The sequence below is a fragment of the Myotis daubentonii genome, chromosome 3 (assembly GCF_963259705.1).
Source record: "Myotis daubentonii chromosome 3, mMyoDau2.1, whole genome shotgun sequence".
Taxonomy (NCBI): domain Eukaryota; kingdom Metazoa; phylum Chordata; class Mammalia; order Chiroptera; family Vespertilionidae; genus Myotis; species Myotis daubentonii.
Window position 1 is genome coordinate 100896536 of NC_081842.1, and position 144179 is coordinate 101040714.

Below are 144179 nucleotides of genomic sequence, written 5' to 3' on the forward strand. Positions count from 1 at the left end.
AGACAACAGCAAAAAAGCCCAAGGAAAGTAGAAATAAGGAAATAATAAAGATCAGAGCAGAAATAAATGACATAGAGACTAAAAAACCAGTACAAAAGATCAGTAAATCTAAGACCTGGTTCTTTGAAAAGGTAAAAAGACTGATGAACACCTAGTCAGACTCATCAAGAAGGAAAGAGAGAGGACCCAAATAAATACAATCAGAAATGAAAGAGGCAATATAACAATGGACACCACAAAAATACAAAAGATTATAAGCAACTAGAGGCCTAGTGCACAAAATTGTGCACCAGTGGGGTCCCTCGGCCTGGTCTGCAGGATCGGGCCAAAACCAGCTCTCCAACATTCCCCGAGGGGTCCTGGATTGAGAGAGGGTGCAGGCCAGGCCAAGGGACCCCACTGGTGCATGATCGGGGGTGGGGAAGGACATGGATGGTTGCCAGCCTGGGTGGGACCATGGAGAGCTCCAGGGCATGGCCAGCCCACCTCTCTCAGTCCCGATTGGCCAGACCCCATCAGTAAGCTAATCTACCAGTTGGAGCATTTGCCCCGGGTGGTCAATGCATGTCATAGCAACTGGTCGACCGGTAGACTGTCTGCCCCTTGGTGGTCAGTGGACGTTAGAGCAACCAGTTGAGCAGCCTTAGCATATAGGATACTATGAACAACTATAGGCCAACAAACTGGACAACCTGGACAAAATGGACAAATTCCTAGAAACATACAATCTTCCAAGACTCAATTAGGAAGAATCAGAAAACCTGAGTAGGCTGATAGCAACTGATGACATTTAATCAGTAATTAAAAAACTTCCAGCAAACAAAAGTCCTGGAACAGATGGATTTACAGTAGAATTTTACCAAACATTCAAGAAGATCTAACAACTAACCTCCTCAAATTATTCCAAAAATTCAAGAGGAAGGAACAATTTCAAGCTCTTTTTACAAAGCCAGTCTGATTCTAATTACAAAACCAGATAAAGGCACTACACAGAAAGAAAACTACAGGGTAATATCTCTGATGAACACAGATGCTAAGATTCCCCCCAAAATGTTAGCAAATCGGATCCAGCAATATATTTAAAAGATCATACACCAAAATCAAGTGGGATTTATTTCAGGGATGCAAAGCTGGTACAACTTGCCAATCAAAAAATGTGGTATATCGCATAAACAAATCTATAATAATAAAAGCATAATATGCTAATTAGACCAGACAGTTGAAGGACCTCCAGATGTCCAAAAGCCAGGGCTGTGAGGGCCGAAGCAAGCCACCATGCCTGCAAGGGCCAAGCCCCTTGCACAAATTTCATGCATCTGGCCTCCAGTTGAAAGATAAAAACCCCATGATCATGTCAATAGAAGTAGAAAAAAACATTCAACAAAATGCAGCATCTTTTTATGTTTTAAAAATATATGTTTATTGATTTCAGAGAGGAAGGGAGATGGAGAGAGAGATAGAAACATCAATGATGAGAGAGAATCATTAATCGGCTGCCTCCTGCACATCCCGCACTGGGGACTGAACCTGCAACCCAGGCAATGTCCTTGACAGAATTGAACTCATGACCCTTCAGTCCACAGGCTGATGCTCTATCCACTGAGCCAAGCTGGCTAGGGTGATGCAACACCTTTTTAAATAAAAACTTTCAGTAAAGTGGGAATAGAGAGATCATACCTCAACATAATAAAGGCCTTAAATGAGAATCCTACATCCGACATAGTACCCAATGGGCAAAAACTAAAAGCAATTCCCTTAAGCACAGGAAAAAGACAAGGATGCTCACTTTCACCACTCTTATTCAACATAGCACTGGAAGACGTAGCCTCAGCAATCAGACAAGAGATAAAAGGCATTCAAATTGAAAAGTAGGAAGTAAAATTGTCATTATTTGCAGATGACATGATATTGTACATAGAAAACCATAAAGACTCCACCAAGAAACTACTAGACTTAATAAAGAAATTCTGCAAGGTAGCAGGATACAAAATCAACATCCACAAATTGATGGCATTTTTGTACACCAATAATGAACACTTAGAGAGAGAAACTAAAAAAGCAATCCCATTTACCATTGTAACAACAAAAAAATAAGATTCCTAGGAATAAACTTAATCAAGGAGGTAAAAAGACCTATACTTGGAAAACTATAGGACATTAAAAAAGAAAAGAAAAAAGAAATAAGGGAAGATATGAACAAATGGAAAATTATACCATGTTCATGGATTGGAAGAATTAACATATTAAAATGTCTATACTACTCAAAGTAATCTAGAGATTCAATGCAATCCCTATTAAAACACCAAAGGCATACTTCACAGAGCAAGAACAAATACTCCTAAAATTTATATGGAACTATAAAAGACCCTAAATAGCTGCAGCAATCTTCAGAAAGAAGAATGAAGTAGGAGGGATCACAATACCAGATATCAAACTATATTACAAAGCCATTGTAACCAAAACAGCCTGGTACTGGCATAAGAACAGGCATATAGACCAATGGATCAGAACAGAGAGCCCATAAATTGACCCACACCATCACAGTCAATTAATATTTGGAGGCAAGAATATACAATAGATTCAAGACAGCCTCTTCAACAAATGGTGTTGGGTGAAGTGAACAGACACATGCAAAACCTGAAACTAGACTACCAACTTACACCATACACAAGAATAAACTCAAGATGGATAAAAAAACTTAAAAATGTAAGGCATGAAACCATAAAAGTCTTAGAGGAGAACAAGGCAGTAAAATCTCAGACATTTCATATAGCAATCTGTTTACAGAAACATCTCCTAGGGAAGACAAAGGAGCTAAGTGGGATTACCTCAAAATAAAAAGCTTCTGCACAGCTAAAGAAGCCACCAACAAAATGAAAAGAGAGCCCACTGCATAGGAATGCAACTGATAAGGGGTTAATTTCCAAAATATATAAAGTACTCATACAACTCAACAAAAGGAAGACAAAAAAAATCTATAAAATGGCCAGAAGATCTGAATAGACATTTCTCCAAAAAGGACATAAAAATGGCCAAGAGACACATGAAAAAAATGCTCAAAGTCACTTATCATCAGAGAAATGACAATTAAAACCACAATGGGATATCACCTCACACCTGTCAGAATAGCTATCATCAACAAATCAACAAACAACAAATGCTGGGGTGTATGTGGGAAAAAGGGAACACTAGTTCACTGCTGCTGGGAATGCAGATTGGTGTAGTCATTATGGAAAACAGTTTGGAGTTTCCTCAAAAAATTAAAACTGGAACTTCCTTTTGACCCAGCGTTCCCACTTCTGGGAATATATCCTAAAAACCCCAATATTCCAATCAGAAAGAATCTGCACACCACTATATTCATAGCAGTATTATTTAGAATAACTGAGATTTGGAAACAACCCAAGTGTCCATCAGTAAATAAATGGATAAAAAACCTGTGGGACATTTACACAATAGAATACTATGCAGCTGTAAAAAAAGAGGGATATCTTAACCTTTGGGACATCACAGATGGACCTGGAAAATATTATGCTAAGTTAAATAAGCCAACCTGAAAAAAATATAACATGATCTCACTTATTTGTGGAATCTAATGAGCAGAATGAATTGACCAACACAATAAGGCCAGACGCATGGAGGCATGGAACAGACTGACATACATCAATGTGGGGTTGGAGGGACAAGAAGAGATAAATCAAAGAACTTATATACATATATGCACAACCCATAGACATGGGCAACAGGATGGTGAAGACATGGGTGGATGGGTAGGGCCTGGGAAGATGGGGGTAAAGGAAGGGGGCAGAAGGGAAGATGTCTGTAATATTATCAATAGTAAAAAGTTTATTTAAAAAAACACCCAGACTCAACCACATTATAAAGTTCTACTTGGTTTATAGCGTTTTCTCTGGAGATGTAAAGCAACCATTTTACTCCATTAATGCCTATAAGTGTTCAATAACCTTATTCTATAAAAATAATAATTATAATTGCTACCATATTTTCTATACTGGTGATACACCAGCCCCTGTCCTGGGCACTTTATATATAATACCTCAATTCTTACAAATGTCATTCAAAAATGTTATTATCCTCAAATTATAGAAATGGAAATGGAGGCTTAAAGAAGTTACATTTGCCCAGGGTCACAGCTCAGCAAGCTATATTCTGTGTTCTTCCTACCATGCCTTGCTGACTGCTTGCTGCATTATAAAACTCACAACTTCAACACCATAGCATTTGCCTTTTTAGAAGATCACAGCTTTGCGTTTCTGAAAACCACATAAAAATAGCCTATTAAGTAAGGAGAAGTAATAACACAGTATTACACAATAGTTATACAAATGAATAACAAACTCTAGTTCAGAAAGAAAGTTTAGTATATAATATATACATTTGAAATAAATGGTAAAAATTTTTCTCATTTTAAGGTTAGCAAGGGCAACCAACTTGTGGAATGGTCATAGGGCATATGCATGTTGGTAAAGGGACCATATAACATTTTCCAAAACAGTACGTTTTTGCAAGTGAAAAGGAATAATCACCAGGCAGATGGAGGGACTGCATGCTGAGACTGAGGCTGTCCTGGTAAACGGGAATGTGTGGCCATCCTGTGCACATAAAGTCGAATTGGCGAATGAGAGAAACAGAGCTGAGACTAACCTAAACTCTTTGTGCTTTTACTCTAAGGCTTAAATGAAGTAATGGTGCATACCTTATAGAATTTTTCCATCTGCAAGAGGTATGCAAAATGAGGGTTAGAAAAGTTTTTCCAATGCTATTTGTGTTTAACAAATTGCTCCCTTGTTAGAATGATCTTACATAATAAATTAATTTTGAAAACAAAAAACAAAAAACAAAAAAACCCTCCTAAACTGGTTATAAACTGTCCCACATTAGAAAAGAAATGGAAGGACTTATTCCACCATATATGTCTTTCCTCAATCAGACTACACTGTTCTTCAATCAGATATTTAAAACATTCCATAAAGTACAAAAATATGGCTGTAGAACAGCAAACATACCATATGAAAAATAAATTTGCAAATACTAAATATTTTTGCATTGTGTTAAAATAATTTACATAACTCTAAAACTAATAAAATTGAGTTTACTATCCAATAGATGGAATTTTATATCATGTTTGTTATCAGCTAAATAATTCATTATTCCATTTTATATACACACTCTATAATTAACTTACTAACTCAGTGGTAAGATGCTGTTAATCAGTTCATTTCCACAAGTCCAATCCCCACCCCCAGAAAAGGTACAAAATGTATGTGAGTAGAAGAGCAAAAGGTTAGGCATTTAATATGAAGGAATTTTTGATCAGAGGAGAAAGCAGCTGGTTGAGGTTCTCTCCCCCTCCAACTGGAGATGGCAGATTGCATTGTGATTAGTGATACCTGTTTCCTACTAGCCTTTTCCTGAAGCAGGCAAAGCATGAAGTTGGCTATAGAAGTATTCTTGACATTTTGTTGTACTTTCCTTTAAAAACCACCTTCTTGTAAAGCCAGATATTATTTTTAGTCATGGTGTGCCTATTTTTAAAAAAACAATTCAGAGGCTAAGTTTGCCTGCAGGTAATAGGAAACTATTTTACAAGGGGAAAGAGAGGATTATATTTTCAGTAATTTGGAAACAGTCTATTTTGGTATACTCATAAATGTAATAAAAATTTTAAAAGATTCACCTGAAACTTGCAGTTTTCAATACTATTTTATTATTAGAATCATATTACATGCAATCATTGGTATCTCGGTATGAGTACCACAGATAGCTTCACTCTTTATTCCTTTGTGTCTTCTCCACTCTTGCTTGATCTACCGCTTCCTTGGAAACTGTATTTATTTATTTTCTTCTTTCCACATGTCAGAGTTGGAATGGATTTTTAAAAAATCTGGTTCAACTTCGTCACTTTATAGATGAGACTTTGATGTCCATCAGGGGAAGTGGCTTTTTCAAATCACACAGCTTGCCCTGGTTGGGTAGTTCAGTTGGATAGAGTGTCTTTTCTATATGCCAAGGTTGTGAGTTCCATCCACAGTCAGGGCACATAAAGAATCAACCAATGAATGCATAAATACTAGTAAGTGGAACAAGAAATCATTCTCTCTCTCTCTCTCTCTCTCTCTCTCTCTCTCTCTCTCTCTCTCTCCCTCCTTTTCTCTCCCCATTCCCCTCTGTCTCTCAAAAAGAAAAAAAATCACACAGCTTGAAAGTGGCAGAGCGGAAACTAAGGTATGGTACTTTATTATGGCAACCCTACAGCAAACTCATACAAAAGAATAGCAACACTATAGCTAATTAATACAGACAATAAAGATAATAAATTTCTTTTCACAACATTGATTCTAGTCTTTATTTTACTGTTCATGAAGCTATGGCCCCAGAAAGAGAGGTAACCTTTCTAGGTAGTTACAATAAAGGTAGACCAAGTTTCCAAACTCGCAGATCAAGTAATCATGTTCCAGTGCCCCATGATATGTCTCATATACAAAGGCCCAAACACAAAAGCATCCCGTAGAAATCCTTGGTCGCAGGAGGTAGACACTTTAGAAACTTCCTTTACTATTTATGATTTGGTATAATACATGATTGTTTCTTATGTTTCTGCATCCATTTAATGAATATATTTATGTGATGGACTTTTGCAGAGCTCCAACCATGTGTTAGGCACTCTTACACACTTTAAAGTTTTATAGATAACCCTAACCCACTATTGCACTTATCACTTCTATCACCTATTGGATTGTCAAACTCAAATATGCATTAATGTATGCTTATGTCTAGCACACTTAAATTTTAATAGCATGCATCAAAAATTCCACATCACAACAGTAACTCATTATTAAAGAGAAGTAGTGGTATAAGGGAAAATGCACTAAAATTGCTATAAAAAAAAGATTTGGGTCCTTCATTGTTAAATTCTGACATTTAATCAAATCATGTCACCAAACATAAGAGCTATACACTTGATTAGAATTTAGGGACTGGATAATGTTTAGTACAGACTGATGGGGAAAAAGCATCATTAAGAAAAAACCCAACACAGAACTAAGTATTAGAATAAAACTCTTAATTTTAACTTTTCTATTTATTGGCTTTGACTGTTACAAACCACTTGGCCTCTCTGTGCTTCCTTTATCTACAGCATGAGAAAATGTGACTCATCATTTAATATTGCTTCTAGTTCTAACATGATTGAGATTTGAAAAAGTAAATATAATTTCAAGCCATGATCTATTTAATCCAGGGGGTGGGGTTATGTCTGGCCTGTGGACCATATAAGGCTCAAGAAATCATTTGGTTTGGCCCTGCCAATCATTAGGGGTGAGCTAATTAAATGTTTGACCAAATATAGCAGTGTAATTTTTAAATTGATAATTTTGTATGGCTGGCGAATTATGTTATAAATATCCAATGGCTCTTGGCAGAAAAAGGTTCCCCATCCCTGATAATCAATAGTTGCCTTACACAAATGATAGCTCACAAGATACTGAGCTGTTTTGACACCCAGTTTACATGAATTTTAAAACAATATATGTGCTTTGTCCTTAGTACACATAACAAAATGCAGGAGCAGAAGTCCTGTGTTGTATGTGTGGTAGGAGGAGCATATGATATATGTATCCCTATAGAAACAAAGAACATGCATTCATATCATCAAAGCCTTTATCACTTTAATTCCTTAATGTGTGATCTTCATTTCTTAATCATTGAAACCAGACATCTGTTGCCAGCAGACATGATGGTATAGTGTTTTTAGGCTTATGTCAATCAAATGTCTGTATATCAGCTTTGACCATGGACATTTCATTTTTCCAACAGAGAGGTTGGAATTAATGAGAAGGTAATGGGCTGTTGCAATCCTCAAGAACTAGGTTGTAAAGTTTCAGCTATTTAGGAAATTTCTATAGGATCAAGGGTATTCCTTGATCTCTCAAAGTACTAGAGATTGCAAAGGCACTTGCCTGAAGAGAGTTGATATGGTGGTCAAGGATAAAACCTGAAGAATACTTCTGTAGGCCTCATGCCATGTTCATGAAGCTGAAGGGAGCCAGAACCCTCACCTGACTAGTCAGCATCCTTAACCCTGAGGAAAATTCCTGTTTCAGGACAGGCAAGACTTGCTTATCTAGTCCTGAAGGTCGCCTGCCTATCTTTATTCATTAGGAGAGATTCCTTATAATAACTTTGGAACAGAGGTCTTCAATGTTTAGAGTGCTATAGAATTACATATTATTTTTCTCATTGAAATAATATTAATTATGCAATTTTCTTTATCAACATCAGTGTAGGTGCCTTCACAACAGATGCTTTAAGAAGCTGTTTATGTGCTTTTGTATCAAGTTATGTTGAAGTCTCCTTTTCTAGTCTGCTTTTAACAAAATATTAAAGTATCTCTTTATTTATTATTTTAACAATCATCTCTTTACCAATTAATCTGAGCCAGGCAGTATGCAAAATGCTGGGAACACAATGCCTTCTAGAAAACTTCCAAGAGTCAAACAGAGAAGTAGAATACACTCAAGTGGGACAGAAATAGCTCAATCTACCATTGTGTCCAGCTTGGGTAATAGTGTCAGATGAGTCTAGTGAACTAGTCTAGTCTAGTGACTAGGTGATAGAGAAAAGTAAGTGGGGCAGAGGCCAAATGGGCAAAGAGAAAGAAGATTTAAGAGAGACCATTCTTCTCTAATTCTGCCTGCTTCTATAATTCTGGTTCTCCTTTAGGGGCAACTTCCTTTACAAATTGTGTCTTTTGGAGACAATTTTGTTTCTAAAGTCTTACTAGGAAAAAAGCTGATAAGAGCCTCGAGATAATGGTAACTCAATTTCTATGCTGTATTCTTGCCTCATCACCACTGCTGAGTGAAATTTCTCCATGGCTTAGAAAGTAATCATCTCTCTTTGAAAGAACATTAAAAACTCATCCATCAAAGTTCATGAGAAAGCAAATCTTTGGACCTAGGGAAGATAAAATGAGAGTGGAATTTGAGCAAAAACAAGCAGAAGTAGGAGTGTGTCTTGAAGTCTAGCTAGTTTTCTAATACCATTTTATTGATACTTGAAGTATCTCTGTCTCTTAATCTAATATTGTTAGCACAAATCTTCATGCATGCTTTTTCTCAATATAAAATTTGAAAATGAACTTATGACATAGCTCTACAAGTACCTTTGTTACTTACTCTTACTCTAAAGTAGTTGTTTCTTGGCTAGACTCTCATAACTCTTGATGGGTACTTCTGTTACAATACTTATGGTCCCAGATTAACACAAGAACTAATAAACTCCTCAAAGGTGAAGAATGAGTTTTATTTGAATGATCATTTCTAGAACCTAGAAAGCACCTGTCCTGTGAAAACTGTTCAATAAATGTTCAGTAGACAAATGAATAAACAGTAGGAACCAAAATAAATAGATTTTGATAATTCTTAAAATTGATGTTATTGATAAACTAATTTCATTAATAATCTGAATATTTATTTCCAAGAAACAGAAAATTAACTAATCATAAAATTTATTTAATTACTTCATGTGTGAATTTGATAAGGGTATAGAAAAAGTATATAATGTATAGTGACACTAGAGATAAATTTTATGTAATGTAAAATACTTGAATAGCATTTGCATTTTTTTTTCATTTAAAGGTAATACCCTGGATACATCCATGCTTAAGATTTTCTTCATTAGATTTCAAAATTCCTGAACTTCCTTTGCAATTCCTCCCCCCTCTCGCCTCACCTCTTACACAGTATAGCCACAAACAAATATCCAAATGCATTTATGTAATGAAAAGGTACGAAACGTCCTAATTAGTGCTGAGTTTCAATTTGGACTATTTCAAACATCTTACTAGCAATAACCTTGAGGTGTCAATGAGTGTGTTATTAAAAGGGAGGTCTCATCCAAAAATATAATTTGGGCACTTGGAAAGTCATAATATCTGATCAGCAGTGTGTTTCTTAATTGAAATTAATAAAAAAGCAGCATTATCACAAGTCATCAGGCTTTCTAGTTAGGATACTTAAGTATCTTAAGACAGATGATTTATTCAACTATTTGGAGCTTCTCCAGAAGAGCTAGACCATAAATAAAACAAAAAAAGAGAACAGCAAGACTGGAGAAATCACAGTACACTGTAGGAACTGGGAAGGGGTTACATTTCCCCCACCTTGAATATAGCAGCTCTAATGCATTCGGTGCAGTTACACTTTGACAAATAACACTGATTCTATGCAGGTCATTTCCATATCTTCCCAAGGACACTCTCAAAAGCCTTTTGAGGGAACCCATCTTATATTCTAATTTCTCCGGTGACCTAGAGAGAGAACTGTGTTTTGTGTATTATTGTGAACTGCCTTAAGAAAAGCCATCTTCTGTTTGAAATCACAGCAATTAATGAAAGAACATTTTCTTTCTCTTTCCGGCTAAAAGATGAAATGTTTATCTTTTGTACATACAATCCCTAATTTGTCTTACCTTTATTTTACCTATACCAATAAAAATGTTTACACAACAGGTTTGCAAGAAGTGATACCATTTTTGTTAATTTATATGGGCCTTATATATTGAGGCTTAAAGTTAAAGGCACCCCCCCAAAAAAAACCAAAAAGCAAACAAAAAAAACCCCACATTTTTTTTGACTGGAGGAAAAACTCCAATAATTTTTACTGTAAAATGTTCATCAAGCTAAATGAGTTTCAGTTATGTTCAGAATGAGGGCAGAAAATAATTCCACTACAGAGAAATTTAGTTTGCCTGAAATGCTAAGAGCAGCCCCTGCTGGTTACTGTCATATAATTTTATGAAAGGTAAATTTTAATGAAAAATGTTGAAGTAATAGAGCAGAATGTACTGGAGAGTTCTTTCTTTTTCAATAATGCATGCTATCTCCTTTGACACCTTTTCAACTTGTTACCTAAAGTGTTTGCCACAATCACATATAAAGTTCTATCTGAATCTTAAAGTTCCGTTTCTTTGAAGTAATCATTTAAAAAAATAACCACTCACTTGACAGAAATATAGCTCAAATCAGCTTCGTCTGCCCCACCCCCCTCCCGCAAAAGAAAACCCAACTCATTGGTTATAAGGGGACTACTAAGGAAGCATTATTGTGGGTATAGATTTATAGTTTGAATTAAAGTACAATGTTACTGCCCAGCTGGTTGAACATCATCCCATGCACCAGGTTAAATTCCCAGTCAGAGTACATGCCAGGGTTGTAGGCTTGATCCACAGCAGGGGGTGTGCAGGAGGCAGCTGATTGATGCTTCTCTTTCATTGATGTTTCTATCTCTCTCCCTCTCCCTTCCTCTCTCTGAAATCAGTCAAAAACATATTTAAAAGGAAAAAAAAAGATATGGGCCCTAGCCAATGTGGCTCTGTGGTTATAATGTCAACCTGTGCACAGAAGGGTCTTGGGTTCAACTATCCATCAAGGGCACATATCTAAGTTGCTGGTTTCCTCTGAGGCCTGTTTGAGGCCCGTGTGGAAGACAACCAATCCATGTGGATGTGTCTCTCTCACCTCTCTCTCTCTCTCTCTCTCTCTCTCTCTCTCTCTCTTTCCCTCTCCCTCTCTAAAAATCAAAGGAAAAAATATTCTGCAGTGAGGATTAACAACAAAAAAGTAAAACTTTACTGAATCATACATTATTAGATCATTATTTTTTAAATGTCAAATAGAGGCATATTAAAAATAACAAAATCTATAATAATAAAAGTGTAATATGCTAATTAGACCAGATGTCCTTCTGGACGTCCTTCCAGGTGACCTTCCAGATGAAGCCACTGCTGCAAGGGCCGAGGCGGCTGCCATAGCTGTGGGAGCTGAGGCAGCCGTGGCGATGGTGGAGGCCAAGCCCCTTGCACAAATTTCGTGCATCTGGCCTCCAGTAGCATATAAGCTTCCAATTATGGCTCTATAAGTGAAACAGGACATAAACAAACATTGATTTAAATAACTTAAGAATTATATTCTTTCTTGCTCTCACCACCATTTTTTCTTAGAGATAAAGGGAAAATAATAACAAAATGAATTATAAGAGACTGAAATAATTCTGTGCTTTTTATTTTTTCTCTCCTCCCTTGATTTGTTCTCCCAAATAGGTTGAACTAACTCCTTGAACACAATTTGCATAAAATGATTCTAAGTCTCTAAAGCAGGCTACTAAATGTCCCTTAATTGCAGTCTTGACCTAACAGCTCCTCATCCTTAGACACCTTAGAACATTCAAGATCGATCCAGGGAAAACATGTCTCACTGCTAACTGTCCTGGCCACATCCCCAGGGCCAAGCCCATATCCAGTGACTGCCAATCACCCACAGCCTCAATATTAGCTTTTTGATGCTCCACCTTTGTCTACAAGATAAGTCCAATCATCTTTCCATGGAACGTAGTTTGGCCTACACATGGCCATCAATACTTGTACGCCTAGTAATATATATTCTTTTTTTGTTAGTTTTGAATTCTGCTTTATTAATTTAAATTTTAAACAAGTAAAAAGCCTAAGTGGTTACATAGAAAGATGGAATTTTAGTAACACATTTATTTCCATCTCCTTGCTCACTCTGGGCCTTCTGCCTGAAATACCCATCCTCTACTTCCCTTATGGATAAATTCTACTCAAGTCAGAATTTTTGAAGGTATGTTTATTTCATCCACTATGCTATGAACAACTGAGGGCAGGGACAGCAAAATATATGTTCTGATATTTTCTATTTATTCTCTCTTAGTCTATCCAATTTTGTTTTAAAATAAACTTATTACATGACACATTAGTAAGTTGCAAATTGAAGTTTAATAATAATAACATTGAATCTCATCTATTTAAACTGTGATTTAAGTAGATTCTAATGTACAATTTTATTGTAGCTGTATGCATAAAATGGGAAAAGAAAAGAAACATTTCCATTTCTTTTTTTCTTTTTCAATAGATAATTTTTAAGAGCAGAAACAGTTTCACAGTAAAATTAAGTGGAAAAAAAAAGAGATTACCCATTAAATCATTTACCCTCACACATGCATAGCCTTCCCCATTATCAACACCCCCTTCCAGAGTTGTATATTTGTTACAATTGATGAACCTTCATTGACATATCATAATCATAATAATCCATAGTTTGCATTAGGGTTCATATTTCATATTGCACATTCTATGGGTTTGGCACAATCTGTGAGGACATTTGTCCACCATTATAGTATCATACAGAGCAGTTTCACTATCTTTTTTGTTTTTATAAAGATACTAGAGGCCCAGTGCATGAAATTTGTATGTGTGTTGGGGGGAGGACGTGTGTCCCTCAGCCCAGCCTGCACCTTCTCCAATCTGGGACCCACAGGGATTGAGCCTAAACAGGCACTCAGACATCCCTCTCACAATCCAGGACTGCTAGCTCACAACCACGCGCCTGCCTGCCTGATTGCCCTTAACCTCTTCTGCCTGCCAGCCTGTTCACACCCTAACCACTCCCCTGCCAGCCTGATCGATGCCAAACTGCTCCCCATCCAGCCTGATTTCCCCCATGTGCCCTCCCTTGCAGACATGGTCACCCCCAACTGCCCTCCCTTGCAGCCTGGTTGCTCCCAACTGCCCTCCCCTGCAGGCCATCTTGTGTGTTGGAGTGATGGTCAATTTGCACATTACCTCTTTATTATATTGGACTAGAGACCCAGTGCATGAAATTTGTGCAGAGGGGGGGGTGTATTTCTCAGCCTGGCCTGCACCCTCTCTAATCTGAGACCCCTCAGGGATCCCTGTGGGATCGGGCCTAAACCAGCAGTTGGACATCCCTCTCGCAAACTGGGACTGCTGGTTCCTAACTGCTCACCTGCCTGCCTGATTGCCCCTAATCACTTTGCCTGCTGGCCTGTTCACTCCCAATTGCACCCCCCCTGCTTGTCTGCTTGCCCCCAACTGTCCCCCTGCCCACCTGCTCACCCCTACCTGCACTCCCCACCAGCCTGCTCACCCCCAACTGCCCCCACCCCCGCTGGCCAGCTCACCCCCAACTGTCTGCCCCACTGGCCTGATCACCCACACCTGCCCTCCCCTCTTGGCCCCTAACTGCTGCCTCTACCTCAGCCCCACCACCATGGCTTTGTCCAGAAGAACGTCTGGAAGGTCTCCTGGAAGGTCTCCCAGTCTAATTAGCATATTACCCTGTTATTAGTATAGATAGAGGCCTGGTGCATGGGTGGGGGCTGGCTGATTTTCCCTGAAGGGTGACCGGGAGTAGAGTGGGGGTTCCCTTGTGGGCAGGGTGGCCTGGGCGAGGGGTCTGTGGTGGTTTGCAGGCCATCCATGTCCCCATTGGGATAGGGGTCTCCAGTGGGGACGGTGCCAGCCTGGGCGAGGGGCTGGGCAGTTTGTAGGCCAGCTACACCCCCATAGGGTAGGAGGTCTCCGCTGGGGTGCCTAGCCAGCCTGGGTGAGGGGCTGATGGCTGTTTGCAAGCTGGCCACACCCCCAGCAGGGACCCTCACCCCAATGCTGGTGTAGCCAGCCTGGGTGAGGGGCTGAGGGCCATTTGCAGACCCCTCCCTTGGTAGCTGGCCCGGCCAACCCAAGCCTCCCACCATCTCTGGCTAGCTCTGTGGCTGCCACCATCTTTATCCCACTAATTTGCATATTCCATCCTGATCAGCTGTGGGGTGTCATGGAGGTATGGTCAATTTGAATATCTATCTAGTATTAGTGTAGATTATTCCAAATAATACATAATATCAACAATTAAAGTTAACACCTATTAACATAGTTTATATTATTGTTGTTTTTGGATCTCTCTATTGTGCATACCCAAATTTTATAAAACATGTATTATAGCATACACTTTATATACTTTTGAAATTTAACAATATAGTACACTATATACCTCATTAAATATTCTACTATATTCATTTTTTAAAAAACATAAATATTTCATTGTGTGAAAGATAAGTAAAAATATATTTAACTAGCATTATGGAATTTGATTTCCAGTTTTTTTTCAATGTTACAAAGCACCATTTGATGAATATTCTTTTAGATTTATATATGTATATTTTTATGCTCTCCTTCAAACAAATTCTTAAAATGAGAATCACTTAGTTGAAAGCTATTGACATTTTAAACACTTTTTATGTGTATTTTTAAAGTGTCCTTTAAAAAGTTGTAAAAATGTATAGCCCTATGAATATAATTTCTTATAACATTAATACTGAAACAATACAAATAAATACCAAAAATAAATAAATGTAACAAATACATTTTTAAAATAACTTAAAATGTACACACTTGTTATAATTTGTCTTACATTACTAGTAATATTGAAATATTTCTATATTAATAATTATAGTAATCTATATTTTATCATTCTTTTTTATAATTTGTATTTTTTAATTACAGTTGATATACAGTATTATATTAGTTTCAGGTGTATAACCTGATAATTAGACATTTATATAACTTATGAAGTGATCACTCCAATAAATCTAGTGCCCTAGAGATCTAAGATGGTGACATAGGTAAATGCCTGTACTCACTGCCTTCCACAACCACATCAAAATTACAACTAAAATACAGAACAACAATCATCCAGAACTGCTGGAAAGCTGGCTAAATGGAAGTACTACAACTAGAGAAGTAAAGATGAAAGCACACTAAGGCTGGTAGGAGGTGTGGAGGCGTGCAACAGGCTGGTCCGGCACCCGGGTGTGCTGCTTTTTTAATCAGGAGGGAGATCTCTTTGGAGGCTGCCTGGAGGAGCGAGGGGTCCCAGACCCACACCAGACACCCAGCCCAGGGACCCAGAGCTGGGGAAAGAAGTTCCTATGGGCAATAAGAACTATGGACTGTGAAAACCAATGTAGATTGGGGCTGAGTGACACACAGGCTGCTGGAGACCCAACTGCTCCTCTTGAGTCTGCAGGCTGACGCTCTATCCATTGAGCCAAACGGGTTAGGGCCCCCCAACTGCTCCTCTTAAAGGCCAGCACCATGAACTGAATTTACAAACTCCTGCTGGCTCTGAGCTCCAGTGCAGGGTGAGGCTCTGGGGAACCCAGACACATATGGGGAGAAACTGGACTATCTGGAATTGGGGCAGGAACTTAGGGACGGCTTTCTTCCAGACAGAGGTGCTCCCATTGTTCCTGTGCTGGGATCTCCCTGGTGCAGGGCTGACTAGCAGCCATTTCTGTTTACTCTGCCCTGGTGATTCCCTGAGGCCCTGCCCCAACCAATTTACAACCCCACCCAAGCTGTGCACAGCAGCTTTTTTTTTTTTATCTTCCAATGTTTTTATTTATTTATTTTTTATTGCTAAAAGTATTACAAAGGGTATTACATATGTGTCCTTCCCCCTTCCCCCCGCCTTTGACAGTCCCCTGGCCTCCCCTACCCCCCAGTGTCTTATGTCCATTGGTTATGCTTATATGCATGCATACAAGTCCTTCGGTTGATCTCTTACCCCCCTCCCTCCTGCCCCCCAACCCTCCCCGGCCTTCCTGCTGCAGTTTGACAACCTGTTTGAGGCAGCTCTGCCTCTGTATCTATTATTGTTCAAAAGTTTATAATGGTCTCTATTATCCATGAATGAGTGAGATCATGTGGTATTTTTTCTTCATTGACTGGCTTATTTCACTTAGCATAATGTTCTCCAGCTCCATCCATGCCGTTGCAAATGGTAAGAGTTCCTTCTTTTTTTACAGCAGCATAGTATTCCATCATGTAGATGTACCACTGCACAGCAGCTTTTGCATATGAATAGCCTGTCCTTTCTCAGGCTAAAAACCTGCCAAACAAGCTGCAGCTGAGTCAGGGAGCCCCAAACCTATCAATAAAAGCCCCAAGTTCCAACACAAGCACCAGCCTGCCTTGCTTCACAGCTGGGCCTCGTCTGGGCACTTCTAAACCCGATACAAAGAGGAGGAATCCCCAGATCTCTCTGTAGCTCCTGTTGTATGGCCCCAGGCAGTGGCTGACTTTGCACCTCCCTGGAGACTCAGAGCCAGTATACCTAGTGGTCAATGTGAGACCATACCAGATTACAATTTTCACATCCATAAGCAACACACTCAAGAGGTAGGCTCAGTGAACACCAAAACCCCACTGAAGCAACTCTTGCTCCAGAAGGGTGTATCCTAGACAGAAGCTCTCCCACTGTAGTTTCAGCTGGTCCCCACAGCCAATTGGCCTGGAGGTCAATTTCTCCCAGTGACACCAACAGCAGTCCAGGCTCAACTACAACAAGACTGTGCACACAGCCCACAAAGGAGTGAACCACGAGTGTCCACCTCAGGTGATTGGGGAGGCTGAGCCTCTTGGCCTTATAGGACACCTACTACACAGGCCATTCTATCAACTCAAGAAGACTTAGCAGCTACCCAATACATAAAAACAAACATAGGGAAGCAGCCAAAATGCAAAGACAAATAAACATGTCACAAATGGAAGAGAGCAAACTACTGGATATAGAGTTCAAATCCACAGTTATAAGGTTACTCAAGAATATTCTAGAAACCTCCAAGGAACTTAGTGAGACCTTCAAGGATTTTAGTGAGAATGCCAAAAAAAAAAAAAAAAAAAAAAAAACAAACCAGAAAAGGATTAGTCAGAAATTAAGCATATACTGACTGAAATAAATAATAATATACAGGATTTCAACAATAAACTAGAAGATCCTGAGAATCAAATCAATGATTTGAAATACAAGGAAGCAAAAAACACCCAACCAGAATAGCGAAAAGAAAAAAGAAACCAAAAATATAAAGATAGTAAGGAACCTCTGGAACAACTTCAAGCTTACCAACATCCGAATTATGGGGTTGCTAGAGGAAGAGAGAGAGAGCAAGATACTAAAAACCTCTTTGAAGAAATAATGACAGAAAACTTCCCCTACCTGGTGAAAGAATTAGACTCACAAGTCCAGGAAGCACAGAGAATGCCAAACAAGAGTAACCCAAAGAAGACCACACCAAGACACATATCATTAAAATGCCTAGGGCAAAAGACAAAGAGAGAATCTTAAAAGCAGCAAGAGAAAAACACTTAGTTACCTACAAGGGAGTGCCCATAGAACTGTCAGCTGATTTCTCAACAGAAACAATGCAGGTCAGAAGGGAGTGGCAAGAAATATTCAAAGTGATGAATAGCAAGAACCTACAACCAGATTACTCTATCCAGCAAAGCTATCATTTAGAATGAAAGGTCAGATAAAGAGCTTCACAGACAAGAAAAAGCTAAAGGAGTTCAGGACCAGCAAACCAATATTATATGAAATGCTGAAGGGTATTCTTTAAGAAGAAGAAGAAGAAGAAAAAGCTAAAGATAAAAAATATGAACAACAAAGTGGCAACAAATACATAGCTATCAACAATTGAATCTAAAAATCAAATGAATAAAAAATCTGATGAACAGAATAAACTGGTGAATAGAATAGGATCAGGGGCATGGAAATGGAACAGACTGACGATTCTCAGAGGGAAGGGGGTAGGGTGTAGGAAGAGATTAGACAAAGATCTTATATGCATGCGTGCATTACCTATGGACACAGACAATAGGGTGGTGAGGTCCTGGGGTGGGGTGGGAACTGGGTGGAGGGGAGCTATGGCCGGGGGGAGGGACATCTGTAATAATCTCAACAATAAAGATTAATTTAAAAAAATCTAGTGCCTATCTGACATCATATATAGTTATTACAATATTATTAACTATAGTCCCTATATTATACTTTATACCCCCATAACTATTCTGTAATTTCCAATTTGTACTTCTAAATCCCTTTACTTCTTTTACCCATCTCCCCAACTTCTTTCCCATCTAGAAACTGTCAAAATGTTCTCTTTATCTGTTAGTCTATTTCTGTTCTGCTTGTTTTCTTTGTGTGTGTTTTTTTTAGGCTCCACATATTAATGAAATTATATGACATTTATCTTTCTTTGTCTGATTTATTTCACTCAGCACAATATTCTCTAGGTTTACCATGTTGTTGCAGATGAAAAGATTTCATTCTTTTTTATATTCCATCTTATATATGCACAATTCTTTTTAATGTATTCATCTACTGATGGACACTTAGGTCGTTTCCATATCTTGGCTATTGTAAATATTGCTGCAATAAGTATATGGATACATATTTCTTCTTGATTTAGTGTTTTGGGTTTCTACAGATAAGTACCCAAAGTGGAGTTTCTGGGACATTCTTTGTCTTTTGTTATAGCCTTTTTTTTTTTAAAGTCTATTTTGTCTGGTATAAGTATTGCTGCTCCAGTGTTTTTGTTTTGTTTTGTTTCCATTTTCATGAAATATCATTTCCATTTCTTTGCTTTTAGTCTGATTGTGTCTTACAATATGGGTGAGTCTCTTTCAGTCAGCAAATGTAGAAGCCTTGTTTTATTATCCATTAAATCACTGATGCCTTTGGATTGGAGGATTTAATCCATTTGCATTTAGAGTAATCATTGATAGATATGTATTTAATACCATTTTATTAGTAGTATTTTTATCTCTGTATAAGGTGCAAGGCCAGCCACCTGCCTGGAACTACATGGCATAGTTATAGAGGGATCTGCAGATGGCTGCTATTTGTGCAAGGTTTAGAGGTACCCAGAAGAGGCCAAGCTTCAAGCCAATGCTAGCTGCCCCTAGTATCAGATCTGTGGCCACTTAGCAAGAACAATGGGCTATGCAGATGTTGCTTGTTAGAGGGATTTTAGGAAAGTCTTTAGCATGAGCCAAGAGAGGTCATTTGTGTGGAAAAGTCACTGGAAACAGTTTGGATGGGCTCACATGTTGGGTGAGTGGGGGTCTCAGGGTGGGATGAACAGTATGAGCCAGGTTGGTGGAATCTCAGATATGGCACCTCCCTGCTGGCTTTGTTGGGGATAGCTCAATAAAGAAACAATTGCCTACACCAGCACTTCTCTCTGGGAGAAAACCGTCCCTCCAGCCCTTGTCCTTATGTCAAACAATTTATTTCCTCCCCATATGTACTTGGTGCCTTTACATCTGCTGCCACAGCACTGTAGCTCAGAGCCGGTGAGTCTGAGTCAATCCATGCATTGGCTCTTTAAGAGGAATGACTGGGACTTCAGAAGCCCTTTATCTCACTCAGCCACAATTCCTTCTGTTTCCACAGCCACAAGTTATGAGGACTTCTCTTGCAGGCAATGGAATACTGGATGGGAGAGCCTGTGTGGTCTGGGACTACTGGCTCCTCAGGGGGACTATCCACAGCTGAGATATCCCTCCTGATTTTCATCTGACACATGTAGGTGTAGAACCACCCCATTCAGTGTCTTTGCCCCTCCTACAAGTCTTGATGTGGCTTCTTCTTTGTAATCTTAGTTGAAGGACTTCTGTTCATCTATACTTCAGGTGGTTCTGAATTGTTGTTTTGTAGTTTAGTTGTAATTTTGATGTGGTGAGGGAGGATGCAAGTACTATGTTTATCTATATCACCATCTTGACTGGAATGCATGTTGCTCCTACTTTTAATGTTGTAACCATATTTTTATTGACTTTAAAACGTTTTATATGATAAGCATGTTATATGTTAAAAATAAATACACAATCTTGTTAAAAATATATTTTTTATTTTTTATGTAGAAGGTAAATCAAGTAATATTTTCCTTTGTGATTTTTAGCTTTAGTTTTATGCTTAGAAATAACTTGATCAGAGGAGAAACCAAGATGACGGCATAGGTAAACACTGGAAATTGCTGCTTCACACAACCACTTCAAAAATACAACTAAAAGACAAAACAGACATCATCCAGAACCACAGGAAGGCTGGCTTAGTGGAAATTCTACAATTAGAATGAAAGAGAAAAGCACACTGAGACTCAGAGGAGGTGCGGAAGTAAAGTGCAGAGGTACAGAGGCGCATGCGGAAAGGGCTGGCAACTGAGGATGCTGTTTTCTTTTTCAATCAGGAGGGAGTCACAAGCTCCTGACAGACCCAACTCCAGTTCTGGGCGAGTCTCTGGGGACCCAGACTCATGTGGGGAGAAACTGGACTGTCTGGCACTGGGTGGAACTCGAGGGTGGCTTTCTCTCAGAGGTGCTTGCAGCAATTACCTCGGGACACTGAGACACGGGGCCTCTTAGGGCAGGACTGAGGATCAGCCATAGCTGTTTGCCCCACCCTGTTGATTCCCTGAGACCCCGCCCCACCCAAGCTGAGCACAGAGGCTTTTGCATATGAATGGCCTGGCCCTTTGCAATCTAAAATTACCTAACAAACTGCAGCTGGGTCAGAGAGACCCAGAACTTCCAAAAGAAGGCCCAAGGCCCCACAGCAGCTTGCATTGCTTCACAGCTGGGCCTCATCTGGGCACCTCCAAATCCCAAACAAAGAAGAGGATTCTGTAGATCTCTCTGTAGCTCCTGCTGGGTAGCCTCAGGCAGAGGCTAAATTAGTACCTTCTTAGAGATCCAAGAGCCTGTGTACCCAGTGGTCAGAGTGGGACCATCCAGATTACAACTCCTTATATCCATAAGGGACACACTCAGAGGGCAGACTCAGTGAGCACCAAAGTCCCAATGAAGCAATTCTTGCCCCATAAGGGTGTCTCCAGCACAGAAGTTCTCCCATTGTAGATACAGCTGCTTCTCACAGCCAATTGTCCTGAAGGTCAATTCCTCTCAGTAATACCAACTACAATCATGGCTTAACTATAACAAGACTGTAAACACAGACCACAAATGGGTGCACCAAGAGTGTCCACCTCAGATAATTGGGGAGGCTGAGCCACTGGGCCCTATAGGACACCTAGCAAACAAAGCCACTCTATCAACACAGGAAAGCAGCGAAATTGCAGAGACAAATAAACAGGTCACAAATGACAGAAATGGAGGAAAGCAAACTACTGGATATAGAGCTCAAAACCACGGTTATAAGGTTTTTCAATAATTTTTAAGAAACTGTCGATAAATTTAGTAAGGTCCTCAATAAATCTAGTGAGATCCTTGAGGATATGAAAAAGGACCAACTAGAAATTAAGCATACACTGACTGAAATAAAGAATATTATACAGAGATCCAACAGCAGACTAGAGAATCGCAAGAATCAAGTCAAAGATTTGAAGTACGAAGAAGTAAAAAACACCCAACCAGAAAAGAAAAAAGAATCCAAAAATATGAAGATAGTGTAAGGAGCCACTGGCACAACTTCAAGCATACTAACATCCGAATTATGGCGGTGCCAGAAGAAGAGAGAGAGCAAGATATTGAAAACCTATTTGAAGAAATAATGACAGAAAACTTCTCCTACCTGGTGAAAGAAATAGACTTACCAGTCCAGGAAGCTCAGAGAACCCCAAACAAAAGGAATCCAAAGAGGACCACACCAAGACACATCATAATTAAAATGCCAAGAGCAAAAGACAAAGAGAGAATCTTAAAAGCAGCAAGAGAAAAACAGTTAGTTACCTTATAGGGAGTACCCATACAATTGTCAGCTGATTTCTCAACAGAAATTATGCAGGCCAGAAGGGAGCGGCAAGAAATATTCAAAGTGATGAATAGCAAGAACCTATAACCAAGATTACTTTACCCAGCAAAGCTATCATTTAGAATTGAAGGTCAGATAAAGAGCTTCACAGATAAGAAAAAGCTAAAGGAGTTCATCACCACCAAACCAGTATTATATGAAATGCTGAAAGGTATTCTTTAAGAAGAGGAAGAAGAAGAAAAAGGTAAAGATAAAAATTATGAACAACAAATACATATCTATCAACAAGTGAATCTAAAAATCAAGTGAATAAAAAATCTGATGAACAGAATAAACTGGTGAATATAATGGAATCCGGGGCATAGAAAGGGAGTGGACTGACAATTCTCGGGGGGAAAGGGGTGTGGGGGTTCAGGAAGAGATTGGACAAAAATTGTACACCTATGGATGAGGACAGTGGGGTGGGGGTAAGGGCAGAGGGTGGAGTGGGAACTGGGTGGAGGAGGAACCAGGTGGAGGGGAGCTATGGGGGGAAAAAAGAGGAACAACTCTAATAATCTGAACAATAAAGATTTAAAAAAATGAAAAAAATAAATAACTTGATCAACATCAATCGTAATCATCACCTATATTTTTATCTACTATTTTGGATTCTTTATTTTTATACAAATAATTTTTAATTCATATTACTTAGCAATAAAGCCACTGGAGTGAGAAAGAGACAAAAAAATCAATATCTTGACCTTTAATTTTAGGAACTTCTCTTATTTTCCTAATAAACTTTAGAGTAAATATGCTTCCATATTAAATTTATATAGATTGAAGGGTATCCCAGGTTTCAAAAATTTAAAATGTGGCTAAATATCAGTCAAGATGCTATACAATGACCTCTTAGCAGCCTATGTAAACAGAGTTTAAGACATCTTGTTGTGATCATTAATTCTCTCCTGTTTTCAAATGGAACAAGGTTTCCTAAGCAACCCCCTAAATCTATAGAATGCTTTTCATTCTCCCATCCAAAAATCAATTAAATTGAATTGACACCTTGGTTAAATTAAAACCTGGAAACTACTTTCAACGGAGAAAATATATGTTTAATTTATTTAAACTACATATAAAGGTATTTAAGTATTCCAATTGCATACACACATTTTTAAAATGAACATTGATATGCTATTTATACAAGATATTGTCTAGGACTGAAATTATATTTTCTGTAATACTTAAAAGTTGCTAATTTTTAATTATGTTTTAGAAAGTTTCTTTGATAGTAAACCTATAATAGCAGAGATTAATTATAAAGGGCAATATTCAAAGAAATAAAATCTGTGATCATTTTTATTTAAAATGTTTAACAAAATTTAAATTTTGTATGTAATCATTAGCTATTCAAATTCACCTATTCATGAAAAGATGTAAAGGTAGTTTTCTCTAAGTCATAATATTAACACATATTCCATTTTCTTTTGCGATAACTGTGTTTTAGTAGGTTACAATTAAAAACATACCTTTAAAATGCTATGAAAGCTAGATATAGATATCAGTAAGAAAAAAATACATGCTCAAACAGTGCCATATTTAAGAAAAATAAACCTTCAGGAAACTTCTTGTAAGTTTCCTCAGTGTCACTAATACTATAATATAAAATTATTCCTTACACAATTCTGCATATTATTTCATTGCTCAAATAAATGAGCAGGTGTTGGTTTTTACATATATTCCTAGATAAAAACAAGCAAATATTTTAAGCTGGACCCAACAAATATTTGAGTTCCTCAGAGGTGGTATGGGAATATGCAGAAAATGCAGGGAAGACTTACGGAAATTTAATAATTGCTGTCACATATATAAAAGAACTAGAAGCCTGGTGCATGAAATTCATGCATGGGGGGAGGGGGTGTCATTCAGCCTGGTTTGCACCCTCTCACCATCTTGGACCCCTCGGGGGATGTCCGACTGCCGGTTAGGCCCAATACCTGTGGGCCTTATAATGTTATATGGAGTCATAAAAAGAATGTCATTGGCATTCTCTCAACAACCTCTCAGCACCCTGAAAAATAAAATGTGGACATTCAAAACAAGAAAATACAATCATGAGTTGCAAAATGATATTTTGACCAAGGATAGTCCACACGTATGACCTTGCTGTACCATATTGCCTAGGTGTGTAGTAGGTATACCACCAGGTTTATGTCAGTATGCACTATTATGTTCGGACAACGATAAAATTGCCTAATGAGGCATTTCTCAGAATGTACCCTCATCATTAAGTAGTACATCACTCTAAGAAACATGTTATTCTAACCTGTAATCCTTAAATTCCAAAATTCTTCCTCCACAAATCATTGTTTCTTACAAAGTTATTTAATCTTGATGCCTAAGCAGTCATGCTATGAACAAAAAATTTAAAACTAGAGAAAAGTTTATGCTCTTATAAGTAAATAAAAATATAATACCTGATCAGTTCTATTATAGTCAATATCAGACACGATTTCTGGCAAGGGAATTTTTCCTTATGGTCAAAAACGTATAGAGTTTATTAGGGACATAAATATTTTAAATCTGGGCATGTACAATTAAAACGTTTGGAAGTCACATTAGCTGCTTTCATTAATTATGACTTAATCATTCAGTTAAACATATTTAATTTATTTTAGTTTCTCTTAAAAATTAAAAATTTCTCTCTGAATTTGAGTTATTAAATGCATTTGGAAACAGTAAAAAAGGTATTGTACCAAAGTGCATTTTAGTTAGTTCCTTAATTATTTTAGCTTATAAACTAAATCTCAATCAAAGTCATGAGATTAGGAATGTCCTACAGAGAAGAATTGGCTAAATAGAACCAGCTAGAAATTATTATAACAAATACCCAAGCATTTATAAAATATTAGAATGAAGCCATTGGTTTTTCAACTGTTTGAGTGTTCAAAGGGTTATTACATCCTCAGAATGACTAGGATAAGATAAGGCAAGAATATTGATAAAATATAGATTCTATAAACATCCAAAACAGAATAATCCTTTTTTGTCCATACAATTACCAAGTTACCTTTTTAAAAAATTTGGAATTATTAAAGTAAAATGTAATTCAAAAAATTTATATAACAGTTTTGGAATCTCATGTGATTGATATTAAACTTAATGTTTGCAACAAGTTGGTATTTTTAGAAAGCAGTATATTTTAGTTTTTCTAAAAGCCCTGATAATTTAGTTCTCAAAGATTTTCCTATAAAAGGTAACCTAGAAATATAAGTAAAATAAAAATGTCACTGTCATAGCAATTAACAGCCATTAGTCATGAAAGTCAAAGCTCTTTATAAATGTAAATATGTTTCACTCTTCCAGGTCAGGAAATAAAGCAACTAAAGATTAAATCAGGGTAAGTGAATTCAAAGCATTGGTCAAGCTCTTAAAACAAAGGTCAAAGTGAACATTTCCTCAATTTTATTGAAGTCTCTGGGGTATGAGTTATATCTATCAGAGAATATTTATGTCAGAAGAGAGGATAAGGACACATAACAGATAGACCACAAACTTCTTTCCATATATGATAGAAAAGGCAATAATTTACTTTGTTCTCAAATTCTTGCACTCATCAACACTCTGAGTTATAATTTGAGATTTTTCTCATTGAGTACGTTTTCTCCCTTTTATGTTATTGAATTTGCAGCAATGTATCTTCTTTTGCATCTTTTATGATTCAAATCAATAAAGCCACACAAAACTCCAAGCAAACTGACTTCAAGTCAGAGACTGCATTGATTTAATTATAAAGTTGCTCCTCAACAATAATCTTCCTTATGCTATTGCTATTGTTTGGAATACAATTTTGGATAGGCATAAAGATCCACAACAATGTTTGTTTTGTTTTTTTAATTTTGGAATGGAAGACTTAAATTATATTTTCCTTATGTGCTAACAAGGGCCTTACTAATAAAAATTATTTTGGTAGGAAAAGAATTTAAAATGGGAATTTTATTCAGTTTTACATAAAGTGTATTGTTCTAGCAATAAGACTTAGAATTAGGAGCACGCTTTATTTAAGGTATTATTTCAAGATCAATGTCAGAGGGTTTGAGAAAGAACTTCTGGATTCTATCTATTTTTTAAGCAGTGAACACAAAGACAATAAAGTTGAACTGTTGAGAAGGCTAAAAATGGCTAATTCCAATGTAACCCTGATATTTGGGGGCTAGCAATTGGAATCCATGCTAGGAAGCTCAGTGTACATTTTTGATAACCTATAATTAAGTCATTACCTCCTTCCCAGAAACTGGTCTTGCAGAACCTGTTACGGAGGCCATAAAACTGTGAACAGCGCACTGCCCCGGAGGGAGGGTTATTAACGCTGGCGCCAGGCCAGACCATCAGATATGGCCTGGAGACCCCCAACACCTGGGGGCTAACTTGCAAGGCCCGCAAAAAGGACCGGAAGCATAATCCATATTTGCGGGACAAAGACCACAGGGAGATATAAAGGAGAAGCCCCCTGCATATTACTTTACTCAGATTTGGAAAGTTATTCCCTGAGTCCGCTGGCATAAATAAACAGCGTCACTCCTTTTCTCTAAAGCATTGCTTGTTTTTTCTTCGGTCTTCTGCAACACTGTTATTACATCCACAGTCTACCCATGACTTTTTCAGAACGTGATATTGCTGAAAAATACCCATTTGATGCCATGTCCAAATCTAGCTTTTGCACCACTTATTTCTTCTCCTTCATAGACAATCCTTCTCTAGAGAGTCATCTGCCTTCCTTCACCTCTCATTCACTCATCTACATCATTGTAGTATTCATTATCAGCATTCCAATTCAAACTGAGTTTAACAAGGTCATTAATGATCTGTATTTTACCGTAATTAAAGACCACTTTTCTCTCTTCACCTAGCTCAGTTGTTCTTATTGGGGACAATTTTGTCTCCTACTCATCAAAGAACAATGACTAATGGACAGAGCTCAGGGATGAAGCAGCAAACACAAAGTCAACAAAGTTGAACTTTTATTGCATCCACAGCCTACCCTTGCCTTTTTTCAGAATGTGATCTTGCTGAAAGATAGCCATTTGATGGCTACATGTCAGGCAGGGGTCTGTTAAAAATTCCACCATGGGTATGCTCCTTGGATTGGATTCTGAAGGGTGAGGCACATTTTGCCGAAGCCATGTTGACTACCTCCTGGTCATCAAGGTAAAATATTTATCATCTTCTCCTTGGTATTCCATTCCTTAGAAATCTACCGGATACCTCAATATACCTCCAATTCCACCAAATCCTTTCACAAACTTGGATCCTTCTTGTGACTTATCTGTGATAATTTCCAATGTAGCTTAATTTCCCGCCCTTACCATTTATTCCCTCGATGCCCTCTTCCACCTGCATCCATCTCCACACCCCACAATCACCACACTGTTCCCATGTCCATGAGTTTTCTCTCTTTTATTTTCTTTTATGCACACTCCCCCAACCCCCACAACATCCCTCTCCCCACCAGAGCTCAGGGAAACTTGGGTTCTCGTCTGTTATTAATATTTATGAACATTGTAGGCATTGTAGCACTTTAGTTAAATAAGCCTTTTTGAGCTCATCAAGAATCTCAACTGTCATTCAACATTTTGACTTGATTTTTGTTTCCTATGAGGACATGGATTATAAGACTCAAAAAACAACAAAAACACTTCCAAATGAAATTGAGAAAACCAGTCATTTGAACCATTCAGAACCAGCTCCTTAGAAAGCGTTCACATATGCACATCTGGGAATGCCCATAAAAGCCTGATGTGGTAGGTTGTAACAATGAAATATTACTATTCCTTTGTGCTTCACGTATTTTAGATTACCATGAACTGTCAACAACATAGAAAGGAATTAACAGTAAATTTTAAATTCTTACTGAGAATAGTAGTAAAAAGTAATGGTTTTACCTTAGACTTTATAAAAAATTTTTATGGATTCACTACACAAATTATATCTTTCAAGTTCAAATAAAATAGATTAAGTCATACCTTTTGGTAATGAAGCTACAAGAGAAGGTTTTCAAATGATTTTTGTTTGTTTGTTTGTTTTTTAATCCTCACTTGAGGATTCTTTTTCCATTTATTTTTAGAGAGAGTAGAAGGGTGTGAGGGAGGGGGGAGGAAGAGAGAGAGAGAAAGAGAGAGAGAGAGACAGAGAGAGAGAAACATTGATGTGAGACACATCAATTGGTTGCCTCCCACATGCAAATGGGGCCTGGGGTCAAACCTGCAACCCAGCTATGTGCCTTGATTAGGAATCGAACCTAAGGCCCTTTGGTGTATGGGCAGATGCTCTAATTACTGAGCAACACTGGCCAGCCACAATAAATCATTCTTTATTCCTAGTTTTCACTGACAGCACATTTTCATTATGTTAGTTAAAACAACATTATAATTTCTGAGTGATATAAACTCTAATAGATGGGATGCTGAAAAACTAAGAATCATGTCTTGCTGTGGGGAAATTGTTGAATTTCTTCATTTCTGTTGCAATATGGCCAGATAGTAGATGATCAATAATACATGTCAAATAAGTTAATGAATTGTACTCAAACTTCAAACACCAGCCATATGTTACATTTTCTATTAAGTCTTTACCTAACCCCATCTGCTCCTTCTTCTTTTTTTTTTTTTTTTTACCATTTTTATCTTTATTGATTAAGGTATTACATATGTGTCCTTATCCCCCCATTGCCCCCCACCCTCCTGCTCGTGCTCTCACCCCCCTAGTGTCTGTGTCCATTGGTTATGCTAATATGCATGCATACAGTCCTTTGGTTGCTCCTTTTTGATACAGAATCTCAATGAACTCATATAACATCACTCATTCTTCTTTCCTAAGAGTTGTTCACAAAGAATTAGATAAATTTATATGAATATCAGAAAGTGGTGTCTTTGCAAGCCTAGTCAACAGTGGAGTGAGACTACATTTCAGAGCTCTTCTTCCTATCTTCCTGGGTTTACAAGCCCAATGGGAGTAGGACTCAAATAGAGTAAGGAAGTCATGTCTAATAGGAGCATTCCCCCAACCGAAGTATGCAATGCCAGGAACAGAGAAAAGTTATATTAACTAACACTGTATTCCTTTGAGCTACCATTGAGAAAGAACTTTAACAAAATCATGCCATGGTCCAGAACTGAGGGTTTGAAGTAGAAAAGCAGGGTAAGGTTGCAATAATATACTCACCGTGATTTTCAAGTTAAAAAGCATAATACCTGTAGTCTTTTAGGAATTCTTAGACTCTTGCAACATCAATAAAAAGGAATTACCTGGAATATAGTACCTTTCCATTGGTATTAATGCAGTAAGCTTTCAATAAACTGGACACTGAACCCAAAATATTGCAGTAACATGATAACTGTAGCTCAGTGTCAAGGATGCTATGGCCTCCGGGGCAGGTGTGGATCGCTGTCTGCTTGCTCAGGTCACTCTCTTGCAGCATCTCCTCTTATCTCCTTCCTCTCCTTCCTTATGTATTCTGCCTCCCATTCCATTCCCTCCTCCTGCCCCTTATCCATGCTTAGGAAACTAACACCACATTGTTTTCCTCAGGGCTACCTTAATTTTCATTAAAATAGAAAAACAATCTAAGAAAATGCAGATTATTTCATTAAGTCATATTAATGAATATTTTAACCAACATATTTTATTCATATTTTGATTTTTCCACACTTAACCCTTTTTATCTTTATTGAAGACAAACTTTGATCTTTTCAAACCAGACTATGAAAATAAGTCAGATACCAGGTAATACACCTCTCAAGATTATAATAATGGAAATGTTTTAGAAATACTTATGTCCTCAGAAAAAAATTAGCCCATTTAGAATGTCTAAACATGAGTATTAACATGAAAAATAAGCCTCAAAATAAACCAAACATACTTGTTCTTTCCATTGCTTTAATTTGTGGCTTAAGTTTACGATAGTCATACAATTATGGCTGTATTATACCTCCACTGGCATAGATTGTCAGGATGATTTTGTTTTAATAAACTATAAATATTACAGAAATGAGGTGTCACAAAAGAGGAGAGAGTACTCCCATATTGCTTTCAGAGTCAATTTCTAAGATAATTTTTATTACTATATCCTAGAATTTGGCTATGTTTAAAAATAATCAGAAAATGTTGATAATTATTTTGCTTTTTTGTGGTGAGGAGACAGTTACTCTTATATTATAATCAGAATCCACTTACAGAGTTCAATCTGTTTATTAGGAACTGAAAACCCTTCTGGATAATGGGCAAAGTAATTTGCAAATCTCTGATAGGAAATGCTATGATTTTAGTAAAGGAAAGTCCATACTGATGAGCAAGACAGAAAACATCACTGAATCGTTAGAAGAGTCAACATTTACAATAATTATTTTTTAAAAATGTCTAAGTACCAAAAAAGAAAAAGAAAGGGAGAAGAGAGAGAAAAGAGGGACAAAAATAAAGGAGGAAAAAAAATATTATTTTGTATTGAATATAATACTTTTAACAATGCTACTCTGCTAACCAAAATTATTATTTTTTAAATGAAAGGGAAAATGTTTTTAACAAATGCCTTTTGGCCCGTTTCATAAGTAAATAATGAATTGCGCATAAGCATATTATACTGTTGAGTTACCATTTCATCTTCCATTTACAATTTAGAGAGAATATGAAAAAATTGTAGGTATCAGGGATGAACGTATAGACAAAGGTTTACCTTAAAGCCATTAACTGTTTTTCCAATATTTACTGGCCTCTAGGGGGACATAATGGAAATATATGCATTTCTAGCATCGTGGTTTTCAGTGAAAAGGGTACTTTATAGAACTGACAGAATGAAATAAAAGATACACCGACAGCCTGGCCAGCATGGCTCAGTGGTTGAGCATCACCTATGAACCAGGAGGTCATGGTTCCATTCCTGGTGTGGGCACATGCCGGGGCTCGATCCCCAGTGCAGGGTATGCAGGTGGCAACTGATCAATGATCTCTCTCATCATTGATGTTTCCATCCCCCCTCCCTCTCTAGAGTCAATAAAAATATGTTAAAAGAAAAGATACACCAACAGCAAAAGAAACCTCAATTTTTTGATTTGGTAATGTTTGAAAACAAATAAATAAGCAAGACTTGATAAGACACAATTTGCAATTGTATTCGATATAATAGAATTAACTTTAGGAAAGGATATAAATCAATGTTCAGTAAATTTAATACACTTACTTTAATTTTTAAATTAATCATAAACCAAGTCTTGTTTAATTTCCAAAACATGAAATGTATCAATCCTGGGGAACACTTATTTTTGGCACAGTAATAAAAGACACAGACACTTACTATGCTATTAGAAAAAAAAGAAAAATATTTACATAAAACTGATTAATTTTTAATATATTCTGGGTAGTAAGGGCCATGCCTACAATTAGGCAGATCGCTATTAGTGCCTGTTTCCAGCAATCACCATGTGTCTTTCAATTTTTATTTTTAGCTCATTACAGTCCAATAAATAATAAGGATCAATAAAAACTTATTGAATAGTTTAAAAAATAAATGTAAGTATACTGATTAGAAGAAATCAGCCAAATAAAGATGAAAATAGTAATTCAGAATAGCAGGTCAGAAATCGGTACTCTATATTTCCTTTTTTGTGTGTTAATCCTCACCTGAGTATATTTTTCCATTGATTTTTAAAGAGTGTGGAAGGGAAGGAGGAAGAGAGAGAGAGACAAAATTGATATGGGAGAGACACATCGATTGCTTGCCTCCCACATGCACACCTACTGGAGCAGGGAAAGAACCTGAAACCCAGGTACATGCCTTTGACTGGGAATCCAATCCATGACCCTGTGGTCTGCAGGCCGACGCTCTAACCACTGAGCAGAGCAAGCTGGGACAATGTTACCATTATGATGCTTTTGTCTTACCTTTGTCCCCTGCTTTTTGTGTCCCTTATATTTTCTTGATGTCTTTTTAGTATTACATCGTAGCCTAAAACTACCCAGACATGACCCCAGTTCTTCCAATTTCAATAACTTTATTCATAGAGTCTAGCATCTAAAATATCATGGATATAAAAATATACAGTACATTAAAAATACTGGCATTTTACATTCTTTCAGGCTATGAATATGTGGTATATACAATGTCAAAAAATATGTAATTCTGACATTATTTTACTTTTAAAATTACATATACCAAAGACATGCTCAAAGAATGAAATGACTCAATCATTGAGAATATACTGTATTTGTTCAAGTTACACATGCCAGTCATAAATAATACATTTTATAATAATCCGCATCTGAGCACCTTTACCATCAAAAACAAAAAGCAGCTGCAAGAGACACCCTTTGTTTCTGAATTAATAAAGAATTGTCTTTGGCTTAGGATTTCATTCATTCATTCACTCTTTGTCAGATATTTATGGAGAGCCAATTATTTCCTGTGATAGGAATGAGTCTCTTGCATATGAAAAAGGCATGGAAACCACTCTTGGGAAGTTTACAAACTTGGTGGGAATGGAAAGGGCTCATAAAATTATCTAAAATTTAGTGTCAGCAAAAATATGATTCATCATGAGTTTAGCTAAGCTATTGCATGGTATTGTTAACTCAGCATACTTTTTTTTTTTTTTTTAATCAGAAGGCTTGCAGGGACCTTAAATTGACACTAGCCCCTTATACAAACACAGGCCCTAGATAACAGCACAGAGTCATAGGCAAATGTAAGTTCCTGTCAAGATTCCCCAACAACCTCTGTGATCAATAGTTCTTTCCCAGCACCTGTATGCCTTATGTACCCCTTAGGTGAGATTCCACATGGGGCTAATAGAAACCCTTCTCTTTAGGTTTGAACTGACCACTCCTGCCTTAGTCTGGGAACTGCAAAGCACTCCATCCACAGACCCTGAGAAAGGCATATGCCCCGGGTCCTGCCTTTCTCTCTGCCTGCACTGTCTTGACCTCCCCAAGTGGCCTCAGAGCTGTGCCCTGTACCTCTTTTAGGACCTATGAATTGTGAGTAATAAACTTCTCTATTTCAATTTCTCTGGTTGTCTGTTGTAGAACTGGCTCACCATCTAGTACCCTGCCATCCACTTAACAAAAGTTAATTTAACAAAGTCATAACATAAGTCTATAAATTCAAAAAAGAGGAGATAGACGAAAGGGGAACCTAAGGCACACAGAAGAATATGGTAGCGCCACAAAGAATTTATTTATTTTAACAGAAATCTGAAGAATGAGGGGAAGCAGTGCAGTAAGCAAGTTAGAGAGAGCAAAGAGATAATATGATATCTAGAGAGGTTACAATCTGTATTTTTTAAATTTTTGAGAATTACTACTAATTAAATATTTCAGAAATATGAATGGTATGGTGAGTGAAAACGTCTGGACTGTAAAAGAGATTAACATCTTCCCCGGAGGTCAGAAGAGACCAAGACAATGTAACAGGTGTCTTGATTAAAAGATCAGCCTGGGAGCAGTGTGGAGAAGAATAAAAAGGAAAGAGAACCAAGTATTTAAATTTTCTGTGAGGTAATTTATTTTAATTAATTCAGGGAGATCACATTGATATTTGTGTCTGATATTAACTTTCATTGACACCCTAAGGATGGTTCATTAGTATTTGTAGGAACCCAATCTGGAACACACACTCCAGATGTACTTCATATATCACCTAATCTTTAGCAGAAGTTTAACTGACTAGCACAAAGGACTGAGATATTACTTGGATGACTGAGAAGATCTCCATTGGAGGGAATGAGAATGTGTAATATTCCACATACATGGCTGGCTGGCAAGATTGCACCAGCTCTTTGCTCCTCTGCATACTGTTCGAGAAACGGACAAGTCCAAGAACCTTCAGAGCAGTGCCCCAGGTCTAGAACCCCATTGAGGCTTGCTCTCCCGCTCCCTGGAGGAAGAGTCTCATTGTCTGAGAGAACACTGGCTGCTCCTGAAGCCATAGTATCACTGCCTTGGTGAAGGGGGTGGTTCTCATAAAAGTGCCTCGGGGGAGAGAAGAGGAGCTTGCCGAGTTTCCAGGACCATGTATGGATTTTGTTCTTGTTTACTAATAACTGTGCACAGCAGATTTTGGTCTGGTACCTGCGTGCATTGTAGCAGACAAGGGGGAGTTTTAAGAGACAAGAATAAGAGCCATTTCTTACCCCCTAGTCACAAAAAGTCACCAGTATTTACCAAAGAATGTGATAATTCCTGACAAAACAAAAATTTAGGACAGTTTGCAACAGAGGCTATTCTAGAAGGCCAGATCAAACATCATTTATGACTTAGCAAAGATAATGGCAATGGGTCCATAGAAGAATAAATGATTTAAAAAAGAGATATATTAAATAGAATCGGCAGAACTTGATGACAGACACTGTGTATGCAAATTTTAAAAAGTGAAAAGTTTCTATCAGTTACTTTAACAAGGGAGGAAAATATATTTTAAAAGAAAGGCCTTGGGGGAGCATTGTATTGCATTACTACCTTCCTGTGGGTGCTGTAATAAATTACCACCAACTTGGTGGTTAAAAACAACACAGAAATTCATTCTCTCACAATTCTGGAAGCTAGAAGTTTGAAATGAGTAGCATTGGGCTTATATCAGGTTTCAGCAAGGTTGCCTGCCTCCCAGAGGCTTTAAGGAAAACCCTGCTGATATTCCTTGACCTGCAACTAAACCATTCCTCCATGGTCACATTGCCTTCTCTTCTGTGTCTATCAAATCTTCCTCTACCTCACTATTGTCAGGACATTTAGATAATTCAAGGTAATCCTCCCATCTCAAGATCCAGGTTCCAGAGATTAGAATCTAATAATCTTAGAGTCCATTATTTAGCCTACTACCGATATTAATTTTAGCAGTTATTTTTATATGTCTTTATTGATTTAAGAGAGAGGAAGGGAAAGGGAGAAATATCAGTGATGAGAGATCATTGATCATCTGCCTCCTGCATGCCTCCTACAGAGGATCAAGCCAGCAACTGAGGCATGTGCCCTGATTTGGAATTGAACTGTGACCTCCTGGTTCATGGGTCGATGCTCAAACTTTGAATTACACTGGCTGGGCCAGACATTAATTTTAAATGACCATAAAATTGGAGTCTGCAGGTATGAGATAGAAAGCAGGGTCATTTACTGAGAGAAGATGATGCTGGTAAAACTGGATTCTTGGCATTCTAAATTTCTAAAGTAGCAGTTGGGGAGAATGGAGCAGAGAACCAAGTAGTTGCTGCATAGTCTTCTGAATAGAGGAGAAAGACAGTAGCGAATATGGTGGTGACAATAATACAATAAATGGAAGAAATGTTTTCCAGGCATCGTTGGATGGCTGGATATAGGAATCAAGATAACAAGAGGTTGGAATAATAAGCTACCGGAGTTTGTTGAGCATATGTTATTGAAAAAACAACAACTAGTAAACTAGGGGTCAGGAGTGTTGGTTAAAGCTGTTAAAGTCTTGGGTAATGGGAGTTCAGTTGGATGAAGTCAGGAGAATGCTGAAACATTTGAGAAAAGAGTTGATAATAGAGTTAATATGGGTGAAGTGATCAAAGTTTATTTTTAAAATAATAAAGAGACTTAGTCTTTAAAGGTGGAATGATTGATAATAGTGTCTATATGGTAATGGATGATTAGAGAGTCTGGGCGTTGAATATTATTGTTGAATAGAGTAAGAAAGTGAGTGGGTAATCATTCTCGAACTCTAATGTGTCTAAGCATTATCTGGGGAGCTTGTGAAAAATGCAGATTCCCTGATTCTACTTTTGATAATTTCTATCCTATAGGTCTGATGTGGAACTCTTAAATGTTCTCTTTAACCAAAACCATTTGGATGCAGGTGCAGGCATATAACACTGAAAGTGACCATTAAATGGTTAGAATTATAACTTAACATAAAGATTGTTGATAGTAACATGAAAACAAGATTTTGGATGAGAGAGTAAAAAGTATGTCAAGTAGTTATCAAGGGAGGGGAGTGATAAAAAGTCAATAAACAATAAAATAAATAACAATAGGGCTAAAAAGTATTCGGTGACATTGACAAAAAGGACAAAATGGTTTTCCATGAGGACAAAGTGGAATAGGCTAGCATTTACAATGGGGGCAAGAAGAAGGTAATTCCATCCCTGGGTGAAACAAAAATAAGACAATGTGTTGCCTCTACACAAAGGTCTTTTAAAAGAAATTTTATCTTCAAGAAAGAGTCAAGATTGAAATAAAATAAAGGAATAATCTTGTCACTTATGTATATGGATCCATCCCCCAAACATAGTGTCATTCATAGTTTATCTCTCACTTTTTGCACATAGAAAAAACACCTCACTAAATATTTTAAAGATAATATTTATTTTTTTATCTTCAAATGTGGCACTAAGTTGGTGTATCAAAACTTATTTTAATAGTATATTTCATTAAAAACAGTATTTTATAATACATACTCTTAAAAAATAATTCTGATAATAAAACATTATTTGTTTTTTCAATCAAATAGCAAAAGTTTATAATGCAAGAAATAATATATTGTCACACACCTATATTTATAAACTTATACCTTCAAAACTAATAATATTCAAAATTTAGTGTATATAATCAGAAGTAATAAAAATTTTTAAACTTATGTATTTTTGTTTTATTGAGATATAATTGATGTGATGTACTTCTCTAATAAAATATGTCTATATTTTCCCCATATTTCAGTCATAAAAAACAATAGGAATAACATACATGAGCAAAATATTTAGTTCAAATTTTCAAAGCATTCTGTCTAATGCCTATGGCAGCATTACTAACATTATGCAAAAGATAAAAGCAATACAAATGTCTATTAACCAATAAATAGATAACCAAAATATGGTATATTTATACAATGGAATACTATTCAGTAAAAAGGGAATAAAATACTGATTTATATGCTGTGATATGGATAAATCTTGAAAATATTTGCTGAGAGAAAGAAGCCATTCACCAAATTCCACATATCTTATGATTCCATTTTTAGGAAATGCCCAGAAGGGAAATCTATAAAGGCAGAAAGTAGATTAGCAGTTGCCAGGGGCCAGGCACTACTCTGAGGCTGTAGCAAAAGGAAATGGGTAGCGAATGCTAGTGGATACAAGGTGACTTGGGGGGAGAGGGGTGATATTCTAAAATTAGTTGATCAAAACCATTGAATTGCACACTTTAAACTGACTTACTATATGGTATGATAACTGTTTCTCAATAAAACTTTTAAAAATAAAAAGCTTTCGGTCTAAGTTCTCCCTCCACGATAACCTGTGGTCAATCCTATATAAAGGTTTCCAACATATTTCCTCCTATCCAATCCCTTCTGCTCTTTTGTTTTAAACTGGCTTACTCTTTCCTGCCTTGAATTTCTATGAACATTTCCAGAAGCACTGCTGGTAACAAGATCTATTCCATTCAAGTTGCACACCTGTCACTTAAATTTTACTTTTCCCATTATTTCATTTCTTCATGGCTGACAGTGGAATGACATCCTATACCTTCTATTTCCCTTGGTAATGACTATAACACACATTCTGGAACACAATTGCAAGTTCCTTATAAAATAAACCTCCAAAACCAATTATAATACACTGGGTGTCCCAAATCTTCTTCCCAAAGATCAAAGTCTGATTTCCCTGAATTGTTAGCATGATTGAAATCAAAACAGCCTGCTTCTAGCATTCAGTCTTATGATCCTGATGATAGAAAGAATAAATGTGGTAGAAAACAGCTGTACATTTTCAGGAATGATAAACTTCAGCTGGATTTTTTTTATTCTTGTATTATTTATTAATTATTTTTTTCCATATGAAAAACTGTAAGCCTACATAAAGTATATTCTTGTATTATTTATTAATTATTTTTTTCCATATGAAAAACAGGATTTTTTTTTTAAAACTAAAGTTTTGCATTTGAAGTTTCTCTCAGCAACTAAATTTAGACAGTCGCATATGATGCAGAAATGGGTTTTGAAGATGAAAGATGAAAAGTAGCACAACAGACTACTTGTCTGTTGGCCCAAGGAAGATGAAATAACCAAGTAAATAATGTAGGAAGTAATCAGATTCAAAGAATTGTGACATCAACTTAATAAACTGAAAACCATTTCTGGGGAGAAATATGTCATAATGATAATTCCTTACAATATGTTATGAAGACAATAAAATTTAACAGTCAAAAGATTCATCAGAAATATGGTACTTGATAATTAATGAGAAATAGTAGATTAAAACAAATTGAAATGTGTTTATTTTTTTTATTACAGAAACCCGGGTTATGTATAAAATATGAATCCTTCAAAAGTGAAGAATAATGTTTTATGCAAAAGTTGGAAAACTTTATAAAAATGTTACTTTAACTTTTCTGATAAAAGATTAGAGATTTTTTATATCAGATATCAAGTTGAAAATCTGGTTTGATTATTTTTTTGAAAGATGATCATTTGTACTAAATGGAAGATGTGAGCTGTCCTGTTTAATTATAAATAAGCACCTTGATTCATGTTGAGGGACTCAAACTGTTTTATGATTTATGCCAGAGTTTTGAAAATCCTGGGTTTTACTAAATATATATATAGAAACATCAATGAGAGAGAAACATCAATCAGCTGCATCCTGTATGCCCCCTCCTGGGGACTGAGTCCATAACCCGGGCCTGTACCCTGAATGGGAATTGAACTGGGGACATTGGTCCATGGGATGATGCTCAAGCCACTGAGTCACATGGGCCAGTCTCACTTCTTTAGGGAATGGTGGACTACCATTTAGTTTGGGCAGATTCTAGTAAAACTAATAGGCCAAGACTACAGCCATTCTACCTAGTGGATTTTATTCTTACTTCAGTTGAAATTTAAATCTTGGTGGTCAAAAATTAATATGTATAGGAGCTACCAAATATTTTATTAACATTTATTTTCTAAGAAGTTTCTATTTCAAAAGTTTGGGGTCATTAAGAGTAGTTTTATAATCCTGTGTTACTTTAAAAGACTATTGTCACCAAGATAAATATAAATATTAGAAATTTATCAAATTGAGAAAATTAAAGCCTTCTACTCTGTTCTCTCATAAGCACTTATTTATACTTCTAATAATGAACTTAACACATTGGTTTATCAATATATTCATATATATTTTTGTTAATTCTCACCTGAGAATATATTTTTCATTGATTTTTAGAGAGAGTGGAAGTGAAGAGGAGAGACAGAGAGAGAAACATCTATGTGAGACACATTGATTGGTTACCTCCTGCATGTATGTGGGATGGGGCCTGAAACCGAGATATAAGCCCTTGACTGGAATCGAACCCAAGACCCTTCAGTCTGCAGGCTGTCACTCTATTCAGTGAGCCAAACTGGCTAGGACTATCAATATATTTTTTAAAATATATGTTACCATGTAAATGTTAGTTACAAGATAATAGAAGCTGTCATCTATTTATTTTTGAGTCACAAGTTACTTGCATATCTTATTTCATTGGAAATGATAAATAATTGAATAATAAAATTATACAAATAACAAATATTTAGGTATAATTTAATTCCTTGGGAATATACTACAATGCTTCCAAATAAAAATAAAATTGTCATCGTATAGCTTCATAGCCTATCATATTTCCACATAGAAAACCAAATTTTATACTAAATTTATAATAAATTTATAACTGAAGCTTATATTGAATTTATGTTAAATATCTTTGTAAAACTTGGAAAAAAAAGGAATCTATTAACCAAGTGACATTCTATAGCACTGAACTAAACTGGAGACAGTGTTGGGAGCTGGAGAAGAGTCAGGATGAGCAGGAAGAGGCAGAGAAATAACAATTCCCACCCACTCAAAAGTGTCAAAATAGGGTGACATTTTTGAATTTTGGGTGACAGGAGTAGAAAGATTAAACCAATTTCAATAATATCAAATAATCACTGCAACAAAGTAATTATAAACCATGTAAAACCATGAGAAATATTGATTTCTCTAAACTTGTTTATATTCTAATATTTAAGTTAAAAATTCCATTTTGTTTTTGTACAGAGTAGAAATCAGAGTAGACTTTTTAAATTCTGTCTTGAGATAGTTTTTGTTATACTTGAAATAAAATACAACTGTCATGACAAAGTAATAAATATAAATATTATTATTACTTTATGGATTATTGCAAAAAGTTAACATATGTTTATATCTGTGACTAGAAAATGAAGTGGATTAAGAAATTATGTTAATTAAAGACTCCCCCACCTTCTTTTAAATAACTGGATTCTCTATTTGGGAGAAAGTCATTGACTTTACTACAGAAAGATTATCAGTAAATTTGTGCTGCTGACCCAATAGCCTAATCATTATTGTCAGGAAGTCAATTTGAGATCACAGGTCACAGCTTTAAATTCAAGTGTGACACAGGGAATTTAATCAATATATGTGTACACACAGAAAAGAAATGCTGCAGGCAAAGCTATTTTAGTAATATAGTTACTTAAACTGGCTGAAAATTATTCTGTAAAGGTGTTTAAGTGAAGATAATATTTTGTTTGAGTGAATTTTAAATTAACCTGTTTCATATAAGAAATTCTGCAAAGCTTATTATTATCAGGTCTAAGTACTTTGCATTTCAATTTTTGCCTTAAAGATTCCATTGAAATCACTTTCTTGAAGGTCACCAATAATCCCCTAATTGCTAAATCCAATGATCTATTTTTGGCTCATCTTTTTTGACATTACTTCATCATTTCATACCGCTCATGTCCCTTCTCTGTCACAGAATAAAGTGAATGTAAGTCTGTGTACCCTCTGCATATTCTTCACTGAGTGTTCTATTTTTGTCCTTTTGGAATCTTTTTTTAGCAGTAAATATAAGCATGAGCAAGGTAGAGTTCATGAAAAGTTAATTAGCAATTGTATTACTCAGGCATTAGGGATATCTCCTTTTCAAATGAACAATTATAGAGGATTTATAACAAAACTAAAAGGGAAACATACATATAGGTAATTCATTAAATCTGAGGTTGGCAAACTACTAGTATGTCTATGGCCCAAATCCAGTCTACTGCTTTTTTTTGTAACTAAAGTTGTATTTGATCACTAGTAGCCTGGTGCGCAAAATCTGTGCATATTAAAAAGGGAATTAATTAGCGGAGATATTTTAATATTGCTATTTGCCCTTTCTATATAATAGAAGTGTGAGAGATGAAATGAAATTAGTAAAATGTGTATAAAAATAATATATAAACTTATTAATAAATAAAGAGTAACAAAAGGATATAACAACAACAGAGGCATGATATAAAAACGACAAAAACATGATATGAAAACAACAAAAACATGGTATAAAAACAACAGTGATGCAAACAATGACTGATAAAGTGATTCAACTTATTCTAATATCTCCCTGTATGCCACATTAAGAGTAAAAACACTTTCAGAGTGCTTACTAATTTCTCTTGCGATGAAGTATTTAGAACTTTAACTATAACATCACATGCTCTTCAAACTCAAGAGAAAGCAACATATAACTGACCATGTGCAAAAACGGGTTCAGGTAGGAATATGCCTACTCTGTCTAGAGTTTGTCCTTGTGATTTATTAATAGTCATCACAAATGCTGGCATCACAGGAAACCATCATTGAATCAATTTAAATGTGAAGCCAGTGTCAGATGGGGACAAATTAATTCTTGGAATCAGAACAACCTCTCCCTCTGCAGATCCTGTTAATACTTCAGCTTCGATAATGTTAGGTCATAATCTTTTGATAATAAATCTGGTACCATTACAAAAACCCCATTTACTATTGAGATTTCTCAATAGCATGATGATTTCACCCACTTTCAATTTTAATTTATGACATGGCATTCCCAAAGAAGTAATACTATTAAGAAATTTGATGGGAAAATTTTCCTTTTCAGCATCATCTGTGGAATCAATGGAATCATCACTCAAATATGTGTGAAAATCTCCATCGAGTATATCCAAAATTTCTTCATTAAATTTTTGAACATGCTCATTTTTTGGACAAAGAATTGCACGTTTAGATATATTTTTAATATTATCTATAGATATAGTATTCCCAAAGGTAGCTTCAATAATAGATCCATTACAAATCATTTCACAGGGGATTTCAATAATATTCATTCCTAAATGAAAACTGCTATCAAGTTTGCCATCTCCAAGTTTTAGTAACCATCCATTTTAAGCAGAATCCTCTGATCTCATATTTGTTGTAAGAGACAACTTTCTGAAACATCCCCAAACATTGCAGTACTTTAAACTCATTTGTACTGTGGCCGATCACATAGCACATGGTACAATACTGAGACATTGTCGAAAATCTCCTTCAAGAAGGAGAACTTTCCCACCAAATACAACATTCAAATTTCTCTTAGTAATTTGTCTATGGCATTTATATCATGACTGGATGCCGTGGTGCGTTCATCAATAATGAGAAGTTGGGCCTTTTTAATAGTTTTAGCAACTTCACTCTTTATATTGAATCTAGAAATTGAAGTTTCATTTAATGGAATCAGTAATTTATATTGGGAATGAAAGGTGCTTCCACCGAGAAATAAATTTGCAACAATTCCTGTAGACGCTGTGGGTAAAACTGTACCACCACAACCTCTAATATAATGTATTAAAACTTTATACAGATATATAGGTGATTAGGATTCCTAGATGGCAGGCCCCTGAAAGCAAGCTGGCCACCATTCTGTGAGGAATGGGGCTCCCTCCTCCCTCCTGTCAGGGTCCGGGGTGCAGGTGAATGGGGTTCCTGGCTGGCAGGCCACTGACAGCAAGCTATCCAACAGCAGATTCTGTGAGAAATGGGGCTGCCTCCTCCCTACTGTCAAGGTCTGGTTTGAAGGCTGGACTCAGTACTTCCACACTCCCTTCCGAGGGCGGGTTCCTGCCTGAAACCTCGCTCTCTGGGAAACAGCTGGGGAAGGGCCCAGCTGTTTCCAAGACAACCCCTGCAGGACTGACTTCCTTCCACTTGGTCACGCTTCTGGACGTGATGTTACACCCAGGGTTTTTATATAAGTAGACTAGAGGCCCGGTGCACAAAATTCGTGCATTGGAGGGGGGTGTTCCTCAGCTCAGCTTTAACCCTCTCCAATCTGAGACCCCTTGGGAGATGTCTGACTGCCTGTTTAGGCCCGATCCCATTGTGATCAGGCCTAAACTGGCTGTCGGACATCCCTCTCACAATCCAGGAATGCTGGCTCCCAACCGCTCACCTGCTTGCCTGCCTAATTGCCCCTAACGTCTTCTGCCTGCCAGCCTGATCGATGCCTAACTGCTCCCCTGCTGGCCCGATCGCCCTCCAACTGCCCTCTTTTGCTGGTCCGATCAACTCTAGCTGCCATCCCCTGCAGGCCCAGTCGCCCCCAACTGCCCTCCCCTGCTGGCCTGGTTTCCCCTAACTGCCCTCCCCTGCCAGCCCATTTGCTCCTAACTGCCCTTCCCTGCAGGCCTGATTGTTCACAACTGCCCTCCCCTGCCATCCATCCTGTGGCAGCCATCTTGTGACCACATGGGGGTAGCCATCATGTGACCACATGGGGTGGCCATCTTGTGAGGGTGTGATGGTCAATTTGCATATTACCTCTTTATTATATAGGATAGCCATGCCCATTCAGTTAAATATTATCTATTGGCTGCTTTTTTGCTACAAAGGAAAAGTTGAGCAATTGCCATAAAGATCATATATCAGGCAAAGTCTGAAATATTTACTCTCTACCTTTAGGTAAAAAAAAAAGTTGACAGACCCCGTAGGTTAGAGAATTAATTAAGTGAACTGAAAAGGGAACCATCAATCTTTTTTTTTTCTTTAATAAAAAGAAAAGGTGTCTCTATTGAAAGCTTTATGTTAAGATGAGAAGATGATGTGGGACTAATTGCAGTCATAAGATTTTTCTAAAGATGTCTATTTTTTTAAAATATATTTTTATTGATTTCAGAGAAAGGAAAGGAGGGGGAGAAAGAGATAGAAACATCATTGATGAGAGAGAATCATTGATTCGCTACTTCCTGCATACCCCACACAGGGGATCAAGCCCACAACCCTGGAACCAGGCATGTTCCCTGACCAGGAATTGAACTGTTACCTCCTGGTTCATAGGTTGATGCTCAACCACTAAGCCATGCAGGCTGGGCATTAGAGATGCCTTTTTAGATATGACTTTCATTTTGGCATCTTCCCTCAAGACTAAATCTGTGGGCCCCGTATAACTGGTTACCTACAAGGATTCTCCAAGATGTCATGTCATTTCATCCACTGTTCCGGTTTCAAGAGTACACACAAGCAGGCGGGGCTCCATGTGGGGAAGGTGCCTTTTCTAGTACACCAGTCTCTGTTTGAGAGTCTGCATGTTGTGAGTAAGTTGATCTACTTTATTCCAAAGGAAAAGAACGCTAGAAACCTTGCTAAATGAAGTTTCTGCAAGACTTGTTGCCCCTAGTTTCTTCTTGAATTCCATTATACCTCTATTATCCATATAATAACCAACTCTCCCATATCCATACATTGTTTGGGCCAGTATAAGTGGGTTTGTCTCTCTTATAACCAAAAGGTACTTCCCCTGACACCAAGGAAACTGATAGCAGACTCTTGCATGGTGCACTTCATAAGAAAGAATATCATAAAAAATTTAAATAACCAAAGGAAAGCTTAGCACATTCATATTTGTCTTAGTAATCTTAGACAACAAACAACAGGCATTTATTTCTCCTAGTTCTGGAAGTCAGGAAGTACAAGATCAAGGTGCCCACAGATTAGGTTCTTGGTGAAGGTACTCTTCCTGACTTGTAGTCAACTTGCCTTCTCACTATGTCCTCATATTACCTTTCTTCGTTCAAGTTAAACTGTTCATGTTATTCAACAAAATAATATTTTTAGGTAGAATTTCTATGGTACATAAGTAAAACCCCATTAAAGATTTTAAGAGACCTTGATTTCATACTGATATCTAGCTTTCTGTTCATGTATACATAATTTTAACACATTTTAATAAACATATTAATTTATGTTAATTAATTATTTGAGATTTCTTTGAGTTGAGGTTATAAAACAAAGTTATCTGTATCTATAGAAGACTGGCAGAAACAGTATTTTTTAAATAATCTAATTTAATAATTCCTTTCATCCTATGGAACTGTATTCTTTTTATTCCTGAAAATATATTTGAAGACTTTTCATCAAGAATTAACATTCAAACATGTAAAATAATAGAATGGAGATGTAAAAGGATATATTTCAGTTATACATCTAACTAGCTTATGACCATGGACAATATTTAGAACCTAGAAGAAAGAGACTTACTAAGTGTTAAATGAAATGAGGTTATTTCAAAGGTCATTTCAAGCTATGACATTTCATGATTGATAGAAGACTTTCATTAGTGATCTAATCTGTAGATTCACTGTTCTCTAAAGCTTGTTATATAATTTCTTAATTGACATTATCAACAAAAAAATGTTACCATACTTTAGTCAATCTTTTCACAGTCGCTCAAGTCATAGCCATTTAATAATCCTATTTTGAGTCTCTAATTTAATGGAAAGATGAAGAGTTTTACTAGAATTCTGTATTTAAAGTGGTATTCCATGTATGAGCAGTCTTTAATATGCATAGTTCTGGAATGCACAGATTTGAGTTATCATGGCTTAGTTAAATAACTCCAGTCTCCCAACAAAATGGTCAACATCTCAGTTACCATGGTATAGTAGTTGTGAGTAAATTCATAAAATGCAAACTTCACTGCTAGCTCTTTAGCCCATAAGTCATGAAAGAAAGAAGTGCATCATAATTAATGATGATTTAGGTCACTTCTTCCAAGTCTGTCTGATTGGTCACTGTGCATCTGTTATTCAGGTCATACACAGACAGCAAGCTTGTAGTTGTGTTGACTCCTGATATCCCACTAATAAATCCAAGAGTCTTTTATAAATCTAGTTTGTTATTATTATAAGAATGTCATTTAAGTTTATCCTAAAAATAGAAGGCTTATACTAAGTTGAAACTTGTAACTAGAGCCTGAATAGTTCCTTTCCAATAAATTCTTGATAGAAGATTTTGATCAACAAAAAAAATGACCCATACCAGTCAGTACTGCTATTATCAAGAAAACAAAAGACAACAAATGTTGACAAGGATGAAGAGATTAGAACCATTTACACTATTGGTGGGAATACAAAATAATGCAATCATTATGGAAAACAGATTAGAGATTCCTCAAAAAATTAACAATAATGATACAACAATCTCACCTCCTGGTACATATTCAAAAAAGTTGAAATCAGGATATCAATGGGAATGCTAGCACCAGACATTAGCATTCCCATGTTCATTCGAACATTATTCATAATAGTCAAAAGGTGGAAAAACCTAAATGTTAATTGACAGATGAATGGATAAAGAAAATATGGTATATACATAACAGGGAATACTATTAAATCTTAAAAATGAAGGAAATTCTGTCATTTGCAACATCTATAAATCTTAAGGACATTATGGCCAAGTGTAATAAGCCAGTCACAGAAAGATAAATGCTGTATGATTCTACTCATGTGAGGTATCTAAAATAATTAAATTCATAGAAGCAAAGAATAGTATGGTGGTTGTCAGGGGTTGAGGAGAGGGAAAATGGGGGATTGTTGTGCAATGAGTATGAAGTTTCAGTTAAATGAGATGAATAAGCTCTAGAGATCTGTACAACAGTTTATAATAATGTATTATTATACACTAAAAATATGTTAAGATAATAGATCTCATGTTAAGTGTTTTTACCACAATAGTAAAATTTAAAAGTCAAAGTTTAGTAACAAATTGGAAAGTGATGATGCTGGAAGTGAAATTCAAATTGAACATAAATGGAGTTTGAGAAGCAATAGCTGTCTGTGCAAATGTTGACACTGCCTCTCTTCCGGAGACTCTATACATGCAGCCAGAGCTATTTTAGTGAAGGCAAACCTGCTGACATAATGAGGAGAGTGATTGTGAAGAAAGTGATGAAGATGTCCCAGAGGAAGCGATGCTGGCAAAATACTTCCCATTAAAGGAACTCTCACAGATATTTCATTACATTGAGAGCGCTGAATCCTAACCACTAGACTACCAGGGAACCTAGATATTTCATTACATTGAAAGCACAAAGAATAAATTGTTGGAAGCTGATCTGAACTTGGAAAGAATATGACAATTTACAAAGGCATATAAAGATGCCTGCTCTGCAGCATAACTTGTATAACAAGAAAAAGGCATAACTGTTTAAACTACCTGATCATTTTTCATAAAGTAATAAAGCACTTTAATTCTCAGTGCTTCTGATGTTTTAAATTACAAGATGTGCTAAATGAATATTAGTTTTACTATAATTTTAATTTCCCTGTTCATTTATGACAGACAGTAAGAGATTTTTTAATATTTTGACTAAAACTTTTAAGGGTCGTGAGACAATCATAATTTTTCTCAAGATTTTCACACAATTTCAGCTTGCATGGCCATTTTACAGTCAGGTATGATCTTTCAAGGTAAAGATTGCCTGTGTTAGTTTCAGTAAATTTTACTGACTAAATGCTGTAAGAAAAATTTTCAACACAAATACTGCATTATATGTTATTTGGGAGGTAGAAAGAGTTGAAGAGAACCTCTTACTACAGTTAATCCTTCGGTTGATATTCATATGACCTTTAACTTCTCTGTGCTCTGTCATAGATATTATCCATTTTAGAGGCATAGTGAGGTTTAAAAGTAAAATAGCAGAGATGGGCTCTAAAGGATTAAATAAGCTAATTATCATCTCAGTAAGAGTACCATTCTAAAGCTCAGGGTTCAAATGACTGGAACCCTGGTATCTGAAGCTTCACGTCACCTTCTGAGCTCTAGCGTGTCTTGGAGTCTGACTTTTCTCATTTCCTTACCCACATGTCTTATTTTTCTTTCCTCTTTCTTTCTTTCCTCCTTCCTTCCCTTGACTCTTTTCCACTAACTAGCCTTAGAATGGATCCATATCTTTATTTTTTTAAAAATTAACATATATTCTATTATTTGGCAAACTTTGATTCAACATCTATCATCACATGATACCTCTATTCAGAATCCTATATAATAAAAGGCTAATATGCAAATTGTCCTCTTGGGAGTTTGACTGACCAGGAGTTCATGCACTGACCACCAGGGAGCGGTGTGGAATGAAGGAAGGCCCCAGTGGGCAGCCATCAGCTGGGGAAGGAAGGCTCCTATCGGCCCTGCTCACCGGCCAGGCCTAGGGACCCTTTCCATGCACAAATTTCATGCACCGGGCCTCTAGTTTTTAATAATTTCCAATTCTGCTCTCTTTCTCTCTCACACACACAAACTAACAAAATAAATAACATCTCAGAATAAGTGTTTTTCCTTGTACATAACCCTCAGTTTATTTTTCCTCCTATGTTTTCATAGCACTGAAGTTATGCACATTAAATGAAACTCATTTCCCAGCATTAACGCTTCAATACTTAAAAAGTCTCCTGATACACAGGTTAAAAAGTTCTTAATTGCATACATCAGAGTTCAGTTCATCACAGTCTCAAATCCTATAAACATAATTGGTTTCTGGGAACATGCACAGTATTAATTTCAAAATAATTCACTATACATCTTGGCAAACAATTATGTTTTTAATTTGTTAATTGAAAGGAGAAAGACATGAAAAAATATAAATGTTGAAATACTAACTATAAATTCCATTAAAATGTTATGATATGTGGTCATATTCTGGAGAAAATACACCATTTATTTGCTAGTGCAATTTTAAGGAGGAGGGGCACTGTATGATAAATTGACGAAATATAAAGAAATTGGCTTAGAACAACTTGCATTTCATACTCTGATGTATGTAACTTTGAGCCTCTTTTTGTCTGAAGAATGAAAAGACAAACTTTAATAGCATCTAAAATCTTTTCTATTTCCAAATACATATGGTTCTCTGAACAACTTCTATAATTAATCATGCAAATATTTTTTCCCTCAACTCTCACACACTGGCTTTTTTGGACAATTTTTCAGCATGGAGTTTTAACAAAAGAAAGGGTATCTGTACCTCAAATAAATCTAAACCAAAATTATAAAGTAAAATGCTTCTAGTTAATTTTGTCTTTTTAATATACCTTATAGAAGAAACTGCCTTTAATATAAGATCTTCTTTAGGTTGTATTCTATTAGAGGAAATTGGACCAAAATTGATCTGGGTAGAGAAATTTATCATTACCTGCAGAAAATGGACAAAAAAATGTGATTAGGCTACACGTGCCCATCATAGCCTTTTTTGAAGAGCAAGCCTTGAACAAAAAGCCAGGATTCAATGAATCAATAACAGTAAAAGCAAAATTGGAGGGCTGTCAAATCAACTTAATTTCTCTCTTCTGAACTAGTGACATCCAATCTACCTGACCCACAATGCTAATAATCAAATTAGATTGCCTTTGACTCCTTTTACCCAGAGTCAAAACACAAATCTGACTGTAACATTTTATATACTCAACTCTGAAAAGCCACTAACATACCAATGTATACTCGAAATAAATGCTTGTTGAATTCTCAGGATGAGGCAGAGGACAAAATTATTTTTGATTATGCTCTTAAACTAAATGGAACAATTAAAATAATAGGTTGCATTCACCCATTCAAAAATATCTCAAACCTAAAGATATTTTCAAGCATCAGCATTAATATGGTGTATCCCTTTCAATGGCATTTCTTTTGCAAAAAGCAGGCATTTTTCATTCCATGCAGGTATGTAAGACCTAGATATAATTTTCCTTCAATTGGATCCTATTATTTTCCGTCTGGCCTCTAGGTATCTTTCTTATGGGTCCCCTTAGCAATTTATATAACACAGGCCTATTACACTGTGCAATAATGTCCTGTGTATAATAATTGAGAGGAATCATGACTCAGTATTCTTTCAAATGTAAATGTCCAGTACAATGATACTTATTGAGTGAATTAATGATTATAAAAGGATAATATTACAGATATGGCACATTCTAAAACTGTGGGCCTGTCTCTATAGAGATACAATTGGCCTTCAAGAAGAGTTATTTTTAATTCCTCTTTAAGAGGAGAATTTTTTTTCTTTGCAACTATTATAGGAGCTATCCATAGATCTGAGGCTTCATTACATCACATTGTCCAAAAGCAAGATTTCATTCCAGAAGATGGTCCAGATGCCCTCAGGGAAGCAGTTTCCAACATGGACTCTAGGAAGAGACGGGTGTCTTAGCGGATGCTACAGTGCGTGTCCTCACACGGTCAGAAGGAGCTCATCAAGGCTGTTGGAGCCCAGCCTGCCTTCGGGGATTAAGAAAATCAAAACAAAACAAAACAACACACACACACACACACACACACACACACACACACACACACACAGATGGTACTCAGCTAAAATTTTTCTTTCCCTGCAAATACACCTATATTTGTAAATATTTGAACAATTTTTCAGCTGGTGTTTCTCATGGAGTTTTACCAAAAGAAAGGATACCTGTGGTCAAAGATTCTAAATGAAGAGAGAAAGGATAAAGAGGTGAGTTAAACAACAAATGTCTAATAAGCCAACTTTCTTCATTTGAATAATTTGAAATGAGATTATAAAGCTATAACACTGTCAAATAGAGTCCAAAGTGTAAATTAAGCCAGAACAAAATATGAAAGAAGATAAGCAACATAAAAGGATGTGTAAAAGACAAAAGTAAAATGATAAAAAGAATAGGAGGGAAAGGAAGTTTTGGATAGCCAAATAGAACGACAGTGTTAGGAAGGAAAATAATTCCTTCTTTGAAAGCATTTCCAGAGCACCCAGCTTTAAAGTCAAGTAGTGCCCGAGGTCATTTTCCCTTTGCTTTTCTTCCTTTTCTTAGTCTTCCAGAATATGACACACTTTAAGGGACCTGAGGTCAGAAGTTACATTAACCAAGCTCTGTGACTCTAGAGGGGGCATTAGTTTAGCCATGTCTGGGAGGGAAAACATTCCCTACCCTTCTACATTCTCTTGCCTACTCTAATGATTAGACATGAGGCAGGTTAAGAGGAGAAAAACAAAGTTAATTTTATACATATGGAGGCCCCCTAGGTATGGGATCCCAGAACTGAACAAAGCAAGCTGTTTATATATCTTTTGGACAAAGAAACAACTATTTGTGAATATTTGACAAAACAAGGGGGGTTTTGCTTTGGGTAGCAAATTAATAAAGAAGTGACAAAGTTTGTTTATGCAGCTTCCTTGCCTTGCATTCCCCATCTCTGGTGATAAGGATACCTTCGCTCCTGCTGGCATACGGAGGGTATCTTTACATGGGAGACTTATTTCCAGCTTTGGGGGTGGACAACAAAGGAGGGTCAGAGTATTCTTGCACTGACTCTTTTTCAAAGGAACTTTAATTCAGAATAATCAATATGCCAAACTGGCATCTGTTGGGTCAACTGGCCCTGAGTCCGTAGAGCAGCAATATCCATAGTGTTGTTCATCCTGTATCCTTGGCTTTGGTGTGGAGAAATCCAAGGCCGAGCTCAGCACATCTTCAAGCACATAATTACATACAGAGCGATGGAAAGGGAAAGAGAGAGAGGAAGGTGGGAGCTAGCTACGCAGTTATGGAAAGTGAGTACCCGCGTTAGGAAGTGATCAGCACCTTGCAAAGTCCCGCCTTTAAAAGGCACCAGTGGTTCAGGGCTAGAAAATGATGTGTGTTGTGTTAATGGCTGTGTGTTTTAAATGAAACCTGGAAGCATATTTAAACATGAGCAGATGGGACAAAAAAGAAAACTGCATTATGGGGATTGCACTGTTGTGGCCAGGCATTGATCTAAAAAAAAAAAAGGCAGGGGTTAGGAGGAGATTTAATATCTAATCTGATCTTTTGTATAGACACACAGGTCTGACTTCACAGGGACCAAAGAAACCTGTTTATCGGGACGTCCAAATAAAAGAGAAGAACCTCTGGGTGTGGTGAAGGCTGGGAGAAGTCTGGTATAAGTTCAGGGAACTTCCCTTCTCTTAAACTAACCTCCAAGCAAAGATAACTGAAGAATAAAGCACTTTTCTCAGATGAAGAAAGCTTGTCCAGGAAAGCTGGTTTATTCAAGAAGCCCTGGGCAAGCAGCAGATCTGATCGGTAAAGGAAGCACCGTGGCTGCCCCTGCCAAGGGTTTGAAAAGACCTCAGTACAATAGCTGAGATGAAGCTGGCACCTGATAACAGCAACTGTTACCGTCTTTATTCCTTTTTTCTGAGTGGCTCAAATTGACAGCCTGGAAAGTGAGTGCTTAGCAAATTTGTTATGATTTATTTGTATTTAAATTTCTGTAGATGTCATTTGCGTCATGTAAGAGCTAGACTGATATCCTTAGGGATTTTATTCCTTTGTCACTAAAAAGATAAAAACTTGAAACTTTGGGGAAAGTTAATAATTACTTTCTATAAGAGAGCAAGCACTGGACATCAAAACAGTTATGGAACCCAGAATAAACTTTATTTTCATTATGAGTATAAAATATAAAATATTTTTTAAATGCATCCATTAATAACCAAAAAAAGAGTAGTGTTTTTTTTTTTTTCCTTTATGGGGAGGGAGGGTGAAGGGAAGAGGCATACATTCTGTAGCATATGGAGAGATAAATAAATGGCTTCCTCTCATGGTTAAAAATAATTCTGGAGTGGTCTCCACACAAGGATCCCAGAGACCTTGGAAGCATTGCAAATCCGCCAGGGCTTCTGGGGCAGATTTGATGACGTCAGTGCCCTTGAACATACCACTCTCAACTGGGCTTCATAACGGCCACTTCGTTTCGAGGAAAAACAGCTGCCACTACAGGTGTGCGGAAGCCAGCTCACACGGGCTTGGCTCCTGGGAGCTGACTGCACACCTTTCCCAGTCCCACCACGGGGCCATTGGGCTGTGCAGAAGGGAAGGGGTTTCATGGAAAGTTCCCTCTCAGACTAATCTGATCATAGATTCCTACTGGTGGGTAGTTGCACCCCAGACATAACTTTTCCAGTAAAAGTTTAATCTTTGTCTTAAGCAAGCCCACCTTTTAAATAAACATCACCACCCTCAAGAGAACACATCGTCTTGTTAGCTATCCTGTAATCCAATCCCACCTTGCTTTCTCCCACTTTCATGTAATCTCCCTTACTTCATTCACTCTTAATTCCAAACGCATAAAAATCATAAGCTGCAAAACTGTCATTCTTCAGAGCATTTGAGATCTTTCTTCCTGGCAATTGTCATCATCAGTTTGGGCTCAAGGAAACTCATAAAAATTATTTACAGATTTGGACATTTCTTACATTGACAAGGTTGGGTAGCTTGAAATTGGCCTTGGGAATTGGCAAAAGCTACAAACCACGGCTTCCCCCACTTTCAGAGCCAGTTATTAAACATTTACCAACATGCCACTGTCACTATCCTCGCTCTGACTTTTGTCATCTATCTGAACAGTGTCACTTCACAGTAAGTCATTAACACTTTGCCAGGGAATTGTCAATAAGACATTAGTCAATGGTCAATGTTGATTTTTTTTCTGCCTATAGCCCAGAACTGCAGTCCTCAGAGCTACCCGCCTCCATTCTCACCTGCCTGTCCACAGAACTGACTCCCTGCCAAGATGCCAAACCACAGGCAGACTTGCACAGGTGGGAAAGCCCAGCAGAGGATTAAAATAGCAGAGTTTCTACAGGCACTCTACATCTAATTCTTTCAGATTTTTGAAGACACAATTCAAATTCCACCTTTGCCATGTGAACTGATTCAGTCCTTTATATTGTTTTTTCCTCTTCGCTCTTTGTAGGTGGTTTTTATTTCCATTGCGATGGTCATCTCATTCTGGTTCATAATACCAAATGGAATCATAGAAAATACCATTAAGTAAAATGATTTGAATATCATCAGTTTTATATAGTTTAATCTAATAAATTTAATTGTTTCATGTTTTTGTTCTCCATTATAATGTAAGGTCTTTGAGAGTTGTAGCTATGTCTTATTCATCATTTAACTCTCTATTGGGACAAATAGCTCACATCTGAGTATTCATAAAATTTTAATTAAGTGAATGAGAATCAAAAAAGATATGATTAAACAAAGAACAGTTTAAGAACTCATATTTCAGATAAAAATAAAACAATGATGTACTGTTTTCAATTGCTTTCTTATGCATTTGAACATATTTGACAGGTCTGGTTATGACAATGCCAATAATACAATCTGTCCGGGGCATTCATATGGGTAAGTGTATTTATTCTGCCTAGTAAACACTCAGCCCTTCATAAATGCCATGAAAGTCTAGCTATAACTTAGTCTACATGAAAATCTGTACATGAGACATTTTAATAATATAATTTAATTTATATTCTTGGAATTATCATATCAAAGAGACTTTATCTTGGTCCTAATGGCAATATCCCAATCAAGCATTACTGTTCTACAAATTAGTAAAAATTTATATAATTGGTAGTTTATTCTTTACTATTGATACTATCTATCTCCTTTTTCTGCTATCTTTACTTTATCAAAGTAAAGAAAAAGAGGAACAGGATACCTAGAAGCAAACAAACAGTAAAAATTATTTAACATTTATAAATGTAAAATGAGTAGCAGCCCTGTGGAGGAACATGTAACAGAGGAAAGGCAATTAAGAATCATTATTTCTCCCTTGTGACAATAGAAAGCATGGCCTAAAGTGGAAATTGACAGACAATAATTTTGAATTAGCTGTTAACATATCAATAGGTGTAAACTGCAATAGGTAATGTTGACTTAAGTTGGAAGATCCCTATCCTAGCTCTGACTTTAGATTTGAGACACACATACAAGAAGGCATTTTATTCTGTCAGTTTGTATCAGAGCAGAGATAAAGGACAACAAGTTCAACCAAGACAAACAGGATATAAATTGTCGCTTTATCTGAGACCTCCAAGAAGGTGGTTCAGTGCACTGACCCAGTCAGGGCAGGTGTTAATGATTTCTAATGGTTCATTAAAGATAGGGGCCCATGTAAAACTGTGTTTAGTTTGACAGAAAATGTCTAGGACTAACTAGGATGAACAAAGGGAGAGCCAGGAATAAGCAAATATTGCCTCTTCATTGATTAGTAGTTAAAAATCTATATAACACAGTATGTCTAGAAAAAAATGTCTTCACTACAATTTTAGGAAAGCTACATCTACACTAATAAAAGAGAAAAATGGTAATTGGCGTACGACGCTACCCTTTTCATTGGCTAATCAGGGCTATATGCAAATTAACTGCCAACTAAGATTGGCAGTTAACTGCCAACAAGATGGCGGTTAATTTGCATACGTAGGCACAATGCAGGGAGGCGAAAGGGAAAGCAGGAAGAAGCCCCCTGCCACTGACAGTGATCAGAAACCCAGGGGGGAGCTAAGAGCTGGGGGGCAGGGCAAAGGCGGCCCCAGGGGAAACACAATTTAGCTGTTAGTGAATTATGTAACCATGGTTCCCAAACTGGACTGTGGACCACCTAAGACAGTGGTCGGCAAACTCATTAGTCAACAGAGCCAAATATCATGCCCTGCCCCCCAGCCATGATCGGAGAATCAGGAGCCTTTTCCACCCTGGCCAGTGATAGCAGGAAGTAGGGGTGGAGCCAACGATGGGAGATAGGCACAGTTGAAGCTGGCAGTCCCAGGAGCTAGGGGTCCCTTGCCTGGGCCTAAAGCGGAGCCCACGATCGCGAGGCTGCTGCAGCTGCGGGTCCCTGCTGCCCGGGCCAGACGCCTAGGCCAGAGGCGTTAGGCCTGGGCAGGGGCGGAGCCTGCAACGGCGGGGAGCTGGGGGTCCCCTGCCCAGGCCTGACACCTCTGCCGGAGGCCTCAGGCCTGGTCAAGGGGCCGATCCGGTGATTGGTGATCAGAGGGTGATGAGGGTCAACTCCTCTGGCCGAGGCATCAGGCCTGGGCGGGGGGCCGATCCTGCGATTGGAGGGTGATGGGGGTCAACGCCTGAGGGCTCCCAGTATGTGAGAGGGGGCAGGCTGGGCTGAGGGACACTCCCCCCCCACACACACACCCAGTGCACGAATTTCGTGCACCGGGCCCCTAGTTGGTTAATATTTCTCCATTCATCCCATTAATACTTAGGTCACAGGGCAAAGTCAGAATTAAATATCATAATTAAAAATGCAAAAAACTAGAGGAAAGGAATTTGATAAGATATCATAAGGGAAAAGAAAGGGGGAAACACAATTTAGCTGTTAGTGAATTATGTAACCATGGTTCCCAAACTGGACTGTGGACCACCTAAGACAGTGGTCGGCAAACTCATTAGTCAACAGAGCCAAATATCAACAGTACAACGATTGAAATTTCTTTTGAGAGCCAAATTTTTTAAACTTAAACTATATAGGTAGGCACATTCAACTTTAAATTCAAATTTAAATTCACGGTTTTCATCTTCCGTTTTTCTTTGCTTCTTCTTTGTAGCCATCACAAACAGGGCACCTAAAAAATGTTTCATTTTATAATAATAAAGCCACCAACACAAAAGAATTACAATTCTTAAATTGATGACAAAAATACATGTAGGATTTGCAGCTGGTTGGAAAAATACAGGTAACTTTATGCTTCGAATAGATACTTTTGTCACCCGCGATTTGTGGACGCGACTAGCACTAACCACTGCACAATGAGACTGCTGGCTGACTGGCTCACTCAACTCGTGCATGAATCGCGCACGCCTCCTCCGCGCTGCATATCCCGTGGCCCGCCTGCACTGCGTCTCCCGTAGCCCGATTGACCGACACCCCCCACTTCTTCTAATGCCACTTCTTTAAAATAGACTTGCCCAGACTGAAAACCGACTTCTGCGCATGGGCCACGAAGTTTCAATCTCACTGTACGTGCATGCCTGCATGTGGTATTTTGTGGAAGAGCCACACTCAAGGGGCCAAAGAGCCGCATGTGACTCACGAGCCGTGGTTTGCCGACCACTGACCTAGGAAGTAGAATGTTTTAAGTATGTAGAAAGAATGAAATTACAGTTCTTTCAATAAATAAGCAAAGCAACGTACACTACTGTATGGAAATCTATGTCTCACATGGAGAGGCTGTAGCATAGTGGATAGGCACATGGACTAAACCCAGACTAACTGAGTTCAAATTCCACTTCCTAGCCATGTGACTTGCCCAAGTTACATAAACTCCTCTGAGACTCAATTCTATATAAAATGAGGAAATGAGTAGAAACTCCCCCAGAATTTTTATGAAAACTAAATGAGTTTAAGCTAAAGATTTTGGAATATTACTTGGTACATAGCAAATACTATACAAATGTCTACCATTAGTATATACTCAGGACAATTAGCAGTTATAAAATACAACAGAATACAAACTAATTTAAAAGTTTTATTATATTTCTAGTAGCCTTTTTTCATTATGCATCTTCCTTATCAGCAAATACTTGTAGTAAAACCATTTTCAGGAAGTTCATATTATTTTTTTCTGAATAAGAAGAAATGAGCCTGAGAACTTTATAAGTAAGTACAATTAATTTTAAAAATGGCCTACTAACCCTAGCCAGTTGCTCAACGGTTAGAGCCTCAGCTCACAGACTGAAGGGCTCTGGGTTCGATTCCGGTCAAGGGCATGTACCTCGAAGGCAGGCTTGATCCCTGGCCCCAGGTCGGGGTACATGCAGGAGATAACCAATCAATGTGTGTCTCTCTCACATCAATGTTTCTCTCTGTTCCCCCCCCCTTCTGTCTAGTCTCTCTAAAAATCAACAAAAAAAAGATACTCAAGGAGGATTAACAACAACAACAAATGACCTACTAAAAAACAAACAAACAAACAAACAACCCTTTAATCTAGTTCCCTGGCAGAGATGCCAGATAAGATATAAAACAACAACAACAAAAACCTCTTAGGTCTCTGGGTCTTAGCATCACTCACCTTCTCTATATACTATCTCCCCACTGATTCCAGAATACTGGGGTCTTCAAAGAGATGAATGGATAACTCATCACTGTGGAGGTTTAGGGTTGTTAACTTGTGTACAAACAAAAATTCAGGGCTTAGGGTCTTGATACATTAGACTCATCTACATTTGAAAAATAAGTATTGATAAAACTAAAGAAGCCACGTATCCTATATAATAAAAGCCTACTATGCAAATCAACTGAACGGTGGAATGACTGGTCCCTATGATGCGCACTGACCACCAGAGGACAAACGCTCAATGCAGGAACTGCCCCCAGCCCGCAGGCCCCAGGCCAGCCAAGGCAGGTGCCAGAGGGCCCTCCCCCCTCCCGATAAGTCACTGATCACCCTGCAGAGGGAGGTGACCAGCAGAGGTGGTGGGGGATGGGGCCAGCGAGCAGGCAGTGCCAGACTGGCCAAGGTGGGGGCCAGCAGGTCACCCACAAATAGGCCCTGGTCACTGGCTAGGCCTTGGGACCCTACCCATGCACGATCTTCATGTATCAGGCCTCTAGTTAATTATAAAAGGCCAACCTGGCAATGCTCAGAATAAGGAAGGAGGAAATCATAAATTGCATTGCTTCATGAAGGGTATTCCCTGTAACATTGTATGCCTGGCATAGATTAGAAGCTCACTTATATTTGCTGAGTTTATAGAAGAAAATTTGAAAATGAAATAGCTAATAAATGTGTTTTTCTTTACAGGGTTGGAATACTTTACTTACTATGTTCCTGAGTTATTAGTAAACAAATGACAAAAATTCTTTAAAAAACACTGTGAGTTGTCTACATAAAGATAATATATTGGGTTTAGTCGCTGAGAGACTTTGTACGCTCTTTATGATTGGTGAGAAAAGTCATAAAGCTGCATTTGAGTACTAAGAGATTGAACTCTTTTAGCTTATGTGGGCTCTTAATATAACAGTCACTGAACTAGCTAATTAGCTTGGCACAATTTCAAGTGATTGGATCCTAGAAAGTCATACAGTACAACAGAAGGCATCTCTTGGCAAGAATAACTATAACTCATCCTTTTCTTGGAGGCATTCTTGTGGAAAGGACTTTTAGCGGCTTTTTTTTTTCTCTGCCACTAATTTATAAAAAAGAAAAACGCCCATTAAATTTATCATAGTAACACTCAGTGTTGTGCAAGCAAAGTGAGGAGACAGCGATGCATGATCTATGTAAATGAGACATAGAGGCAAGCTACTGCATGCTGTTGTCCAGGAACTAAGCCTTTCTCTTCAGATAAATATTTTGGAAATTTTCATATTTAGACAAATTACATTGGCATATGGAAAATGTTGGCAAGTTGAGAGCCCTTCATAATTCTACTCCATTAGAGAGGAATATATATATATATTCACCCTAATAGGCAAATAGACCTAACTGCGGAACACCTGAACAACAGAACAACCAGTCGCTATAAGTGTGCTGACCACTAGGGGGCGTGCATGGATTGGCAGCAAGTGGCAGAGCACAGAACACGATGGGCATAGGCCATGGTAGGGTGCTGGAGCAGGTGAGCAGTGGCGCCAGACCAAGGCAGGGCGTCAGTCACTGTCATTGAAGTGAGTCTCTGGTGGTTACTGAAAATTCTTTGCTCCCTCCCGCACGCCACCGTCCCGCCCCGCACTCACACCTGCTGCCAGCACTGGCCCCACTTGACCCATTGCCAATGCTGGAGCTGCAGCTCGCACCCGCTGCTGGCACCCAGCAACGGCCTCCATCAGTTGGTGCCATCAGTGGGTGCAAGTGGCAGCTGCAGGCCCCAATTGCCTCTCAGGGCTTCTCCACCTCTCCCTGCTCCTGAGGGGCGAGTGGGGCCAGCAGCCACCTCTCGCACCTGCTGCTGGTGATGGCCCTGCTTGTACCTGCTACCAGCCCCGGAGCTGCTGCTAGCCCCCACTGCCAGTGCCAACCCCACTCACACCCACAGCAGGCACTGGAGCTGCTGCTCGCACCCGTTGCTGGTGCCTAGCGCCCGTCCCAATGCCTCGGTGCTGTCAGCAGGTGTGAACGACAGCTGCTGTCCCCAATCACGCCTGAGGGCTTCTCCACCTCCCCCTGTTCCTGAGGGGCAATTGGGGAAGCAGCTGTGCTTGCACCCACTGACGGTGCCAGTCCTGCTTGCACCTGCTACTGGCACTGGCCACAATTGCTCTGCGCCATCAGCAGATGCAAGCAGGGCCAGCACTGAGTAGCGACAGATGGAGTGGGGCTGCTGGCAGACAGGGGACCTGGGGCTGCAGCGGGAGGGCTGGACAGGGGTGCAGAGGATGGGCCAAGACCCACCCCTATGCCCACCACAGCCTTGTGGTCCACAGTTCCTTTCAAGGTGCACGAATTCGTGCACTGAGCCCCTAGTATATATATTATATATATCCCCCCAAATGACTCAAATGATAGATTCCAGAAAATTCCACTTGTTTTTTTCTCAAAAGCTGAAGCCTTGGTTTAGCATGCTTCCTCTAGAAAGCATGGATTCCCAAATATGTCTACTACAGGAGGAGAGGCCCCTGTCAAGCTCACTCAGATGTCTAAGCTGCCAGGTACATGTATTTATAAGTGAAAATTAGTGAACTGACCAGCTCAGAAGTCTGTAATTGTAAAAATTGTTGTGTTAAATCACTGTCTCACATGGGAGAACTGGCAAACACCAGGGGTACTCATGATGAATGGAAACATGATTCTTTAGAAGCTGAGTTGGTTTATGTCCTGTTTTTGCTGGAGACAGTCAGTGCCTTTTGTCACTAGATTCAGTGTACACACACCAGGCTTGTGACCAGCACTGGGGAACTTGTGTGCTAGGGTTTCAAGTGTAGAGTTCACCTGATCCACCCAAATTTGACTCCTTCTAGAGCAACCAGAGTCTCTTTGAGTAGTAACTTAGAAATTTTCTTGGAAGTGACAAAAACAGGCTAGCAAACATTCTGAGATCTAAAGTGTTTCCCTTTCTTCCCTGGTTATCCGATGGCATTGGCCAGCTAACTCCGTGTTTCTCAACCCCATTATTTTTGGTCAAGGTTAAAATCACCTAGGCCCGTGGTCGGCAAACTGCGGCTCGCAAGCCACATGCGGCTCTTTGGTCCCTTGAGTGTGGCTCTTCCTAAGTCTTAGGAGTACCCTAATTAAGTTAATAACAATGTACCTACCTATATAGTTTAAGTTTAAAAAATTTGGCTCTCAAAAGAAATTTCAATCATTGTACTGTTGATATTTGGCTCTGTTGACTAATGAGTTTGCCAACCACTGATCCTAATCTCTTTTTCACTCTTATTCTCTATCTCTATTCTTCTTCTCCCAATTACTGATTTTTCCTTCTTGCCCTACTTTTTAATTGCATCTTCTGGGACAAGGCGTATCAATCTTTCCTGCAACTCAGCTACTTCTCTAAACTCCTTCATCATTTTTTCAACTTGCAAGTAACTCCCTGAAAAATATTACATCTATGGTCTTCTCTACCGGTGGCTGTTTATCATCAGAATCCATACCTTCAGATTTGGAAGTTGGTCAGCACCTCTTTGATGCATTATTCACAACTGTCTCTACCCCAGAATATGCTATCGACCTGAAGTCATGGTGTTCTCCCTCTTCATTGATCTAATGATATTCCAAGATGTTCATTTCGTGTTAGCCATTCCCTCTTAGGTCCAAATTCTGGGTTTTATCAACATCATCAAAGAACTGTTTCACATTTGAATCATTGTTTTTACATTTATCCATTCTCTCATAAAAGTCTCTTCCTCTAGCTCTACTGCCCCTCTCTTCTCAAAAACCAGTGATATCTTTAGTTCCTTTGCCTTTTATTTTTCCCTTTCAGCCTTCATTAATCCTTAATCCCTTTTTAATATAAGTTACCTCATAAAGTATTTCATCTATTTTCTCATGTGCACTAAACTTCCTTGTCCCACTCTCATATCTATCAGGGAAGTCTCAATACTGGATAAGTCTACTGTTTTTACAACTATATCTAGGGCTTAAATATGCTATAAATTTATTGTTTACCAAAATAATATTTTTTAAATTAATTCTAGGTTCTACATACTGATTAGACACTAGGAATACAATAGAGAACAAATCATTCGCAGGCTCTACTGCATAGCTCTTTCCATCTAGAGGGGAATAGAAGCATTGATTAAATAACAACACAAACAAATATTAAAATACAAGTATGTTAAGGGCAAACTTGTTAATATGGCTCAATAGGCACTCTATAATGGAGCACCTACTCACCACTTTATGTTCATATGGAGGTATGGTCTCTTTCTCTGTTGGTTTTACAGGGGGCTCTTTTTGCTTAGAAAATGTTCTGGATGACCCCTATTTATCTGTTTGGTCTTCTTCCAGTTCCAGGTAGGTGCCACAATGTATTCATATGGCACTGGCTATGTCACCTACCAGGTTGGTAATAGATTTTACTAACCAGGTTGATTACAAGAGACAGGCAGTAAAATGGAAAATAAACTACATTTCCAAAGGAAACTTATTTTACATGTTGAAAAACATGATAAAAGTAAAGAAAGTTTGAAATTGAAAAAGAATGTGGCAAGCAGGGGACTGACTACATGCACACAGAGGGGGAGACTGGCTATACAAAAAAGATAAGAGAAATTTAATACCTGCTCCCATGAGAGAATTTAGAGAAAAGGAGTGAGGCCTAGACACAACTACAGGGAAGCTTTCTGTATGATATCTATATAAATGCTTTTATCTGTTTCTTAAAGCCTCTGGTAAGTTAAGTAATGTTTCATACATTTTCATTTTGGGAGAATGGGAGGGGGAGAAATTTATGTGCAGACATAGGTTGGAGGAAGGTGAGCTACGTTTTCATTATTTGGTGCTTAGTACATTGCACTGCAATTGCTAGTTTAACTGTCAGTTTCCCCCAATAAATTTTAAGTTCCATGTAAGCAGAACTCATAATTAGCGTGGTTAGTACAGTGCCTATTATAGAGCAAGTGATAAAAAAAATGTTTATTAAGTAAATCTAAAAATTAATGAATAAATGTATGGAATGAATATGTTATATATTATGACATAATTGAAATTTCAAGAAGATACCAGAGGCTAGCAATTCAAAGTTGTATAATAGCTAGTAGGAGTACAGTAATTGCAACTAATTTTAATTCTTCTTTAAGAAAAAATACAAACATTTAAGCATAACCAATGGACAACAGATAATAGGAGGGGTGAGGGCCTATGCTGGGGGTGGGAGCAGGTTGGGAGAGGTCAGTGGGGGGAAAAGGAGACATGTAATACTTTCAACAATAAATAATTAAAAAACAAAAGACAACAAACATTCAAAATTACATATTTTACAGTTGTTTGATTTGGTTATGAAAAGATCTATCCTTGAATTATATTAAAACCAAGACAAATTTATTTTATCACTTTTTAATGTTTATATGATTATGTGTGTGTATAATAGACAAAAAGTTATAGTCAATAGCCTGGCCTGTGTGGCTCAGTGTTTAAGCTTTGACCTATGAACAAGGAGGTTGAGGTTCGATTCCCGGTCAGGGCACATGACCAGGTTGTAGGCTTGGTCCCCACTGGGGGCATGCGAGAGGCAGCCAATCAATGATTCTCTCTCATAATTGATGTTTTTGTCTCTTTCTCTCCCTCTCCCTTCCTTTCTAAAATCAATAAAAATAAATTTTAATTTAAACAAAAGTTGTAGTCTATAGATTGATTTATTTTTCACATTATATTTATAAAAGGGGGTGGGGGAAGAAAGAAAGAGAGATTAGATATTGGAGAGAGAGAATACAAAACTATTGACAATTTCAAATTGTATGAAAGGCATGTGAAGTTATTAAAAAATAATTGAAGCCAAAACTGGTTTGGCTCAGTGGATGGAGTGCTGGCCTGCGGACTGAAGGGTCCCAGGTTCGGTTCCGGTCAGGGGCATGTGCCTTGGTTGAGGGCACATCCCCAGTGGGAGATGTGCAGGAGGCAGCTGATCAATGTTTCTCTCTCATGGATGTTTCTAACTCTCTGTCTCTCTCCCTTCCTCTCTGTGAAAAATCAATAAAATATATTAAAAAAAATAATTGAAAAGAGGTTTACAAGAAGTAAAATAGGTCATTAGTAGGAAACTAATGACTTAGTTTTATTTTCATAATTATTTTATTTAAGAAGTAACTTCAAAGGATTAGGACTGCCTGATTCTTGGCCTCTTTTATACACATGTGTGCACATGGGGACACAAACACAGACAAACACATACACCAGTTAAAGCTCACCTTTTCATCTACAACAGAGACTATTGCCTTTCTCATCTTCCTGTTTTTTCTTCTAAAATAATGATTAGTTATTTCAAATTATAATGTTATTAAATACTAGAGGTCTGGTGCACAAAAATTTGTGCACTCGGGGTGGGGGGGTCCCCCAGCCCAGCCTGTGTCCTCTCGCAGTCTGGGACCCCTTGGGGGATGTCCATCTGCTGGCTTAGGCATGCTCCCCGGGGGATTGGGCCTAAGCTGGCAGTCAGACATCCCTCTGGCAGCCAGGGATGTCCACTTGCCAGCAGGGAGCAGGCTTAAGCTGTAGTTGGACATCCTTAGAGCTGCTGAGGCAGTGAGAGAGGCTCCCACCACCACCGCTGTGCTGGCAGCCATCAGCCTGGCTTGTGGCTGATCAGAGCTCCCCCTATGGGAGCACACTGACCACCAGGGGGCAGCTCCTGTATTGAGCATCTGCCCCCTGGTGGTCAGTGTGTGTCATATGGACCAGTCATTCCCAGTCGTTCTGCTGTTAGGGTCAATTTGCATATTACCCTTTTACTATATAGGATAGAGGCCTGGTGCACGGGTGGGGGCCAGCTGGTTTGCCCTGAAGGGTGTCCCGGATCAGGGTGGGGATCTTGCTGGGGTGCCTGGCCAGCCTGGGTGAGGGGCTGATGGCTGTGTGCAGGCTGGCCACAGCCCCTTCAGGGTCGGGGGTCCCGCTGGGGTGCCTAGACAGCCTGGGTGAGGGGCTGAGGGCCATTTTCAGGCTGGCCATGTGCCCTGGCGACCCAAGCTCCCAGACTCTCCTTCTTTTCTTTTCTTTTTTTATTCTAGGATTTATTTATCTTCTATAATTGAAACTTCATAGCCTTGAGTGGAGCCCAGGCTGCCAGCCCCTCCTTGAGCAGAGACCAGGCTGGCTGGAAGTAGATGTCTGGGATTTATTTATCTTCTATAATTGAAACTTTGTAGCCTTGAGCAGAACCAAGGGCCTACTAGGGCAGACAGGAAGCTTGGCTTCCTCCATCGCCGGGGGCAACCCAAGCCTCCTGCTCGCTCCAGTTCTGTGACCACCGCCATTTTTGTGATGGAGTGATGGAGTGATGGTTAATTTGCATATTACTCTTTTATTAGATAGGATTTTCAATATTTGACTTGATTTCCCTTGAGAGAAAATAGCCCAGAACCTTTCTTTCTAAACACTAAATGCAACACCTTGCTTCCTTGCTTAGTCTTTTAATTCTTTACCATCACCTGATTCAGTTATGAACTCCTTTGCAGGCTTGTGTGACTTAACCAAATCTTATCTCAGAACTACAGGCCTGGTGCACAGGTCCCTCAGCCTGGCTTGCAGGATTGGGTGGGAACTGGCTCTCTGACCCTCCCCTAAGGATTGTGAGAGGCCACAGGCCAGACCAAGGGCCCCCACGGGTGCACTAAAGTGGCCAGGGAAGGATGTGGGAGGTTGGCCAGCTGAGGAGGGACCAGGTGATGGCTCCAGGACATGTCCAGCCCATTTCGCTCAGTCCCAATCAACTGAACCCCAGCAGCAAGCTACCCTGCTGGTTGGAGTGTCTGCTCCCTGGTGGTCAGTGCACGTCATAGTGAGTGGTTTAGTGGCCTTAGCATGTCATTAGCATATTATACTTTGATTAGTTAAATGGACACTAGATGACCGGACACTTAGCATATTAGGCTTTTAATATATAGGACTAGAGGCTCGGTGCATGAAATTCATGCACTGGTGGGGGTGTGGCCTGTGGGGATTGGCCCGCTGTGGGAGTACAGCTCATCCTGGTCAGCTGAGTGGCGGTGGACCAGCTCTCTTAGTGGCTGCTCCTGCTGTTGGAGCACCTCTCATCCTGGTCAGCCAAGCAGTGTTCCCACTATGGGAGTGCACTGACCACCAGAGGGCAGCTCCTACATTACACGTCTGCCCTCTGGTGGTCAATGCATGTCATAGTGACTGGTCCACCAGTCGTTCTGCCATTTGGTTGCTGAGCATTTATTATATAGGACTAGGGGCCCAGTGTACAAATTCATGCACCTTGAAAGGAACTGTGGACCATGAGGCTTTCATGGGCACAGGGGTAGGTCTCAACCCATCCTCTGCACCCCTGCCCTGCTTCTCCTGCCATGGCCCTTGGTCCCTTGTCTGCTGGCAACCCTGCTCCCACCACTGCTCTCCCAAGTGCTGACAGGGTCTGCCCTGCTCACACCCGCTGATGGCACAGAACAATTTGGGCCTGTGCCAGTAGCGGGTGAGAGCAGGGCCAGTGCTGTCAGTGGGTGTGAGCTGCGGCTGCTGCCCTGTTCACCCCTCAGGAGCAGGGGGAGGTAAAGTAGCCCTCAGAGCCGGCACCGGGCACTGGCAGAGGGTGTGAGCACTAGGCGGGACCGCGGCATGCAGGAGCAAAGAATTTTCAGTAACCACCAGAGGCTCGCCCCAATCACAATGACCAATGCCCCATGCTCACCTGCTCCACCATCCCGCCGCGGCCACTGCCCACCATGTTCCACACTCTGCTGCCTGCTGCCTACGCTCGCCATGTTCCGCACGTGCCCCAAGTGGTCAGCACACATTGTTTGGTTGTTCAGTTGTTCCATCATTCCGCCATTTGGTCTATTTGCATTTTAGGGTTTTTTATATATATAGATGGTCTCAGCCATAATTGCATTTGAAATTTATTATCTCCAATAATTCTGTCACAATGAACTTTTTTTTTTTTTACCATTTCCTGAAGCATGCCTTGCCTTTTCTTTAATGGGTACTGTGGAAGACCCTTGTTTGCCAAGTCAACATAATGAATGTGAAAATGTGTATGCACGATAAAATGTTATGCAAGGTGTTTCCTTTATATGATTTATACTTTTTTGGCAGAGCTATTTGATTTTCAGTCATTGATATAATTCTCCTATAATCTTCTTCATGAAGTGTTTAATAGCTAAAAAGGAGAAAAAGAACTATAATCTTAACTATGAACATTTCATCTATTTAGTAGAGATATAAATAAATATCTTCATAGAAGGTTGAATAAGTCAAAAATATATAAAAGCCCATAGTTTAAGTTCCTCTTTTAAAACTAGTGTTTAAGGAAATGGAGAATATTCCATTTTAAAGGGCACATGGCTCTCCTTTGCTCTTAATACTGGTGAAGAACACAGAGACTCTTTCCTATCTGGCATTAATTTGACATTTTTGGCATTTCATAGATTTTTTTTAGAAAACTAAAACTTTTTAAAATGACCCCAAAAAAAAAAAATCACTAATAATGTTGCCTAAATTGTCTTCTCTTTTAATTTCTTGCCCTTTAAGGTGGATCACAAGGAATGAAACTCAACACATTTTTAATGAATCAGTCTTATTGTGAACATATTATTGTTACACTAGAGGCATGGTGCATGAAATTCGTGCACCTGGGGCGGGGGCCCTTTAGCCCAGCCTGCACCCGTTCCAGTCTTGGACCTGGCCTAAACTGGCAGTTGGATATCCCTCTCACAATCCAAGACTGCTGGCTCCTAACTGACTCCCCCCCCCACCAGCCTGGTTGCCTCCCCCGGCCAGCCTGGTCACCCCCAACTGCCCCCCCCACCCCGGACAGCCTGGTCACCCGACACAGCCTGCTGTTCAGTCATTTGGTCATCCCTCACTAACCCCCCTGCTGGCTTGGTCGCCCCACACAGCCTGCTGTTCAGTCATTACTATTACTGTGATGGTGTCTTGGTCAATTTGCATATTCCTCTATTAGTAGTATAGATTATGTTAAATATTAATACCCCTAGAGGTTATTGAGGCCATTAGGGCTATTTTCCTTAGTTTGTCTGTTTCTTACATTTTTTAAATGTCTATTTCGTTAATTTGTAAACCTTTGCTTTTGATGCTTAACTGTCATCTTGTAAAGCTTGAGGAATACTTATGTTTTTACTGATGCTGAGGCTGCCAAGGCATAATAATGATACAGAATTGTGTAATGTAAACTGTGTATAAGATATTTTTCTAAGATCTCTATGTGTATTAACTCATTTATTCCTCACAAAAAGTTATGTACATTTTATATATAATGAAATGGAGGAAGAGAGAGGTTAAATTATGTGCCCACTATCGTAAGACTAGTAGGAATTTGGCCCTAGTTGGTCTGACTTCAGAGTCTGTGGTTTTATCCTTTGTACTATGATGCCTAGGTAAAAAGGTATTAAAATTTTAAACTATATTATGAATGTGTATAATAAAAGAGGTATATTAAAATTTTAGAAGTCAAAGGATGTGTAAAGAGAGTTAAAACCAAGATGCAATGATTTAACTCATATTTACAGTGTAGCTAGTATATATCAGGAAGCTTGAAATGATGTGGGAGTAATGCAGACATTTTCCTGCCCTCATAGAACCAATAATCTAATGGGCGAAACAGAAATGAGTCCAGCAGGAGGCTCTATCCTATTCCAGCAATAACTATGGTTAACATTTTGTGTTATAAAGTTAAAGATTTCTCTCTATCCTAAGGAAAAGTAATTCTATTTTATAAACTTTCTTCAAATATGCTTATATTTTAAGAACTATAATTTTCTTGTAAAATGTACTAGCAATTATAAGATTTACAAACTCCTTACTCTTCAGTTACTTTGGTTAAATATACAAAGAGCTAGAAATCAAAATTGAAAGAAAAATTTTTAAGTTTTTTCAGATTAACCCGAATAGCTAGAATGCTTTTAGGCTAACCCATGTGACTTAAAGTTGAGGAAAAGGACGATAATACCAAGACACGGATTCTTAAGGCCACCCCGAGAAAAGCACAAAGTTGAGTGCAAACTCACTTGAAAAATCTACTACTCCAAATTATACATTTTCAATTACATACTAGTTAATTGTACTGTTCTCTTAGATAATCACTTGAGAGGTAGTTTATCTTATTCCTAATAATACCTTGTGTCTGGTATTCGCTGGCACCCTGCCCCGGGGGCGAAAGGACCCCCTCCCTTTCTTGGGCCGGTGAGAAGCTGACCTGTCCACACTGACGTCTGGAAACCACCCCACCCCGGTGAAAAATCCCTGCCAGACAAACGGCTCCCGGAAAATGGCCAAACCGCAGGACAGACCGCAGGTTTCACCTGACCCTGGAAAGCCCCGACTGCCACCAGTTTCGGCCAGCAACAATTGCCTCAGAAAAGTATACAACCTTGCCCCTGCCCAGGTTGGGCGCGGCTTCTCCGGCTCCCCTCTCTGAGCCGGTGAACCGCCCGTGTGCTCCCAATAAAGCCTGTTTAATCTGGTCTCTGTTTGGACTCACGGTTTTTCCTTGCGGCGGCGTAAAACCTAAGACCTTGGTGGTATGACAAAGCTGTAGCTTTTATATTACAATGTTTATTGTAAAATAGTGTTTGGTTTGGAAATTTCTTTCCTTGTCAAACAATTAGTATTTGGATATCAGTTATGATTTCTAGAACAAATAGGGTTTTGCAAATCTCTTTATAGATGTTATGGAATTTATGAAGACCATGAAATTGTAAGCACATTTTAATATTCTTGCTTTTTTGATGGAGAGGCAATGTGGCTTATGTAAGAATCAGCAGGATCTCTGGCCACGAAAATGTTAGAATCATTGGTCTATGGAACTTTAGTTTTACTGTATTTTATTCTTTGATGGATTCTTTGTAAGTAAAATATTTTCTGATGAAATGTATCCGGTAAGCAAGATTGCTTTATTTATTGAAAGAGTAGACTCAAGATTTGAGAATTAACACCAAACAATTAGCTTTCTAAATGATACAGTAGAATATTATTTTATTAGGAAAATATACTTAAGTATTAGTGGGTTGTAAAGTTATTGTAAGAACCTAACTCTTTATTAATTTCTTTTCTCTTCTAAACTGAGTGATTCAACCAACAAGCTAATAGGAAACTTTTATGTCAAATAGGTTATGACTATATCTCCTCACTAGAGTAAAGATCAAAGGAATGGTCCTTTCCCCCCAACTTAGACTGTTATCCCCCGCTTCCAGAGAGAAGGAAATGAAGGCCCATACTTCCTTTTGGAGGCGGAGGATGTTCTTTGTAGGCCCAGTTTCTCATTAACCTTTAGCGTACTCTCTCAAGGCCATTTGTCTGCCTTGCACTCAAAGTTAAACAAGACCACAAAAGGATGGATATTTCCTGCTAAAACTTGTAATCCAGGAAAGATAAATGTTAAATTACAAATTATATCTATCTAAACTACTTAAATAAAATAATACTTCATTATTTAGTATTACTATATATTAGTATTCATTTACCTGGTCCAAGGATATTGTAAAGGAACTATTTAGGCTCCAGTTACAAATTTAAACTTAGAATGAACCTTCTATTTCTAAGATAAACCTGAGTGATTTTTTTTTTTTTTATAATAATGGACTAGTTTCATTTACCAAAATTTTGTTGCCAAATGGATACTGAAACTTTAATTTAAAAGAATTTTGAAAGGACAGGGGAAAACACAACATTCACAAAGTAAAACTAAAAAAGGGTTATATAATCAAATCATCAAAAATCAATAATGTGTGTCTAAAATCTGAAGTATAATTCACTACTCTATTTTTTTCTTATTTTGCATACTTTTAAAAGTTTCTCCAATTTTATTAGAGAGAAAATTTCCAGCAACTTTAAAACTTTGTGCTTTACTACAAATGTGTTTTTTTGCCCATTATACCTTGAATTTAGCATAATTTGAAGCATTATGTCAAAATTGCGAAACAGGCTGTGTTGTAGCATTTCCTTTTTCTTCAGTATCCACTCTGTTCAAACCTCTTTGGGATTTGTCTTCCTTTGTCCCAGATATTTTTTGGTACTCAGTAAGCTAGAATCACTGGCAAAAATAAAAATAAAACCCATAGTTTTGAGACTGGGTGGTCTCTGATTTCAAGAATTAGTTATGGTTTTACAGATTAACTCCTTTGATTGTTCTGCATAAATTTTATTGGAAAAAATGTCCTATGTGGGGGTGTGGAAACTTTTTCCCTTTCCTTGTGTGGGTGGAAAGACTGCATTTATAGTGCAAATGTTACAGTTTATTTAAAATACTACCACAAAATGTTGCCTGGAGTTTTCAATTTTACTTTAAGCAAGTGATATCGAAAATAAATACACATACAAGTGATTTTCTTTACCTGAAAACATGGCAAAAAGTAAAGAAAGATACATTTGTGTGACACTGATTAAAAGTGACAAGATTTTAAAAGAACAAGAAACATATTTTTGATGCCATCAGTTTTGCCAGCCTGAGGTACCGCTTGAAGAAAACACTCTTATTTAGTTTTTGGTAGTATCATAGTGGAATATGTACACTGTTAGTCAATGATAATCTGGGAACTAGAATATAGTTCTTCTGTTCTTTGATTCATGACAGAGTCTTTATATATTGTCTATATAAACCCTTGCTGTAATGTGAAATTAGTATAGAATTAAAGCAAAATTCAAGGAAACTGAGGAACTAAGTAATGGACAACAGCCTCCCTCCCCCCCAGACTAATACCAATTACTAAACTCAGTTTCATTCTCCTCTTTCTCCTTTCAACATCTTCTCCTCCCCGAGGGCTTTGAGTAGAATTAAAATACTCTATACATATGACTAAGTTTTCCTATACATTACTCATAACTTTGAAAACCCAAGCTGTTTTCTTGTCAAAAGCCCATAGAAGCACTTTCTTAATCTAAAAGCTTTTCTTGAACTCTGACTAGGTTGCATAACTTCTAAACCAGGGAATACAGAGAAACAAAGGAGGAAAGTAGAAAAAAGGGAGGAAATGGGCTGGGCATTGTTATGCATGAAACTCCACAATATCATGCTTGTTTTAATGGTCAGAGTCATTCTTTCTTCTCCTAACTACAAGTCTTCTCTTTCCAGAGCCAGATCTAGTGATGTCCTAATACACATTCCTTTCCAATCACTTCAAATAGGCATCTAAGTTCTCAGCAGCCTCTAGAAAATGAACCCTAGTCAGATTTGTTAAGTCTTTTAGAACATAAATTATTGAAACAAGTAGAATTGCATATGATTTTTTAAATGAAAAAATGCACATTTAATTTTATTTTTTTCAAATGGGGACTAAACTTGATTCTGGTATTGCCCAGCTCTTTGTTTAAAGTATGTAATTTTCCTATTTAATAAAGTAGCTAAGGAAATAGATAAAATCCTGGAATATTCTAGAAAAGAGGTTCTCATAACCATTAGAGATGTTTTCCCAAATCGAATCTTTATTTCCTTGTTTATTTCAAGTCCAAATAAATGTATAAGCGTTTGAGAACTATCTCAAAAATATGTTTCAGAAATCCCAGTCACATGAAATTATAGATGTAAATAAACATTCATAATCAACTGGAGAACCACAACATAAGAATTTGAAGAAATAATAGTAACCTAATGCTTGATAGACACCAGATGACATATGCATGTGTGTTTTCCAGTTTTGGGGGGGTTACAGTTTAAAAATAATTTTATCATCTAAGTCTATATTAAACAGAATTATATTATACTGAAGCAACTGGAACTTTAAACATTTTGTCATCTTTAGCAAGCTCTCAAAACCAAGGAGCAATGTGTAATATTAAACTTAAATGTTTTTGTTTGTTTGTTTGTTTGTTTTTTATCAAATATGGGTTGGTTCCAATTTCTCAATATGTGTCTTAGGTTATTTTTAAACTGATTAAATAACAAAAATATTACTGTACTCTAATTTCATTGTCCTTGGTAATCATGTTTTCTGGTTTAAAATTCTTAAATATGTTCAGGCTGCCACAGTCACTCTGTTGTTCATTTTCCTTATAAAATGTTTAAAGCTCAATCTAATTTTTATGAAATATTTGTTTTGATCATTTATCTAATGATGTAGGGGGTTCTTTAAGGCTCAGGTCTGTGCTTTCCTCTTTTCTCTATCAAATTTCTCTGCCTCACTAATCTCATAAAATTTCATTTAAATTCCTTTTTTTATGTTAGCAATTTTCAAATTTAGATCCTCAGTAAAAAAGACCATTTTTCTGAACTCCAATAAACCTATGCAATTACTTTCTTGACGTGTCCTCCTGTTTGTTCTGCAGACATCTCCAAACTAAGGTGCCAATAAATAATGGTACACTCAATTTCTACTGTTACAACTCTAACCATCTCCAGCCTTCCTCATGTCAGCTAATAGCATCTCCTTCCACTGAGTTAGTCAAGCCAAAACGAGTTTCATTCTTTTAAAAAAAATTCATAGAGTTTATTTTTTAGAGAAGTTTTAGGTTTATGGGAAAATTGAATGGAAGGTACAGGTTTCCTATAAATCCCTGCTCTACATGCCTCCCTTCTTAGCAACACCCCTCACCAGAGCAGAACATTTGTTACAATTGATAAATCTACACTGACACATCATTATCAACCCCTCAGTTTACATTAGGGTTCCCTCTTAGTGTTTTCCATTCTATAGGTTTTGACAAATATATAATTAAGTGTTATTGTAGAACTATTCCTTTTCTCCTTCACCTCCATCCCTAGTTCAAATTAATCTACATGGATTTCACCTACAAAAATATTTTCTGAATTTATCCTTTTTACCGATACTGCCTCGCACATCACATCTGAAATAGAATACTAGGCTCCAAAATGCCTTTCCAACTTCACTCATTCTGGTACACACCCTTCCATCAAAAAATGTATACTCTAATAGCAACCAAATCAGTTCACTATGGCTGGATGACTTTTGATTGTACCGCATATAAAATTCAATCTCTTTCAAGATATCTGCCAATGATACATTCAATAAGAGGTTAATATCCAAAATTTATAAAGAACTCATACAACTTAACACCAAAACCTCAAAACAATACAATTAATAAATAGGCAAAGGACTTCATTAGACACTTCTCTAAGGAGGACACACAGGTGGCTAATACACATATGAAAAGATGTGCAATGTCACTAGTGATCATAGAAGTGCAAATTAAAACCACAGTGAGATATCACCTCATACCTCTCACAATAGCTATCGTGAATAAATCCACAAACAGGTGTTGGCAAAGATGTGGAGAAAAGGGAACCCTTGTTCACTGTTGGCTGGAATACAGATTGGGGCAACCAATATGAAAAACAGTATGGAGGGTCTTCAAAACATTAAAAATGGAACTGCCTTATGATCCAGCAATTCAGATATATCTGAAGAAACCCAAATCACTAATTTGAAAGAATATATGTACCCCTATGTTCATTGCAACACTATTTGCAATAGCCAAGATATGGAAGCACCCCAAGTGCCCACTAACAGATGAGTAGATAAAAGTGTAGTGGTACATATGTACAATGAAATATTACTGGGCCATAAAAAGAATGCAATCTTATCATTTGCAACATGGATTGACCTAGAGGATATTATGCTAATGAGATAAGTCAGAGAGGAAAAGACAAATACCATATGATTTTACTTATATATAGAATCTAAAGAGCAAGATAAACAAATAAAACAGAAACAAACTCATAGATACAGAAAACAGACTGTTTACTAGCCAATTGGAGGAAGGTTGGGGGGGCTTAAGTGAAAAAGTTGAAGGGATTAAGAAGTACAAATTCGAAGTCACAAAATAGTCATGGGGATGTGAAGTACAGCATAGGAATCCTATATAATAAAAGGGTAAATATTCAAATTGACCCTAACAGCAGAACGTCTGGGAATGACTGGTCTCTATGACACACACTGACTACCAGGGGGCAGACGCTCAATGCAGGTGCTGCCTCCTGGTGGTCAGTGCGCTCCCACGGCGGGAGCTCTGCTCAGCTACAAGCTGCCAGCACAGTGGTGGTGGCGAGAGCCTCTCCCGCCTCCTCAGCAGCGCTAAGGATGCCTGACTGCAGCTTAGGCCTGCTCCCTGCTGGCAAATGGACATCCCCCGAGGGCTCCCGGGATGCCAGAGGGATGTCTGACTGCCAGCTTAGGCCCGATCCCCCGGGGAGCAGGTGGACATCCCCTGAGGGGTTCCAGACTGCGAGAGGGCACAAGCTGGGCTGAAGGACCCCCCCGAGTGCACAACTTTTTGTGCACCGGGCCTCTAGTATAGTCAATAATATTGTAATCATGTTGTATGGTGCCAGGTGAGTACTAGAATTATTGGGGGGATCACTTGGTAAATTCCATAAATGTCTAACAACTATGCTGTTTATCTGAAACTAATATAAAGTTAAATTTCAACTGTAATTAAAATGTTTAAAAATAATTTTTAATCAATCTCTTTCCTAGGACTACATGTCTTTGCCTACCTCTCTAACCTCCTCATGTACACTCCAGCCCAAACTCACATCTTTCCAGCCACAGGACCCTCCTTTTATCACTCAAACCTTCACACTCTGGTGGCTTTAGTATGTTTGCACAACTGTTTTCTCTCCTGGATGCTCTTCCATTCGCCTCATCCTTTATGTGACCAGTACCCTTGTGACCTTTAGGTCTCAGTTTAAATGTTCACTCTGGAAAAAAATGCCTCCATTGATCACCTAACCCAAAACAGGGTTATAATTCAAACTCAACCACTCCCTAACTAACATTGGGCAATTTTAAAAACTTCTCTGAGGCTCAATAGTTTTATCTAAAAATTAATAAATTGATGACAATATGTGTACACTTTATAAGGTTGTTGAGAGGCTAAGTGATTAATGTATACAAAGTGCTAGAATATAGTAGCTGCTATGTGGTGAGCTTTCAGAAATTATCTTGCTTCTTTTTATCTTTTATTAACAAGTTTAAATTTTCTTTTTTTTCAAATATACTCAACCAACAGCATTGGGTTTACAGTATTTGGATTTCAGATTTTCTCTCCCTATTCCTCCCAAACACCAAAACACCTCTTGTTAAATTTTGATTTTAGATTATCTTTTCTGGTACCAATTTTATTCACTTGGAGAGTTATAGATAATAATAATCCAATTTATTTAAAACATACAATATTTTCTATTAAATGCTGCACAGGGTACATACCATAATGATTACTTTCCCCAAATTACACTTATTATATTGACCAAAACTAGATTTCTAACATTCTCCTTAGGATTTTAAAACAAAAGTACTAAGAAAATTTTGAAAAAACATATATTACAGAAGACACTGAGAATATTTTATGTGGAAAAATGCAAAGGAGAAGCTAGCAACAACCTAAATCACCTGCTTATGTCAAGTATGTTAGCTTTGAAATTAATTTATCTTTTCTTGCATTTATCAACATCTGCATTCCTTATAGTACTGTGATATTGGCAATATCAAGAGCAGGGAAAAAGTAAATTTTAAATCAGCAGCTTTCGAAGGAAAAATAATAATAAACAGGTAATTATGCTTGACTTAATTCTCTGTTTATTTTTTAAAATATATTCGTAGCAAAAAGTATATGAGACCATTTAATAACTAACTTGAAAATAAAAAAAAAAAGCAAAATGTTTCTAACGTATTCAGATAGTGCTTGGCTTTCAGAAGTAAGGATCATACACTTCATAGAAAATAATAATTTTCAGTATTTTGGTTTATTTTTGAAAGCATCACCAAAAGTTTTCTATAAGTTCTTTAGTCTAAATAGATTTTTTAATGTGAAGAATGGGAGGTTAAATTCCTTTGTGAATTGAGGATTTCTAATCATCTTTCTCTGCAGTGTTTAGCTTTAATTACTTTAGAAAACATACCAACCACACACAGCAATAATTTTTATAGTTATGTTGACAAGAGCTTAACTATACTCAGAGCACCACAAAATCCATCCATCATCTCTAATCCCAATGGCTCTGGGGAAATAACACTAAAGAAACCTCAGCTTAATTTAAATCTGTAATAAGCCAAAGAAGGAATAAAGATAACTATCCCCAGATTAGTACACATTCTGACAATTTTAAGAAAATAATTACTACAACTTTCTTATGTGGAATTGTTAATTTCAAGGCATAAGTTAGGATAAAATTAAAGACAAGAATTTCACCACACAATTATATTGTACCTAACACAGCGAAATCTTTATCTGATTTCAAAGCCTATACCAAGTGGACCAAAAGTGTTATTTTTTGTTAACAGCTTTCACAATAAAGTATCCAAGTTGTAGGCTGAAGAAGTAGAATAAATTTCCATAGGGGGAAAAAAAACTGTTTTCTTCCAAATTTAACTTAAAGATTTTAGCACTGAATTGTGAAGTAAGTTGCATAAAGCTTTCCTATATATAGTTTTAAATATATGTAACTACACTCATACCTTTTCCTATAGCTTTTGATTTTAGTATATATAATAGTTCAGTGTAATTAAAACTAGAGATTTAAAAAGGAGAATTGACTATAAAAATAAAGACACTAAGGTATGCATAAGATATTATGAAATAAAATAAATACCCTATGAAATTTTAACAAGGTTTTGTTTATTGCAGATAATTTAAAACATTTTTCTTTATTTTTTAAACAGAAATTTAATTGACCAACATTTCTAGAAGCAAAACATAAAGATTCAAATGATTTAGACTATTTAATAAAGGGTAAATAAACCTGAAAGTATCCGGAGGTTTTGGAGTCAAAAAGACCTATGTTAAAGTTCTGAATCATAATTGACAATATTGGTGACCACTGGCCATCCTGTCCCATCTGCCAAACAGACTTAATTATACTTCATAAGTAGAGTTGTTGCAATAAGTCTACAAGACATGACTAGAGCTAGCCTGCTTATAACAATAGCAATAATCATTCTTGCAAAAAAAGTCAATAACACATAATCAGGATTTACTCTATGCCCAGTATTATTTTAAGGGCATTCATGAATTATTCCATTGAAAAGTTATATAAATTTTCCCAAATAACCACTTATTATTCTCATTTTACAAATATGAAAATCTACTCACTGAGAAATTAAGGACTTGCCCAACTTCATACCTATATTAGTGGCCAAGTAAGAATTCCAGCCTAAGTGCCTGCCTCCAGATCTCCTCCTTTAAGCACTGCACATGATATTGAGTAAATAAATGTCAAATAAATATATACAATATACATCTATTCATATAAAAAATACAGAAAATATTTTTCAGAAAAAGAGGAGTCTTAGAAACAAAAACAAAATCAGAGATCCAGCAATGTTTGAATTTAAAAGATGTGTAACTTTGAGTTCACAGAACTCATTTGTCTTTCTAGTGAAGAACTTGAAACATGATTATCAATATATTTCCTCTCTGCCCTGTGTGCCAAGCACTACACTGTGGATAAAAATCAAATTTTCCCTTATACCAATTCTGATCCTATTCCATTAATTCCAACCTTATTATAAAAAGAACCCAGAAGAGGGTAGAACAGCTACCTGACTAGACTTCAAATAAATAAAGAGAAATTAAATTCCACAGATTAAGAGCATGGTTTCTTACTCTAACTATAGGTTAGCAATGAAAGGTCAGGAACAAATGATACTTACAGAGAAGTCAGCAGAGTCCCAAATTGGGAATGTGCTAGAAGCTAACAGGCACAACTTATTTTTAAGTCTCACAAAATCATTTCCCATAATTCAAACACACACACACACACACACACACACACACACACACACACACACACACACACATATATATATATATATATTAGAAATAATATTCCCCTTTGTTATTACAAAAGTACTATATGAATAACACTTGTGTGCTCTGTGAAGAAATAATGAATCTTTGCTGCCTCCCACTCTAGGGCCATATGCCTAGCAAAACTTTGCTCTTATGGGGGCTGATAAGTGTAATCTGAAAAAATTTGAACTTGGTCCTAAAATCTTAAAAATCATTAAGGTTTGGAAATATTTTAAATTATTAATTGTTTTCTGTAGGACTGTAGTTGAGGTTTTAGTTCATTTTTTATCTACAAAGGCTTTCATTATAGACTGGGGAGGTGGTGAGCTACTGAACAATCCTGGAATGAGCACTATGTAGATAAATTGTGTTGCCAAACAAGGTTGCACATTTTGTCCTCTTTGAGAATAAGATTGTTTCTCTGCATATTATTTTTTTAACTGAGAAGTAGAAATTAGACCAATGGTTCTCAATCTTGGCAACACTTAGAATCACAAGTCTAAAGGAATGCCTATTCCAAGGGCCTGAATTGACAAATTTTATTTATTTTTATTAGGATAGGCCAGAGACTTTACAATTTTTAAAACATGCTCAGGTGATTCTCTTTTGTACTAGAGTTAGGGACCATTGCCTTAAACTAAGTGTAATGGGTTCTTGTTTGCTTCTTCAATTCCCTGTCTTCCCCCTCTTCCTTTCCCACTTTTTCCTCTTCCTTCTGTTTCTTCTCAATTCTCTGAAACTAAGAGAACATCAGGGGTTTGGATTTTCCCTGGGTACACTGCCTGGGTACATGATCAATGACATTTTTATTAAGGAACTAGAGGCCCAGTGCACAAAAATTTGTGCACTTGTGGGGGGGGGGGCGGGGTCCCTTAGCCCGGCCTGTGCCCTCTCACAGTCTGGGACCCCTCAGGGGATGTACACCTGCTGGTTTTGGCCCGCTCCCCAGGGGATAGGGCCTAAGCTGGCAGTCATACATCCTTCTGGCAGCCTGGGAGCCCTCGGGGAATGTCCACTTGCCAGCAGGGAACAGGCCTAAGCTGCATTCGGACATCCTTAGCACTGCTGAGGAGGCAGGAGAGGCTCCCGCCACCACTGCTGTGTTGGCAGCTGGCAGCCTGGCTTGTGGATGAGCAGAGCTCCCGCCATGGGAGTGCACTGACCACCAGGGGGCATCTCCTGCATTGAGAGTCTGCCCCCTGGTGGTCAGTGTGTGTCATAGTGACCAGTCATTCCTGGTTATTCTGCTGTTAGGGCAATTTGCATATTACCCTTTTATTATATAGGACTAGAGGCCCGGTGCACAAAATTTTCTGCACTTGTGGGGGGGAGGAGGGTCCCTCAGCCTGGCCTGTGCCCTCTCGCAGTCTGGGACTCCTCGGGAGATAACGACCTACTGGCTTAGGCCCGCTCCCAGGTGGCAGAGGGCAGGTCCAATCCCTAGGTGCAGCCCCTGGTGGGGCTCAGAGCAGGGCTGGTTGGGGCATTGGGGCGCCACCTCCTGTCATGCACAGAGCAGGGCAGATCGGGAGGTTGCGATGCCACCCTCAGTCACGCTCAGGGTAGGGCCGATTGGGGGGTTGGGACACTGCCCCCTATCACACTCAAGGCAGGGTCGATAGGGAGGTTGCAGTGCCACCCCCTGTCACGCACAGAGCAGGGCCAATCAGTGGGTTGGGGCGCTACCCCCTGTCACTCACAGAGTAGGGCCAATAGGGGAGTTGGAGCACCGCCCCCTGTCACACACGGAGCAGGGCGGACAGGGGGTTGGGGCACCGCACCCTGTCACACTCAGGGCAGGGCTGATGGGGAGGTTATGGCTCTACCCGTCACACACAGAGCAGGGCCAGTGGGGGGCAGTTGGGGTGCTGCACTCTATCACCCACAGAGCAGGGCTGATCAGCGGGTTGGGGAGCTCCCCCCTATTAGGCACAGAGCAGGGCTTATCAGGGGGTTGGGGCGCCTTCCCCTGTCATGAACAGAGCAGGGCAGATAGGGAGGTTGTGGCCCCGACCGCGTCACACACAGAGCCGCAGGGCGATCAGGGAATTTGGGCACTGCCCCCTGTCACGCTGATCCCAGTGCCATGGAGGCCTCACGGCTCCGCTGATCCCGGTGCTGGGAGGCATATTACCCTTTTACTATATAGGATAGAGGCCTGGTGCATGGGTGGGGGCTGACCGGTTTGCCCTGAAGGGTGTCCTGGGTCAGGGTGGGGGTCCCCAACGGGGTGCCTGGCCAGCCTGGATAGGGGATGATTGCTGGTTGTAGCTGGTCACACACCCTTCAGGGTGGGGGTCCCCACTGGTGTGCCTGGCCAGTCTGGGTGAGGGGCTGAGGGCTGTTTTCAGGCTGGCGGGTGACTGAAGCTCCCAACAGCTCATTTTTTTCTTTTTTTTTTGTATTCTTGGCCAGCTTTAGCTCTGAGGCTTTGCTCCAGCTCTTAGCCCTCAGCTGCTGAAAGCACATATCTGGTTTGTTTGGGTTCTATAATTGAAACACTGTTTCAACTCCAGCTCTGATATCCCGGCTGACTGAAAGCAGGTTTCTGGGGTTTTGTTTAACTTCTATATTTGTAACAATGTTTCCAACTGCAAGATTAGAGGCCGGCAGCCGCAGGCAGGGAACGTTGGAATCCTCCGTCACTGAAGCAAGCAAGCCTCATATTAGGTTCAAGTTGCCTGGCTGCTGGCCGCCATCTTGGCTGGCAATTAATTTGCATATCACCCTGATTAGCCAATGGGAAGGGTAGCAGAGTGATACCAATTTGCATGTTTCTCTTTTATTAGTGTAGATGTTAACTTATCCTATACTAGAGGCCCAGTGCACAAAAATTTGTGCACTCAGGGGAGGACTCCCTCAGCCCAGCCTGTGCCTTTTCACAGTGAAGGACCCCTTGGGGGATGTCCACCTGCTGGCTTAGGCCCACTACCTGGGGGATCGGGCCTAAGCTGGCAGGCAGACATCTCTCTGGCAGCCCGGGAGACCTCGGGGGATGTCCACTTGCCAGCAGTGAGCGGCCAAAGCTGCAGTCGGAGATCCATAGCACTGCTGAGGAGGCAGGAGAGGCTCCCGCCACCACCGCTTTGCTGGCAGCCATCAGCCAACTTGTGGATGAGCAGAGCTTGCCCTGTGGGAGCACACTGACCACCTGGGGGCAGCTCCTGTATTGAGCATCTGCTCCCTGGTGGTCAGTGTGTGTCATAGTGACCAGTCATTCCCATTTGTTCTGCTGTTAGGGTCAATTTGCATATTTCCCTTTTATTATATAGGATAGAGGCCCAGTGCACAGGTGGGGGCCGGCTAGGGTGCCTGGCCAGCCTGGGTGAGGGGCTGAGTGCCTTTTTCAGGCTGGCCACACCCCCTTCAGGGTGGGGGTCCCTACTGGGGTGGCTGGCCAGCCTGGTTGAGGGGCTGATGGCTGTTTACAGGCTGGTCAAGCCCCTGCGTTGACTCTCATCCCATGGGGGTTTGGCCAGCCCTGGGTGGTGGCCTGAGGGCCATTTTCAGGCTGGCCACGCCTCCCCGGTGACCCAAGCTCCCAGCCTCTCCTTTTTTCTTTTTTCTGGGATTTATTTTTCTTCTATAATTGAAACTTTGTAACTTTCAGCGGAGCCCAAGGCCGGCCAAGAAAGGCAGGAAGCTTGGCTTCCTCCATCACCAGGGGAAACCTTAGCCTCCTGCTTACTCCAGCTCTGTGGCCGCTATTTTAGTTGGGTTAATTTGCATACTTGATCCTGATTGGCTTGTGGGTGTCACTTGTGGGCCTGGCTTGAGCCTAGTGGAGGGATGGTCAATTTTCATGTTTCTCTGTAATTATATAGGATAATAAAACTCTAGTATGGTAAGTGTCTGGTCGACCAGTTGGCCTTTCAACCAATCAAAGTATAATATGCTAATGATATGCTAAGGCCACTCAACTGCTTGCTATGATGTGCATTGAACACCAGGGGGCAGATGTTCTGACCGGTAGGTTAGCATGCTGCTGGAGTCCGGCCAATTGGGACTGAGTGAGATGGGCCAGACACTCCCTGGTGCCCCCCCCACCCCAGTCCCTCTCTGGCTAGCCAACCTCCCACATCTTTCCCCAGCCCCAGTCATACACCAGTTGGGTCTCTCGGCCTGGCTTGTGCCTTCATGAAATCTGGGACCCCTTGGGGGATGTCGGAGAACCAATTTTGGCCTGATCTCTCAGGCCAGGCCAAGGAAGCCCACTGGTGCACAAATTCGTGCATTGGGCCACTGGTATCCTATAAACACAAGAGAGATAAACTCTGGAAGGGGATCTAATAATTCTAAGAGTAGTGTATACAGTTCTAATTTTAAATTTTCTTTTCAAAAGTATAATTTTTTTCTGCTACTTCAGGGCATCAATGTTTTATTAAATGATACAGTAAAATTCGTGGTGAAGTTTTGACAGGGCTCTATCTAGCCTGAGGTACAGTGGTGCCTACCCTGGTGTGGGTACTGAGGCATGATAGTTAGCACAGGAAACAGGTCTAGGATCTACCCCTCATTTCCCCTTCTAGGTTAGAACACTACAGATGTGACTAGAGGCTGGACATCTGACCCCATCCCAATTCCCTGGAGTCAAAAATGTAGTTGAGACAAATAAAAACTGGTGTCAGCCAGAGTTGACAGCCATGTTGATCTACATTGTGTCTTTGAAGCCATTCTATTCCAAAAAAAGAACTACCATCCTGAGAGCAGCAACTGAAATGCGCTGTACCAACAACCAGAGACTATGACCCACTCCCATTCCCTCCCCTTGCTCATAGCTGGTAAAAGCCTCAATCCAGACCCCCTAGGTGCGACTCATTTTCTTTTCTTTTTTTAAAAAATATATTTTATTGATTTTTACAGAGAGGGAAGGAGAGGGATAAAGAGTTAGAAACATTGATGAGAGAGAAACATCAATCAGCTGCCTCCTGCACACCCCCTACTGGGGATGTGCCCGCAACCAAGGTATATGCCCTTGAGCGGAATCGAACCTGGGACTCTTCAGTCCGCAGGCCGACGCTCTATCCACTGAGCCAAACCAGTTAGGACGACACTCATTTTCTTAGTTCTCGCACACCCTTTCATTGTCAGTGTGTACTGTCACCTTAATAAATCTGCTGTGTTTTGCTGAATCTCTTGGTTTCATTCTTGAATATTTTCTCATGCAATGGGACAAGTACTTGGACACAGACATTGAGTTGAGGCCTCTCTTGGCCTCCCAGTGAGGACTCTGGCGTCACTACAAACCCAAAGAAGAAAGCCCAAATGACTACACAATGACCCAGAGGAAGTTTGATGTGGCCTTGAGCCAAAAGTTGCTGAGGTGTGTGGGAAAGGAGAAAATTTCCTTTTCCCTCTTAGTTTTTCTGGCTGTTTTAATAATTGAAATGATGTAAGACATATTAACAGGAGAAAATAATCAGATTTAATTACGTGTGTACATATGGTATACATATGGGTGTTCCATAAAAATGTGGAGCCTGAGGATAAATTGGGCAATTGAGGTTTATACTCCACCTTCATATAAAGAGAAAGGGGGTAGTGGTTTGAAACTTCAAAGGGGAAGAAGGCAATTTACATGGAAATGGAAAAGTAAATGTTTGCTAAATAAAGGTTTGCTGGGCTGCCCTTTACAATGGGACACACAGAGAAGTTTGATCAGAGGGGCTTTGGTAGGTTCCTCACTAGTTTACATTAACTATAGTTTTCTATGATGTTAGCTCCCTTCCTGGAGTAGCTCCTCTATCTAAGTCCCTTTAGGCAATTAGAAGGAAGGCTAAGGCTCTTCCTGAGTCTTCTGTTTCTTAAAAATAACCAGCTTAAAATAATTTATTTCAAAGAGGCATATTTTGGGGTGAAAAATTCTGCTCCCCTTCAAGGGAAACAAGGCCACATAAAGGGTTTGTGCAACATGTCAGCCATCTTCAGAGATTTCCAAAGTTGCAAAGGAAGCCACACACTTGGAGCATGAAGTGAGCAGTCGGGATCCTGGGTCATGACTAAGGTGGGAATCTGCACAGTGTGGGGATATCTAGGTCACTTCGGTTCATTTTAGAAAAACACATGCACACACACACACATGCACACATACAGGAAAGCCGCAAGAAACAGAAAAGATACCTGCAACTCTCCCTGTGAGACTTTGTTCAGACTTTGTTTCTTTTTATCCAACCAATATACAGTTTTGCTTTTTAAATTTCCCCTTTAAAATCTTAACAATACAGTACATGTTGCAAACATGTTAATGTGTAAATAAATTTACTACATCCACTTAAGGCAAGGATGCCTTTTAAATAATTAATTTTGGAACAACTAAAAACAAACCTTACCATACTTTCTAGCCATAAGTTAATGAACTTATGACTCCTTAAACCAGCACCATGGAAAATTGCCTCCAGTAAATGCAGAAACAAGCATGAATTTATATATCCCCCAAGACTTTTGTATGTTTGGAATATTAAGAAAAAAATCCTCCAGAGGTTTTTAAATTCTGAGACGTAGGCAAAAGTAAAAGAAGTGTTTTTTTTGTTTGTTTTGTTTTTGTTTTTTGCTTAAAGTTAGACTGTATATTTTAAAAGCCTTTGTTCTCAGCATTTCTGTAGAGTAAGGTCTGAATGAACGCAGAAGTTGATCCAAACCCCTGTAGGGCACACTATACAACAGTCCTGTCCAAGTCTGTCAATGCAAAGCTCCAGCCCAGGAGGGCTGCAAGGACAAAAGACTCTAAGATTAATTTGGTGTCCATGTAAGACCTGGATTTCAGTGCCTTCATGAACCACATACAGTAAATATAAAAGACATATGTTTGTACATGTGAATTTTTATAAGGAGAAATTATTGTTCTTAAAGGGAGTCATACCCTAAGAAAAAGGTAAGGAGGTCTGTTCTACAGTATATTGATTGCCTCAGGTATCTCTGATTTCTACTTGGGAATTACAGCAAGGAGATTACAAATCTTAGAGACTCTTTGTTAGATCAGATGGAAAGGTTTTAGTAATCCTTCATATCCTTCAGAAAAATTGTCCACCAGAAGAAACTCAGGGACCTTTGCCAGGTAGTATGAAACTCTCATTTCCGATGGACTGAGAACTAATCTTGAGACTGTGACTACAGATGGTTATGCTGTGCCCTTATATTATGAACAATAGTCTGAGGCTCTGGGGCACTTTTTAGCCCTTTTCTACTTGAAATAAATACAATAAATATTTTATGGCACTCTCAATGATGCTATCAAGCTTTACTTTAAACAATGGAAAGTTTTTTTATTTTATTTACACTCAATCTCTTAATAAAATATTTAAACCTCAACACATAGTGGATTTTGATTTAAAAGAAATGCCTGGACTTCCTTAAAAACAGTGGAGTGTGGTTCCCCAGCCTGAAGCAGTTCCTGGAAACATTAAAATGCACAGTCTCAGGTCCCATCCCAGTATTGCTAAATCAGAATCTGTGTTCTTAAGATCATTAGGTGATCTGCATGAACATTAAAGTTTGAGGAGCATTATTTATGCTGTATAATTTCATTTTCTATTGGTGTGTGTGTGTGTGTGTGTGTGTGTGTGTGTGTGTGTGTGTGTGTGTGTTGGGGAGGTGGAACAGGGTTGGGAGACATCATCCATCTTTACCAGAATTTTCTCATTTTATCTTTGTAAAGCTTTGACATTTTATTTTAAACTCTTCAGTGACTGCTGTCAACTGGAATTGAGGATCCATCTGGATTCCCTTAGGTAAAGGATGATAGCCAGTGACTAAGAGTTGTGACGTTCCTAATTCACCTGGGACATGGGCACACTTGCAGCATCCTGCTACCCAGCACTAGAAGTGTTTCCACCTAGTCCTGCCCCCATAAGTGCCCTTTTAAGATTATCAGTGTCGCCGAAACCGGTTTGGCTCAGTGGATAGAGCGTCGGCCTGCGGACTGAAGGGTCCCAGGTTCGATTCCGGTCAAGGGCATGTGCATCCCCCAGTAGGGGGTGTGCAGGAGGCGGCCGATCGATGTTTCTCTCTCATCGATGTTTCTAGCTCTCTATCTCTCTCCCTTCCTCTCTGTAAAAAATCAATAAAATATATTTAAAAAAAAAAAAAAGATTATCAGTGTCTCTTGGGTTGCCCTGTGGTTTTTTAAACAATATTTTTATTTATTTATTTATTTATTTATTTATTTAGAGAGAGAGAGAGAGAGAGAGAGAGAGAGAGAGAGAGAGAAAGAGAAAGATCAATGTGAGATAGGAACATCAATCAGCTACCTTCTGCACCCCCCTCCATCTGGGCATGTGCCCTAACCAATAATTGAACTGATAACTTTTCAGTTCATAGGATGACACCCAACCCACTGAGCAAAACTGGCCAGGGCATTGCCTTGTCATCTTAAAGAAGGCATGGGCTCTCTAAATGTTGTTTCTTTAGGATTTTAATTTTTTCATTTCACCTTTTGAAAGACATAATGATAAGGCTGTGGCTTTGGTTTTTAGTGTACAACCATTGTCTTTTTGGCTTGTAGAATTCCAATTAAAATGTAAATTTCTGGAAAATGCTAAGAATAATCACTGATTGAAATTTATAATTGGCTAAACTACATAAAATATCTCTATAAAATTTTAATATTCAAAACCAGTTTTCAAAGGGTAGTTCTGATTTGAAATGTCTGTAAGATAGCATTGAAACTAGCTATTAAACATTTTCTATATTATGATAAAATATTTTTAATCATCCATTCCTTTCTATTCTATTTTATAGGTCACATTGTGAGGATAAAGAATAATAAATAGATAGTTTGTTTTCTGGTAATTAAAGGAATATATTATTCATGATAAAAATCTGAAGTTAAAAGGAACTATTTGCAGGCAACCTGGTTATGTATTCTCGAGTTGCACAAACAAATCTTTGAATTTCTTGCCTACTTCCAATTTTGTGTGACTCTAGAAACTATCCTATTGGGTTCTAAAAAGTTATAACAGTGAAAGCAAATATTTCTATCTGTAATCTTATATTTTCCCCCAGAAAATGAGGCCAATGACAGTTGCCATGTAGTTCCGTTGGGTATTTTTTAAAGTTAACATTTCTTGATTTTTACTTAACTACATTTCAAGCACTTTATCATGTGTGAATGGGGGTTGAAGATTATTTAAATTTTGCACCTAACATTTTTAAAATCCAAGAAAGAGAGAGAGAGAGAGAGAGAGAGAGAGAGAGAGAGAGAGAGAGACATTGATTGTCTTTTGTATGTGCTCTGCTCTGACCAGAATCCAGCCTGCAACTTTCTTTTAGGGCAAGGGATGCTGCTCCAACCAACTGAGCCATTCCAGCTGGGCCCATGAAATAAGCCAGTCAGAAAAAGATAAATATCACATGATCTCACTCATTTGTGGAATATAATGAGCAACGTAAACTGATGAACAAAAACAGATCCAGAGACAGAGAAGCATTGATCAGACCATCAAACCTCAAAGGGAAGGAGGTAGGGGAGGGTGGAGTAAGGGTGAGAGATTAACCAAAGGACTTGCATGCATGCATATAAGCCTAACCAATGGACACAGACACCACGGGGGTGAGGGCATGAGTGGCGGTGGGGGTGGGGGCAATGGGAGGATAAGGACACATATGTGATACCTTAATCCATGAAGAGAAAAAATTTTTTTTGCCTATAAAATGGCCGTAAGACTCCTCTGCAGATGAACTAGTTAATGTATTGCTAACTCCTTAGAAAGGCAAACTTTTTGGCCCTGCTCCAGAAATTTGGGCTGGAGCTCAGTCCTCTGGTTTAACAAGCTCTCCTGGTATTCCTGATGCACAATGAAGTGTGAGAACCCCTGCTCACGGTAGAGTTCCTAAGAATTGTTCACTGGGGAGGTAAGGACCATGACCACATTACATTGGATTAAGGAATGAAAAAGGAGAAGACTGGAGATGAAGAGGTGTCAAGAACACATTACTATTTTAGTAATTGCAATTGAGAAGGAGACCGGAGAGAATATTAGGACAAGTATATTTAGGAAAAACTGTAGGCTATTAGTTGCTGTTTTTTCCCCAATGTAACCACTTCGTGTGCTGTTTTAAAAATATATTTTTATTGATTTCAGAGAGGAAGGGAGAGGGAGAGAGAGAGATAGAAACAACAATAATGAGAAAGAATCATCATTTGGCTGCCTCCTGGATGCCCCCTACTGGGGATCGAGCCACAAGGTGGGCATATGCTCTGACTGGGAATCGAACAGTGACCTCTGGTTCATAGCTTGATGCTCAGTCCCTGAGCCATGCCAGTCAGGTTTCATATGCTTTTTTAAAAATTATTTTTCATGTGAGGCACATGTGAAATGAAAAGAAAGAGCACAGAGTTTGCAATCCAAGAGAATGGATAAAATTTATACAGGAAGAAACATATATGATAAAAAAAAATTGGAAAGGTTTAAAGCTTCTGAAAATAAAAATTGTTTATTAATAAATTTGCAATACTTTTCAATTTATACATAAAAGTAGCCATTTCCTTTTTTTTTAAATTAAGTATAACACCCAATATTTGTGAACTTGTGAAGAAAGGAGCATAGTCAGCATACTGTTGTTGGCCATTGAAATTGGCATACTCTTTTATGATGACTAAATAACGAAAAGTATGAAAAGTCAATTATGGTCATTGTGTTTGCTTCAATAATTCCATCTCCATGGATCTACCCTAGCAAAATAATTCAAGAGAAGCAAATGTTTCTGTATAAAATGTATTGTTGTATATCCTGTCTTCCGTCCTCAATTGTACACTCTTGGATATTTTTACTTATGTGCCTATTATATACCCTATGGGTACACCAGCATAGATCTTTTCATATTGCATTATAAATAGTTTCATTTACATGTCTATGGTAAGAATCCTTAAAATCTATTTCTCTTTCTTACAATGTAAGTAGAATCTAATTTTCAATATGATAATGTTTCATGCAATAAACACCAATTATTCAAGAAAAATGATCTTCTTACATATAATAGCTAGAGGCCTAGTGCATGAATTTGTGCACCAGTAGGGTCCCTCGGCCTGGCCTGTACTCTCTTGCAGTCTGGGCTGAGGGACCCTCCCTCCCGAATGCATGAATTTTGTGCCTCTAATGTATACATCCTATCTATCTATCTATCTATCTATCTATCTATCTATCTATCTAACTATCTATCTATGTGTATCTATCCTATATCATAAAATGCTAATATGAAAATAGACGAAACAGCGGAATGGCCGGTCACTATGATGCGCACTGACCACCAGGAGGCAGACGCTCAATGTAGGAGCTATCCCCTGGTGGTCAGTGCGCTCCCACAGGGGGAGCGCCGCTCAGCCAGAAGGCCTGAGCCAGGCTCACTGCTGGTGAGCGCAGCATGGTGACAGGAGCCTCTCCCACCTCTGTGGCAGTCAGACATCCCCGAGGGCTCCCATACTGAGAGAGGGCGCAGGCTGGGCTGAGGGACGCCCTTCTCACCCTGAGTGCACGAGGACACAAGTGACAGTTACTGACTGTATATAAAAATCATAAAATATGTAACTTCAATACACTCATCTCACATAAGACAGTCTATCCTATATAATAAAGAGCTAATATGCTAATTAGACCAAACAACCGAACAACCATCCAGATGACACTTCAGACAACCGTCCAGATGACCTTCTGGGCGAAGCCTGGGCTGCACAGGATGGCCAGGGCTGCGATGGCTGGCTGAGGCTGTGAGGGCCAAGTCCCTTGCATGAATTTTGTGCATCAGGCCTCTAGTTTAGCATCTTCAACCTTCATTCTATCAATAAAAATGAGTATGTGCATGATCATTGGAAAAATATGATTATAAGAGGCAAGTTTTAGAAATTATTATTATATATTGAGTAGTATGTGAGAGACAATCTCTTTTAATTAAAGATTCTAATTCAAATTAGGATCCATAAGATATAACAATAAAAAGGTGTGCTGAGAAGAAACCTTGAGAAGTTAATATATTGATAAATATAAAGATTTAATTAAATTCATAAATTGTGAACAGCAATAGAAACGGTAACAGCTCTGAGCCGTGGTGGTTATAGCTTTCCGCATGCATCACATCACTCTTACATAGTCCAGAAGAGAACTGGTCCTCTGCAGGCAGACCATCAACTTACTAAAAGCAAGCTAAAACTGCACTTTAGCAAATGAAGTTCCCAGGACTTCTCTTATAAGGGTTGGGCATGGTTCTAGCAGGGCAGCAGTGGAGCTAACCTGGCCAGACTTGTGTCCAACAGAGCCTTTCTCCTGGCTTTCTCCTCGCAGCATCCCTTTAAGGTCCCTCTCCCTCGGCCTCAGAGCAGGTCAGCCCACCCAAGGACTCCCTACTGTGGATTTATTCTTGTGTTCTTTGCCTAAATGAAAGTTTTTTTGCAATGTTAAAGGGGGAAATGTGTTCTACTTTTCCCTTTTTATGAAATTTTGGGGGTTATAAAAATATTTCATAAATACATTTGAGTCAGAGCAATGTTAGGAGAAGCATTTTATCTTCCCTGAAACATCCAAAATGTGCCATCCTTTCCTCGGTTTTAATATAACCCAGTGGGATTCCCTTTAGACACAGAAATGACAATAAAATGGAATGAAAAGACACCACTTAAGGACTGCTTTCATATTTTTAACATCATGATCTAGAATACTAACTTTAGGAGCACAGTGTGTTCCTGAGGCAGGCGCTTCCCCCAGTCCCCTTTCTTTTTTTGTGTTTTTCTTAAAAGAACACCATCGCCTGTCAATTTGCCACCTAAAGTGCCTTGTATTCTATTTCCCATGCGGACGATATCTAGATCTCTTCTTCCTAGCCATCCTCTACCTCCAGAGAAGAAAGGAAGAAAACCATTCAACCTCAGTCACCTGCTTTTTCACTTTGTTCTCCAGCTACACTTTAAAGTCCTCAGAAATAAACCATAGGTGGCCAACCATGCCCAGATTGACGGCTTACTGATTTTTTTTTCTGATTTTGGAAGCTCCAAGCTAGTTAGAATTCAATTTGTTTTAACAAGCAAACCCCATCTTATTCGTGGGAGTGTGCTAAAATCTATGTCCAGTCTTCCTAGGAGATTTTCCTTGGTAAATCAAATAAATCTTTCATCAAACTTTGTAGAAATGGAGTATTAGGGGCTAGACTGAGTGTTTCCTGGACCAAGTCACAGAATAGCAGCTTTGTGCTTGGCCAGTTGCACAGGGTTTTGCTTGGCCTGCCCCCAGGTTTTTCATTTTTAAATCGAATGCCTTTTGTTGGGGCCTAAATTCTCCAGACCTCTCAGGTTCTACGGGTCAGGTTGTTTTCCACCAGGACCTTCGCATGTGTAAGTTATCTGCTTAGTTCTAAAGGTGTTTAAGTTTGCAATTACCATATTGACTACTGATAATGAACCATCATCAGGAACGAAAGAGGAGTATTTTGGCCTGTCAGGCTTTTTCAAATCCATAACTGCCAAAGTAGTGAAGTTAGTACAATTTTATCTTTTAAATTCATTTTTATTAACTTTTGATGGAAATAAATGCTCAAGAAGATTACAAAATTTTTGAGATTGCAAAATTTTATGTTGGGAAAAAAATCCATGGATTTAAAATTTTATATATATTTTTAGACCTGCTGTGCCTTATGCAGTAATGTATAAAAGCCTATTTTTATCAAATCATGTCACACAATATTTATTATAATTATTGTCCTTTTTATTTCATCTCATGAAATATGTGGTGTTTTCTATTTTATTATAATAGATGAAAAATTAATTTATATATTATATGATGAAGTGAAGATAATTTAACAAACTGTATAGAGGATATATGAGCACAAATGGTTAGCCCAAAGCAAAAAGTTATCCTAAAACAATAAAAAAATAATAGTACGTAAATATTGACAAAAAATGCTTATTTATTTTTGATTATTTGGAAGTACACTAATGATTGTACTTTCAATTAAAATGTATCCAAGTAATTATGTTTTGTGTGGTTTGAGCATTAACCTTCTTATTTTTAATTTGAGTTTCAAGTCTGTTACTAAATAACATGATAGTCTTTTTGATCACTACTGCTTATGCAGTGAGAAAGAGAATCAGAGGCTGGGGCACAGAAACCAACGAGAAAGCCCAAACTCCTAACAGTGTTTGGCAAACACTATTAAATTTGGATTTGTCTTTCAACAACTGCTTTTACAGTAATAGAAAAGCAGATGATTGCTCTTGGGAATCTTGTTTGTATTACATGTGTTTAATATTTCAGTTAAATTGTATTCTAAGTAGATTGACAACTTGTCATCAGTTCTTAGGGCTTCCACAGTCATCTATCAGTAACTAGTCTAAAAAGTCATTTTAAGTTAGAGTTGTCCTCTTTACAGCACTCTAAAATCTAACTGCCCTCACCTGTAACTGCTCCCCTGGGACATTTTATGCTACAAAAAACATACTTTTCAACACCTTTGTCAGTTTCTCAACAAAAGTGTTTAATGATAATAAATATTCTCATTGAGTAATTGCTCAGTCCAACATATGTAAATGAAAACGTGTCATTTCCTCTCAGTTAAATGCATTCTGAAATATTATATATGCCATGTACATAAATATAAATATTATTAGAGAACAAATCAATAAACTATTGATGAAATTCTGTCACTGCTGAGGATAAAGACTTTCTAAATCATTATTAGTTATTTTTTTGAGCACATCAACAAGATTCAAAAAAGGATCAATAATAGAATTAATTTTAGAAAAGTATGCTTATGTGCAGATAATAAAGCAAACCAGAAGTAAACCGATATAATTAATTTTTGGAGTTAAAAAATAATAATTGAAATAAGTTTAGGAGCCAGTTTGGTTTCAATGGTAGAAAGAGTTTTTAAATATAAAATAATCAGTTTTACTTATTTTTTTCCAACTTTCAATAAACTATTCGAGCCCTGGGAAATCTAAGATCAAAATTAATTTACAATATTTCATTTGACTTGAACTCAGGACCTCCTGTTACATAATGGAAAGTTCATTATTCTACTCAGATAAACCAAGTTCACTAATGTTTTTATTGTGCAATTATATATGGAACGATATTAAGTTACTTTGAAAATGTTCTGCAACAAATCCTAATCAATAAATCCCATTCACTTGAAATAATTATCATCATCCAGGACATTTGTGTCACAGTGAACTAACCTCACCTAATAATAATGGTTAAATTGCCTGATTAAAATTTGATCATCACTGAGAAATTCAGCTCTTAGTCCAATTCCACAACCAGATAGGTAAATGTATTTAAATATTGTACCTGTTATATGGTAAGCATATAAAAAATTAAAAATTCACCACAGATACTTCAGAATTATATTATACATTGTATATCATAGAGTGAAATATTACTATTTATCTTCTTAACAGTTTGAAAAATATCTACACGTGCTATATTTACAAAAGTTGGAAAGGAAAACAAAATAGTTCAATTGGGTGGAGAATACACACACACAAACACAAACATATTGAATACATGAAATATAGTTAGGTTTTAAGAGCACTACTAAGTTGTCTTGGAATTTGGGTACAAAGATTAATTACAAATTTTTTCACACACTGATATGATATAAAAATAATTTTATGGCTTAAGCTCAGAATCTTGGCCATTGATAATATCAAGAGCCAAAGGCTGTGACTTCACTGTGAAAGGCTGGATATGGAGATAAAGGAGCCTTGCTCTTAAACTGTGAAAATATTTTACACTGAGCATATTTACCTGCATTGTCTCACTATTATTTAAAAACATCCATGCTGTTAGAATTTGGGTAGAATAAGGCATTTTTATCTGGGGACATGAAAGAGAGGTGTCAATGATCTAGGACTTGAGAATGTCAGTTTAGAGCAATGGTTCTCAACCTTCTGAATGCCGCGACCCTTTAATACAGTTCCTCATGTTTTGGTGATCCCCAATTTCATAGTTACAAATTGAACATAATTAAAGCATAGTGATTAATCACAAAAACAATATGTAATTATATATGTTTTTTCCAATGGTCTTAGGCAACCCCTGTGAAAGGGTCATTCGACCCCCAAAGGGGTTGCGACCCACAAGTTGAGAACCGCTGGTTTAGAGGATATACTAGAGGGAAGGCAGCGATATTACAGCCTGGGCACCACATTGGGCATCAGACATGATTAGAATCTTAGGTCAGTTTCTTGCTATGTAACCTTGGGCATATACTTTAACTTCTTTAAACTTCAGGGTTTGTTTTTTGTTTTTTATCTGCAAAATTGTACAGTAGCATCTAGTTTGCTGTGTTGTTGTGAGGATAAAAATCTATAATAATAAAAGCATAGTATGCTAATTAGACAGGACGTTTTTCTGGACGACCTCCTGGAGGCCAAGGCAGAGGCAGCAACCGCCACGGCGGAGGTGGAGCCCACAGCACAAATTTTATGCATCGGGCCTCTAGTAATATATACAAAGTGTTATTTGAAGGTGTGCTGTTGTTATTAGCACTGAAGACGTAGGCAGCTAGTGATTACAATGAGAAATGGAGGTAAGAATACAGAATCTGAGAAGAAAGAATCAGGTATGATCTAGCTTCAGTTCCTGTCAGCACACTGAAAAAAATGGTTCTATCACATAATCTGTGATCTCCTAATCAACAAATCCCATACAATGCCTCTGCCTCACTCAATTTACAGCTGCAGCACTTGACTGTTGACAATCTTTGTTTCTAGTACCCCTCCTGATTCTTTCCATCTGACTTCACCTGGGTCCCATGCTGGCTCTGAGTTCTTTAATTGCCTTCTAAATGTCACCACTTTTTCCCCAAATATTTTGTTCTTGGCCACCTTTAATTAAATTTCATTTTACTTTATTCAGCTCAACTAACTGAGCATTCATTTAACTTATTGATGTGCAAGCACTGAGCGATGCATGGAAGTCTGGGAGCATGTGTTTAAAGATATATGAGAGTCAGTCTTGAACCTTAAGGAAGTTTTATTTTAGTGGAAAGTTTTATTTTATTTTATTTTAGGCTGTTAAATTGCATTGTTTACCCATATCTTCAGAAAAAAATCACTTCTGCTGTCGTGGTAAACAACCTGCTTCCCTATTTATAATGGTCTGGCCCTCTAGCAACTTCAACACAAAATTATATCTAATTTGCCTACAAATGTCAGGTGGTCATAATAATCTGGCCACTCAGCGTATATATAGACGATCTGAAGGTTTTTTAAAGCACCTAATCAGGGTGAGTTTTACATATTTATCTCCAGCCTTAACTTCTATCCAAAACTCCAGAATTCAGATTTCAAATGCCCTCTGGACATGTCAAATGAACTATTTTCAAATGTGATCTCATTACATCTCCTTCTAAACAGTGCTTCCTTTTCGTATAACTGGGCAGTTAGTAGTCACATGGTTATCCCTGTTATCAAGATTCACCTTGAATCAGTCCAAACACTTTCAAAATCTTCTTCCAAAAGACTCCCATTTCACTCTCTATTCCATTTCTACTACTCGCTGTCTAACATCAGACCCTCAGTCAGACAATTAGAAGAAACATAAACATGTTTCCCATGTTTCCCAATCCCTTTTATGCAAGTTACCTGTTCAATTTTTATAAAGTACAATTCTAGTCATGTCTCTCACTATTCAAAACTTCCCTATGGCCCTGGACAGTTTACTCAGTAGTTAGAGGGTCAACCCACAGACTGAAGAGCTGCAGGTTTGATTCCTAATTAAGGGAGTCTACCTTGATTGCAGGTTCAATCCTCAGCCCCTATGTGTGCCTGAGGGACAACCAATGGATGTGTTTCTCTCACATCAATGTTTCTCTCTCTCCCCTGTTCCCCATCCTCCCTCCCTCCCACTTTCTCTCTAAAAACAATGGATAAAATATCCTCAGATGAGGATTACAAAAAAAAAATAGTGTATAGCTCATAAAACAAAATCTGGTCTCTTTTATGCAGAACTAAAATGCTCCATCATTTGGCCCAACTCTATTCATACTCTTTTCTAATGTTCTCATCATGCTCGCTATCTCAGGAATAATTATTAATTCCAGACCTTTTGCAGCTAAATGCCTTTGTTATGTAATCTCTTACCTCAGCTAACAAAGTGTTTGACTTATTCCATATAATTAAATCATACCTGATATTTAAGTCCAAGCTCAGATTTCAATTCCACTTGGAGATTCTACCCTCATTCCTTTTTTTAGAGTCAGAATTAATGGAAAAATTTATTTTTTCATCCTATACATTTTTCCTATCTTTATTTATTTAGCTGTAGGTTATGATTAATTATCTGTCATTTTTAGCTCTTCCATGGAAAGGCAGAGCCCTATGTGTAGGTGTATAATAGACATTTGTTGGTCAGGAAAAAAACTAGTAAGTGATGCCCTAACCGGTTTGGCTCAATGGATAGAGTGTTGGCCTGTGGACTGAAAGGTTTCAGGTTCGATTCTGGTTAAGGGCATGTACCTTGGTTGCGGGCACTTCCCCAGGAGGAGGTGTGTAGGAGGCAGCTGATCAATGTTTCTCTCTCATTGATGTTTCTAACTATCCCTCTCCCTTCCTCTCTGTAAAAAAATCAATAAAATATATTTAAAAATAAAAAAAAACTAGTAAGCGAGGACTACCGGAATGCTAAGTAATATTTTGAAAGACTTGCTAAAGAATGTGATACACCCTCACCTCTCACTTTTCCTTCTCCCCAGACAGCCTCATCTACAGACAAAGTTTCAGTTAGCAGCCATATGCTGAGAACAACAAAATATATCCTGGAGCCCAGCTCTCTTTTCTCAATCTGCTTAAAATTGAACTCAGCTTCTTCCTTCCTAAATCTGACTTCTCTTCTTAATATTCTCTCTATAGATGGTACCATTACTCAACCAGTTGCCCAAAGAAAAAAACTTGGTGCCATTCCTTATCTCTTCTTTTCCTTCATCTCCTACATCCTGCAGTTATTTTACCTCTTAAATATTTCTCAAGCATGTCTATACCACTGAATGTTTATGTCCTTCCCAAATCCATACATCAATATTCTAACCTACAATGTATTAAGAAGTAGGGCTTTTGTGAGATGATTAGGTCTTGAGGGTGAAGTCCTCATGAATAAGATTAGTGTCCTTTTAAGAGATTCCAGAGAGCTCTCTTGCCCCTCCTACCTTGTGAGGACACAGCAAGAAAACACCTAGGTATGAACTAGGAATCACATCCTCACCAGACACTGAATCTGCCAGTACCTTGATCTTGGACTTTCCACCCTCCAGCATTGTAAGAAACAAATATCTATTGTTTGTAAGCTACCCAGTGTATGCTATTCTCTTATAGCAGACAACAACAGATAAATCCACAAGTCCACACTTTTTTCCTCTAAAATCTGTAGGGCTGCTACACTGCTTTACATAAATGACTCACCTTCTTTATAACTTCTTCTGCAGTTCCCTATTCCTCTATGAACTGAATCGGTTTTTACAACACATAGTAAAAGACATTCCATATCCTTTCTTACTGACTTTTCTGGGCTCATTTATGTTACTCTGTGCCTCATTTTCTGTGTTCCTTCTATCCACTGTATTTCCCTCTTTCACTTTGGTAATACATGCCTTAAATATAGATGAGTCATTATATTCAAGGGGAAAATCTTCTACAACTTTCTGAAATTGGGTTGTTTCTCATCTTTTTCTCATTAGCAATACCCTATCTTTCCCTTTTGATTATATTTATCTTCCATAAAAAACAACAACAAAATAAGCAAATAACAAACAAACTGTGTTTATTTATGATGGGGAACATATCCAGCTATGTTTGAATTTATTTGTTCTATGGTGACATGGTCAGTTAGCTTGTTAGAAAATTTACTCTGGCCTCAAATAAGAGCTGTCCAAATGTGCATTTCATGGACCTTACACTTTAATTTTAACTAGCTAGTGAATTTGAACTACTTATTCTTGTTTGTCTACAGTAGATTATTCAGGTGCCCTATAATATCACATTCTAACACCCTAAACTGGCCCATTCAAAACCAAAAACTTCCAGAAACTAGATGAAGCATTGAAACTACTTCAGAGAATTTTCTCTTAGTCAGTTTATTCTAACCAGACAGGTTCAATTAACATGTAAACAAAATTGATAATATGAATAACAAGGTAATTATAGTTAAAAGGAGTCTAGCTTCCCATTTAAAATTTATTGTTTTCATGGCTAATCAGACATTTACTTCTTACTAGTTGAATTGGGAAATTTTTTGTATCTTAAATCCTACAAAAAGCTCCATTATTCTTTTCATATTTTAGTATTTTTAAGAAAAAAGTTACATGTCCTCATTCATCACAAATAAATCTACACAAGAGAAAACTTTAATTGATGAAAAAATTAAAATGAATAAGACCATAAACATTCAATAGCTATAGATTCTTTTTGAATGTCTAAATGTCAAAATAGCTTTGATTTACATAATTAAATTTGCCAAATCATTAGCCCATAATGTAATGGCTCTTGGTAATATTCAGGGGGAATGAAACAACTAAGCACTTAATGTTCTAAAATTGACTACAACACTAAAAATGATTTCCACGTAATTGCTAGAAAGAGCTAAATAAAAATGATTTATAGACAGTACATTTGAGTGGGTAACAGTTTGTATAGGTCTTGCTTTAAAACATCCAATTAATGTTTCAATTTGGTGTAGCAATTATAGCAGTTCCCCTGGAAAGCATTGTGGCTTAAATGAGGGTATAGCCCAAACTTCAGGAGCACCCTTTCATACATCTGTTCATACACAGTTTCATATAGAATGTAAGATGGAATTTTGATCTTCATCCTTGAAAACTGAGTGTTCACTTGGGAATTGAAGTTTTAGTCTTAACCTTTTAATTCATTATACTTTATGCATGCTTCCTCTGGGTTATCCTTAGCACATCTGATACATTCAGTGGTAAAGGACTAGTCACTTTTTTTTTAAACATTTCAAATTCCTTACAGATTATATTTTTGTCAAATATTCTGAAAATGAATTGCTCAAAAACAAAAACAAAAAATACAAAGACAAGCTACACATCAAATTTTTAAATTGCATTTATTGATTTCACAAATATTAAATAACTGGCAACATGCTATAACCTGGCCAAGGTTTTTCTAGCTCCCACTCTTACAATTGCTGATTAAAACTAAGGAATGGCATTGTTTTTTATTTACTTACTAACTCTGCTCACTTAATGTCAAAGTACTTCCTTCAACCCAGACAAGTTTTTTGTTTCCTCAGCTAATTATTTAACAAAAGCATTTCCTGAATTTTCTTACATTTGAATTTCAACACCTAAATGTTAGGCTTTGTTTTCAAACCTGTATTGCTCTAGGACTTGTCTATCCTGGCACACTAACTATTATGTGGGGAAACCGGGAACCACAGCGCAAAGGCAATGGCAGGAAGAGGAGATACACCCGAGTTAAAAACATACACAGAAAGGACAGCTCAAGACAATGTTACCAAGTGCCCATTAGCTGAAGAACTCACAATACAGGGTCAGCCAGTTCTCACTGGCCAACAGTGTACAGAGCAAAATGCTGACCTAACTCATATATATGTGGATATATAAGTAATTATGCAAAGCTCTGTAATGGATTATGTAAGTTATATACTTTATATATGAATTATATGTCTATGTAGATTTATATTTATGTGTAAAAATATGTATATGTATAAATATATACAAACATGCATTCGCATACAAGTTCCTAACAACCCCCCTTCCCAGAAAATACATCAGAAACAAATAATATTATAATAAACCATTAGAGCATAGATTATGTCAAATGTATATCTTAAATTTAGAACATTTCTCTGAACTCCAAACTCAAATAGTCAAGTGTAATTCTATACTCAATGACTCCCTTAGATTTTTTAAAGGAGCTAAAATATCAAGGTGTCCAAAATTGAGTTCATTTTTTTAACATTATTTATTTTTTAATTACAATTGACATACAATATTATGTTAATTTCAGGTGTATACTCCAGGGTTTAGACATTATAAAACTTACTAAGTGATCATCCCAAAATATTCATACCCACCTGGCACCATACCTAGTTATTAGAATATTATTGACTATATCCCATATACTATACTTTACACCCCCATGACCATACTATAACTACTCATTTGTACTTCTAAATCTCTTCACATTTTTCACTCATTCCACCAACCCCCCTCCAATCTGGTAATATGTTTTCTGTATCTATGAGTCTATTTCTGTTCTGCTTGTTTGTTTATTTTGATTTTTAGATTCAGTTGTTGATAGGTATGCACTTATTGCCATTTTATTGTTCATATTTTTGATATTTTTTTCTTCTTTTTCTTAAAGAAGACCCTTCAACATACCGGTTTGGTGGTGATGAACTTCTTTAGCTTTTTCTTATCTGGGAAGCTCTTTGTTTGATCTTCAACTCTAAAGATAGCTCTGCTGGGTAGAGTATTCTTAGTTGTAGGCTTTTGTTTTTCATTACTTTGAATATTTCTTGCCACTCTCTTCTGGTCTTCAAAGTTTCTGTTGAGAAATCACCTTATAGTCTTACGGGTGCTCCCTTATAAGTAACTAACTGCTTTTCTCTTGCAGCTTTCAAGATTCCTTATCTTTGACTTTTGAAATTTTAATTACGATGTGTCTTGGTGTGGGCCTCTTTAGATTCCACTTGTTTGAGACTCTCTGTGCTTCCTGCACTTGTATGACTATTTTTTCATCAGGTAAGGGAAGTTTACTGTCATTAATTTTTCAAATAGGTTTTCAATTTCTTGGTCCCTATCTTCTCCTTGCTGCACCCCCATCATGCTATTGTTGGTATGCTTGGAGTTATCCCAGAGTCTCCTTACACTATCTTCATATTTTTTTAATTCTTTTTTTCTTTTTGCTCTTCTGATTTGGTGTTTTATGCTTCTTCATATTCTAAATCACTGATTTAATTTTAGGTGTCATCTACTCTACTATTGATTCCCTCTAAATTATTCTTCACTTCAGTTAGTATATCTTTCACTTCTGACTTTTTCTTTAATGGTTCCTACCTTTTTTTGTTGTAGTTATCACTAAATTACTTGAAATTCTCACTAAGTTCCTTGAGTAATTGTATAACCATTGTTTTGAACTCTGTATCTGGTAGTTTTCTTACTTCCATATCAGTTAGTGCTTTTTCTGGAGATTTCTCCTGTTCTTTCATTTATGACATGTTTCTTTGTCTCCACATTTTGGCTTCTTCTCTGGGTTTGTTTCTTTATTTTATGTAGAGCTTCCATGCCTCCCAGACTTGGTAGAGTGGTCTTGTGTAATAGGTGTCCTGTAAAGCCCAGGGGTACAACCTCATCAATCACCTCAACTCGGCACCCCAGGTTGTGGGATGACTTTAATATTACATTTACCTACACTGCCATCTTGACTGGAAGCCCAAAATTGAACTCTTAACTGGCTCCTTGAGCCCCACTTTTTCTGATGAAACCTGTCAGATTGCCCCACTTTAGCAATTTATCTCATGAAAATTCAGTCAGTTCATCTTTTTTTATGAAAGCATAATAACTACTGGTAAAAGATTAATTAAATATCTCTACAGCTACTCAATGGGATATTATTCAACTTTTAAATGAAAAAGATAGGTTTTTGTATCCTGACTTGTCAATATATGTTTCAAGATACAAGGTTAAGTTAAAAGGCAAATTTCAACATAAGTAAAGTATGATTAAAATTATGTATAATGATAGTAGAAATCTAACCTCTTAATATAGATATAGGTGAGAAACATTTGTAAGAAAACATGTAAAAAGTTCATTGTGGTGATGTCAGGGTACTCAGATGACAGAAAATGTGCACTTTTAGAAGTATCCTATACTAATAAAAGAGAAAAATGGTAATTGGCGTACAACCGATACTTTTTTCATTGGCTAATCAGGGCTATATGCAAATTAACTGTCAGCCAAGATGGCGGCTGGCAGCCAGGCAGCTGAGAACAGGAGGCTTGGTTGCCCCAGCGATGGAGAAAGTCAAGGATCCCCGCAGCTCAGGGGCTCCTGAAGCAACGACTCCAAAAGATACAATGTTTTAATTATAGAAGCTAAAAGATGGCGGTTAATTTGCATACTCAGGCTCCAAGCAGAGCGAAGCCAAACAGCCCTGAAGCAGCAGGGCAGAGAGGCCTCAGGGCCTGGGATCAGCGGAGCCGAGAGGCCTCCCAGCCCAGGTGATCAGCGGAGTCCAGAGGCCTCCCGGCCCGGTGATCAGCCGAGAGGCCTCCCGGCCCCTGTGATCAGCGGAGTCCAGAGGCCTCCCGGCCCGGTGATCAGCCGAGAGGCCTCCCAGCCCCGGTGATCAGCGGAGCCGAGAGGCCTCCCAGCCCCGGTGATCAGCGGAGTCCAGAGGCCTCCCGGCCCGGTGATCAGCCGAGAGGCCTCCCAGCCCCGGTGATCAGTGGAGTCCAGAGGCCTCCCGGCCCGGTGATCAGCCGAGAGGCCTCCCAGCCCCGGTGATCAGTGGAGTCCAGAGGCCTCCCGGCCCGGTGATCAGCCGAGAGGCCTCCCGGCCCCTGTGATCAGCGGAGTCCAGAGGCCTCCCGGCCCGGTGATCAGCCGAGAGGCCTCCTAGCCCCGGTGATCAGCGGAGCCGAGAGGCCTCCGGGCCAGGGATCAGGGGAGCCGAGAGGCGTCCTGGCCCTGGGATCAGCAGAGCAGCGAGGCCTCCCAGCACCGGGATCAGTGTGACAGGGTGCGGAGCCCCAACCCTCTGATCGGCCCTGCTCTGTGCATGACAGGAGTGGCGCTGCAACCTCCCTATGGACCCTGCCTTGAGTGTGCCAGGGGGTGGTGCCCCAACCCCCCAATCGGCCCTACCCTGAGCATGACTGAGGGTGGCATCGCAACCTCCCAATCCGCCCTGCTCTGTGCATGACAGGAGGCGGGGCCCCAACTCCCCAATGGGCCCTGCTCTGTGCCCGACCAGGGGTTACACCTAGGATTAGGCCTGCCCTCTGCCACCTGGGAGCAGGCCTAAACCAGCAGGTCCTTATCTCCTGATGGGTCCCAGACTGTGAGAGGGCACAGGCCAGGCTGAGGGACCTCCTCTCCCAACCCCGAGTGCACAAATTTTTGTGCACCGGGCCTCTAGTTTCTCTAATAAATTACTAATTAATATTTTTTCATTTTGCAATCGGAAAATTTTTTAAAAGTTCATAAAAGAGGGTAAAAAGATATAAAGAAGTAAAGTTACCAGTGAGAAACACAGTAAAAAGAAGAGAAACCCAAGATAGGAAACCCATAGAGAAGAAAAAAAATATTAAGCAAGGTAGTGCATGAGACTTAGTTATCATTTAAATTGTGGTTTGCCCAAAGAGAAAGCCAGGTCAGAACCAGAGCTATCATAATGCTGCTAATTTTTAAATGAGAGTCAAATTATTCTTTAAAATGATAAGGAAGCCTTTTGAATTATAATACACATTTTACTGGAACTTCACTGAGTTCCTAATACCCTCAGGCACAAGTGCTCTGTACAGTAGTTCAAAACTGCCAAAATGTCTCAGAGGTATGACATTTTCAGTGAGTGAAAAGAGAAATGATGAGCATTTAGTCAAAGCTTGACGTCTCTAAAAACTTGGGAAAATAAATAAAAGGAAATGAGCTCTACAATTGCTCATTACCTTTTTTTTTGGAAAGATGGCCTCACTTTTTGGGCAATTTTAACTGATCTTTATAAGTAATACCTTCAAAATATGTGAAGGTCATGTGTGGTGAGTGACATGATTAAGAGGGCTATGTGTGGTATTTTTGAGAGTGGTTTTTTGTTTGGTTTTTCTTATTTGTTTGTTTAGAGATGTAAAAGCTAAGGGTACTGACTGCATTTCCTGGAACAAAATATATAATAATGTTTTGATAGGAACACAATATAGAAAATATTGTTATGCCAATTTTAAGCAACTTTGACCTTACATATAAACATAGAACTTTTAGCTACTCACAGCTAAAAGTGCTATTTTGGCTTCTACAAGCAATGGGACACTAAGCACAAAGCAACAAGCCCAGGATTTGTATTTTTAGTCACAAGAATTATTTTTTTTACGTGCCATCATTAGTTTATTGTACCCATTTTACTATGTTTTATTGTTTGCTCTTTGCTGCTTTTGCTTAGTATACTTAAAATTGAGCTGTTTAATAACAAATCAACATGTATTTAGACAGATGCACCAACAATTATTATATCAAAAGCAAGAAGAATATGTCATCATTAACCTAAAAGTTCTAAGAAATTGTCCTGTTTATATTTAAAGCAAATCTTTTTTAGAAAAACTGTAATAATGTCATACAATAAAAACTTATTTTTAAAATTTATCTTAAAATAATTATATTAATCATAATCGTTGGTTCATGACACATTATCAACATCAGTCCATGACACCCTTCTTTCTTCCCTTCCTTCCTTCTTTCTTCCCTTCCTTCCTTCCTTCCTTCCTTCCTTCCTTCCTTCCTTCCTTCCTTCCTTCGTTCCTTCCTTCGTTCCTTCCTTCTTCTTGTTCTCTCTTTTTGTTTGTTTCTTTCATCATTTTTTTAAAATAGTGAATAACAATGAACTCAAACTCAAAAATTAGATTACCAAAACTTATATGGATCTATGTGTTCTTTCCCTACCCCTTGTTTGCTTCTACCAATGAAATAACTAATATTCTCAATTTTTCATTATTCTTTCCTTAAAGAAAAATCAACATATACTATATATGTATTTATTCCAAAACAACCTATTATTTTCTAAAAAGGAATTTATTTTAGTAACAACTAGCATATAGTTTTGTAGGAACTGATTTTTTAATTCAACTTTGTATTAAGATTACCATTTATTGCTTATAGTTAGTTGTAGTTCATATATGTATAATATTTCACTGTGAACTAGCCTAAAGCTGATCTCTTCACTCTCATGTTGAAAGACTGAGTATTCTCTAATGGCAAAACCCAGCATTTCACCCCTAGGAATATTAACAGGATACATTCTTGTGCATGTGTAGCAAAAATGTTTCCAACTATGCTATAAATAACAGCAAAAAAAAAAAATCAGAAATCCTGATTTTGAACTTTAATCCAAGAAATTTATTTACCACAACATTCTAACATTCTCATGCAGGTGTCTGTTGCAAAATCAATTGAATATTAAGTATCTTTATTATTATTGTAACATTAATTTTTGGATAAAACTAACTATATTCAAGGAAAATTTTTCTGACTGTATTCACTTATCTTCACCTACATTACTAACACTATTATTACCAATACCATTGTAATTAATCAAGTTACTGACATCAGGAAAGAAGCAAAGGGAAGGTCAAATATTGTAGACATATCATTTGGGCAGATTGACCAGGAAGCTAAAGCTTTACACTGCCCAGGGTGCCACCGGTTTATTCTCCTGCAGATCACTGGAGGAAGGGACAGGACAGGAGGAAGATGGGCTCATGAGTAGTAAGTTGGGGTGATGTCAGAAAGGTACTTGCTTGTCAGTCAAAGCTGAGAACAGGTCATTGGCCAGAATGGGTATGGCCACTGCAAGGGCATGAGATTGGGATATTTAATCCCAAAAAAGGAGTTCACTCTCTTGTGTGTTGTGCTTGACGCCTGGTTTGCGAGGCTCTCTCCTTGCTGCTTCCTGGCTGTGGGCCATGTGGACACAATGGACTAATGAACTGTTGCTGGCCTGATGCCAAACTGGAACTGGATGCAACATTGAAGGGAAAGTCTGGTCACTGGCTCTGCTTCTAGCTCTACTGAAACCCCAGCTACACTTCTTCTATGACTGGAATGGGACTTTGGGAACCAGGGATGTAATTTCATACAAATAAAAACCACTTATCCTCCCATGCAAGTCTCAGGCAATTCTTTTTCTAGAGGTATCATAAGGACCCCACCCCAGCATCCAGTTGGGAAGAGGACACCCCAATTTCCCCAATGACATTACCACTATACAAAATGTACAAAATGGATACCTGGTAACCCTTTAGCTGTGTTTGATTCCTTGGCATAGACTTCTTATTAATATTTTCCTTGTATTTGATGATTTTCTATCTTTGCACGCCTGAACACCACTATATATATCATCAACACTGAACAGTGCCTTGCACACAATAGATGGTCAGTAGATATTTGTTGAATGACGAAGCTATGACCAGTGTAGTGTGAATGTATTACAGTGGCTTGATGTTTTCCACACTTCTGTGTGGCCGAAGAGTATTTACTATTTTAGGAATGTGGACACAGTGTTTAAAACATGTTCTGTAATAACAGTATATTCTAACTTTATCAAATATAGGATTCTAACTTCATCAATACAGTACTAGTATATTCTAACTTGATCAAATACAGAATTCTACAATCATCAAATACAGTATTCTTATGTTCAAGTCTGCTAAAATGCAAATAGAATTTTTTTTCATCATTTATTAAGTACCTCCATAATTAACTCACAACACTTCTTTTATATTCTGCCAAAAAAATAATAACGTTTTTGGCTGGAAAATGTAAAATTCAACCAAAAGTGGAGCATCTATCTATTTCAGAGGCCTTCTGGTGGTGATTATGGCCTTAATTAACACTGGCTTTCTATAGTTAGAGGGAATTGCTGACACACACAATGGAAGGGGCTCTGTGAGAAAAATGAACAGTAATAAATGTTCACTTTGAAGTTTGCTTGACAGAGTGCTTAGATTATGGAAAGTTGAAACACTATCCCGAATATGGCTGATAAATGGAATTCCTTTCCTGACCCTTGTTTCAATTTTAATGCTGCAGTTTGGGAGCCTTGCCTCTGAAAGTCAAAGATTTATGGTGAGTGAAAAATGTCCATATTAAAAGGTAAGAGGAGAACCGGATGATATTCACTTTTGACCACTATAATTAATAGCTGAATCTTCAGTGGTAACTAATTGAATGGAGGTCAGTATGTTGCCATGGTAATGTCCTAGCCAAGCAATTTTACCCATTTTCCAGTCTGTTGCCCCTTTGCATAACTGAAGTTATAAAATGCTTTAATTGCAAGATTTGCAAGTGATGCAACATCTGGGCTCTAATTTACATATAAAGGGAGAAGTTTAGAGGGGTTATTAGCATATCTTTGTGAACTCCTCAATTTTTACACTTAGTTACAAAACCTTCAGTTTTACCAATGAAGTCTGTGTATAATAATAATAATAATAATAATAATAATAATAATAATAAAACCTAATTAGATCTGAGAATCAGGAAGTAAGTTTCCACTACTTTATTTTAGGAAATACAATTTTTTAATGGCAAATTTACTTTGACTCTCTCTTAAGTAATTTAAGAAACTTGGTAAATGGCAGAATTACATAAACATTTAAAGACCTGCATAATTCTCATGACTATATATTACAATAAAAATTTTAAAAATGTATATAGTGCCCTGGCCAGTGTGCTCAGTGGATAGAATCTCAGTCCAAATGGGTGATGGGTTCGATTCTTAGCCAAGGGCACGTACCTGGGTTGCAGGATCAATCCTTGGCCCCAGTTGGGATGTGTGGTAGGCAACCAAATGATGTGTGTCTCTTACATCAGTGTTTCTCTCTCTCTCCCTCTTATTCTCTCCTACTCTTGTCACTCTCCCTTCCACTTTTTCTAAAAATTAATAAAAAATATCCTCAGGTGATGATAAAAAAAAATCTATAGAGTATGCTTTAGAAAATTCAGCAAAAAAAAGAAAAAAAGAAAAAAATGTAAAGTAATGTAACAATAATGTGATTTATTATTTAAGTATAAGCAGGTGAGAATTCTTGTAACAGTATTTTACTAAGATAATAGAATATATGGAATTTATAAATTAACTAAATTAACTAATTCCAGGTAATACAGATAAGTAGTATTTCTAAAATAATGTTCTAAGAAATAGGAGTAGGTTAAGTGTGTTTATAAGTTTGGTGTTACTGGTGTTTTATGTAAAATAAACAAACAAATAAAACAAATGTCATTAGAATCCGAGTTTATTTTGGCTATTGAGTTCTGGAATGAAGTCTCTCAAGGATCCTCCCAAAATTTGTAGCAGCGTGTAGATGTCCCGAATACCCTCCCAACAATGTGATAGTTACAATGGAACTACTTGACAGGTCTCAAAAGCAGACGAATACTGAGAACTGGGGAGAACAGGGCTAGAATGGAAAGAAACAAAAAGCCAGAGCCCCTCACTATCTTTGTAATGGACTTTTTATTTTATAAGCATCATTGAGCTTTCTAGTAGTAATTTGATGCCCAGGGCATCTTTTCCCACCAAAGTCATGACTTTCAACTGTATTTTCCAGGATGCTGACACAGCTCATTATCTGACTTCATACCTCTCAATCTCAATGTTTGCAGCAAAGTTGGGTTACAAAAAAACACAAAAAAGAACTAAAATATGAAGATTTAAACATAAAAATATAAAGTTAGTCATATATGTCTTATACTATTAAATTGCATTTAATGTATTCTTTTGTATCTAATAAATATTATGTTAAAAATGTTCATCAGGAAGAAAATCTCATCTGAATGTAAAGTACACAGTACAACACAAAGAGAAAGGGCCTGGGACCTGGTGTTCAGAGAGCTGGATCACATGTCAGCTCTCTTCTCGGGTAGGTTGGGCAACATCCTAACACAGCTCCTGCGTCTGTAAGGTGGGATTGGTAATGCCCACTAACCATCTTGTCATGGAAATTTAACAATGAAAATACAGTCCTTAGTAATATGCCTAATATATGTACATAATAACCTTTAGATAATAGTACATAATATAATTTTAATTATCCACCTCATTTGTGGGTACAACCACTACACCCGATAGAAGTGACTGAAATTGGTTAGAGAAAGATAAAATCATGACAGGCTGGTAATTCTGAGTTAGCCTGTGGTCTCCTAATGAGAGCATAGTCTTTTACTAATAGCCAATTTGTTGGAAATAAAGCTGCTTTTGAAGTTCCATCTAGGCTCACATTTTTTTCATTGCTGTACTAAATTTTCGTGCTGCTGGGCTATGTTAATCCCACAGAGAACATCATCCTCCCCTTGGTAAGACAAAGGTGTCAGAGTAGGCAGTTAGTTAGTTATTAATGGAAGAGAAAAGTGTTCTGGTTGAGCCTGATTAGGAAACGGCAGCTTCACAGTCACTCGGGGTAGTAATCTGCATCGTCTGGCCACCGTCCTGCCTAGTCAAACTGGGCAAGAAAGACAGCCTGGCAGTCACCCAGGCAGATAACCAGCATCACTGAGCCGGATTAACGGAGAGGGAGAAAACAGCGAGGGACTTCCTTTTACTAAGTGCATGCACAGTAGAAGCCAAATGATGACGTGGAATTATGAAGCATGCATAGTAGGAGCCAAAACGACAACCATAAGAGGGGGAGGGCATTACCCTGGGAAAGTCTGGGGAAAGGATCAGGTTGGAGAAGGGCACAACCTCCAGAAAATCCAGGAAATAAATGGATTGGGTAAGGGAAGGGCACCTGCATGGGCTGGGAAAAGCCAGGAAAGAGATTGGATGTTTCCAAACCCAAGGCAGTACATAGAAGCTTAGCAAGGACCTAGAGCCTGCCCACTCTGCTCTCTGCCTCTCCTTGAGAGTACTGTCACCTGTCACTTTTCCTTTAATAAATCTTGCCACTATCACTTAAAACTCCTCCTATGTGAGTGTCCCTGAAATTCTTTTACTGTGACATCACAGTCAGGAGCCTATGCCTCCGGTAACAAAGGTAGTAGAAATGTTTCCTCAAGAAAAGTCTGGGAGGAACTGTACTTGGCAGGAAGAGGGAGGTGCTGGTTGAGATCAAACAATAGTTTACGAGAATGAGGTACAAGAGTGAGGGGAATGAAAAGCTGAGAACTGGAAAAAACAGGAACCAGTACATTTGTAGATGGTCCCGGAGTAGCTAGAGGCCACACAAAAAGGAAGGCAAGTCCTTCTCATGTGTCAATGACTTTAAGAGGGGGAGGCAGAAGGGTTTAGATTAATAAAGAGTTCTAAAGAAAAAAGTTACCATGCATATTTTTTTTCAAGTGTAACTAACTTTACCTTTATTTATACAAACAATTTCTCACTTTCTTCTTGCAATTTTTCAGTGCTTAAAAAGCCTGTCTAATTCAGATAATAATAGCTCGTCATTAACGCCTGAAGACCACTCTTTAAATATATTTTGATTTACTAGTCAGAGCTCTCATTTAATGCAGAGGAAATTAAGACCTAAATAAATTGAGCAGTGCACTCACAAATGTATATTATGTAATTTTTATTTATATTAACCTGTGAGGATACAAAAACATACAAGACTGAATGCCTCTTCTGTGACATATAGTCTTCTAGGAAGTGGGCATATGAGCCCGCTGGGCCAACCTGAGCACCTCATTGAGAGTACAATGGTTCAATGATGGGCATTCCATCCAAAGATATCCTTCTCTTGATCTTTTGCAGAAATATTGGATTTGCTCTTTTCCTTCAGGAATTAGCACTGGAACCTTAGAGATTATAGTGTTATTGTTGCCACCTTGTGGGAAAATCCTTTTTATAGATGACACAGAAGGTGAACTGAAAGTTGCAGGGATACAGATTTCTGATGTTTTGTGCCTGAGTTTGCATTGATGGCTGAAACCATCATACTTTTAGATTATCATCCAACACCTCCTCTTCCTTAAACACTTAAGCATTTGAGATGGGTTGCTGACTTTTATAAGCAATGTAAGGTTTCTGACTAATAAAATTGATTTAGAACCTGTAAGGGTGGAAATATACAGACAACCACAAATTAATTTTGTTTAACAAAAGCCCTTTAACAGCTAAATTTATGTTGAAGTTAATGTGCATGTTTTTACTACACTTTAGCCATCATTAAAGTCTCAGGGTTTAATACTTTCCTGTATTTTGTTGAAATTCAAAATAATCTAAGTGCTCCTAAAACAATATTACTCCAATTGATCACGCTATGCTACTTCTTGGGCTTTATCTAAGCAGTTGTAGAACTTGAAAAATGCTTGCAATTTTAGTGGGTATTTCTATTCCAGAACTCTGCTTAGACACAGTGTGAAACCACCACTCTAAGCCCCATGCCTGTATGTTTGTGGTAAAAATAGAATTTTTGCGAACAAAATGTGATGGCTTGGAAATAACTGCTACCTGCTTGTACCTTCGTGTTGCAAAACTGTCAAGTACTTCAACCTGTTAATTATCACCAACCAGAGCTTGGAATGGCTTCACTAGGAATAGAAACATCTTCCCTTAGTGTGAGAGAGAGATGGGGGTGGGGGGAGAAAGAGACAGAAAGAGAGAGAGAGAGAGAGAGAGAGAGAGAGAGAGAGAGAGAGAGAGAGAGAGAACTCGGTACTCGGTTCCTGGTAAGCCCTCATTATTTAAAAAATAAAAACAAAAACAAAACTGAAAACTGAGTTTGTACTATTACAAATGCATGTGGTAAAACTATAGAGAAAGAATGATAAACAGAAATTAGTAAAGTTGCTAGCTCTGAGAGGAAAGGAAATGGGTTGGGAAGAGCCACACAGGTGGCATCTAAGTTGATGCAACATTTTATCTTTAAACCAGGTGAGACACAGACCAGTCAGGTGGTCATTGCATTAGTAAACTTTATATCTAATATGTATTTTAATAGGATTTTGTAGTTTCAGTTTTACATTGCTTTTTGTATTCTTGTTTTATCTTTGTTTCCCTAGCATGCCTTTAAAAATAAAATTTAATTTTCTTTTGTTTTCTAGAAAGGATGAATGGGGTGGGGAGATTAAAATATAACAGATAATGAATGTTTGCATATTAGATAAAATAGAACTTAGCCACTTAAATAAGTTGTGTTGTTTTTTGTTTGTTTTTTTTTTTTTTGCTCAAGGAAATATTAATATTTTAAATAAGTTCTTAAAAGGGAATAAATAACATAATATATGACCCGACAATTAGTAAGCTTCAATTTGTTTTAATTCCTTGTGTTATTATTTCTAATGTATTTTAACCAGTTTGTTAATGTGGTATTATAGGAACAATATCTTCTCTATTTTTATTTTTTAAAAATAGTTTACTGATTTTTAGAGAGAGAGAAAGGGAAACACAGATTGCTGCCTCTTGCATGCCCCCTACAGGGTATCTAGCCAGCAACCGGGCATGTGCCATGACTGGGACTCAAACCAGTAACTTTCAGTGCATGGGATGAAGCCTAACTAACTGAGCCACACCAGCCAGGGCTTTCTTTTTATTTTTATTTGTCCTCTTCCTCTTCCGACTTAAAAAAGAAAAATGAGGCTCCTAACTCTGAGAGCTATTCACATTTCACCTATTTTTTACATACATGTTTCAAAAAAAATTTTGAAGCATAGATCATTGATTTAATATCAATTGTTAGTAAAAATGGTCATTTATTTAAATAGATAACAATGACTTACAGAAATAAGCAATCAATTACATGAATATAAAAAATTATGCTATTACAATATTTTCAAAATCCATTAACCTCAGATATGATTTTGTTTTGTTTTTGTTTTTTACATGGTGTTGTATACAATTTAAGGACTATTATGGACTATTTTCTTGAAGTTGGTAAAAATGTTTTCTTTCCTTTCTAAAAAAAAAATATTGGGGTGATATTGTTTAATAGGATTAAATGTACATTTCTATGATACACGATCTGTATCATGGCATTGTGTGCCCACCACCCAAAGTCAACTCATCTTCTGTCACCATATATTTGGCTCTCTTTACCCTTTACTCCCCTCCCATCCCCTTCCCTCTGCTAATTCCCATTCTGTTGTTTATCTATGAGTTTCAGTTTTATATTCCACATATGAGTGAAATCTATGGTTCTTAGCTTTAACTTATTTCTCTTAGCATAATATTCTCAAGATCTACCCATGTTGTCCCAAATGGCCATATTTCATTTTTTTTCTTATGGCTGAGTATCATTTCATAGTATATATGTACCACGTCTACTTTATCCAATCTTCTATTGAAGTACTAAAGTGTTGTCTCCATGTCTTGGCCACCATGATTAATGCTGCAAGGAACATAGGGGTGATATATCTTTGCGAATAAATGTTTTCAAGTTTTTCATGTAGATAACCAGAAGAGGGGTTGCTGGGTCATATGATAATTATATTCTTAATTTTTTGAGGAACTGCCATACTGTTTCCAAAGTCTCTGCACTCAGATATGCTTTTAATATCTGTATTTAACCGAAGTGTAACTGTGTCTTTTGTGGCTGGCTTTGCTGTAACACAGATTCCTCCTTGGTGTTAGTGTCATAAGTAAATAAAAACACACTCACAAACCTATTCTGAAAATATTTCTGAAAACAATTGTTTTTTACTTCATACATATCACAACCCATAGAAACATTTTTATATAACTTTCACCTTAATCTTATTTCCCCAAATTTCTCACCCTATGACACTTGTCAGATAGCTCCCTAGTGCCTCTGTCTCATCCTTCCCAAGACAAGGCTCCTCTCCTCTCCTCTCCTCTCCTCCCACACACCTGATTCCAAAAATCTTGTTCACTCACATATCACTCATAAAACAAAAATACTGCCAAGGCTCTGCCACCATAGCCTTACTCATACCAACATTCCTCTCCAATCATGTACATAGTTGGAAGGTGCTTTTGATATTTTTTAAAGTTTTACCCATTTTTAAATTATTATTTTATTTCAGTGTGTAAGCTGCTGTCTCTCAGCTCCAGACTCACCTTTGTGTACTCTGCTTTGTGATGCTGCCACTGCAACTCTGCTAGCCACATCTCTGCCCACTGTTCTTTGATAGGTTCTGCCAGTAGGGAACCTAGTGGGAGCCTGGAAAACTGGAGGAGGAAGCAGCACCTTGTTCCGTACAATTCCTGGGAGATTCTTCACATGAGCAGCAGCAATTCTTTGGCATAGCAGCAGCCTTTATTTTCCCTCTACACTTGCAGAGCTTGCTACATCATACTTTCTGACCCAGACACTGTCACTAGCCTATAGTTCACCTTCCCCTGAGGCCTGGGGCCCAGCCCCCTGGAACCTCTCCTCTGACCTCAGAGACACCAGACAAGGCAAGCAACACCCCTTTTCTGAGGTCTGAGTTCCAGCTTTTCCAAGCTTCTAACTTTTAACTACTCTGACCTCTTCTCTGAGTTCCTCCAGCTAGGGTGGTAATGACTTGCTGAATTGCTAACGGTAATAACCTTGCATTTTTCATGTCTTTCCAGTTACTCAGTCAATAACTTTATACCTACTTAACAATTATTTATATTAAAATCTCTCTGTTCAATCATTTGTTGCTGTTATTGTGTCCTGATTGGATCCTGACTTATGCAACTATTGTTTATAGTCCATCCATCACTTTCAGAGTGGCTCCTCAGCAGTAACAAAGAGTTCACAAAGCTACTGAGCTCAGGTTGATGTGTCTGCATGCAAATCATGGAATGCTGTTATCATTTACTCAGCATTTACTGTGTCCAGGTATTGTGCTAAATGCTTTACTTGCATACTCATGCATGTTTAATCCTTGCACTAGCACCAAGAGGTAAATGATATTATTCACATTGTACAAGTGGGAGAATGGAGGCTCAAACAAGTAGATCATTGGTTTTCAGTCCTGAAGCAGGTAAGTGGAGGCACTGAGATTAGTGCCCTGGCTGTCTGACTCCAATGCCTGTGCTTTAACCACAAGCCTTACCAAAGAGCGGGCCTGTACTGTAATATCAGAAACTCTGAAATTTCTACAAGTAAACCCTCAATAACCTTCCCTCTCCATCAATACTGGCCTCCTGTCTGGTCACTATTTCACAGATAAGTAATCCTGTTTATTTAGTATTTTCACTTCTGGCTCAGAAGCTCAGGCTTCCTCAGGACTCCATTATCAGTGGGAACTCCCTGTCCTAGAGCTCCTCTCTAGTCTCACATACAAATCTACACAACTTGACTCTAATAATTTATTCTCCTCCTTAAGGCATTAAAAGGATCTCAGTTACCAGAGGAATCAAGTCCAAAGCCCTTAGCCAAGCATTTCAGAACCTTTGTGACCGACCCAGGCCCAACTTTCCTTTTCCCCTCCCAAGCACTGAGTACTCTTCACATCAAACCATTGTAAACACACCCAGGGCACAGGGTCCTCTTCTGTTCTTCCCTATACCAAGTGCAGTTCTGGATGTGCAGTACATGATTTGTGAATAAAGGCAAGAATGAATGAAAACCAATACTGTAGTCATTACTAAATGAAGTTGTCATGATTTTTCTGTTTCCATAAATTGCTCTCTTCTGATCTATAGTCAAATTTCCTCATTTTTTTTACCCATTCATTTAATCCACAAATTTTTTGAAAGCCTGTAACTAGTCTCATTCTTCAATAATGGTCTCTAATTCTCTAGAGCTTCTTCAATGAAGCCAATCCTGAAACCCCAGGTCACAGACTGCCCTCTCTCTCTCCTCCCTCCTGGCACCAATCTCTCTCTCCTGAGATTTCTTATATCGCTTTCCTTATGGCACTTATATCTATTTTGACGTTGGGTAAAAAATAAAAAATTCCTAAAGGTAAGTACTGTCTCACTCATGTTAATTCCACAAGGAGTCTTTAAAGAAATTAGACATCCTTTGTTATCTCACCTATAATAAAAGGTTAGGAATCTCAAAGGAAGTATTATGGGATATATGAACTTTTTGCAATTCCCTGCATGCTTTCATGAAAGAAGAAGATTTTAAATTTTAAAATAGCAGCAGTATTTCATAATTTTAAAACTATTAAGTTTAAAGTTAAATTACCAACTAATTACAAATATTTCAGACTAAGACTTCCCTATGGTCTTTAGTTTTTATTTTCACCTGTTCCTGAGAAGTAATGGAACTTGGACCCTGGAGACATGGGTTCTGAAGTCAGGCATATATGATTTTTGAATTGTTGCTGCCATTTCTTGGGACTGTGATGTTGGAATATTACTAAACCATTTTAATCTGCCAATTCCTTGTAAATAAAACAAGAAAATACCAAGTACTCATTTCATTGGGTTGTCATAATGATTAGTTAAGATGATGCATATAAAAGGTTTAGCATAATGTCTTCCATATAGTAAGCACATAATTAATGTAAACTATTAATATTAACTGCCTCAACATCTTCTAGTCCATGCAAAGCTCCCCAACACAGCTTTGAATGTGGTTAAGATATTGGAATTTGGTTTCAAAACAATGTCAGCTCTTGAATGGAAAGGGTAGAAAAATAAAAATCCATTATATCTGTGAGGTAGGAGGGTTTGGAGATGGATTATGTGGCTCTCAAAAGTATTAATTATGGTGAAGACTTCATATTAGTCCTAGGGGAAGGTCAGTGCAAGTGGGAATAAAGGTTAGTGAGCAAGGGAAGGCAGAAATACATTCATGCAGCTGGTGACACTCTGTGGGTGGCAGTAGTTACTATAATATATGGAGGGCCAGACGCAGAAAAACCCAGAGGACCCAAGGCAACACAGGTCTGCAGCGGAGTTTTCAGGGAATAATCAAGGGTAATCAAGGTGAGTGGGCTGGCCAAATGCAAATCTAATTTTAATATGTCTAAGTTACTTTGTTTATAGGCAGTTTGTCCTGTGTCCTCAGTTGCCAGGGTGTCTTGAATGGAAAGGCTTGCATGTCACTTGCTTCTGATATGTGGATAGCTTCAGTCACATGCAGCAGGGTTTCCATATAACTAAGGGGGTGTGTTCCTGGCCTCCACAGCCTTGGTAAGCATGGCTATTAGCTCTGACAAGTAAGGACATTGGCTACCATTATTGACCTTAATGGAAAAGAACAGAGGAAGTGTGTTGTTAGCCAAAGATAAGGTGAGTAGTGTCACATGTAGTTTTTAATATTTAATGAATCTATATGGGTACAATCCATTATGTGACAATTTAATTATATGACAAAAAAGTTTGATAAATAATATTGTGGTAGGACATCTAATTCATTATTTAACAAAGAAATCAATACTTTCATAAATCATCGTTCTCCACAGATGTACTTTTTTCCCCTCCAAGTGTGTAAAAATCCTTATTCAGATTCCATAGGCAATTTATTTTCTGGTCAGGGCAAGTTTGAATGGAAGTTTAATTGGGCCCAGGACAGACATAAATTCTATTTACCTCTTTTTTTTTTTAATCATTGCATGGAAAGGCCTTTGTTACAAGTACTTTTCAGGAAGCCTTAACCATGTACAGAAAGCATTTTCCCATCATGTTTTAAGAGCAGAAAGTAGTGGCAGCCATAACTTATGTATTAAACTATAAGAAAACAAAATAATAGCACAAGAATTTTTTTGCATACTATCCTTTATATATAGTATATAATACATATATAGTAATACATATATATTAACAGCTTTTTTTACTTCAGTATTTTTCAAGTATTAGGTTTTTAAGCATCACAGAATTTAATGCATTTATTAACTAGATGCCTCCAGATCAGTACTGACTTTAATTGTTTAGATGTTATTCCATCTAGGAGAAAATTATTTTATTCTAGTTTAAATATTTGCAATATATAATATATTACTCTCTCACTTAAATTAAATCCCATCTTATTTTTTTAACTATTATAATTCATCTATTTTATAATTTAATTCACGTTCATCTACTTTATAATATAATAGTTATGCTTCTTTGTCTGAAATGATATATATTATCACATTCTCATTCTAATCACAAGTGATATTGAACAGAAGAAATCAATTGTAGAATACATTTTTTCCTCCACTTAGGTTGCTTCTGATTGTTGATCATATGTGAGTAAAGTATTTAAGATTCCTGAATTCCTCAAAAGAATTAGCACCTTAAAAATCGATTTCCATTGATAAAAATGACCTATTTTTTATTAGAGGCTAAACTACTAATTCTCTATAACAAATTCAGAACCCGAGTACAGCCATCTAAAGCCTTCTTTGAATGTAACAAAATACATTATTTGTAATTTTTCATCTCATTTTAGCAACTTTATTGCATTAGTAACTGCCTGTCATTATAACTTATTATTAATGATTTTTTCAGGAAGTAATGAAGCATAAAAACCTTTTGGATGCATTTTCATGTTTGAATACAAATATTATCATTTAGTTATTTTGTAAGATCCTACTTAATAGCTCATGTTTTGACGTTTGGTTAAAAATTACTGCAGGAGAATAAAGTTTTCTTATATCACTTAGCATCGAGCATTGTAAAATAGCATTTTTTTCCCCAGAGGTATATTTTATATCATGGTGTAGTACCCTAACAAATGTCAAAGCAGAATTAAGAGCAAATATAAACATTTCTGGATTAGCAGAGCCTCAGACCACACAAAATCATGGTGGCTAAGGTCTTGAACTTGAAATCTGGTCCTGCCATTTTCTAACTGGGGGATCTTGGGAAGTTTATTAATCTTTCTGTTTTTTGATATTTTTCCCTGAAAAATGAAGATAATTATACTACCTTTCTCATAGTCAGAGCACTGAAACAATTTTTTAATTTTTAATTTGGAAATAATTTTAGACTTAGAGAAAGTTACAAAAATAGGAGAGAAAGTTCATATCACCCTATGTTAGTGTCCTATAATGCTAACAATGTAAATTAGCAAAGTATAATCCTGAAAGCCAGGAAGTTAAAATTGCTGCAATACTATTAACGGAACCAGAGACCTTATTAGATGGTCACTAGATTCCTTCAAATGTATATATTCTTTTTCTATTTCAGGATTAAATCCAGTATTCTACATAGCATGTTTTTATGTCTTTTCAGTATTCTTCCAATTTGAAGTAGTTCCTCAAGTCTTCCTTGCATTTCATGGTTTTTGAAATATATATATATTTTTCAGAGAGGAAGAGAGAGGGAGAGAGAGATAGAAACATCAATGATGAGAGAGAATCAATGATTGGCTGCCTCCTGCACATGCTACACTGGGGATCGAGCCCATAATCCGGGCATGTGCCCAGACCGGAATCGAATGGTGACTTCCTGGTTCTTAGGTCAGCACTCAACCACTGAGCCATGCTGGCTGAGTATGGTTTTGGCCCTTTTGATGAGATTGGGCAGTTATTTCATGGTTGATATCTTAGTTTTGCTTTATATATTTTCCTTTAGTCTTTACCTGTATAGTATCCAGTCAATACACTGCTTTTCAAAATTAGTCAGGATAGCTTTTCAATATATATATATCTAATTTTGTGAATTCATTTTCCTAGAACATTTTAAATGTGCCAGAAAAATGTTCTTTTGTTTAATTTAGGTGATATGATGGTGGACAAAAACTCTCTCTAAACCTTTTGGTTTCAGTTTGAGTGTTAGCAAGAGAGCTCTGTGGATTAGAGCTAGACTTATGGCTTTAATATTTTTCTTCCTCTGCCCTCCCAAGCCAGATTCCCCCTGAGCTTTGTTCCCCTTTAAAGTTGACAAAATAATATATACCTTGGAATATATTAAAAATGGAAATGAGAAGAAAATGGAGGGACCTAGTACAGTATATTATTGATACCATTCTGGAGTACTTGATAACTTGGGGAATGATTGTGGGCAATAACAGTGTGGGTTAATATCTAATTTTAAGCCTAAAGAAAGGAACCCAAGAGTTAATCATATCCTGAGTCTGAAATACAAAAACAAACTAGTCACAAGTTTTCTGGTTTTAGTTAGTTTGTTTTTTAATATTCTCAGGATAAATTGCAAGCCTAATACATGTTGAAAGATGATAACAGGCAGAAAAGCACTTCAGGTTGATAATAAACTAAAGAAGAGCTGATTTGTATCATTTTGAATTTACCTGAAGATAGCAACACTACACCTGTTATGATTGATTCTAGACACTGCTACTTTCTGGAAAACATGCTGACAAACACCTTTCAATGAATGATTTAAATTATTTTAATAAGTAAGAATTTTATCTTATAATTTGACATAAAATGGACACAAACCTGATTTAAACATTTTTATTCAAAGGTAAGTATTTTCCATTACTTTTCTTACTGTGCTAAATAAGAGCATAATTTGGTATTCTGGAGTTAGAGTTAATAAGAATTGTGAAGTATTATGTTCTTTTGAAATATTGACCGATTTTTTTCCTTTAAAATTATTTTGCCCTTTCAATATTTTAAATATTCATGTTCAAAAATGGAATGAGCAACAGAACCATCAGATAATCAAATTACCATCATATCAAGGCTGATGATAAGACTGTCTCTTTCATGAATCATCAGTGATTCATTTCACATAGTTGTAAAAGCATGCAAATGCGTTTACGTGGAGGTCTCCCATAACTGGATAAAAACGTCAGGAGGTTATTTAGGCAGAATTTACTGAACAAAGTTGAAAATTTACGACTGAATCAAGTCTACATGACAATTTCTTCATGCTTTCAAACACTCTTTAAACAAAAATAAATGTTTAAACAAAAAATAATCTGGTTCTACCACTTAATACTCTAAGAAGTTATAAACTGTCAGTTCTCTTCAATTAAATTATATCTTTTATAATTAATCATTATACCTCTATAAAATTATAACAAATACTCTACAGCTCATCAACAAATCCTGTTATAGATTCTGTATAAATCTTTTTGATCTCAAATCACATGTTCTGTGAATTTTGGCAGCATTGATTTTTATCAGGATAAAAGCTTAGCATTTCCTAGGTTAGTCTCATGGTAGAAGATAATACAGAAAGCTTTTTGAAATCATGTTAATATGTAGTATGGTTTATATAATAGCCAATATTTTCTATTATCATTCAATGGCTTTTCTTTAGTTTTTGAAAGATTCATATTCCATTGAGTTATACAGGGTGAGGCAAAAGTAGGTTTACAGTTGTTCTTATGTAAAATCAAACAATAACTAGTAAATAATAATGCAAAATAATGCAAAAATATACTCTGCTTCATGTTCTCACAACTATAAACCTACTTTTGCCCTACCCTATAAAAGGTAGTGTGTGTACATAGAAGAGCAGACTGTTAGCTTTCAAATTAAAATAATAGTAATAAAATAAATACATGTATGTGGGGAACACTGACCTGAAATTGCAAACTTTAAGGAAAAACTATCCCCCTGCTTCTCCTCACCATCCCTCCCTGCAGACGGCCTCCCATATGCCACCCTTCCTGCTCCAGTCCCCTGGTGTGGTATAAGGAGGTCTATCCCCAAGCGTCTTTTTGTCAGGTTTCATTTCTAGGGTACTAGAAAGATAAAAGGAATGCAGGTGCACAAAGCATTTGAAAGGGTCCATTTTCATAGAGTGTACGCACCAAATTCCCTTCTGTCCTTTGAGCCCAGGTCAACTCAGCTGCAGTTTGAAACTCCTGAAGCTAAGCCCACAGGTTCATCTCCTGCTGGAGGCTTCCTCCTGCTGGCCGCCTCCTGTCCTGCAGCCTCACTGGGCTCCTCCCAGCACTGCAGCTGCAGTAGAAACAGCACATGGACCCCCTTCCTGGTTCCAAAATGGCCTTGGAGCTGAATACCATGCACACCTGCGGCTCCCTTCATTTCATACTATTGCACAGGCATGTTGACTATGTCCTGGCCATACAAGCTCACCACTCTCAAGTCTTCTCTGGTCTCAGCATGGTTCGTCCTCCGTAATTCACACAGTGACAGCATGACTCTGAGGTCACCCTAGTGCCCCAGGGGCTGCAGTGGCTGCCTGACAGCTGCTTGGAGGATAGGTCAAACTTTGGTCAGAGACTAATGAGAAATTTCCCAGCACCTGCTTGACTCAGACTGCTTCCAAGCTTTGCTCTTATTATCTCCCCGGTTTCCTTGGCCCCTCCTTGTCTTTGGATGTGGATTTATGAATTCAGTATAATTTAGATCATTGCCTGAAGTCACAATGGAGGCTGCTGGCTCACAATGACATGCTCCTGGTGGCCACCGGAAGTCCTCTCCCTGGAAGAGTCCTGTTTCCGTGCTATGGTTCTGCGGTACTTTTGAATAAGTGCCTTTAAATTTGGGGAACGATCTGGCCCATAACATTGCCCCTTATCATTAATTGCAAAGTCTCTACTGGTGGCCTTCACAACTAAATATGACTGCAGATGCCAACTGTAGTCACCAAAATGTGATTAAATAACATTTTTATCACTGCTTTTTATACCCAAAAGTGTAACTCAAGCTATTTGCCTCTTACATTTGGGATCAATACCTATGCATTTCCCTTCTATGTCAGTATTGTTACTCCTTTGGGATTAGCACAGTATTTCTAATTTTCAGTATGAGAAAATGAGGATGAATGATACAAGTAAATACATGAAATTATGTACAGTAATATTTTAAAATATTTGTTATTGATATCAGAGAGGAAGGAAGAAGGAGAGAGAGATAGAAATATCAATGATGAGAGAAAATCACCGATCAGCTGCCTCCTGCATGCCCCACACTGGGGATTGAGCCCGCAACCCAAGCATATGCCCTGACCGGAATCAAACCGTGACCTCCTGGTTCATAGGTCGATGCTCAACCACTGAGCAACACTGGCTGGGCAGTAATTTTTTATAACACGTGCTGTGTGACTATTGTTTTATAAAATACTAGAGGCCTGATGCACGAAATTCATGCAAGAGTAGGCCCCCCTTCCTCCAGCTGCCGGCACCAGCTTCCCTCTGGCACTTGGGACCCAGGCTTCCCTCACAGCCCCGGCTTCATCTGGAAGGATGTCTGGAAGGACATCTGGTCTAATGAGCATATTACACTTTTATTATTATAGATGCTCAAATAATTAAGTGGATAATTAAGTCTCAAACATATCTCCTCTAAGTCATCAAAACAGAAACATAATGTGCAAAGTCCCTGTTGGTTGTTAGCAGGACCAGATCAGCAGGCAGAGCTGCTAGTCCTTTAAATTTTCCTCTTTCTGTGACCCAGAGTGACCCTGAGGCTTTGCTTTTGCAGCTCTGTTCTAGAGAATTGTTTCAAGCCGGTCAGTGGGCTAGGCAAGCTTGGAAGCCTGACACAAATACAATTTTGTTAAATCTTACAATTTTAATATGTTGGAAGCCAAGTTGAATTGTGTGTCTCTTTGATTATGAACTTATGAGGAAATGTCTCCATACCATCTGAATTTTAAAAGCCACAGTCTTACTGAAGACAGACATCAATATGTGTGGCTTTATAATGATTGACCAAATATAAATGAGATAAACACTGACACAGAGGTGGGAAGGTCAAAGACAATGGAAGCTATGGGGCTTGGACAGTAAAGAAAAGATGAACATTCGCTGAGTAACTTCCACTTCACAGACACCATGCCTGGTCCTTTACACACAACGGGCCGTTCAGTTCTCATAGCAGCTTCTTAATTTAGACATTATTAACTTCATTTTACAGTTGAATAGACTAGACATACTCATTGACATATCAAAGGCCCAGCAACACTGTGAAGGAAAGTTAATGTTCTATTTAGAAGTCTTGAGTTCTAGTCACCAAAAGCTCCAGCTAACTTAGGGAAAACAAACAGAGAAACATATGTATCTATGAAGATGACAGGTTGGTTTACAGAATTAGAGAAGTTAAAGACAACTCAGAAAGTTAAGAACCAGGCAGCTCCAGTATTTAGGTAGCAGGTGCCCTCCAACTGAAAGGAAAAGACTTAGCCAAAGTCACACAGTAGCCAAACCAGCTAAGCACTCCCATCATAACTGTAAGTTTAGCATTTATTATGAACTGAACTGTGTTTTATTTGTTGAAAGCCTAACCCCATGTACATCAGAATATGATTGCATTTGGAGATAGGACCCTTAAATAAGTAATTAAGACAAATATCATATGATCTCACTTGTATGTGGTATCTAATGAACAAAATAAACTGACAAAGTAGGTCTAGAGGCATGGATACATGGAACAGACAGACAATCTCAGAGGGGAAGTGGTAGGGGGGACTGGAGAGATTAGCTAAAGAACATATGTGCATATATGCATAGCCCATGGATACAGACAACAATGTGGTGAAGGTGGGGGGGTGTACTGGGTAAAGGAAAGCAAATAAGGGAGGGGGGAGTGGGGGCGTCTGTAATAGTGTCTATAATTTTTAAAAAAGCAAAAAAAAAAAAAAAAGAAGATGTGGCTAAGTTTAAATGAAGCCATTAAGGTGAGCTCAAGTCCAATCTGGCTGGTGTTTTTATAGGAAGAGAAGATTTAGACACAGAGACACCAGGGATGAAAGTGCACAGAGGAAAGCCCATTCAAGGCCACAGTGAGAAGGTGCTATCTGCTAGCCAAGAGGAGAGGCCTCAGCAGAACTCTAACCTGCCAACATCTGATCTTGGACTTCTAGCCAGCAGAACTGTGAGAAAACAAATTTCTGTTGTTGAAGCCAGACTGTAATATTTTATTATACAGTGTTCTTTCCATAGCATTATTTCTTTAATTAATGAATCTTATTTAAAAATAATTTTAAGGCCAATATTCTACATAAATGCATCTATTTGTAGGCCTCCAGTTGACTCTGACTCATTAATGCTTACCTATGCCGATGTAGCATGGTGAGTTAGAGTGGAGGCTCTGGGCATGGAAAGCACAAATCCCAGCTCTGACATGTCTTTGCTGGTTTGCTTTGGTCAATATTTTTTAACAATTCCCTGCATCATTCTCCATTGGCAAAGCGGATAATAATTGCATGCAACTCATGAAGTTGTACAGATTAATCTATGTAAAGCACTTAGGATGGGGCCTGGTCCAGACTGTTTATTCTAGGTATATCCTTCAGGGGCAGGGAAAGGTGATTGGAAAGCATTTTCAGCAGTGCGGTCAATCCAAGCAGGCCATGTTCCCATGTCACAATTGCCATTTGGTTAGTGGTTCCTAAATGAGATCCTTCAAAATTCTAAGCACTTACCCTTCCTCTTCCTTTTTCTCCTTCTTCTTTAAACTTGTCCTGGTCTCATGTAAAACTTTAGACAATAAAAAAAAGAACAAACACTTGTCATGGTCGTGTGTGTGTGTGTGTGTGTGTGTGCGTGTGTGTGTGTGTGTGTGTGAATGAGGAGGAAGTGACCATTTTATTTCCTCTCTACATTTTACCCCAAACCCAAAGTGATTCTTTTTGCACTAACTCACAATTTATTCACAAAAATATCACCAACTGAGGATATTCTAAAACTAGTAGGTAAAGTTGCTGAATCCCTTGCATGTCTGGTTTCACGCACAGAAGCAGGTGATAAATAAACAAATAGGAAAATATTTGTTTTTATTGTTACGCATCTTATAACCTGTTCTATAAGTCATCTTTTTTTTTGCATTTTGATATAGTATTTGCATTAAAAACATTAACTGGTATCGACACATTCAAAATATGTTGTTTTGATTAGTTTCAAGCTATATCTCCATTGCAATTTGTGCCTTTGAGAGTGTGGGTTTGATTTAAATTCCAAAAATCCTATAGATACATTATGACATCATTTCCTGTGGGCTAAGCAAGTAATATTCACCTGGAAGTTACAATGCTATTATCCATTATTCTTTGTCCTTTCAGCAAGCTGAATTAAAAATGTATTTCCCACAACCTATTCAACTAGAGATTTGATTAACACATTTTTCACTATATTGTTATCATGACAGCAATGGCTCTTACAGCAATTTAGCATAACAGATGAAGGGATGGGCCATTCAAACATGTCAGTTAGTTTTTACCTACAAAAATTCAGCAACCATATGTATATGAGTTTATAGAATACATTTTTAGCACATATCACATGGTTATTTTTGAGATTTATTCCATGAAAAATCCACTCTTGTGATTGTGTTTCTAGTTTGTGTATTATATAAGTTAAAATGCTCTCTAAATTATCTGAATCCTATAGATAGCGATGCTTTTCATGTGACAATGAGTCTCTTTTTTGGTATATTATTTCCAGCTTCTAGTTTTCATATATTTTGAAGGTTTGGTATGAATCTCCAAATTTTATTTCCTTGGTTCTATGACATTTGGTAAGGATTCCGCTCTAACTTATCTCACAGTGATGCCAACGTCTTTAGACAACATTCATTAAACTCAGGGAGCCCAAAATGCCAGAGGAACGAATCAACAGGCAAGGATGGAGGCACTTCGTAGATGTACCTGAACAGACTAATGCACAAAAGCCAGCTCAATATGTGACAGCTTGGCGGTGACAAAGAAACCAAATCTGTCATTTATTTCCCAAGGTCTATTTCCCAAGCGCATGCCCAGGACTTATGGACAGTCTCGTTTACAGATGAGGACATTATCAAATTTTACTGAGGTTAGTGACTACTCCAGTGTCAGGCTGCAGGTTAGTTACAGACAATTCATGTTTATAGCCCACAATCCCAATTTGAAATTCTTCGCTAACCTTGCCAAATGATTCTATGGCAGAGAGTATGTTCACATCTCACAGAAAAGTAAACAATTAAAATGTGGTAAACACGTCAATGAAGGAATACATGACAGAATTTTTTTATTAAGTGGTTTGTTAAACCATCTGTAGATATCTATATAAGTTGGTATTTGCTTAAGCAATCCCTTATTTTAACCCAAACTCTCTTAGTAGAGCAGAGTGTGAAAATCCTTTATGAATGTGGCTGATTGGCCAACAGTTATTTCTCAGCTGTAACAGCTTTACACAAACACATACACAGAGAAGTAGAAAGAAGGACATATTACTCATGATCTCCCAGCAATTAGAGTTACGCCTTTGCTCTCTCTGGGGAGACGAGGGAGGTGGGGTGACTTATCAACTATCTTAGTCCATTTGGACTGTTGCATCAAAAATACCATACACTGGGGTCTTATACACAACAAATATTTAATTCTCACAGTTTGGGAGGTTGGAGTATGTAGATCATGGAGTATGCAGATTCAGTGTCCGGCGAGGCCCCGCCTCCTGCCTAGGCATCTTTTTCTGTAGCATCACAGGGCAGATGGGTCTGGCAGCTCCGTGGGGCCTCTTTTACAGCAGCTCTAATCCCATTCATGCAGGCTCCACCCACATGACCTAAGCTTCTCCCAAAGACCCCACTTTCCTAATGCTGTACCGCCACATTGGGCATTCGATTTCAACATATGAATGTTGGGGGGGGGACACAGATATTCAGTCCACGGCACCAACTGTCTGAGAAGCCAGGTTTAACAATAATTAGGTTTTCGCCAATGCCATGTAGCTGGCAAACAATAGGAAGAGACAGCTGACACCCTGGCCATGCTCCAAATCCATGCACAGGACTGATTTTCCTGTTTTCTTTACACTCTTTTCAAAACTCCTGATATCAAAGGGGTCAGGATTGTTTTCTTTTCTTATTTTTACAGTAAAAAGTTATTTCCAGCTTTTCTATTACAACATTCAGACCTTGGATAACTCCCATTTGGATCCAGGTCAAACATCCAATCCCTGTCCTGCCCTTTGCCCTTGGGACTCAAAATACTTGCTCTTCCCCCAACTCACTCCCCATGAGCTGGAGAAGGAGAACTCTGTTGCTATTGTCCTAGCAAGAGAATCTTGACCAGAGGCTTGTGCATTTTAATGGTAATACATGTAACAAAATGGGTTTTCCTAAAATTTGTGGCTTGTTTCTATCCAAGGCTGAGCATTGTTATGTAAACCACTGCTTCACTATTTGAATTCTGAAAGATAATTAATATTATTCCATTGATAGAATTGAAATTAGATATAAGTAGATTTTAGTTCCCTCAAAAATAGTGGAATGTATTATAGAATATATTTTTTCTCAATTATATTTATTTTACCTTATTTGTCAGTAATTCTGGAAACAAATTTTTAAAAAGTTTAGATATTAAGTCAGGGGGAAAAAACACTAATTTTTCTGAAGGACCCAACTAAGTTTTTTCTCATTCTAGCTCTCTTTCTTGCCCTCTTTCTGGATTGTAGTTTCTTAATTTAAATTCAGTATTAAGTCCTGGCCAGTGTGGCTCAGTTGGTTGGAGTGTCATTCCATATGACAAAAGGTAGCAGCTTCAATTCTCAGTTGGGGGCACATGACCAGGTTACGGATTGGATCTCTGGTTGGGGCACTTGAGGTAAGAAACGGTCACTAAATTTAATTTTAGGATCAAGTTTTAGGATAAACATAGCTTAAGAATCCTGTACTAGAGGTAGATTTAGCCACAGATATTCTAATTGAACTCAGATTATCTGTGCTTTTATAAACATACTAGAGGCCCGGTGCACAAAAATTTGTGCACTGGCCGGGGGGGTGGGGGGGTGTCCCTCAGCTTCACTTGTGTCCTCTCACAGTCTGGGACCCCTCGGGAGATAATGACCTGCTGGCTTAGGCCCACTCCCGGGTGGCAGAGGGCAAGCCCAATCCCTAGGTGCCTGCTCCGCATCCCCGGGTCGGGCTCAGAGCAGGGCTGACTGGGGAGTTGGGACGCCGCCCCCTGTCACACTCAAGGCACGGTCCATGTGGAGGTTGCGGTGCCACCCCCTGTCACGCACAGAGCAGGGCGGATCAGGGGGTTGTGGTGCCACCCCAGCCACATACAGAGCTGGCCGATCAGGGGGTTGGGGCACTGCCCCCTGTCACGCACAGAGCAGGGCCCATCAGGAGGTTGTGATGCCACCCTCAGTCACACTCAAGGCATGGTCGATGGGGAGGTTGGGGCGCCGCCCCGTCACCCACAGAACAGGGCCGATCAGGGGCTTGGGGCACTCCCCCCTGTCACACTCAGGGCAGGGCCGATGGAGAGGTTGCGGCTCCACCCTGTCACACACAGAGCCACAGGGCAATCAGGGGGTTTGGGCGCTGCCCCCTGTCACGCTGATCCCGGTGCAGGGAGGCCTTGCAGATCCGCTGATCCCGGTGCTGGGAGGCATATTACCCTTTTACTATATAGGATAGAGGCCTGGTGCATGGGTGAGGGCTGGCTGGTTTGCCCTGAAGGGTGTCCTGGATCAGGGTGGGGGTCCCGCTTTGGTGCCTGGCCAGCCTGGATGAGGGGATGATGGCTGTTTGCAGCTGGTCACCCCCCCTTCAGGGTGGGGGTCCCCACTGGGGTGCCTGGCCAGTCTGGGTGAGGGGCTGAGGGCCGTTTTCAGGCTGGCGGGTGACTGAAGCTCCCAACTGCTCCTTTTTTCCTTTTTTTTTTTATTCTTGGATTTATGGCTGTCACTGGAGCTGACAGCCAGCTTTAGCTGTGAGACCTCGCTGCTGAAAGCAGGTTTCTGGCTTTGTTTACTTTCTGTATTTGAAACTTTGTTGCGACTCCAGCTCTGATATCCCGGCTGACTGAAAACAGGTTTCTGGGGTTTTGTTTAGCTTCTATATTTGTAACAATGTTTCTTAGCAGCTCAGAGCCCAGCAGCAGCAGGCGGGGAACGTTGGAGTCCTCCATCACTGCAGCAAGCAAGCCTCCTGTTCGTGTCAGTAGCCTGGCTGCCGGCCGCCATCTTGGCTGACAGTTAATTTGCATATTGCCCTGATTAGCCAATGGGAAGGGTAGCAGACGTATGGGTAATTACCATGTTTCTCTTTTATTAGATAGGACTAGAGGCCAGTGCACATCAGCCAGGCCAGCGGGGGAGGGGGGGTGGGGTGTCGCAGGTGGTTGGCTGGCCTGCCCCACCCCTGATTGGGGTCGGGGGCCAATCAGGGTGGAGCTGACCAGGGGGAGAGCAGCTCCCTCTGTGGTTGGTGTGATTCTCTTAATTTGATCTCTACTTTCTGAGACTGAACCTGGGTTTTCCTGTCACTCCTTAACTTCATTCGTGTGCTTTTGATTTGTGTGTGGTAATCTCACTTGGACATTTAGGGCTCCTGTCTTTGAGTTGCTGTGTTGGTTACCGCTTCCTCTCCCCACCTCTTCCTCCTTCCCACCACCCCCTTTCCTCCAGCCAGGTTTACTGAGTCAGTAGGTGGCTCAACTTGAATGTTGACTCACTAATTAAATCAGTGGGCATTTGTTAATTTGGCTCACAAAAAGGCTCGCAACAAAGGTGTTGGCAGCCAACTGGGGACTGGGCTGGGCGGGGGGCAATCAGGGCTTTGATCAGTCTGGTTAGCTGCCACAGTGTGGGTCATAGCCACTGGTCATTCTGGTCATTCCACCATAACAGTCACTGGCATATATATATATATATATATATATATATATATATATATATATATATACTAAAGGCCCGGTTCATGAATTCGTACATGGGTGGAGTCCAACCAGCCCACCCCAATGAGGGGTGATATGGGGCAAGGCTGGCCTGAAGGATGGACCACGAGAGGTTGGCCAGCTGGCTCTGCCCCCGATCAGGGGTGTTGGGGGCAGGGCTGGCTGGCTGGAGGGATCACAGGCAGTTGGCCAGCTGGCCCTGCCCCCGATTGGGGTTGGGGGGGCAATCAGGGGCCAGGCCTACTGGGGAGAGGGGCCGAGGGAGGTTGGGGGGCTGATTGGGGGCCCCTATTGGGTCGGTTGGCTGCCACAGTGCACGTCATAGCTATTGGTCATTCCGGTCGCTTGGCTTTTATATATATAGATGTCTTTTTTTTTTAAAGGAGATATGTATCTTACACATAAAGAAGTAATTTTGAATCAGCACCTCAAACTTTCTAGTCTTTGTCAATTTCTTCATTGACCACTCAGGTGGCTTGGATCAACATTTCTCCATGGTACCAAAGGAAGTGAAGGATAAAATGTAAAGTCAGTTAAAGGAGGAGGCAGCAGCAGAAATACTGCTTAGGTGCTCAGGGCATTGGTCAACAACAGTTAAGAGAAAGAGGGCAAACACACAAAGGAGGAAGATTAAATATGCTATCATGACAATGTCAACCACCAGAATTTTCAGACAAGGCCAGTAATCTGCTTGGAAGAGAGCACTGGATAATTTGTCTTGAAGGCATATTTTCATAGTTACAAGCATTCTATTTTATTTAGATTAGATCAGTGTTCAAGTCTGGTGGTATTATATTTATTCTGGAAAGATGTATCTAATCACATTCTCCCAAAGACTGAAAAGAAAATCAGCTGTGCATAATAAAACAAATTGTTACCGTACTGTACACCAGTGCCTCTGAAAAAGAACAATATATGGATTTGGGGTAGACTTTTCCTTACCTTGTACTCCTTCCAAGTGATTTTTTGGAATCATCTATGTCATGAGTCATAACCAGACAGTTTATTTACAGGAAACTAGGTAGTTTCTCATAGTTCCAGATCTTTTCTAAAAGTGTGATGTTGGTTTCAAAGGACTTCAGATGGGTGATGTATAGTCAATGCAATTACATAACCACTTCTGCAAAAGTCTCTCTACATTACGTCAGCTTTTTGTGTGTTCAACACATTGGGAGTGATGAGTAACACATATACGTTCTACAATAAAATTTTCTTCTACTCACCTTATATTAGATTTGTTGAATTGTCATTAACTGTATTTCAAAAACACCTTAAAAGGACATTGCACTGTTTTTGTTTGGGTTTTTTTTGGTAAAGGGAGTCCTGTAAATTACAAATTGCAAAACAATAAAAAAGTGTGAAGTATTAGATATTTCTAGATGTGAGCAAATAAATTTTTAACATTTCAGCTGGAAGAAAACACTTTTAACTAGAATTTCACATGTATTTAAATGTTTAAAAAATCTTAGACAAAATAGAATAGCATTTAGATCAAGCAAAAAAATGTTTTCTTTTCAAAGATACATGGAATGACATAGCTGGTAAGATCTGCTATTTTTTCTTGGAAATTGAATTGGAAAAAGAAATGAATCTTAATAGTTGACAAGGACTAGCTGGGAACTGAAAAAGCACAAACTATGTCCCCAGTAAATAAAAGGGTTATATATCAAGAAGGAGGTACCTTTATTCTTGGTCTCATTCAAGTTTGGAAATCATTTTAGGCTGAGTGCTAAAACAAAAAGCTTTATTTCTTCTAACTTATGTTAAATCACATTTTAAAATTTGCGTCCCAAAGGACTTCAAACAAGCACCATCATAATATATTCAAGGTAACTAATTTATATTCATCAGGCATTCCTGCCCTTTTATGGTATCTATGTTTTGAGACTTGGTTTTAGGATTATAGCCAAAATTCACACACATTGGAAAAGAATATTAAACAAGGACAAATATCCCTTAAACCACACAAGGATTAATGACATGCTCAGAGACACCCTTTGCTACACTCCCACTGCAGACATAATTAACGCAGGCAAATAAGTGTGCAGCCCCTGAGATGTGCTTCATGTATACACTGAACTCCTATTACAGTTCCCTTCCCTTCTAAATGCAGCCATTCAGTTCTATACCTTAATATTTTTCTTATCAAGTTTTGGAAAGTCAAATAAAACAATCCTTCAAGGAAATTGAAGCTTAGAATATGCAAATTGTATTAGTTATGCACAAGGATTCTTAGCTATGTATTAACAGTTTAAGGGATTAGAGAGTTGTTTCATCTTCTTATAAATTTGAACTGCTGCAGTAGATGTGAGAAATTCCTGAGAAGCCTACTGAAGCCAGTTGCTTTTACCCATGAATAATATGCCCATCTGGGGGCATGGCTAAGCATTTATCTTTATCCTGTACTTCATGAATATGCGGGACACTTTCACTCTCTCTGGAACTGTTAGACACAATCCAGTTAGATTTGCTCTTTGAGGTGAACGGCAAAGCTCAGATGAAGATTTCATGCTTCAATAACTGACATGTAAATGTAGAGGGTTAGGTTACAGGGTAGTGGGGCTCGAATAAAACCCTGTAAGTGAGTTGGTTAATTCAAAAGAGAATGCAAACTAATGATGAAGGAAGTAACAACCAAATTGTGCTTAAGTATTTTTAAAGTTGAAAAAAAGAGAACCCTACATTGATAACATGGGTACTTCAGGAAATACTTTACCTCTACAAGTGAATAGAGACCTTTCAGCTGTTTGAAATAGAAACATATTGCTCCTTAAGAGTCTAAATGAAAGTAAGTTATGAAAGAGAAGGCACTATGCCTGAAGGCAGATGATCGGTAGATGTGTTGGTTTTAATTTTTATTATTTAAACTATACATGCTATGTATTTTTGCCATTTGACCTTGTAACAGCATTGGATTTATTTGATCACTTCTTCCATAAAATACTTTCTTCTTTTTCCTGGCTTCCTTGGTAATTTTTGATTTTTTTTTTTTGGCAGTCTTACTTAATAATATCATTTACTTTCCTAACCCAGAACCCATCTCCCAGACTTTGCTTTGCTATCTACCCTTGTTAGGGTGTCTCACCCTGGATCACACTGTAGATTTGCTCCTTATACTGGAGATGCCCCACTTATAACTCTAGCCCAGATCTCTCCCCAGAGCTCCGCATTTTTATATACAACTTTCTGCTCACATGTTCAAGTGTACATCTAGTGGGTACATCAAATTTAACACATGTAACACTAACTCATGACTTCTCTCTCAAAAATACTCTTATGACAGTGTTCTCCTTTTCAATAAATGGGGATCCTGTCTCTTTAGTAGCTCAGAACAGGTACCTTGGAAGTATCCCATTCTTAAAGTCCTCTTCTACTCCTTGATTTAGCATCAAGCTGTGTTGGCTATATCTGAAAATGCATGCTGACCTGAAGTACTTGCCACGATCTTCATTACGCCTACACTGAATTTTTGAAATAATCCAACTTTCCCATGGATCATTTTACTGGACCAATTGCCTGCCTTGACCTTTGCTCTTTCCCCTCAGTCTATGCAAAATACAAAAGGCAAATAGGTCCTTCCAAAAGATTCATATTTTTTTTTCTGTGCTCAAAACCTTCCAATGGCTTCCAATCTCACTCTGAGTGAGAATCAGTTTTAGACCAGTTTACAAAGTCCTATATTATCTGATCCCCTTCCTTTCCACAACAGCAGAGTCAGAGTTCCTGCTAATATCCCCCATATTCTTTTCCACTCAGAACGACTTCCTTGCTTCTTTTCAAACATATCAAGCACATATTGATACCCCAGAGCCTTGACTCTGTCAGGAATGCTTTCCTGCTATATCTATCCACAAAACTCCCTCCCTTAACCCCATTCAGCTTCTGCTCAAATGTGGCCTCCTCAATCAGGCCTTCCTTAACCACTCTATCTAAAACTCCTTCTCTGTTTCACTGTTTCTGTACACATATTTTTTTTCTCCATTGCACTTAATACCATCTGACTCAATGCATTTCCTTAATTATTGTTTACTAGTGACCCAGTTCATAAAATTCATGCATGTTAAAAGGGAATTAATTAGAGGAAATATTTTAATATTGCTATTTGCCCTTTATCTAAAATAGAAGTATCAGAGATGAAAGAAAATTAGAAAAATGTATGTGAAAATCTTCCTCCTGTCAGAGTCTGGGGTGCGCCATGGGAACCAGAGTCAAGTTCCCACCCACCCATGTGTGTCTCAAAATTGTGCGAGACCCAGACCCGGCCGGCCCCACCCCCATTGGGCTAGATCCAGACCCGGCTGGCCCAATCACCGTCAACCCCACTGGGTACGGGGCACAGCCTGAGGTCCCCCAGCACCTTGAGGTCCCTTGGCCTGGGACAGGGGACATGGCCTGAGGTCCCCTTCAAGCCCTGCCAGACAGGGGGTGCAGCCTCAGGTCCCCTGGCCCTGGGCGGGGTGCATGGCCTGAGGTTCCCTGGCCTGGGCCGGAGCAGTGAGCATGCCTTGAGGTACCCGTCAAGCCCTGCCGGGTTGGGGCATGGCCTCAAGTCTCCCAGCCCAGGCAGGGGTGGGGTAGTGCCTTGAGGTTCCCCATCAAGCCCTGTGGGTGGGGGCTGTGGCCTGAGGTTCCCCATCAAGCCCCACATGGCAGGAGTGTGGCCTCAGGTCACCCAGCCTGGCACTGGGGCAGGGAGCATAGCCTCAGGTCCTCCGAGCAGGTGCTAGGGTAGGGGCACAGCCTGAGGTCCCCCATTAAGCCCTGCTGGGTGGGGAGCATGGCCTGAGGTCCCCCGTCAAGCCCTGCATGGTGGGGGACACGGCCTCAGGTCCTCCAGCCAGGCACCGGGGTGGGGGCATGGCCTTAGGTCCCCTGTCAAACCCACCAGGCGAGGGGTGCAGACTCAGGTCCCCTGCCCGGCCCAGCTCCACACAACCTCAGGTGCCTGCTGACTGCTCATTAAGGCTCATTATGGGAACTTGGCCTCTGCTTTGGGCACACCCATCTTGTGTTATGGAATCCCTGCCTCTGCTGTGGGCACAGCCATCTTGACCATTATGGCATGACAGTCAATTTGCATATTCCCTCTTTATTAGGTAAGATTTCTTGTCTCCTGCACTCAATGTATGCTCCATGAGAAGAAGGGTTTCTAGCTGTATTTAATGCAGTAATACTGGTGATTAGAACAGAACCTCATATAACACCTTAACAAGCTACCAGATGAGTACCTTTTGTATGCTTTTTAATTTATATGTTTCACAATACAGATTTCAAAAAGGGAAGGTAGTATAAAAAATAAGTATAAATTAAGGAAAGCAGTGGTTTCTGCACACAGCTGGTTTAACACATTTATTGTTTCTTTTAATAAATATCAAACTCTATTACATGATAAGAGTTTAATTTAAATTAGTGCTTTACAACCAGCTGCTCTGCTATCATGTGGACAAATTAGGATCTCCAAAATTAATAGATGAACTTATGTAATTGTACTAGAAAAGAGATGAGGCAAGGAGATGGATTAAGGAAACTCATTAAATAGATTATGATGAAATAAGATAAACATAAATTTGTGTTTAGAAGCTATAGTTAGAAATTATTTACTACTGCACTGGCAAACTTGAAAAATAATCCATTTTACTATTTACTATTTATTTGTCTTGGTGGTTAGACTATAGAACAAGTATTTTATAAAAATTCACTTTCTAGACCCTATAGTTTTCTTATAAAGACATTCTTGTGGATATTTTCCATACTTTATCAGCAGTCAGAATTTTTTAATGCCCTTCCAATGACTGGGAAATTTCCAACTTTATTAGTCAAGATAGAAAGCAGAAAACTTGACTCCACAGATACCTTGGAGGCAGTCACTTGACTTGGTGCCACAAATCAGATTTCCCCATATATGACTTTGACCTAGAAGGGAGCAAGTTAAGCACAAACAAGCACCACTTGTCAGGTTCTGTTCTTAGCCCAAGACTAAGTTAATAAATGCATGTGAAATGTAGCAGTCCCTCTATCTTAAATTGCTCATTATAGTTTATATAATGTACAATAAAAACTTATAAAATAGTTTCATGTAATGGTTGAAATGAATAAATTTGTAACTTCCTTGTATAATGAGATCTAAAACCTGTCTCAGGTGAGAAAACAATCACATTTTTTCTTTAATGGAGAAAGCCTATATCATGATTTATATAATCAACAACCCTTTAACAGTCCTGGGTGCATAGATGCTCAATAGATAATTGACTAATAAAGTCTATTATATTATAATTATAATATACTTTATAAATGTACTCATTAGATATTAAGAACTTGGAGGCCCTATCATCATAAGAAGGGCAAGAATTTAAGAGTCATGCAGCCCTACGGCATAACCTTGAAAGTTTTCTTAATTGCCTTTTGCTTCACTTTCCTCTTTAGTAAAATAGGGATCATGATGCTTATTTGCAGGACTGAGATAATTAAAGCAGGCAATGAATTTTAAAGGAACTGATACCTAATAAGTACTCACATCAAATGGTAAATAGTGCCTACAAACTTAGAAATTTCCAAATAACCTAAATTCTGGAGTTACAAGCAAAGTCCTGTCTGTGTGAGGCTGCAGAGTATGTCATATCTAATTACCTGCAGATCTCCCATAGATTGGACAAAATTTCTTAGACAGCTGTGAATCCTTACGTGGGTCCAAAATAGCTGGTGTGCATTAACAAATACTTAAGAACTTGGACCTAAATGTTTTTGTCTGTATTAGGACATAAACCATGTAACAGAATGCAAATTATTTACACCAATTTAGTCATGATTTGCAGAGTAATAATATCTATTTTTTTCACCAAGGTTACTCTAATTAGAACCAATGAGACTCATTAAAACTCAAAACCCATCTAGTGCACCAACGCCGTAGTAGACAAAATTAAAATTGGGCACATCGGTGCGATAGCGCTTCTGTTTTCACTCACCTTCAAGTAAGGTGTCTCTGTGGTGTTTCTTTGCAATTTGCATTCCTTAATGTACTCAAATGTGTGTATAAAATGTTCTAATCAGTGCACATATTGAAAAAGTATGTGAGCCTGAATTTTCATTATTGTTTCGAGTGTAGAGGATCATGGTAGAAAAGGCTCTAACTCCGTTTTATGCCTGAAGGATTTCAGACAGTAGATGGATTCATGCATCACTGGCTTTTCAGTGAAGAGTGAACCCGACCGGAGGACTGAGAGAGAAAAGGTGAGGTTTCAGGGATCTGTGAAGCAGGGCAGGAATGCTCAGTGCGGGCGAACTGAGGGCAGGCTCTCGGCCAGAGGAGCCTGTCAGGGCAGCAGGGCCCAGCAGCCCCTGCCTGGGCCTCAGTGGTAGGGTTTTCTTTCCTGACAGGTGTCTGGAATACATGAAGCCTTCCAGCAGGGTATTTTGGGACTAGAAATCATATCCTAAGCTCGGTCATGAACTATACATAGAAGCTTGGCCGGTGGGCAAGACAAAACGAGAGTCTAGCAAAGGAACAATGTGTGCACGATTCTCAGGGGTTTGAAAGAGAATGACTCATTTGGGAAACTGTTCGTGGTCACTGGTTGGAGCCCAGAGGACATTAGGGAACTGATGGGGAATGAAACTGGAAAGATAGACTGGAGCTAGATATCGAAGAATCTTGCCTGCCAAGCTCTCTGGCTCCTTGGCTTCTTGAGTATGTGTGGATAATGTGAGGGGTGATAGGGGATAGGGTTGTGGCTAGATCTCACCTTAGGATCTCCCTTTCCTCTGTGGAGAAGGATGCAAGTTCAGAGGATAAAGGGAATGGTCAGTGTAGGTCAGGATGTCTCCTTTTGAGGAGTTGAAAGAGTGGAATAGTAAAGCAGAAATGAGAGAGGGGTCATACCAGAAACTGTGTGGAATATACAGTCATTGATGGTGTCCACTGGCATGTTTGTATGATTAATCAGTAGGCAGGCATTTCAGCATAATAAACATTTTTGTTTGGCATTTTAGTACACATCACTGCCACATTGTGATTTCTTTATATATGTCCAGACTTGAAAAAAAACACAAAAAATTTTATAAGGTAGACTTACAATAATTTTACTTTAAAATCCTTTTGAGTAAAACTAGTGACAGTAACAAATTATAGCACCTATTTTTTGGCACTATTGTTCTAAATGCTTTACAAATATTAATTCACTTAAACCTCACAGCAACCCACATGATGGTGACTGTTATTCTATTCATTTTCCAGATGATCTTAGAGAGGTTAAGAATTTGTCCAAAGTTTCATACTAGTAGGTGGTGAGGTTATGATTTGAGCTTAGGTAATTCTATTCAATAGTTCATAACCATTAGCTTGTGCTTAACAAATTATGTAATAGGATAAAAAATGCCCATAATAACTTGTAACCACCTTGGTTCTATCACCCTCTTATTATGCTTTGCTTGCAAGAATTTGGGTAAAACCATTTTTAGCATGTAATGCAAAGTAGAATGCAATTATTCACTGAACATTCAGTTTTGTGAGATCCTGTCAGAGTGTAAGGGATGTCTAGCTTCTGAGAAGAGGGGTATAAACGTACATGTAGCAGCACTTATTACATACAATACATGCTCAAAGCAGTATAAGTAAGGCAATCAAAAGGCATGTTATAAGATATCTAACACATACAAATACATAAGAAATGGAAAAAACAAACAAAAAACAAAAGGATCAGCCTAAATGATTTTTTTTTTTGCCTAATGAAGAATAAACTAAAAAGGATGTGTGTGTGGGGGGGGGGGTGGAGGGTGGTGGCAGACCTGCTCCTGGCACAATGACTGCTCTCTATGTCCTCCTTTCTCACCAGCGACCATTCAAGGCCTCAAATGACAACAGATCCACCTGAGAGCACAGGTGACTTCACCATGTTCACTCTCACACAGTGTCTCAAGTGCTAGGGTTTTTCTGCATGCATCTAAAGTTAAAAACAAAAAATGAATACATTTAGGTTTTGCATTTGCTTCTGTAGAACATATATACTATACCAATGGTTAAGATAGAGAGTGACTATTTTATTTTTATTCAGTACATATCTAGTATCAGTATTTTGTTATTTTCTATGTATAAAATAAGATTAGAGCTGGTCTCTAAGCTTTGGCATTCATTTTCTAACTAAAAAGCTATAAATTTTGCCACTGGTCATAGGAAAACAAATATTTATTAAATATGTACATAGAAAATAAATATATTTTATTTCATAATTTTGTATCTACTGATTACTGAGCCATTTAAACTACCCAAGTGTTAAACAAGTAAAAATTAGTTTTAGATAATTAGGTGATACATTTTATCATCTTTACTCTTACTTTTATATTCCTGTGCTGAATGAGAGGCTGAAATATCCTCATGGAAATGCATCAAACACAAAAGCAGCATCCTCAAACATACTCTTTTGCTTTGCAATAAACCTTTTATTTACAAATGGGTTTTCATTATCTATAGAAAATGCAAATGATGCAAGTGAACTCATTCAAGATTAATTTTATTTGAGAAGTGCAAGATGTGTTGCTCTTCCTTTTCACAGGCAAATACCCATAACATACATTAATGTTTCATGAGAATAAATAGCATATTAAAGGAATCCTTATGGAGAAATGACATTTCATCATATCACATACAAATAATTCTGACATTTGTGGGGACAAAGAAACATGCCTTTGACATTAACCTTGGCTAAGGTTTTAAAATAAAACATGGTGTTGTTCTCTTGTTGTTGTTCATTTAGATAAGTTCACTCAGCATCACTTAAAATCCCCCCACACGCTGATTCCAATTTTATGCACAAAAGTATTTAAATGTTCAACTTCTTTAACTGAAATATTTTATGTTTGCAAGTCTTAAGCTGAGCACCACTGCTAATACTTTTTTTATTATTATTTAATTTGTATGAGTTTTGCCTCGGTTGAAGTAAGATACAATTCCTAAGGAGCCTCATTAGGACTTCCATCTGAATCAGAAAAACAATAATTGTTTTCTCTCAGAATAAATAACCTTGGAGAGCTCAAAGTGATGTTAGGTGCCAATCTTGGTGTCTGAGTTCACCTCAGCTGAATGACTTAACAATTTTGAGTTATGTCACCCAGGAGGGCTGTGATGTTATGAATCTATCCTACTCAGTAGGCTCTGCAGTTGAAATTCCTGTTTAATGGTGTGTGCTAATACATAATGATAATGTCCTTCACTGAGTTTCTCTCTAATGGTGTGTGTTACTTTATAATGATAATATGTGAGAGCGAGACAATGACGTTACCATTCCTTCTCTACTGAGCAGAATATACTCCAGATATCACGGCACTCTTGAATGACCCCAACTAGTGGCTCTCTCAAATTGGAAAACAGAAAGTGAATAAAATGGAGAAGAAACATATCTCATTTTAAATTTGCCAGGCAAGAAGAGAAATCGCCCCATGGTAATTCATTAGGATACACAGTATTTTGAAGAGCTAGAGGCAGTTTTTTTTTTTTTTCTTTCACTGTCTTTTAACATAGATGCTCAGGGGTTTATATTTACTTCGTCTCCAAGTGCTCCTTGAACATGATTCCCTTTTAGTGGAAAGGATGTTAAGGGAACCACCTGGCTGAATCCCTCCTGGGGGTGAACATGCTGTAGTTTTTCTGTAGATTCTCCCATGATTCTATTCAACTAGCATAGCCCAGAGTAAAAGTAAAGGTGTAAACAAATGTATGATACTTTATGCCAAAGTACTTAGAACTTTATTTACATTGGGAAAGTCATTAATGAAAGCATCCACATCTTTACTTCTTATTAAGGTCAGTCAGAGCACATAAGCAAGAACGCTCTCTGATTTTAAAAGAACAACAAGTGAGAAAGCAGAACACCTATTTATTCCCCTTGGAGCATTATGGCATAGGAGTCCTCAGGTAAATATGAAGAATCAGATACTAAAATACTAAAAGTTGTCAAAAATGCTAACAGCCAGCCCTGGCCAGCATGGTTCAGTGGTTTGAGCATCAGCCCACACACCTAAGGGTCACAGGTTCAGTTCCTGGTCAAGGGCATGCACTTGGGTTACAGGTTTGATCCCCACCTGCAGGAGGCAACCAGTCCACCTATCTCTGTCACATGGATGTCTCTCTCTCTCTCTCTCTCTCTCTCTCTCTCTCTCTCTCTCTCTCCTCTCTCTCTCTCTTTCTCTCCCCTCACCCCTCAGCCCCTTGCACTGTCTCTGAAAAATCAATGGAAGAAGTATCCTTGGGTCAGGATTAAAAAAAATTGTGAACAGCCATATATATTTTATAAGGTAAGGAGAGTGAGGTAGTTATTTTAAATAAATCTATCTAAGTATTTTATGCCTTGACTTTTCCAGTTTTATTTTTGTGTGTAAAATTGTCACAATACTACAATTAATAAAACAGTGTTTGTGAAACCCCTATAAACAATTAAACTTTAGTATAACAAGTAGTAATAGTAAAAATAATAGCAACTGCTACCCACTGAGTATTTAAAATGTACCAAGAGAAACGAAAAATAAAATAAAATAAAATGTACTGAGAACAAATAAATAAATAAAATAAAACATACCAAGAATAGAGCAGTGTTTTTACATTTATTATCTTATTGAATTCTTTTTTAAATGTTTTTATTGATGTTTAGTTAGCAAGGAAGGGAGAGAGAGAGATGGGAACATCAATAAGAGAATCACATTGATGGGCTTTCTCTTGCACAGGATTAAGCCTGCAACCTGGGCATGTGCCCTGACTGGGAATGGAACCCCAAGGCCTCTTGGATCCATGGGACAATGCTCACTCCACTGAGCAACACCAGCCAGGCTGAATTCTTTAAAAAAATAATCCTATAATAGAGATACTTTTCCTTATTTCTAAAGTTAATATCAACCTAAATTCAAATGGATAATAAATTAAATAGCTGATCTTGCCTGTCTCTGGATCGTGAGTCCTAATTATGAATGGAGACAAGGTAAAATCATCTCTCCAGTAAGTTTTGTAAGTTGCCTTTGAGGCTCATTTTGCCATGCTTCTTGGAAGTGAAGTGGCCTGTAGATCTGTCACTCTTTATTTACATACAAATTCAAAGTCAATGCCTTGGAATAGAAGGGCGGACTAAAACCAAGCAAGCTCTCTAGCTTCCTTGACTAGTCCACGTGGTGGCTATCTTCATAGTCATCCTTTCCATTGCCAATGTCTATTCATTATTAAGTGAAAAACAAAGGAAGAATAAAGGTATTTTATGAGATATACTGAACTCTCTTTTAATAACACTGAAGCAATAAAAGCAATTAAACCAATCCATATAAAACATATGACCTAGATATGATCTTTACAAGAGGTCAGGCAGAAGTCTTTATCTAAATTACAAAATTAACTAAAATAAAAAATAAATTCTAAATGTAAATAAACTTTAATGGAGGGTCAACCAACTGCAAGAAAAAATCTTTAGATGCTATTCTGTGAAGGGTTAATTCAGCAGGCTTGAGGTGTTGAAACCCCGCACATTTCATGAAAGGATGGGTCCTTGATGGGCTCCTAGGGGACAGCCGCTAAGCCTTTGGAATATTCTGGCTGATAACAGTGTATTTGTCCACTTGGGGTTTGGGGTCACATCAGGTAGCTTATGCAAACAATGTGATATATATTGAATTATTGCTTTTTTAGTTTCAGGTTTTTTGTTTTGTTTTTTTCACCTGAAACCTTGGGTCACACTGTACCGATTAGACTTCAGGGGGTGGGTGGGGGCTGGAAACTGAGTAGCTAAGGCCAGTCCCACAAACGATCCATGCCTACTAGTATACTACTGACCCCCAGAGGGACTCTGGACTCAAGGCTCAAGGGAGCTTCCCTGGTTAGCAATACTTCATGCGTGTCTTAGCCCATTCTTGCTTAGAAAATCAAGCATTGTTTCTCAAACTCCTAGATTCCACTCTGTGTGCTTTTTGTCTCTGCTGACTTTAAGCTGTATGTCA